This window comes from Manis javanica, chromosome 6 (assembly GCF_040802235.1).
Source record: "Manis javanica isolate MJ-LG chromosome 6, MJ_LKY, whole genome shotgun sequence".
Taxonomy (NCBI): Eukaryota; Metazoa; Chordata; class Mammalia; order Pholidota; family Manidae; genus Manis; species Manis javanica.
This window is the reverse complement of record NC_133161.1, coordinates 144,193,607-144,333,697: the sequence shown is the minus strand read 5'-3', so window position 1 is coordinate 144,333,697 and position 140,091 is coordinate 144,193,607. Positions and strand designations below refer to the sequence as shown.

The 140,091-nt window shown below is 55.5% G+C and overlaps 2 protein-coding genes and 1 long non-coding RNA gene across 3 annotated transcripts; 2 read left to right on the top strand and 1 right to left on the bottom strand.

Annotated features, from left to right (window-relative positions):
- Nucleotides 1-45,735: 45,735 nt before the first annotated feature.
- Nucleotides 45,736-110,136, bottom strand: NECTIN1 (nectin cell adhesion molecule 1). Its single transcript, XM_036992856.2, has 6 exons — nt 109,162-110,136; nt 62,085-62,435; nt 61,245-61,547; nt 60,762-60,879; nt 59,044-59,195; nt 45,736-50,007 (listed from the first exon to the last, which is right to left on the bottom strand). Exons 1-6 carry the CDS (start codon nt 109,238-109,240, stop codon nt 49,460-49,462), a joined length of 1,551 nt encoding a protein of 516 aa, XP_036848751.2. The 5' UTR covers nt 109,241-110,136; the 3' UTR covers nt 45,736-49,459.
- Nucleotides 50,762-53,556, top strand: LOC140850027 (uncharacterized). Its single transcript, XR_012132680.1, has 3 exons — nt 50,762-50,854; nt 52,263-52,429; nt 53,427-53,556. It is a non-coding gene; the product is annotated as an uncharacterized lncRNA (long non-coding RNA).
- LOC140850052 (uncharacterized) lies at nt 100,523-109,130 on the top strand. The gene is made up of 5 exons (XM_073239848.1): nt 100,523-100,601; nt 101,240-101,354; nt 101,491-101,547; nt 106,765-107,203; nt 108,247-109,130. Exons 1-5 carry the CDS (start codon nt 100,523-100,525, stop codon nt 108,778-108,780), a joined length of 1,224 nt encoding a protein of 407 aa, XP_073095949.1. The 3' UTR covers nt 108,781-109,130.
- Nucleotides 110,137-140,091: the final 29,955 nt, after the last annotated feature.

Sequence of the window (140,091 nt, the reverse complement as noted above, 5' to 3'; positions counted from 1 at the left end):
CCAGACTTTGGGGGAGCCCCTTTAACAGAGCCTGGTCCAGAGCAGGTACTCAGTGAATAGAAACCATTCTATTCTCCACCAAGAGGAAAGGTTTATCAGGATGTTTTATTCCCTCCTAGGAGGAAGAAAAAAGTCCCCCAAAGACAAACCTTCCTATAAATCAAGCCCTTTGGGTCTAAGCCTTCTCTCACCTGCCTTCCCCCAAGCTCATCCACAAATCCTGCCAGTTTCCTAAGAGGCTGAATAATTATTTGAAATATTAAACTGATGTGTTCTATTGCCAAGTAGCAGCATCCACTGAGTCAATGTCGTCGAAGCCCCTGGGGAGGGCAGCTACAGCCTAGAACAAAGAAGTCAATTGAGCTGCTGAATGGATTTTTCAACTCGAGGCAGACAGAGATACAATAGTCTATGAGCAAAGTGATTTTGATTGGCAAGATCTAGAGCTTATGGGAGAAACAGGTTAGCTTTAAATACCAAAAAGGCTTAGCTTAAACTTGGGACTGATCATTGAATTTTTAGAAGTTAACCATAGAGCGTCTGGGGATGTAGGAGATCATAAGTGTTGATTGAATTAACCTTTCTCCACGTGCAAAAATCTGTCTATGCAACTATACTTTCATTCTCATGCAATGCTTCTAATATCAGATTAAAGATTTAATGAGTAACCATAGTTAACATTGCGCTTACCCAGTAGCTTACCACGTGCTAGGCTCTGTTAAATGTTTGGTTATCTCATTTAATACGCTCAGCAATCTGATAAAGGGGTATCGTGTGATTGTCCCCAGGTTACAGATGAGCACATGAACATTGCCCAATACTAGCCGGCCCCGTAACAGCACCTCTCTCTCTCCATCGAGCCTCTCTCCGCAGCTGCTGCTGTAGTCCAGGTTCCTGCATGTGCTCTTCTCTGGGGAACATCTATTGACACTTCCGCTTGGGGAGGTCCAACTTCTCTCATCCTGAGGTTCCCAGGGAGAGGAATCACACCCTCTTCATGCCACAGCTAAATCTGTGCACACTTTGAGGTTTGCACTTTATGTGCAAGACTTTACTATTTGGGTATGTCGGTCCCTCTTATTGTTTGCGCCATGAGTAGTGAGTTTTTTCTCTGTATCTCTGGAATCTAGCAAATGCTTGGCACATACTAGAGATCAAGGATGGTGAAATAAATGATTAAATGAAAGTATGAATGAAAGAAGTTAAGCACAGGGCAAGCACTGGGGGTATTGCCCTACCACACAGGAAGACACTCCTTCCTGGGAAGTTGGGGAGCTCAGGAAGCCAGATAGCCAGGGTCTAGAAGGACCAGTTATGCCTTTTCTCTTTCCCCCACTCCCAGTTTTCACTTAGGGACCAGATCCCTGGGTGGGGTGTGTGATAGAGACCACCAGGTGAGTCAGCTGGACCCAAGGCAGTTTGGGCCCTGCTTCCTTCTGGTGTTTCTGGATGTCCTGCAGAGCAGAAAGGAGCCTTTAGGCAGTGAGAGGGCCTGAGATAGCACCTCTGGCAGTAGCTGTCCCCTGCTACCCTTTCCGGTTCCTGGCCTGTGGCCGGCATCAAGGAAATCAGAGAGGCCCTGGTCTGAGAGAGATGAGGGCTGGTGGGACAAGTCGGGGTTAGCAGGTGGAGAGCAACCCAGTAATCAAGGTAAGTAACATTTTAATCTAATACTTAACAAAAATCAAATTGGCAAACCATGGCCTTTGGGCGGGCTACCTGGTTTTGTGCATAAAGTTTTATTGGAACCAGGTTGGCCACAGATGGAGAACCTAAAGGGCTAGGACTGGAGTTACCCGCGGACTTCACTGGCCTGAGGATCTGCCCCAGGGGGTGCTGGCTGTTGATGGGGGGCTCTTTCTGCTCCATGCTGGGCTCTTGACAGGGACACCTGAGTGTCTTCATGGCATGGCCAGAGCCAGCAATGGAGAGGGAGAGACAGACAATCTTATAACCTAGCCTCGGAAGGTACCCACCATCACTTCTACAACATTCTATTAGTAAGTCATTAAGTCTGGTGCACAGTTTGAGGACATTTTTTTTTAAATCACCACAAGAACAAAGTTAAGTTGAATTATTGAGAGAGAAAGTCCTGTTCCCGCACCTCCCAGGGGTGCCTGCGTTAGTTTACACCTGCTCCATCCATTCTAAATGCTTCCTGAATCTGACCATCCTGTCTCCACTGCCCCTGTCTTCGTGTGGGTTACCATCATTTCTCACTAAGGGTCTCCTAACAGCTGCACATCTGTGAGGATGTCTCTGCCTCCTATCTGTTTTCTACCCTGTGGGCAGAGCACACGTTTTCTAAAATGCACGCAAACCATATCACCCTCCAGCTTAAAATCACTTCGTGGCTTGCTTTTTTTTTCCTTTTTAACATATAACACACATACCATAAAATCCACAATTTTAAAGTACACAATTCAGTGGTTTTAATTTTCATAGAATTGTACAACCATCACCACAGTCAAGTTTAGACCACTTTCATCACCCCCAAAAGAAACCTGGTGCCCATTTGCAGTCACTCCCTATATCCCCTCAACACGCCCCGTCCTGGGTAACCACTGATCACTTTCTGTCTCTGTACATTTGCCTATTCTGGACGTTTTATCTAAATGGAATCAGGCAATATGTGGCCTTCTATGTGGCTTCTTTCACTTGGCATAGTATTTCAAAGTTCATCCACATTGTGGCACGTGGCTACTTCATTCCTTTGCACGGCTGAACGATGTGCCACTGTATTTTTAAATCGCACTTGGTTTATTTATTAATTGATGGGCATTTGGGTTGTTTCCATTTTTTGGCTATTATGAATAATGCTGCTATGAATATTAGTGTCCAAGTTATGTATGGACAGCTATTTTCAACTCTCGTGGGGATGTATGTAGGCGTGGAATTGCTGAGTCATACGGGAGCTCTACCTACTATCCTAGTGGGTGTAGCGGCTTTTCGTGCTTTTGATTTGCATTTCTCTGGTGGCTAATGAGGTTGAGCATCTTTTCATATGCTTATTGGTCATTTTTAGTTCTCCTTTGGAGCTGTCTATTCAAATCCTTTGCCCATTTAAAAATTTGTCTGTGTGTGTCTGTGTGTTTTTATTGCTGAGTTGGAAGGATTTTAAAATAATACACACCTATTCTGCATACTGGACCCTTATTGAAAGGCTTCCTTTTGTCCGTCAGATGAGTTTCAGTCCCTTCACCTGGCCTGCAAGGCCCTGTCTGATCAAAGCTAGCTTCCTTCTGGGCTCTATTTCCTGCTGTCCCCTTCCTTGCACTGCTAACCTTTTTTCACTTTCTTGTCTGTGAGATGCTCTCTGTTAGGACTGGCCTTTTGCAGATGCTGATCCCTCTACCAGGACACGAGTCCTCACTCTTGCCTGGTTTATATCTCCTCCTCCTCCACTTGAGGTGGCTCCCTGAGGTCTAAGAAGATGGTGAGAGCAGGCAGGGTCCATGGCTGACTGTGGTCTGTGGGCAGGGCCCAGCCTCTACGGGCAACCTGGATTCTGGTCTTGTTGATGACAGTGAGGTGGTGGAAGCTGGCTGCAACCCCAGCCCAGTGATTCAAGAGGGCAGAAGATACCTCAGGGTCACAGGGATTTTAAAGGTCACTTGGGCCAGCTTCCCGCCCCAAATTTGGAGCCTTTCAGCAGCATCCCCATCTGGCCTGTCCTGTGCCTGAATGCTACCAAGGACGGCAAAATCAGCATGCTGGGGTTACTCAGTATTGTCTCTGGGAAAAAGGGTTAGTGTATTTATCTGTAGTCAGACAGCCCTGAGCTGGAATCCTGGCTCTGCCCTCAGCCAAGGAATCTAGCGCAGTCTCCTTAACTTCCGTAAGCAGTAGTTCGTTTAACCTGCAGGTGGGGACTAAGTAGTAAAACCCACGTCACGGGACTGAATTTTTTGGCATGGAGCAGGCAATCAGCAAGGTTAGCTCCCTTCTTCTTTTATTAGGAAATTGGTTCTTATATTGAACTTGAACCTGTTTCCCTGAGAATTTCAAACACTGGCGTTGGAGCCATGAGGACCTCTCTCTCTTATCCATAAACGTCTGGTTCACATTTGGAGTCAGTCCCCCTAAAAGCTTCTCTTTTGCAGGCTCAACATCTCTACTTCATCCAGCTGCTCAGCCACAGCCACTCCTGCCAATGGGAGCCTCAACCAGACATCCTTGCGAAGCAAGCCCTTACATGGACAATGGCTGGATTATCCATGGTTTTAGGTCATTTCCAGCAGGATGGGAGTCGTGTCTGATCTCCTACACCTTGTAGGGCCCTTTGCACATGGTAAGTACCCAATAAATATATGTTAACTAAGCCTGCCTCCCTTGGCACTCCAGCCCCGAGTCCCTCCAGCCTTCCTCAGCTGCTCCTTGAGACCAGGGAGTGAGACAGGCAGGATATTGTACAATCGCTCATTCATTTATTCTTTCAACACTTACGGACACATAGAGGTGAGCCTAACACTGGGCCAGGGACTCTAATAAGAAATCTCTTAGTTTCTGGTGACTACAGTAGCAAAATAGCAACTACACACTAGGTGGCTTCAAACAACAGAAATGTATTCTTTCATAGTTTTCAAGGCCAGAAATCCAAAATCAAGGCAACTGACAGCCAAGTCATGCTCCCTCTGAGGTTCCAGAGGAGGCTCTGTTCCACGCTGCCTCCTACCTTCTGGTGGCATCCAGCATCCTTGGTGTTCTTGGCTTGTAGAGCCATTATTCCAATCTGTCTCTGTCTTCCCTTGGCCTTCTTTTCTGTGTGTCTCTGTTTCTAAATGTCCTTTTTCTTAAAAGGATACTAGTCATATTGGATTTAGGGGCTATCCACTCCAGTAGGAGCTCATCTTAACTAAGTGCATCTGCAAAGACCCTATTTCCACAAAAGGTCATATTCGCAGGTTCTCGGTGGGCATGAACTTTGAGGGGATGCTATTCAACCCAGGGCAGGAAACAATCCCTGCTCTCAAGGAGCCCACAGTCTGATGGGAGGGGGAGCAGACCTGTTAACAGGAGTGATGCAGTGATGGACAGCAGAGCGTGTTGGGGCAGAGAGCCTGTTGCACTGGGGCAGGGGGGTCGGGGTGGTGGGAGGAGGGGGAAGGTAGACCTCTGAACTGAACCTCCCACGGGGATAGGAGTGGGTAAGGGAGAAGATATGAGATGGGCATTCCAGGCAGAGGAAACAGCATGAGTAAAGGCATGGAGAAATAAATGGCCTGGGGTGTGCAGAGAACTGCTAGGGGTTGGTGATGCTGGAGCATAAAGGGGGTTCAAGAAGTGATGAGAGTCGAGGCTGGGGAGGTGAGCAGGGCTGGGGTGCCTTGGACATCATGGGCCTTATTCTACAGGTGATTGGAAGCTACTGAAAAGTTTTAGGCAGGAAAATGGTAAGGCCAAATATGTCTGGAAAGACTCTGGCATCTGGGTGGGATGGGTTGGAGGAGTATGACTGGAGGCTGTGTCCTCTACTCAAATTCATGTGTTGATATCCTACCCCTGAGTGTGAAGGTATTAGGAGGAGCGGCCTTTGGGCGGTGGTTAGGTCACAAGGGTGGAGCCCTCTCAGAGGCAGTTAGTACCCTTGTCAAAGGACTCCAGAGAACACCTTTGTTCTCTTTCCACCATGTGAAGATACACTAAGAAGTCTGCAACCAGAAGAGGGTCTCACCAGAATCTCACTATGTTGGCACCCTGATCTTGGACTTGCAGCCTCTAAAAGTGTGAGAAATAAATTTCTGTTGTGTAAGTAGTGTTTCATGATGACAGCCTGCATAGATGCAGACGTCTATATTTGAGGTTCTTTTGAGTTTTACTTTGAGCCAGTTGCAACATCTTATGGGGTCCCCCATTAACTGATGAAATAAATAAGATTTGGAACCAGGTTGGTTTTATATCTGTATGTGAGAATCATGATTTGATCCTTAAGACAAAAATTATTCTTTGACCATTCAATCCCTCAGCTAACGTTTGTCAGTGGCTCCCGTCGCCTAGGCACTGTGCTGACAGCTGGGAATACAAAGATCAGCTTAATAGTGTCTGTGTCCTCAAAGATTTGGGCTGTTTAGTGCAGAGGCAGGCAGGGAGGGAAGTCAGTGGTTATTATGCATCGGCATTGCTGAGGCTGAAGTTGGAGGAGATGGCTTTCAGCAAAGGCTTCAGACAGGGTTGGGGTTTTCTCAGTGAGAAAAGCATGTGTTTTGAAATCAGACCTAGATTCAAGTCCTAGGCCCATAACTTCAAAACTTTGTAACTTTAGATAAATTAGTTTTCTTCTCTGTAAAGTAAAAATAGTAGCATTTTAGGCTTAAGGTTTTGAGAGAAATAAATGAGGTACAGAGTACTCAGCTTAGTGCCTGGTGTGTAATAAATGCTCAATAAATGTTAGTCTTCTCACCCCTTCTTGGCTGTGATTTCAGAAGGCCCCCAGTTTCTTTCTCTGCCTACTCGATGTCACCTGAAATTCCTTTAGGGGAGGAAAACCCTTTCACTCTACAGCTAGTGAAGGGCCTGCTGTATAAACAGCCTGGGACAGGAAGTACAGTGACTGCAACACATGTGAACATGTAATTTGCTGATGCCAGGGCTTCTGCTTCGGGAATTTTGAGATAAGAATAACCCTTGCCTCTGATGGCCTTGGAAGGCACGTTCACATCTCTGACCTCACTTAATCCTCCCAGCGCCTTCTGCAGGGGGCAGGGCCCAGAGAGATGAGCACCCTCATTTCACAGAGGAGGGGACCTGGGCTCTGAGCAGTGAAATAGTGAGCAGGGAGCCAGGCCTCAGACCTGGGTCTTTGGGCTCAAACACACACCCCATTCCTCCAAAGTTTAGGGTCAGCTCTGCTTGGAGGAGGCAGAGCCTCTAAGGGGGTAGGTTAGTGTCCTGTAATCTACAAACGGTGTGATTTTTTAACATTGGGCCTCAGTTTCTTCTTTGATAAAATGGAGATAGTGATGCCTATTCATGGAGTTGCTGTAGGAATAAGTGGGATAAAATTAGCAATGTGTCAGGCACAGTACTGGAGCAGAGGGCTGTGAGCTGCCTAAGGCAGGGACAAGTCTGTCTTGTTCACTGTTGTCTCCAGACATCAGTAAAGCACCGGGCACGTGGTGGGTGCTCCAGAGTTGGCGTTAAATGGATGAATAAGTGAGCAGCATGTGTGCAATACGTGGCCATCACTGTGATCATGGTGTAAGGGTGGGATTGCTGGTGGAACCGAGCAAGGCCGGGGACATGGAGGCGAGGCTGGGGGTGCTGGGGTGGCAGGTGTCTTCCAGGAGGCTATGGGGAAGGCAGGCTCCAGGGAGGGCCAGGGTCCTCTGGGCACTGGGGCTCTGGGACACCCTCTGACCTGCAGAAAGCTGGACCCAGGATACTCTGCACCCAGGTGAAAGTTGTAGGCACACAGGGAAGCCCCTGAGGGCAGGGGGCAGACAGTAGCCCAAGTCCAGGCAGACCAGCAGAGGCAGCTCAGGGGGTTGTCCAAGGACCCTATAAAGGGGATCCTTGAGGAGGGCAGGCAGGCAAGGAGAGCTGTGCCATGGCCCCTGTGCTGGGGTAGAGGCCACGGGGAGCCCGAGGGACCCAGGCTGCAAGCCTGTTTCCTGAATGCCACCTCTCCTGTGCCCCCTGGGCCAGGGTGTTCCATCTAGAGCCTCCTCCGCTCCTTCTCTGCCCTCCGGGCACCATGGTATGTGCCCAGGCCCAGATCTCATGGATTTCTGTCCATTCAGATGCTTTGGACGGGGCCCGTCTTCAGCAGAGGCTAGTGGGGCCCTCTGTCCCTGAGCCGCAGAAGCGTCTGGTCTGTCTCCATGTCAGTGTCCATTTCTGTCCTCAGTGCCTGCCACCCACTGCCACTGGCCCCTCCCTGTGGTCATGTGCACTTGTTCAACTCTCTCCTGAAACAAAACGCACAAAACCCTCTTCTCCCCTGCCTGACCTGTCTCTTCAGGAGCACCTTATCTTTTTACCCTCACATCTTGTTGTCTTACGTTCTCAGCTCTCAATCTCTCTTCAAACCAATAGAAACCGGCTTCCAGATGTTATTTCTCGGGGTGGATTTGCCTCTGTCTCCGAAGTTACCAGTGACCCCCGACACCCTGCACCCTGTTCCTAAATCCCACGTGCCTGCTGACCAGAGGCGGAAGCCCGGCCGATTGCTGTCCCGCTTCCCTCCGCGCGGACCTGGCTGGCCCCTGTGGCCTCCTCCGCTGGCCACTCTGTGCCCACGTGGAGCTCTGACCTGGGCCTCTCCCTTTCCTGGGGGCGCTCCTGGGGTTGCACCCAGGCCTTCACCCCCTCGTTCTCCCCGCAGGGGCTCATCCTCCCACTGCTTTAATTACCCCCTCTAGGCCGGTGACTGCCTCTCCAGTATGGGCTTGTCTTGGCATCAGCAAAACCCATATACTGAGCAGCCGATGAACGTCTCTGCCTGGATGCCTCATAGGCACCCCCTTCCCCACCTGCGTGAACTTGGGTGCATTATAAACACCCCCTTCCCGCCTTCCTGCCTTGGTTTACCTAGTGAAAAGCCCCCCAGTTGCTGGGCAGAAATCTGGCCGTGGTTCTTGGTTCCTCTCTCTCCCCCTCCAAGGTCAGTCCTTCTGTTGGACTTGACCTTCCTGTCCATTAGGTTTTCCTTCCTCATTAGCTTCCCAGTCCACCCCCTTGTCCCCTCTCCTGGGGGCCCCCATCCTAGCAGGGAGCCTCCTTCTGTTGCAGCAGCCCCTTAGGGCTTGCCTCTGCTGGGCTCTACCGTGTGCCATCGCCGTTTGTCTGACATGCCCCGGTCCTTCAAGGTCCCCTCAAGCCTCGCCTCTTCGAAGATTAGTGTCAGAGTTAAAAGGGATGGTTCTGGAGCTGACAGATCTGGTTAAAGTACAGACGTTACCACTTACTAGCTCTGTGACTTTGGGCAAAATTTTTAACTGCTCTCAGCCCTCAGTTCTCTCCTGTGTAAATGCTGGTCACTGTGTCACAGATTGTTGTGAATCAAGTGTGTGTCTCTAGCTGCTTTTGCATTCTAGAGAAAGGCGCTAATTGCTGGCAGGCAGACAAGGACCTTTGTTTTGAAAAATGACCCTTTTGAGTGAGACAGATAAAGCTCTCCAGCCAGCCCTCACTCCCAGAGGGAAACGGAGGCAGAGAGGGCCAGATAAAGTGGGCCAGGTGTGGGGGGACTGGAGGGCAGGGGCTGAGAGACAGCGCAGGAGGCGTGACTGGCAGAGGAGGGACTTGCAGGGACAGGAGGCCTGGTTTTTAAATTTTGAGCTGTTTGCTCCACTTGAAAAGCTCCACCTGTTGCGCAGCTCCTCCCAGCTGTCAGAGCAGCTCTCTCGTAACCTCGGTGTGTTGTTAGTGGTGATTGGGGGAAAATGAAGGAAATGGTAGTGCCTCCCAGCTGTCATTATCTCCAAAGAAGCCTTCCTGGCTTCTCCCTGCCCCACCCCAAGCCTGGTGTTGGTCAGGGTGTCCGAGTGGTGTGAACCCCCACTTCTGTAGGTCAACAAGAAGATGCAAGGCACGGACTCCAGAACTGAGTCAGAACAGGGTTGAGAGAGGAGAGGAAATGGGATGCGAGGGAATCACGAAAATTCCAGATAATTCCTGGCGATTCTCAGGAATCCTGGAGAGCATGTGGAGTGGAACCATTTCTGTTTGAATATTAAAGGAAAGGGTGATGCCAGAAGCCTTAAAGGGACTTCAAGAGGGCCTCTGGATTATTGAGGATTAAATTAGGTAATGTACCGAGAACTCTTGACACTGGGCCCAACACATAGGCACTCTTAGAAATTTAGGCCTTCCTGTTTTTTAAAAAAACATTTAAAATATCCTATTTTATAAGCAGCAAGAATACAGAAATCTCATCAGGGGTGAGGTGGACACGCATCTGCAGGGGCAGATGAAGCCACTTAGCCTCCCTGGTGGGGACGCATAGCTTCCAGTGACTCTCTCCAAGCAAGGGACGGTCTTATTATATTTGGAAATGTCCATTTTTGTTGTTATTGTCAGCCACTATCATTTTAATAGCACCATTCTTCTTCTCTGTTCCCAGAGCATTTCCTGTCTGTCTTCACTTCTCTGTCGCTGGTGCCAATCTTAGATTACTGTCTTTCTACTTAGACGTAAGAAACCTGGCTGATCTTCACATGCGGTTTAGGAAAAAATTACTGGTTTCTTTGGTGCCATCACGTATTCTGTTTCCTTCCTTGATTATACTGTGAGCAATTTGAGTCAGAAATCGAATGGATGGTTCTCTCTGGCTCCTGTTTTACGCACCATAGTGGCTCCATAGATGTCTGATGCTCCTGTGGGTGTTAACTCCTTCCCTGACCAGCCCCGGGAGCCCATACCTGGGCAGAAGGAAGCCTGAATGGGCCCAGAAGCACCTGCTCCATCTTTGCTTGTGTCTCCACTCCAGTCCCTTGAGGTAGTCTGAGCTGCCCAGCGCAGCAGTGGCGAAAGGGGGACAAGGACGGGGGTCTTTGGGAGAGAAGGATGAGCAGTATGAAACTGAGAGACACTCCTGGTACATGGAGACTGCATTTTAATTAGTTACAAAGCCTATTTCATTGAGGAAATATATATACATGTAAGCCAGGTGGAATTATTGAATTATAGAATATCGACATCTTCTGGATTAGAAAGGACCTCAAGGTCATCACATCCAACTCTGACCCACTGCCAGAATCTCCTCTTACATCTCCTGCAGGTTTTATTTAGCCTTTACTTGAATGGCTCTAATAATGGATAATTCACTACCATCAGAACAGCAACTTTTGGTAACCTAACCCTATCTCTTCTTTCTGTCATTCCCCTTTCTTCTTCCTAACTCAGAACCCGATTTTAATCAACTAACCACCCGCCTCGATGTGCCAAAAGGAGAATCATCACTGATCTAAGGAGTTGTAGTGGGTCCATTTCCCTTCCTAATGAATGATTTAGGCAAGGGCATGGGCATGTGACACAATTCTAGCTAATGAGGTAGAGGAGAAGCCTGTTGGGGGCATCTGGAAAAGGTTTCCTCTCTTTTAAAAGATAGGAGAAGAGCTGGCTTATTCTATTAGAAACTTGAGACTAGATGTAATGCCTGGAGCTGTGGCAGCTATCCTGGGACCATGAGGGGAGCTAACTTGAAGGCAAGGTGGAAAGACTGAGGTTAACAGAGTAGAAATGTGTCAAGACAAGACACAACAAATAAAAACACAAGCAAGCAAGCAAGCAAGCACAAAATAATGGGGGGCACTGATGTAGTCAATCAACAGCTAAGTTAACCAGCCATAAGACTGCATCTACCAATTTAAGCAAACTCCAAAAGCTATTAAATCATTTTATACATGTAGTCAATGTTTACATGAACTACAACTAAACCAGACATTTCTGATCCTAAATGTATGTGACTGAGTTTTGAACCTAAATAAGGAACATTTACATTCATCCCTGTTAACTTCCATTTTTGGGTTTTGATTTAACCTTCTGTCTTTCATAGACGTTTTGAACTACCAGTTCAACTCCATAGGATATTGCTCATTGCTTTCAACTATCTCTTTCACCCATAAAGTTTGGATGAGCACAATTTCTTTATTTAAAGAAATAAAGAGAGTTGAAACTGGGCTGAAGAGAGAGTTCTATGAAACGATACTAGAAACCTCCGGGGCCCCAATGTGCAGACATTGAGAGCCCACCTAGCTGTACCATGCAGTCCATATTTCTCTATTCTGTCCACATTTGGACAGATGCCTGGCTGAAATCAGGATATAGTGACTATTGTGTAATGATCCACTCTGCCTTATAAAAAAGAGAGCTAAGAATGGTGACCTATGCTGGGTCTGTGAATTCCCAGGTTTTAAGCTCTGTACAAGCCTGCTTGTGTGCAGGGAGGCATGGTCAGTTTGTGGTCCTTCTCCATCGCTCTCATAACTGGGTCCACAGTTCTGTGTAGCAATGAGGACTGAGCTCTGGTGGGCAGGTGGCAGGGCTAGAGGATGGGAAGCTGGCTGGAAATACAGATGTGAGTATGAGCTACTTTTCTTGGCCCTGTCAGGATGCTCCTTAGATCTCCTCTCCTACCTGCCCCCTTCCACTGCCCTGGCCTTCCACTGGGCATTCTCCTCCAGAGCTCCTTGAACCCCTGTTGGGGCTGGCTCTTGAGGGGGCTCTTGGGAAGGTAAGTGTTGGCAGGGTAGATGGAGGCCCCCTGAAGACTCTTCAGCTCCTGGGGGCCTAGATGAGACTGGAAATTCTAGGAGAGGAGATTTATCCCATCTAGGAGATGGGAGTTTTCCTGAGTTGCCCTGGGAGTGACCCGTTCCTGCTCCCCAGCCATCACTGCCCATATGAGACAGGGTGGTCCCCTCTCAGCATCCTTTGGCCGCTGTTGGCCCAGGAGTGAGGAGAAGGCTGACTCTGAAATGACTGTCCCCTGGTCCAGTGCTCTGGGGACTGACTGCCAGGTCCCACCACTCCCTCCCAGTTCTCACGGGGCCTGTGAGCCTGTGGGTGGATGTGAATAGTGAGGGCAGATGGCAGCTGCATGTCCCCAGGGCTCTATCCATCACTGGCACACAAGCTTGCTCTGGAGATGCACCCTGTGCCAGGCCCAAGGGTTTGGCGCTGCTGGGAGGTAGAAGCCCCTCTCTGTGTCTGTCTGGGCTGCCTCTCTCCTAGTTGGGGAGCCAGGTTGGGGAGCCAGGTTGGAAAGGACTGGCCTAGAAGCTTTGTAAGCTCCAGCAGGAAGAGGCTCTCACAATCTGGGGGCCCCCAGATGTCTTGGACTTCTTCGACCCTGATGGGGGGGCCAGGGTACCTGGCCAGAGGGAGGGGTTCCAGGCTCTGAGGGGCCAGCAGAGGCTGTGGGCTGGTCTGGGTTGCTTGACCCAGTGATGTCTGACATGGTGAGGAGTAGGATGAAGGGGGGTAGGAAGGTAGGAAGGAGGTAGTTGAGTTAGGAGGTGCTTTGGGGGTGCTGGAAATCTCGGGGAGCTGCCTCATGGGGTCAGGTATACTGCCCTTTCCCTGTGACCCTCATGGTCAGCTTCCAGCCAGAGAGCAGTGACAGGCCTGGAGATCCTGGGGTGGTGCTGAGCTCCAGAGGCCGAGGGGAGTCAGGGCCAGATTCAGCGTGTATGGTGGTGGGTAGGGGTGCACATATGCACACACTCCAACATGCCCGCTCACTGTCACCCAGACTCCCTGCGTGCCCATGGGGTCATGCTCAGTTGTGCACTTGCAAGCTCATCCCCCACCCCATGTGTGGGACTGGAGAAAGATGGAGTCCAGGTGCAGGGGACTGGGGATGCAGGATGAGGCTTCTGCCTGGGCTGGCCTGGAGCAGCAGCTTGGGTCAGGGTGAGTATGTGAGGCAGTCAGTGTCCTCCACACGGATGGCCACTAGAAGCAGGTATGGAGCCCAGGGGGGCCGGTGAGGGAAGGCCTAAGGCAGTGGTCCTGGGGATGACAGGTGGGCAGCCAGCCCCAGGTACTTCCTAGATGGAAAGGTAGGCCCTGCAGGTCTCATCCTGGAGCTCTAGGGGAAGAGGAGAGGACGGGGGAGGGCAGAGGAGCAGAGGAAGAAAACCAGTGATCAGGAAGCCGATGGTGCCGGACCCCTCCTCTGGCCAGCTCACCCTCTCCCTGTGCTGGGAGGTGGCTGTGCGGGGCAGGGAAGGGACTCAGGCCTGTCCAGACCAGTCTCTCCGCTGCCACAGAGGAGGCTCTATAGGAATGGGGGGAAGGAAGAGAAGAAGGGGTTCTCTGTGGGGAGGGGTGTGCAGGCAATGGAGTCCTGAACTGAACTTGGCTCCCCATGTCCCTGAGCCTGGCTGGGATGGCTCAGGGTCTCCAATCCCTGCACCTGTTTCCCACTGCCCACCTGTTCCTACAGGGCCTCCCCTGGGGGCGCTCCCCTTGGGGGAGGCTGTGCGTGTTTCCCAGGCTTCCCAGCAGGGGGAGCCCCACCCCATCAGCCCGCGTTTACCAGGGTCTGACCAGCCGGGGTCTGACCAGCCAGAGGGCCAAGGGGACCAGTTACCACTCTCCTTCTGAAGTCAGCTGAAGCCAGATGCCGCTGCCTAACGAACGGAGGAGACTGCTTGGCTCGGGAAGGCTTCCCTGCCCTCTCCACCCCTGGCCTGCCTGGCCTCTGTGACTCCTGGCCTCCCATGGGGTTGAACATAAGACAGGCCATGGGGCTTCCAAGACCGTTGCAGGGGTGAGCTGGGGCTCCCAACTCCTCCAGGTCTAGAGAGAAGGAACAACATCTGAGATGATGAGGGGTCCTAGGACCACAGGCCGTCTTCTGGAAGGGATCAGGCCCAGGAGGGAGCCCTGGCTTATGCGGCTCCTGGTGTGCAACCACCACTTGGGGATTTGCAGGGTAAGGGGGCAACTGGCTTCTCAGGGCAGCACTCCACCCTCCACTCCTCCCTCTGGTGCCTGGCCACATCTGGGCAGTGGCCACTCAACGGAGGAGGCTGCCTGGGGTGGTGGATTCAGGGGGTTGGAACTTTTTGCCCGCCGCACCATCCAAAATATTCTACGGGCCCTTTTGAAAGAATCCACTGTTGAGGAGATGGGCAGAGGCAGGCACAGGTGCTGCCTCTGCCTGTCCCGTCTGTTACGGCAGCCTCTGGCCATGTATGTCTGCTTAAAGTTAAAGGAAAAGCGAATACCATTACACGGACACAACACGTCCCTGGTGCCTGCGTAGCACAGGGTGTAGATGCTTCCATCACTGCAGGCAGTCCTCCTGCCCAGCTCTGGTCTGGCCCCTCTGCACCTGGGGGTCGTGCAGTGTGGTGGGGGGCTGAGCCAGGAAGCTGGGAGGAGCAGGCTGCTTTCCTTACAGTGTGTGTGGGAGCAGGTGATCCGGAGGGTGGGGTGCCGCTACCTGGAACCCGGGACCAGGAAGCCAGGGAGGGGCTTTGGAGGAAGGAGAGCCGACATCCAAGGGTGGGAACAGTGCTGGGCACTGGCAGGAGGCAGGCGGGTCCCAGGCTGCGGGGCAGGCACCTTGGCTCTGGGCTCTTGTGGGCCCATTTACAACCTGGGAAGGAAAATCCCCACTAGATGTGCAGGGAAGAGGGCCTGCGAGAGACCCGGGAGAGCTCTGTGGCCCTGTCACTGCGAGTCCCTTCCCCTTTCCCGGCCTCAGTCACTTTGACCAGCAGTTCTGGGAAGATGCGAGGCTGCAGCGGCTGCTGGCTGTGGGAAGCAGTGCGGACTGAAGATCCGCTTCTAGTCTCCGCGTCCTGAGGGGCCTCAGGGAGCCTGGAGTTCCACCTCTTCGGTTCTTTAAAATTGTAATGTATGCAGAGTCTGCCGCCAAAGGAGGATTTTAGGCAGCTAACCCCTTATTTTACAAATGAGAAAACAAGCTTCAGGAGGTTTAGGGACTTACACGAGTCATGTTGTCCCTGAAATTCCCTGATGATAGGAGCCAAGAAAAGTTTCATGAATGCAGCTTGGGCCTCTCAGCCCTACTTCCACCCCATCTAGATGAGGTGTTGAGGGGTGTGGGGCTGGCTGAGGCTGAGTGGGGGGACCTGGCCATTTGCTGGCGGGAGGCTGCTGCCTGGGGACAGAGCCGAGGGTCTGGCTGGGATGCTGGGGGGGCTTCCAAGTGCCACTACATCCTGGAGAGGCCCTGGCCTGGAAGACAGGGTTCAAGTGAAGCCTCTGTGGAGTGGCTCCTTCAGGCCCAGAACTGGGACATTAGGACCCCTGCCCTTTGGGGCAGAAGCAGGGCTTACTCCCCAGACACCTCTCCTCTCTCCATACTCCCATCCCTGGAGGACTGTGTCATGGCAGTAACATTCAGAGCAGCAATTTGTCAAGCACCTATAGTATGACAGGCATAGTACTAGATATTCTACCTTCATTCGTTCCTTTCATCTGCTTGACAATCCTATAAGGTAAACAACAGTCCTATTTAAACATAATGCAGCTATGAGTCAGAGACGTTCCGTGACTTGCCCAAGGTCACACAGCCAGCAAGGAGCCAGGTATCTCAGGTTTCCAGCTAGTTCTTTGAATGCCGAGCACTGCAAGTTTTCCACCAGATACAAGGCCTCTCCAGTGTGGGCCCTGGCCGAGAATGTGCCTCCCGGGGTGCTGCAACGTGGGACTCTAGCCTGTCAGGGAGAGTTATAGTCTAACGGGGTGTGTGGAGGCTCCTGGCAGAGCCTGGTCTTTGATGGGGGAGCCCAGCTTTGATCTCTTTTTGAAGTCCTGGCCTCTGGAACCAGCAGCTTCAGCGGGGAGAGCTCGGGAAGGGGGAGATAAAAGGGCAGGAGAAGCCAGGCTGGGAGAGAGACGGGCGGGTGTGTGCGGGGGCCTGTGAGGAACTGGGAGGGAGAAACAGATGTGTGGATGAGAACCGAGCAAGGCAGCTGGTAAAAGAGAGAGTGAGTGGCTGGTGGGGAAGTGGGTCGGGGAAAGGAAACGTTGTGGGGGACAGAGGGACCGGCCAGGCCCAGGGGCAGGGAAAGGAAAAGGGCTTAGTGTGCCCGGGGTCATGGGAGAGAGTGTCCCGGTGGGGGGCAGGGGTCTGGCCATGGGGCCTCAGCTGCTAGCCTCTTCTGCTCGGGACTCTGGGCTCTAAGTAAGCCTGCGCAGTGGAGCCCACCTGCCCCTCACCCCCATTCCCTCTCCTCCCAGGGAGGCATCTCTCTCTCCGGCAGGTTCTGCCATGAGCTGATTGTTGTTGAATGGCCTGGAGGTTCTAACAAGTGTCTGGCCAAGGCCTCGCTGAAGGCATCCAGTGGCCAGAGGGATGGGGTGAGGGGGAAGTGAGGAGCCTACATTCCCTGGGGTCCATGGCCCAGGCCTGCCACAGCGGGGAGGGTCTGCCCACGTGGCCGCACACCTGTTCCCGTCTGACATTCGAGTTCTTCCTGTGGGACTACAGCAAGCAGGCAAGTGGGGACACGTGGTAAGAGGCCAGCCCCCTTCCTCTCCACGGAGCCCTGAGCTCAGAGCCCGGCCCTGCCCTGCCCCCCCGTGCCTTACTCTGCACCCCGACCCCCACACTGCCCAGGTTCCCCAGAAGCTGCCAAGTCCTTGTGGCTTCTCTCCTGTCCTGGGCCCCCTGGCCCAGCACCTTTCAGACCCCACCAGAGGGCCTCCCTAGGACCTGGGTGGCGCCCCTCTGCTCTGCCTGCAGTGGGAACATTTAGTGGGGCAGGGGGTAGGGGCCAAGTGAAAGCCCATCAGGGGGGTAGCAGAGCCCCTCCCTGCCTGGGTTTTGGCCAGAAGCACCCAGGATTATACCCACTTCAACTCCAGTATTACAGAGATGCCGGGAGGGTTTCCAAATTAGGATTTGTAGGATTAATGGCTCTTTTCTGGCCCTCGCGCCCAGCCTGTCTCCCTCCCTACAAGCTTCACACCCTCCTCCCAGGGGCCCAGACCTCACAAGAAGGCAGTAGCCAAGAATGCTTCCCTTGGTTCTGGGGGCCAGGGGGCCAGGAACCCCCGCCTGGCACCAGCCCCTTCCTCATGCCTGTAGATCCCTTCCTGGGCGAGTAGAGCACAGGCGGGTAGGGACAAGATGGGTTCTGGTGCCAGGCCTCCAGGGTGGCTGTGCAGGAGCCTTGGGGGAGGACCTGCGTCCCTGTGGGGCTTCAGTCCTCCAAACCTCATGGGGATTTGAGGCGAAGTGACATTCTGCCCGTAGAGGTGCTTGGGGGATGAAGTGTGCTGGAGCATGGAGGTGGAGGACAGCTGTGGGATGTGGGGGAGCAGGGTCCTGGCTCTTCTTGGGCCTAAGAACCTCTGATTCTAGTTTCTCAGTTTGAAGGGTCTTCAGCCTCCTCCAACCCCCCAGGGAGGCTCACATGTTTGCTGAAGCCCCTCTGACCTCACCATCTCCCTGAATCAGCATCTGGGGTCTCTACTTTGTGGCCTCCACCTAACTCCAGGACCCAGCCTGGGGGTGGGTGGGTGGGTGGGGGACTGGGGTGGGAAGGGCCAGAGGTTCAGAGGGCTTGAGCTGTCCACTGTGCTGGGAGCCCCTTGGCAGTGACCTGGCCTCGCCCCTCTCTGAACCCCAAGCCCTTAACACTGTGCCTGGCACAGAGTGATGCTTAGTTAGGGTCAGTCGAATCAAACTGTTCAACTGAGCCGAGGGACGTTAGGAGGAAATGTGGGCTGGCAGCCTTGACCCTGGGGTCCCTGTGGTTAGAAAATACAGTGGAGCACCCAGGTGCCTAGGCTGTGATGCGGGAAGTGAGGCCGCTGCTGGGACAGGTGTGTGCCCAGGGGAGCAGGAAGGAGCCCTAGAGATTATTGGGTTCAACCCCTTGTCTCACCAGTGGGGAAACTTAGGCTCTGAAGTGATGTGCTCAAGGTAACATGGTAAATTAGTGGCAGAAGTGAGACCACATTTCAGACCTCTGGGCTCCTGGTCCCATTTCCTTTTCCTGCACCTGTCTGGCCCTGCCTGACCACCCTCCCCCTTTCTACAGCCAAGGGCCACAACTCTGCCTCCCTCCAGCCCCCACGCAGCTGGGGCATTTGCACTGCTGGGAAGAAAGGGGAGCCCACAGAGCGGGAGGTGGAGGGTAGAGCGTACCTGTCTTCCGGAGGCAGGGGTGGGCAGCTAGGGGTCATGTACTAGGGTGGGCTCAGCTAGGTGGTGGCACATTCCACAACCCCTCTAGGCCCCAGCATGGTGGGCCCTGGCCCTGGCACGAGTTCCAGGGCTGAGGCGTCCAGCTCTGCATAGTGAACATCGGTGTTCTTTAGGCCGGAGTTCTAGAATGAGGCAGAAGGGAGAGATGGCAGGAGTGGGCGAGGGTTTAAGGCCAGGGACAAAGTGTGTCAGGGCCAGGCCTCAGGCCCAGATGAGGAGGTGTTGGGGGAGGGTGGTGCATGAAGGAGAAAGGGAGCCATGGAGGATTGTGGGGTAGCGAGGGCGAGAGAGAACCAGACAGGAAGTCAGTCAACAACAACAGAAAAACAGGGGTTTGGCAAAGGTGTTTAGAAATTTGACCACGAAGCATTTACAGGCTCTGCCAAGTTGTGTTCCCATAGACCCCTGGGGGCTCTGGGCACGTGGTGGGCAGGGGCAGGGTGGGACCCCACTGTACTCAGCTCTCAGAGATGGTTTGGGCCAACCCTCCATTTTGCAGAGGGAAGAGACCGAGGCCCGGGGGTGGGAGGTGACCTGCCGGGGGTCACAGGCGAATCGCTGGCAGAGCAGCAGGGGCCCATGCTTCCGACCCGGCTTTGAGTTTTAGCTGAGCCCCTGGCTACGTGAGTGGTCACCGCCACTGCAACTCAGGGCTCCGGCTTCCACCGCAGCTCCTCGGAGGCCTGGGTGACTTCTGACTCTTGATTTGATTTGGAAATGATGAACCCAGCAGTCCTCTGAGGGCCGCGCGGTCGCCAGCTCTCCCGGTAACTCCCGCGGTGGCTGCGCCAAGCCCCTCTCCCTCGCTGACTCTCGGTTTGCCCTTCAGCAAAGGGAGAGGGTGCTAGGTGACCTCCGGGGCCCTGCCAGCCCTAAGCTCTGGAGCTTCCCTCACAGCTCCTCCTGGGCCGAGGCTGACGTTTAGGCAGACAGGTGATCCTGTCTGCAGACAGGGGCGGAGGGAGAGATGTCCTGGGTCAGGAATGCAGGAGGCTGGGGCCCAGGGCGAGGGCTCTCCATGATGGGAGGCAGACCTCTGTGGCCTGGGCTAGTACCCCCTCTTCCCCTTGGCAGGGCTCCCTGTGCGGCAAGGAGGGCCAAGTGTCCTCATTTCAGTATCTTTCAGCAATACCCATCCCATGCCCATCAGTGCCCATGGTCAGGGGCACAGCGCAGGGCTAAGATTAGAGCCATTAGCTCCTGATTGCTCAGAAGTGAAACTCGCACCCTGACACCTTTCCTTCCTCAGCCCCTGAGCTTCCAAGCCTGCCTTGGAGGTGAGGGTGAAGGAAACACCTCCTTTCCAGAAGGAAGGAGCCCGGGGTGGGAGGGGAGCGGGGGAACAGAAGGAAGGGGACGGACCAGGCAAGAGGTTGGGCTCCCATGCCCTGGAGCACGTGTGAGGCCAGCAGAGGGCTGGGCGAGTGGGCACAAGGCAGGAAAAAGGTCCCTGGAGGCAGCCCAGACTTGCATTGTGCCCCTGCGTCCCTGGGGCAGGAGCTGGATGGCGGTAGCTGAGCTCCCGCAGGATGGGAAGGCACTGCCACCCTGGGACGGAGCGGAGGCCACCCCCCAGGGCAGGGCTCTGCACACTGTGTCCTCATTCCACACACCAGCACTGTGGCAAGATGCGTGGACCTCACCACTTTCCTTCGCCATCATCATGAGGATGCCCGGGGCCTGGTGCTTCAGGTGAATGGGAGGCCGGGGGCTGCCAGACGCTATGGGTTCCCACCGGTGACTTGCTGAGAGACCGTCAGTGTTCAGACTACTTCTCTACAGGTTCTTCTTAACCGAGTGCCAATGTGCAAAGCAATCCTGGCCCTGCCTCCCCAGAGGTCTGGGAGATTGGGGGTGATGGCTGGGGACCCTCTCTAACCAGGTGTGTGGAGGTGAGTTCTCCAATTCATTCTACAGGACCCAAATGGGGGTTGGGGGTGCTGCCCTGGGAGCCTGGGGTGCTGCCTTCAGACAGATCCTCAGAGATGGAAAGAGTAGTGACCTGAGACCCCTGCTTGGAGTGGGGGAGGACTTGCTGATAGGGCAGGGAGCCAGCACCTTTAGGCCACACATGTCCCTGGCCCTGAGTACCAGCTTTGCTTGGGCGCTGGCCCCCATCTCATTCCAGCAGGTACACCCCTCCCAGCACAGGTCCAGGGAACTGGTGGAAGTCACACTCTGAGTTGGCCCCTAGCAAGTTCAACCGTCCACTCCATCCAAGGACATCCGTGCCCTGCAGTCCCCACGGTCCCGTTTTGTCTGCAGCTGCAGCAGCCGTGGCAATGGACTGCTCAGCTCCGCTGCAGGGGGCACTGCTGACCACCAGCCCGGCTGCCGCGCGGCTGGATCCATCACGGCACCCACAGAGACCACACTCTGCTTGGCTGCTCCCACCGATGACAGAGCGCAGTGAGGTCTAGCGTAGACGGGCTCCTGCGGGAAGGACTCCCATAAGGAGCCACCGGCCCCGTGGGCCTGGCCGTAGTTTCCACAGAGCTGCGCCATGGTCTGAGGTTCTCCCCATGCTCCTTCTCTTCCCTCCCCTCTCCTTTCTCAGGGCCAGAGCTGAGTTGTGACAGGCCTGTCCCTGCCCCCCCTCTCTGTAGCCCTTTAACCTTCACAGACATTTCCCCCAGTGAAGGGCTTGTACATCAAATCTTGTTTTGCTCTCCTCCTGGGGGCCTTGCAAACTGACACAAGCGATACCAGGAATGGTTTGAGAAAGTAGGTGGTAAAAGGGGAAGAGGATCTGGGTCTGGCTCATTCACTGCCTGGCAGCAAGGAGGACCCTCCCCAGGTGGAAAACGGGGTGTGGAGAGTCCATGGCACACTGCAGTGGGCCAGTGGGGCTGCTTCACCAGGGGGGGCCCGGAGAACATCCTGGAGGGGGTGCGCTCTTTCAGGCTTGGAGATTGAGGCCTTCAAGATGTGCAGGAAACAAGGCCAGAGGGGGCTGATCATTGTTCAGTTACACTGGCACTTAGAGGGGATAATGAGAAAGCGAGGGCCCTGTGTGGCTGACGGCAGCTGAGCTGCTGCCCCTGACCTGCCACAGCATGTGTGCCTGCTGAGACCAGATCCCCCGGCTGCTCCCACCAAGGGCCAAACATGACAGGGAGGTGGACCAGGCCCATTCCCATGGGACGCAGGACCCCTTCAACAGCACTGGTTCCAGAACTCTGTGGCTCCAGACTTGTAGAATGTGTGCTGCCATCTGAGACTCTTCCTGCCCGTCCCTCCTTCCTTCCTCATGTCCTTCCCACGCATCAGACCTGCACATGGTTCCAGCGTCTCCCAGTGATTGCAAGTCTAACCCCATCTGGGCATGTTGTCCTTCCTGAGAGACCTGAACTGATGCAATGGCTTCAGAACTCCATCCCTCCAAAGGTCATTGTGTCCAGTCCTCTGCTTCTAGCCTGGGCTGTCTTGTCCTTAAATACTGGGGAGATGGAAATTCCTCTCCTTAAAATTAAGGTGAGGTCTCCTCCTGCCTCCTCTAGCTTTGGGTCCTCTGGAAGTTCCCCCTGAGATCTAGCCTAGAGCCACCCGGCCCTTCAAATGGTACCTGCCACCTGAGCAGGCTCCCAACCCAGAAACCTCAACAGGAATTGAGGGCTGGGCCGCAGCCCTAGTGCTGTTGGGTATGTGGGCAGCATGGGGCCTGGGCCCGCCCGGGCTGGGGCTGCCGGACCCGGACGAGCCTGTCACTGCGGGCCCCCCAGCCCCTCTGCAGCCTTCCCTCTCCCTCCCAGCCCTGCCTAGGTACTCTGCCGCCTCCTTCTCACTGCTTGTTGGAAAGGAGAACGGATGGCAGCATCAATGACGTGCCTTGTATACAAGCTGCACCGCCAGCAAACCTGAGCCCTGGGGATAAATCCTCTCCTGGCCCCAAACTGCTCTGTAAGCCAAAAGGAATCACACTTGCCTTGGCAATGACACCAGTGCCTCCAGGACGTGAGGTGACCTCCTTACACCTCCCTGAGAGCCGTTCTCATGCACACCCACCTACCCTGATGCCTGATCACGTGGCCCCTGGGCCAGGACACAGCGTTCCCATCAATGGCCACTCCTGCCCACGGCTATGGGCAGAGGTCGGCTCACTCCCCTCCTTGTCCCAAGTGGTCATGTTGCGTCTCCTAATGCATAAGCTCAGTCTGGGCTTCTGTCAGTCCATTATGAGCAGAGGCTGGGAGGTGGGGGACAGGGTCAGAGCCGTGCGCTGGGGCCTGGGGCTTGTGTGAGCCAAGATGGGGTTGGGTGAGGGGGGCCCGAGGTGCTGCGGCTGCCCTTCAGCTGTAGCTGGCAGGCTTGCCTGGCTCCCCCTGTGCCCCCAGGGAGGGCTGTGCATTGCCAGGCTGAGGGGGCAGCAGACAGAAGGAGGGACGAGGAGTCGTTAGTGGGGATTAGGGCCAGCTGCAGCTGTCCCGTTCCGTCACAGCGGTTTGATTCCGAGCCTGGGCCCACTCTTCAGGGACCCCATTAGAGGCTTCTGAGACTTTCCAAATCGCAATCTTCTCATCTCACCTCTGCCGCCAGGCCTCAGGTCCCTCCCTGCCTCACCCCTGCTCATTTCCCCTCTGCTGTCCTCCCCCCTTGTCCTTGTACCCAGGGTGCTGACAGAGTCACTGGCTCTGGACTTGGGTCTGTGCTGAGGGAGGGGCTGATTTGGAGAATCCTGAACAGGGCATGCTTTGTCCTTTGTGGAAATACCAGGGTCTGTGCACCCCCTCCCACCTCACGAGCTCTCAGGCCTGGGAATAGCACTCTTTCTCACCGTGCTGGGCAGGGGTGGGTGACTATGTCTCTCTTCAAGCCTCCTGGGGGCTCCTCTGCTGTCAGGTAGACTCCCCACAGGTCTGGCCACGGTAGTGGCCGCTGTGTGGTTAGGGCCTGGAGTTGGGGGCCTGAGGCCCAGGGCTTTGAGTGATCTTTCCCTAATTACATGCTAAGTGATCTCAGGCAAGCCTCTTAACTCCGCTGAGCCTCAGTTTCCTCATCTACAAGATGGGGCCAAAACAGGAGTTATCACAAAGACTGTTGTGGTGATTAAACAGAATAGTGTTTGGAAAGTCTCTGATGTGCCGGGCAGACACGTGCAGCACTGCCATGAGGACCCCTTCAGTCAGAGCTGGCAGGGCCCTGTGGTGCCACCTGGGATGCAAGAGTGTGTGGGCACCCCAGAGGGGAAGGGGTTGTCCAGCCCCTGCCTAAAGGAGTGGACTCTGCATCCACAGTGAGTTCCAACTCACTTCCAGTCTCTAGGTTGGTTGAGGAATAATAAACGGCTGATGGTCTTCTTACCCCCCTGCACAGAATCAGAAGGTGGGGGCTGGTCTGGTCTTCTGGGTTTGGCACCCTGGGATAGGAATGCTACCTCCCCCAGGGCAGGATTTGGCATCTCAAGATGGGTTCACGTTGGCACTTCCAGCTGGGAGGGAGGATGGCTATGCTGTGGAGACAAAGGCCTGGCTTTCCCGCCCCTGCCAAGGAAGAATGTGTTATCTTTGGGCCCAGGCGGTCTGGCCTGGGTCTCTGGCCTGGCACCGTCTGGGTGCCACCCCAGCCCTCAAGTCTGATGAAAGGTATGGGCTATGGGTAGAGGTGGCAGCTATTCAAGTGGACGCTAGCCCTCTGATCGGCTGGTGAAGGGCCAGGAGGTGGGGCTGAAGCAGCTCTCTGGTGACTGTTGGCAGGACTGAGGACTAGGGTGCAGGGTACAGAGCTGGAGGGTGGTACTTGGGGAGAGAGAGCTGGGCATCGGGTGGGGGCTCTGCCTCCCTTAAGCCCCTTCCTCTTGCTCTGGTGTGTCAGTGTCCAGGGCCCACCCTGCCCAGGGTACCTGCAGTGGTGCGACCGTGAGGGACCTCTCCAGACCTCCCTGCTCTGGCTCCGCTGCGTCCCCTGTCCCACTGGGCTCGTGGCCGGGCTTGGTGGGGCTGGGCTGCGGGCAGTGTCCTCACGGTTCAGTGGCCCTTACCACGGGGCAGTAGAAGGGCGAGGTCCCCAGATCACAGTAGAGGGGCTGCAGGGGCAGCCTCCACAGTTCCTCCTCCGCCTGCTGCCGCTGCTGCTTCCCCAGCTCCAGGTGGAGAATCTGGAAGAAAGTGGGGTAAGCGGCAGCACAGACTCCTCGGTGCGCCCTCCTGTCCTCAGCCCCTGGGACACCTGATTGGGACTCCCCTCCTCTGTTCCCATGCACCCACATCCTGGCATTCACCACCCTGGTGCCATTGGGGTGGCACCAATGCAGCCGATCCTTCAGCTTTGCAGGCTCTACCCATGGCCAGCACTGGGTCAGGCATCTGCTGGGGCTCAATGATTTCTTTTTAATGAATGAATGAATGAACTAAGGTGGAGGAAGAGGTTCCCCCGGGGGCCCTGGGTAGGGAGTGCCCTAGTGTGCCATTTCTCAGGGCTGGGGAGAGGGATGCCTGGGAACTGGCCAAGGCCAGCCATGGGCTGGGGACTGTTGGGCGACCCTTGCAGGTGGAGGTCTCTGTCTTCAGGTTGGGCTCCCTCCCAGGGGCCATTTTTCCTTCCTGCCGCTTCATCCCCGGACTCAGGCCCACTTGATGTCTTCAGGTGCAGGGTGGCTCTGCTGGCTGGGAGGAGGCTTCAGCTTCCGGGAGGTGGGAAGCACAGTCCTGAGAGGACAGAATGAGTCTCACATGGGGGTCTCTGCCCCAGTCACCTGACGGTTAATGGGACACTGAGCCCCACTCACAGGGACGGCCCCCGGGGCTCTGCTCCCAGGTGGAGTGGCCAGAACTTGGGGCGCGGTAATCAGCCTGGTGAACGCGCCTCTCCCATCTTTCCGGGTGTCTCTGCCCGCAGCCCAGCCCAGGCCGGCCTGCCCGCCCCTCCCTCCAGCTTGGGTAGGGGAACCGTGTGCATCTAGCTTGGGAGGCAACAGGAAATCGGAGGCCCACAGGCCCTCACCTGAACCCAAGACCAGCGTGAAGGGAATGAGGCCTCAGGTGCAAAGCTTATGGGGCACCAAAGTCTTAGCACGATAAGTAATACTTTAATGCAGTACTAAAAATATTAAAATGCAAAAATCCATGATGAACAAAAGATCAGCATTTTAAGTAAAGACAGGATCAGTAATAGTGCCATGCGACTCCATATTGGAGCATGAGGCAAAAGGAAAAATCAGTGACACTAATGCTGGCTTTATGTAAAATGTTGATATTTTGTTCATCATGGATCTTTTAAAATACTGAATTGAAACATTATTTGTGGTGGTGACCAAAGGTTTTGGCATCCCGTTAAACTTCGTGCCCGAGACGAGTGCCCCACTGACCTTCCCCTGGTCTGGGTCCTGCCCTCATCCCTTGTCAGGGGCTGGGAGAAGGTACACGTGTGTAAGGTATTTAATCTCCGGGCCTCAAGTTTCCATATCTTCCAGCCATGGACTGGAACCCCACACCTACTTTGCAGAGTTGCTGAGAGGATGCTCGCATCTCTGCAGATGCTTGCAGCGTGGGACACACAGCAGTGCCCCTGAGGGAAGCTCTTCCCGCCCCTCCTGCCTCACAGTGGCAGGACAGAATGAGGTGGGGTAGCCCTGAGTCTTCCAGGTGTTTCAGCAGGAAGCCTGTGGGGGTGCCCAGTGGGAGCAGAGACGGGGAGTTTGGGGGGGAAACAGCTGGGCTTGCCAACACTCACCCGCCACCACTCACCTCCAGCTGGGTCTTCTGCTGCCAGTGATACAGAAAAAAGAGCCCCACTGAGGATCAGGGTCACGGCCACTGCGCCTGCCAGGAAGCCGGCCGCACCTCCTGGGCCCCCCTGGGACAGGGGCTTTTCTGGAACCAAGACACCCAGGTAGGGAATGAGAGAGAGAGAGAGAGAGAGAGAGAGAGAGAGAGAGAGAGAGAGAGAGAGAGAGAGAGAGAACTCATGGAGTCAGAGAAGTGGGGAAGAGGTCACAGGATCAGACCCTAAGGCAGGGCCCTGCCCTAGCCCCCCTCCCCATTTCCTTCCAGCTCTGGGAGGGGCTGTCACAGTTTGCCGGGGGAGGCAGACCTCGTTCTCTGGCACCCAGGGCCCTATAGCTCCAGACTGTTCTGATCTTGGGATCTGGGTGTGGAGGTGAGGGTGGGGGTTGGGGAATGCAGGTCAAGGAGAAGGGTGCTCAGAGATGGGGGTCCCCATCCCCTCATTCCTGGCCCTGCAGGGAAGATTCCTGCTGTGGAGTTTAATTTCCTTCCCCTCCCTACCCAATTAGATGAGCAAATGAACTAATTGGTGCTTTGCCCTCCCAGCTCGGGAGGGAGCAAGGGTGGGGAGGAGACAGCGGGAACCGTGGGGCTGGGTGGAGAACCTCTGCAGGGAAACCAAATCGTCCAGTGTTAAAGCTGAAAACCCCAGAGGGCTGGCGTCTAAGCTCACCTTCGGGCTGGACCCACCTGGCCATTGCCCAGGCCCATTGGCGTCAGTGGGGGAAGGGGCTGGAGTCCCAGCACCCTCTCTCACCTCGCTCTATGGTGGGTGGGGCACATCACCCAATCTCTCTTGGCGTTGGAAAGAAAGAGGCCTGGGAGTTTGTGAAGCTTTGTTTCAACAATTTCTCTGTCTGAGCTGGAGCCACTGGCTGTCCCCAAAAACCAGCACATCATGAGGCTGCCGGCACGGAGCCTGTGGCCAGGGACACGTGCTCCTTTATGGCTGGCCCCGCTGGCCCAGGTGTGGACGGTGCCCGGCCTCTCCCTCTCCTCCCTCTGCTGGGCTCTGTTTCTCACCTAGGAACTTTGTAGCACCCAGGCAGGAAGGGACTGGGGAGAAGATCGTACATCCTCCTTTCCCTCCTTCCTCCCCACACCGTATTACATATAATTAAACACAGAGAGCACCTGAATAGAGAGGCTAAATTGCAGTTTGCAATAAACATCATGGAGCCAATTTTCCTAGAGTGGAATTGACAAGCACCTGCCTCTCTCTACTCCATCCCAGTGCCCCAAAGGAGGGAGTGTCTCTGGCAGAGACCCCAGCACTCGCCTGGCTCCTAGTGAGTCTGCAGCTCCTCTCTGGCCGGGCTCCTGAAGCAGTCAGAAGAGGGACCTTGCAAAGGCTGTGGTCCAGCACCTGTCCATCCACAGGTGGTGGCCCGTGGCCCTATTGGGACAACAGCGTCTGCATGTGTGTATCACAGGGACCCCCAGACCCCAGATTCCTCCTTGGACTCTTGACCATCTGCCAGCCCGGCTCTCCTCCCCCTGTGAAGGCCTCTTTGGCTGGGAGACTATGACCCATTAAACAAACCTTGTCCCCTTTTCTCTAAATCTTAGAGTCTTGGTGCCCACCATAACCTCCTTCTTGGTCTCTCTTCTTTGTCCTCGGGCCTTTCTGCTTTCACTCCCGCAAACTTCCAACTCTGCTGCTTCTCTGGTTTAGCGAGCATTCATTGCCATCCAGGAGTCCAGGCCCTGTTCTGGCTCTAGGCAGCGGAGAGGAACGGCACAGACCTGCCTAGGAACTACACGCTTTCCGGCCCACCTCCCTTCTGCCTCCTGGGCAGCTCGCGGCTGTGGCCACTCCTCCCCGGCTCCATGGCCACCGCCCTGGTCCTCATCACCAGCATCACCTGAGCTGCTACAGCAGCCTCGCTAGCCTCCTTGACCCCAGTGTCCTCCTGTCCAAGCTGTTCTCCCCCCTTGGGCCTGGGTGATCTTTCTAAATGTGTCTGATCAGGCCATGACCGTGTTTAAAATCTTCCAAGCTATCCTCGGGACCCTTGGCATCTGAGGCTTCGAGGCCCTTGAGGACCCTGCTTCTTCTGGAGGAAGGTGCTCTTTGCTCTGCCCGCCGCCTGCAGCCAGCCTGGCCGACTCTCAGTCCCCGGCGGGCAGCCCCTGCTCCCTCTCCTCATTCTCAGGAGGACCAACTGTCTCTACCAGTCTCTCTTTCCTGTTCCCTTGTTGTCAGGCCGACCCAGCCTCTGGGTTCAACCTGTGCCGCTTCTTCTCGGGGAACCTCCCTCCTTCCTCTGTGGAGTGGGTGGTATTACTCCTGTTTTAATGCCACTGTGAGCACATCCCTAGTGAGTTGGTCTCTGCCTCCCTGGTCCCTGGCACAGCACCCGGTGTGCAGGAAGTGCTTGGCAAGTGTTGATGAATCAGTGAATGTTGGCTGACTGTGGAGGGTGGGTCTGGAGGCCCACTTGCCTCTGGATCTCACCGTCCACCAGGGGATGCTGAGTCCGCAGCACCTCGGAGCTGGACCTGGGAATTCTGTGTCTGTGAATGCAGCCCAGACCATTGTCCCCTAGGCTGGCATTTCAAAGGGCTGGGGTGGGGGTGGAGGCAGGAGGGATGTGAACAAAGGTGCCTAAGTCCACAGACTCCCTCTGGCTCATGGGGCTCAGGTGCCAGCTCAGCTGGTGGGCCGGCCCCGTGTGGATGCCTGCCCCACCATCCCCAGCCTAAGCCCCCTGCTTCTAGGTGATCACGGTTAGGGGCTCCCACCCACCACCCCCTCAGGGAATCCGGGGACACTTCAGCAAGAGAGGGAGGCAGCTGTCTTTATAAGGGGCCTTATATCATTAGCAATAATATATGACAAATGAGCATGTGAATGCATTCATGTGGGCATTAGGGAAATCAAGGGCCAAAAAGGGTGGGATGCTGGGGGCAGGGCGGATCACTGGGGTTTTGTTTTCTCCAAATTGTTCTCTGTGCCTTGTCCACCTGAAGGGTCCCGCCCTGGTGGGAGAGATACTAGTGGAGGGCAGATGAGAAATGGGAACAAGGGGAGGGGAGACCAGGAGGAGAAATCACCTGTGGCCTGGGGAATGGCAGGCGCTGTGCTGGGTGCCTCTGCTGATCTGGGGTTTCTTTGATCCTTACATTGAGTCTGCACAATTAGATAATGTCACTCCCAATGAGCAAAATGAGTCTCAGAGAAGTTAAGTGATTTGCCCAAGGTCACCCAGCTAGTCAGTGGCAGAGTAGATGGTGGAACCTGCATGTGTGTGATGTCCCCTGGTCAAGCTGTGGGGTCTTCTCAGCAGGCCTGGTCCCTCACATGGCACGGAGCCGCCATCCCCCGACCCTTACCAGACACTTCACTACATACGCCCTTGCCCCCGCTTGCCTGTTTCTGAGCCTCCCCTTGACAGCTGTGAGGTGGGGGCTTGGAGCTGCCCCCAGCTGGAGCCCTGGTGCTGAGCCCTCAGACAGTCTCTGGTTACACCGGGACGAATCCGTTCCCCAGCCCCAGCTCCACAGGCTTTAGGGCCAGACCAGCCACTGGCAGGCAGCCGGGCCGGCCAGCGCGGGAGTGCAGGGCCTGGGAGGGGTCTCTGGGGCACCTCCTGGGGGGCAGGCCCACGCTGGGCTGGGGTGGCTCCTGCGGGCCTCATTCTACCGAGGCGCTCAGAGAGATAAGGCCAGCTGTCCAGAGTCCCGCAGCCAGGAGTGCCGCAGCCGGACTGGGCCCAGGGCGGCTTCGGAGGTTCCCCTTTTCCCTACGGTGTCAGCAGGGCCTGGTCTCTGTGTGTCCCAGGAGCCTGCGCCTGTCCTGGCTCAGACCCCCGGGAGGGCCTCTGACCAGTTCCTCCCTGCCTGTCTCTGGGGTCACACCAGGGATGCCCCTAAGCCTCAGTGCTGTCACCTTTCCTATCCCTCAGACTGAGACAGAGGAACCCCCAGGTTGGAGGTGAACACAGCCCTGGGCTCCGGTCCTGGGGGCTCTGCAGGCTGGGGGATGGTGAAGGGCTTCCTGGCTCTTCTGGGACCAGACCTGCCCGCTCCCCTGAAACCCCAGCATGGGGGGTATGAGGAGCTCTGTGGTCTGCTTCTCCCCAGCACCCCTGCTCTCAGCCAGGCCTCCATGGTGCTACTCCCCAGTCTCACTCCGTGGCGGGAAGTGAACCCAGACACCCTGCTTCACAGCATGTTCACTTGCCCTACCCACTGCCCCTCCTCCTTCAGGTCAAGGAACAGCATGTCCTGAACCAGGACCCATTCTGACTGCACAGGCTGGTGCCCCGCAGAGGCTGGAGCTGGGGACAGTGAAGGGCAGTGGGACTTCTGGCCCTGCCTTCCACCCTCGGAGACCAGCAGTGCTCTCCCCAGGGCCTTGTGGCCTCAGCATCGCCCCAAGCCCCTGGCCTAGCCCCACACCCCTTCCCCACATCTGGCTGTGCCCTCTGGCTGGCTCCAGCTCGCTGCTCTTCTGTCTCTTTGGTTTCAATTCTTTCTTCCTAGGATGCCAAGCTGTGTGCCTGCTGTGCCATCACACTTGGGGATGGTGGGAATCTCCTCTCCCCTCGCCCAGGAGTGGACATATCCCTCTCCTGCCCAGTTCAACCCATACGGGCAATTTCCTCCTACCCAGTGTAGTGAGGGACCCACCCGGAGGCCTGGAACCGCTGCAGCCAGCCAGGGACGACCTGGCCAGCATGACTTGTGGGTTCAGCCAGGCGTCTGCCTTCTCCTTCCCTTGGGCTCCAGGGCCAGGAGGCCGGGCCCTCTGGCCTCCAGCCTGAGGCAGCCCTGGGCTGGCACCGGGGCTGAAGGTCCTGGGAGTCTCCTGGCTACCTCTTCCCTAGGGTGGGCCCCTGGCCACTCTCTCTGCTCTGGGCTGGGTTGCATTCCAGCTCTGTATCTGCCCTGGTGTGTTAGTATTAATGCAAAGAGGCTTTTCTTGTCTGCCACAGAGGTTGCGCTGGTTCTGAAGTCAGGGGAGGTCCTTTTGCCATGACCATCTTCGGGCCTCCTGGAAGGGCTCTGCAGTCCTGCCCTCTTCTCTCCCTTGCCCCTGACTTCATTTCATTTGTCTAGAGCAGACATAAATCATGGAAAGTGCTTAGCACATAGTCAATATGTAATAAATGATTGCTATTTTTGTTATTAGCTATCCAATAATGTAAATTAATGGTGGTGATGAAGTTGCTGATGACGGTGATGTTGGGACTGATGATAGTGGCAGTGATGGTGGTGCTTCTCTGCTCCCTGGAAGCTTGGCTTCTCTGCCTAAACTAGCACTCTGGGCCAAATTACACCTGTGACCACATTATTGCAATATCAGTGTTATCTTACATGTGCTTTTACTTAAATTATCTCACTTGATGCCCCATCCCTTTGCCTCTGTTGACAGCTAACTGGTAACCTCTGTTGGTGGGTAACTGGAGGCTCAGAGAAGTTTAGAAAAATGCTCAAGGTCGCACAGCTTACTGACAATGCGCTGGGAACCCAGGCGACCCAGTCCTCAGGGCAGTACTTAGAATGGCCTCCATGGGGACCCGGCCTGGGTCCATTTTTATGCCCCCAGTTGCCTGTCTCCCAGTTCTTCTGCAGAGGAAGACAGGCTACCTCTGTTTTGAGTCTGTCCCTTAGCTGTATGATCTTGGGAAAGTCACTCAAAGCCTCTGAGCCTCAGGGTCTGATATGTAAAAATGGGAATAACACAGGGCTGTTGCCAGGTGTGAATGAGGTGGCACAGTCAGGGGCCTGAGCGCAGTGCCTGTGCCTTGTCAGGGCTCAGCATGCCTTGGGCCTGGCAGGGCGGGGACACCACTGTTCTGTGGTGGTACCCTGCTCTGACCCTGCCTGTGGGCCTCTCTCATCCCTGCCCTCAGCTTTCCCTAGTTCCTTGCCAGTCACGATCCACAAACCCCAACATGGCTAGGCCTGTGCTGGCCTTGGGACAGGGGACAGGGCATTCTCATCTGCGTCTGTGTGTGTGCGTGTGTATCTATGACACTCCTTGGCGATGGTTGAGGGCAGTCACTTCCCACTTTGCACATGGCGTCCTGACATCTGGAATGCTGCCCCCAAGATCACCAGCCCTCCTGGCCCCTCCTCTGAGTAGTTCACACCTTGAGTTATCGTTAGGACAAAAAAGGACCGCGAAGAGGCTAACTTCCCCAGAAGCTCACCCCTCGCCCCTCACCCCTCGCCCCTCACCCCTTGCTGCTTGCCACTGGGTTTGTTCTCTGAGGCCCATCTAAGGTCAGGCCCAGCTGGAGGGAGTTACTGGGATTTCATGCACATTCCTGGGGGGAGAGGGACAATCTCTCTGTTGAGGACCCTACTAGCAGGGACACGACCCCCAGCTCTCTCTCTGAGGAAGGGGGATGAGTGAGGGGTAGCACCCAGACAGCTGGGGCGGGCTGGAGGCATGGGGAAGCCGTTTATCTGTCACATACCCTGCGGGCCAGCCGTTTCCTTCCACCCCCTCTGGGCACCCCCTTCTCACGCTGCGCCAGCTCGTAACACTTCCCACCCCATAAAGCAGGGCAGCTGCAGCCCCAGTCTTCGAACATCACTAGAATTATTAATATTCTAACATTAAAGTACAGCATGATGGGGAGGGAAGTGCCCTCGGCCTGGATGATGGTGGCGGGGCTGGCAGTGTGTTTAGGAGCTCTGGATTCTCTCAGAACACTTAGATCCTCCTTTGTCACCGCCCCCTGCTGCCCCTGGGGCCACTGTCCAGCACCCAGCAGGAGACCTGGGCAGAGCCAGCGGCCCCAGACTCTGTACCCACAGAAACCAAACCTCACTGGCTTGGGGCAGTGGCACGGAGCCTCGGCCAGGTCTCTCCAGCTGCCTTCCCATTCCCAGCTGCTGGGCGCTATGCAGTGACTCCCACACTGATGGGGCCTAGGGTGGGAATTCCCAAGGATCTGGGTGGCCCCGAGGGGTCCCCTCTCTCTGCTAGCCTGGTAGGGGCTCTCCCAAGGACAGCCTGCCTTTCCAGGGCCGGGAGTAACGGGGTATGAGAGACAATGGCAGTAAGGCGGTCAAGGGTGAGTGACCCTGCCTCCCTGTGGCTTGGGGGTGTCAGCACTGTGCAGGGTGCAGAGAGGTGAGGTCAAGGCCAGCTGACACAGTCCCTAGGCATCTGGGAGCAGAACCGAGGGCTCCAAGAGCAAGTGGATTTGAGCGCAGGCTCCGCCTGAGATGCGGTCTGGGCGATGTGGTGGGAGGAGGAGAACAGCCCACTGCCGCCTCCCCACCTCAGCTTGCACTCTGGCCGTCCTCGGAGCTCCCCGCTCCCTGTTTTGGGGACCCATCGCTCCCTTCCACATCTTGGTGGTGCCCAAGGAGACCCTCACCTGCCCCACAAACCCCAGGACTTCCCCTGCATGTTTTTTAGGGGGTGGCCTGGGGAGGGGATACACCTCCACTCTTCCAGTCTCTTCTCCTGGTCACGTCTTAATAGGCTCTGGCTTTGGGGGGGTCCTCAAAAGCCCCCCACATCCGCCCCTGCCAGTCTGAACTTCTTGCCGTAACAGTTACTGCCCACGGGAACGAGTCATTCTCCACTTCAGTTCATGTGGGACAAGATGAGCATTTTTTGAACCAAATGTTACTAGGAAAATAAGAACAGGAACTACAAAAGCACAGGAGTGGCTGAGTTCATGGAGAACCTATTTCTTCTCCTAATATAATTTACTGTCCGGCTAGATGCGCCAGAAATCTCTGAAGTTGGGCACTGCCAGAAGGAAGCTTGGGCTGCCCTGTTAGGAAGTGAGCTTCCTGCTATTGGAGGTATTCTAGCAGGGCCTTGCTGGCTCCTTAGTGCGGCCTTGACAGGTCATCATGCTTTGATGATCCTTTACGTCCACACAGAGCTCCAGGGTTACAAAGGGCTTTCACGTGCTGTCCTCTGCCTTCACTTTAAGCCTGGGAATTAGGCCTGGATTAATGTCACTGGGTGAGAAAATGAGGCGTGCTCACAGGAGAGAAGTGTGCCTCCCAAAGTCACCTGGAGGCAGGCACTGCACCCGCTGGGAGTCACATCCTGAGTCCCCTGGCACAGAGCTGTTTCAGCTTGAGGGGAGCCCGTCCCCACCAGCTTGCCTCTCCCAGGCTGGCCCTCATTTGCAGGGCACTTAGGCCCTGGCCAGATTGGAGTCTGCAGTGAATGGGCCCTAGCAGGGAGAGGGGAAGAAGGCATCAGGTCCCACAGGGATGCATCAGCTAGACAGTCCTGGGGCTCCAGGGGCTTCCAGGAGGAGCTAGGTGGGGGACGGGACCCGAAAAGGCTACAATTCCTAAGGCAAAGGCCAGAAGTTGAGGGGCTGGCTGTCTCCCTGGGGTCGATGGGAGTCGGTGGTCTAGCTGTCTGTCCATCGCGGGCAGAGGGTCCTCTGTCACCCCAGGACCACACTCCATGGCGTCTCCTATAGAAAATCCCCCAAACCAGGTATATATTGAGAGAAACCTCAGCACCTTCTGGGAGAAGCTGAAATGAGAGGGGATAGACGTGTGTACGTTGAAAATGCAATTAGAGTGAAATGCAGTGGCTCCTTTCTGGGCTTTGCCAAGGTGGAAGGCAAACCCACCCCCTCAGGAGGAGGTCTGGTTTTAGGATGGGGCGGGTCAGGGGTAAACTCCAACACCCTAAGGGGTGAGGAAGACTTGGGGGGTCTGAAGGACTTCAGCACCCGGCACATCCGGGAGAAGAGCAGGGTGGCTCAGTCCTGGCAACTTCACTGAGCAGCACCGAGCTCAGCAAGATGATTGGGTTCATTGGTGGGCTCCTCGCACGCACACTGAGGGGGAAACGACCACACCAAGGGAAATGGGGGCCCCTGGACTCCGGGCACTTCTGGGGAGAAATGCTGAAAGTGGTCTGGTTTGGACTGGGGGTGAGCCTTTGGGCGGGGTGGGGGGAGCAGTGAGGAGATGCATGCCCTGTGCGCAGGCCTGTGTGTCTCACGTGCCCCTCACTGCTGCCCTGCAACAATCACCAGGCTGGTGAGACGCAATGTGGTGACTGAACCTAGGCCTGCATGACTCCCAAACTGGACCCACGCGCCAGCGTTTGCACATGTCCAGGCTGCCCTTTGAGATTCCGGAGCGCCGCCTCAAATGAGACAGTGTATATTCAGTGTGTTTAGTACGTTATAGGCCATCATAAAGCCGTGAGCCATGGTGGCATTTTGTTTCTTTTTAATGGGAGGTTCAGTACAGTGCAAAGAGCACTTGGCTTGGAGTCCAAAAGCCTGGGTCCAAGTTGTCTGCTTACCACCTGTGTGACTCTGGGCAAACGCTGAGCACCCAGAGCATCAGCTTGATCACCAGCCAGGAGGGCTGGGAGGACCTGCCTGCCGCTGCTCTCCCCAGCCGGCTGTGAGAATCCTGGGCGCAGAGGTTCCCTTCCTGCAGCCCATGGGGCTTGGCCAAGTCTAGTAGACCCTGCAAATATTTACGTAGAGATCCTCTTGGACACTGGGTGTTCTAGAGCTCTTCCAGGGCACCTCTGTTGTACAGTCATCTCCGATACCAGCTTTTCCAGGAACTCTTTCCCCATAAGCACCAGCTGCTCCTGATGACTCTGTCTGATACGAAACGTGGTTCCCGCAAGCTCGGTCGTACCCTGCCTGGGGCACTGCCACTTTGTGGGTGTACTGAAACCTGTATCAGGCCCAAGATCCCCAGCGAGGCAGGCTGCTGTGGCCCCTCTCCCAGCTCTCCTGCTGCCCGTTGCAGGACGCGGCTCAGCCCTTTCAGGCTCTGGTTGCAGGCAGTGGGCAGAATGTTACAGTGGTTGGAGGCATGACCTCTGAGACCTGACTACCTGGGTTTGAAGCCTGGCTCCCCACCAGCTAACTCTGACTTTGGACAGCTCTCTTCATTTCCCTGTGTCTTGGGATAATGGTGATAATAATTTTTACTTCCCAAGGCTAGAGCAGAGATTTAATATTGTAAAATACTTTGAACAGCGCCTGGCACTTAGTGACATTTGTAAGTCTTAGCTATTATTAAAAGGTCTTGGGTCATATTGTAATTTCCAAACATTATATAAACATAAGGAATTCTCTGGGACTCAGTTTCTCCATTTGAGGGCTGGGGCAAGTGATCTTTCAGGTTTTAATGGCCTGTAATACTAAAGTAGGTAGATGAGTGTCTTGCTTGGGATTTGAGTGTGTTGTGTCATCAGGGCAAAATACTGGGGCCAGGGGTGCAGCACCCAAGAGCCCAGGCTTTGGAAGGAAGAACCTGCTTTTCCTGCTCGCTGGGAGGTGATAGCCCAAAACACCCTAGAGAAGGTGGCAGATGTTGGCCAGTGAGCCTTTCCAATGGGGGGGCCTCCATGCTGTCTTCACCCAGAGCCTGCAGGAAGGCCAGTACCAACCAGTGGGGGCCCCACTCTCATGTGGGGCTGGGGTGCCCCCTGAAAGAGCTGCATGCGAGGGACCTACACTTTTCTTTGATTGCAAACCCAGGTCTTCCCAGGTGAGCCTCTGAAGGAAAACCCTGGAGACAGACAGCAGCCATGATCTCTCTTGGGCACCTGGACTCCCCCAGCCCTGGCACTCCTTAAGTGCACCGTCAGAGGAGACACGGGCAGCCCACCGCCACCATGGTCTTTCCTGTGGGCACCCTTCCCTGCTCAGCTCATTAGGGGCTTGTATCTGTGATGTTAGCACGGCAGATGCCTCACTTTCCTGCAGAGGAGGGCCGGGTGGGTGCTTCTACCAGTGAGGGGAGTGAGAATGGCCCGACGGGCTGCTGCCCACCCTCCCGCACACTGCCATAGCTGCGGCAAGGCAGACTCCTCTGGAAGCTGTCCAGGCCACCGTCCCCCCAGGCACCTGCTCTCAGGATCAACTGCAGCGGACAGAGGCGATGGAACGGCGTCGCCACTCATCACCGGCAGGCCTGCCGAGGAGCTCTGGGGAACCCGCTCCCTTACCCCACTCTGTCTCTGGGAACAGCCCAGGAGAGGCTGTCCAGCTCGCAGCTCCCAGGCTCTCTGTTCTGTATGCAGAGAGTCATGGAATCGGGGGCGAAGGGCCTTGCTAGAGGTCACCCAGTGAGAAGTGGAAGCAAGCCCAGCCTCCAACTCCTGGTCCAGGTCTCTTTCCAGCACATTGTTACCTGCCTCCCACCCGCTGCCCAGCTCTGACCACCGGCCTGCCCCTCAGACCCGTTACAGTCATCAGTGGAAACCCCATCTGATGTGGGTGTGGGTCACTGTCCCTTGCCGTTCTTGTGAATCCCAGGAAATCTGAATTGCTTCGGACTCCATCTGGGGAGCAGAGGAAGGGTCCCCAGCAAACCCCACCCAGCATGCTCAAAGTGACCTGCAGGAGCTCATGGCAGCCACAGGCATTCCTCTGTGTTTTGTGTCCGGATTCTCGTTTCCTGGCTCCTGGCCTGCCCTTCCTGCCACATGGCAGCAGGACTGCTCCAGAACCCCCCACCCCCTCCTGTGGACCTACCTGTGGTGTCCCCGTCTCCCCAGTGCCTCCTAGGCCCCCCAAACCTGGCCTAGGGGGAATGGCAGCTGGCTGGGGAGCCGCCGCCTCCTCTTCCTGGGATGCGCGACAACAGGTTTTCAAACATTCCCTTTTTATTTTTTATGTCTAGAACCCTTTCAAAGGGTCTCGGGCCATGTTCCATGCTCAGCAAAGGCAAGAAGCAGGCTGCAGGGTAGGTGGCTCTGGAGGCGTTCCTGGGGTCCAGAGCTTTGGGGGTATGAGTGTGTCTCTCCCTCTGGAGGCCCTCTCTGTTTCTCTCTTTTGTCCCCAGCCTGGTCCTCCGGGGCTTGTGCACCTTCAGGTCGACCTCACTTATAAAGGGTGTGTATTTAGACAGACCTGCTTACATTGGCTAATGCTCCCTTAACTCCCTGAGAGTTTGGCTCAACTGTTCTTGGGATGTTCCGCTATGACATTAGTCTTTGAGAATAACTTTAAATACAAAATTTGATTTTTCAAAAAAAAAAAGTTGCAGGTGATAATCATATGAAAAAGGGCTTGCCATCCTTGGCCATCAGAGAAATGCAAATGATAATCACAATGGGAAATCATTATGCCCTTGGCAGGATGGCTAAAGCTCAAAGGAGAGATGATAACAGGGACGGGCGAGAAAGTGGCGTAAATTAGAATTCTCATGTACAGTTGATCTCTGAACAACAAGGTCTGAAACGTGTGGGTCCACTTACATGTAGGATTTTTTTCAATGAACATATTGGAAAATATTTGGGGGATTTGCAATAATTAAAAAAACATTTTCTTTTCTCTAGCTTACTTCATTGTAAGAATACAGTATATGATACATGTAACATACAAACTATGTGTTTATAGATTGTTTATATTATTGATAAGGGTTCCAAGCAACAGTGGGTTGTTAGTTAAGCTTTTGGGGAGTCAAAAGTTATATGCAGATGTTTGATTTTGCAGGGATTTGGCACTCTGATCACTGTGTTATTCTATGGTCAGCTGTACTCCTGATGGGGGCAAAAATTGGCACAGTCACTTTGGAAAACTGTTTGGCTGTATCTGCTAATCCTAATTTTATTCCCAGACATACACCAAACAGCAATGAGTGTTATGTGCTCCAAAGTTACATACAGGAAAGATTGTAGCAACTCTACATATAATTGTCCGAACTGGAAATAACACACATATCCACTGATGACAAAATACATGAGTACAGTGCAGCATATACACCCAGTGGAGTATAACTGGCGTCATACTGAGAGAAAGAGGCCAGGTACACAAGGAGGTGCTCACTGGGTATGATTCCATTTATGTGATGCTCCCTGGGAGGGGACTGAGTGAGCCTCAGTGTCTCCATGGTGTTTACGTGTGTAGTAGTATCCTTAAAACATGTACGTTTTACTGTTTGTATGGTATTCCTCAAAAAAATTTAAAGCTAAAAATAACAAAGTGCTAAAATTTTACACAGAATTGTGGTAAGTAAAACAGACAGAGGTTGAGCCACCTCAGGTGGCTCCTGAGGCACTTCTGGGCATGAAACCCTGGTGGACACGCCGAAAGCCTTTGCCCTGGAGGGAACATGGCCTCATGTTCCTGCAGCTGGCCCCAGCCCCCCACCGCACAGGGGTGGTCCAGGGCAGGGTTCCCAACCAGGGCTGTGCCCGAGGGGCACATCGCAGCTCCGTGCCTCTGTCCCTTCCACAGCTGGTAGGTTGGGCAGATGGGTGCAAACTGGGGAGGAAGAAACAGAAGGGATGGGGGTCACCACATAGCCAGGAAGGTGCAGAGCTGGGCTCCTACCTGGGATGGCAAGTGTCCTGGGACCTGATGTTTCCATGCCAGGTTCTGTTTCCCCACTGCAGTGGGGTGCTTAGGACAGATACTTACTGGTGAAAATAATAGTAAGAGATAATGCTGTCCTAGCTTAACTCAACTGAGCATTCACTCCGTTCCAGGCATTGTGTTAAAATACTTTACAAAGCTACACTTCTCCTTTAATCCCTACATCAGCCCTCTGAGGAAGGTGCCACTATTACCTGCTTTACAAATGACTTACTCTATGCACAGCTGTCTTCATTCATTCCAGCGGTCTGTTCACACGGACTGGGGAGTAAAGCTCAGGGAAGGCAAACCACTTGCATAAGGTCCACGCAGTTGATAAATGGTAGAAATAAGGGTTGAATCAAGGTTGGATGGACCCTCAAGCCCTGCCTCTTTCCTTTCACCAGGTTTTCAACAAATGTCTGCTCTGAACTAAATTAATGATAGAATCAGCATCTAAAAGGAACACAAGAGGGTAAGATGTTGACTCTGATCATTAAGAAAACAGCAGAGATACATGACAATCACATTTAGGGAAAAATAGCCCAAGTATGGGGTGAGAGAAACCTGCTTAGAGGTAGCACACATGAAAAAGACTCAAAGATATACTCGCCCACCCACCCAAAAATGTAACTGCCAGGCATTGAGCCTCTCTGTGCCCCCCTATGAGGTCGGCTGGGTTGGCTGTGTCTGCGGTGCAGGAGGGCCAGGCCAGGTTCAGGAAGGACATGCAGATAAGCCTCTACACCCCACTCCCCACCTTGTTGGTTGTATCAGTTCCAGTATCTTATCCCTGGATCTCAGAATGCAAGTTTGTTTTTCAGAACTAGCTGGGGTAACTTGGATTTAAAAAAGGACAATTTGTTAGAGCAGTTTTAGGTTCACTAAATTTTATAAAAATTGAGTGGAAGGTACAGATTCCGCTTAACCTGAGCCCATATATGCACAGCCTCCCCTATTACCAAAATCCCATACCAGAGCGGTAAGTTTGTTACAATTAATGAATTTCTACTGATACATTATGACCACCGAAAGTCCACAGGTAGCTGGGACTTTTGATGTGGGTCTGAGAGCTTGCTGTGTGCCAGGTATTGTGATAATTCTTTTTCATTGCTACTGGTCTATGGAGGCAAGACTTGAAACCACGTTTGCCTGACTCCCAAGTCCAGGCTCCTAACAGATGTGTTGCCAAGTGATCAGGTGGTGAGAGCAGGGGGATAAACATATAGAAAAGAGGTCTGGCCTGGAGTAACCATCTCCAAATATATGAAGCATTGTCCCAGGAAGGCCAGACCTTGCGGCTTCTCAGGGACATGCCTGTCCAAGGTGTGAAACTTTCTGGATGGGAATTTTGTCTGAAAAGAGGAGTTCGGCTCTTGGATGGCAGAGGGCTTAACTCAGGGGGTCGTAAGCTTGCCCGGCACCAGAGGCACCTGGGTACCTGAGCCCCCCACCTGCATGGTCTCTTGACTCTCACTTTGATGAATTCAGTTTGGTTCAGCCTTTGCGGAGCACCCACTCTGTGCCCTCCGTGGGTGCTGGTGATGAGTAAGACGCGATCCCAGCCCGGGGGCTTACAGACTGGTGGGGAAGGCAGCTTATGTGGTTCTGTTGCTGACTTTTCTTCCCCATGGAGGCTTGCTTAGGGCTGAGGAATGCAAAACGGAGAGGAGTCGCCCATCACTGAGGTGAGAGGAGGTGTGAGGGGTTCAGGCTGGGGATCCCAGCCTGCTGGTCATTTGGTCAGTCATCCCCAAAAGGTCTGTGCTCCTGCCATGAACACCTTCTTCAGAGCGGGTGCTTAAGGGCCCTCCGGGCCGGTTCTTGGGCAGAGCAAAGGGCTTACAGGGCGCAGGACTGCCACCCTCCCCTCTGCCTCTCTGAGAGCAACCTCCTCATCTGCCTAAGAGGGCTTTCAGGGGACTGTCACTGTCTTTCATAAAGCACATTCACTTCTTCCAAGGTGGTAGCACTATGGAGCAAGAATCTCATTCCGGGAGGGCCTGTGGGACCATCTGCCTGGGGGCTTCTAACTTAGAATCCTACTTTCCCTTCCAGCAGGTGCCCAGAGCCCAGGCACCAGGAATGGTCTACAACCAGGAAGCCTGCCTCGTGATGGTCATGGGTGTGGCTCCACCCTGGCTCTCCACTCGCCTCCGGTGCTGGCCTCCACTGCAGTGACTGTCATCCAGGGTCCTGTGTCCCGGAGGTGATGACGGTGGCGGTGACGAAGATGACTGATGATGACACTAAGCAGTGTCTTTGGCACCCAAGCTCTTGTGTGATTGACTCACCAAGTCACCCATCTACCCACCCCCCAGGTCCGCCCTCCTCTCTTAGGCCTCTCCTCGTCCTCATGACTGACATCTGGATGGCCTCTGCCTCCACCCTGGGAGCTCTGAGAATCTCCTGTGTAACTTGTCGAAACTCTACCCATCTGGGCCTCAGCCCTGGACGTCTGACACTATTGGCCTGGGGTGGGGCCTGGACATTTGATTTTGAAAATCCCCAGGAGATTCTAGCATGTGTTGAAAGTTTAGTCCTCCAGCTCAGTGGAGCTTGTGATGTACATGATGATGTCCTGGGGCCTGTTCTTGAGCCAAGCAAGGCTAGCCTGTGCCCTTCCTAGTGAGGAGCTCAGCTTGGATGAAATGGGGCTAGAGGGGCTTGTCTGAGGCTACGGGCAACGGTGTGAATGCTGGGGGAAGGGGTGGCCGCAAGAGGCAGTGCATGGAGCTTCTCATTTTGGAGTTTGTGGTGGGAGTGGGGAGTGGGAATTGGCCTGGTCCTGCCGTTAAGCCCATAAACCAGGGGAGAAGACAGGTTTGGGGCCGCAGAAGCCAGTACCAAAGTGGAGCCTGCTTTCCAGAAGTGCCCAGCTGCAGGGGCCTGGCAGAGGTGGTTCCTGGAGCAGTGTCCCTCCTCCAGATTTCAGAGGCCTTCCCTCCCCCACCTTTTCCCTCAACCTACCTGCTTCCCATTCTTCAAAAGCATTGCAGAGACCACCTGTGATACTGGGATTTATAAGAAGCATGTATTCGATGTTCATCCCTGTTCCTGGCACAGAGCTCCCAAAGTCCTTGGCATTTCCTAAGGGATAAGGGGGTTAAAGGTGTCTTGATATTCATGAGAAGTCCCTTCTAATCACACCTGAGTTGATGTTAATGCGGTGACGCTTGGAAAACCCCTAAAGATGGGTGGTGCCTGCCAGGGAGCCAGTGGCATGATTCTAAGTTAGAACTTTCAGCTGCACTCTGACCTCTGGGGAGTGGGGAGGGCCTGGAGATTGAGTTCAATTACCAATGGCCAATAATGTAATCAATCCCACCTATGTAATGAAGCCTCCATAAAAGCCCAAAAGAACGGGGTTCAGAGAGCTTCTGGGTTGGTGAGCACGTGCAGGTGAGGGGAGAGGGGCACCCTGGAGAGGGAACGGGAGCTCCAGGCTCCTTCTTGCGCTGTGCCCTGTCCATCTCTTCCATCGGCTGTCCTGAGTTATTCCTTATATAATAAGCAGGTACTCCAGAGAGTCAACTATCCTCAATTCTGTGAGCTGCTCTAGCAAATGAATCGACCCAAGGAGGGGTTTGTGGGAAGCTCTGATTTATAGCCAGCCGGTCAGAAGCACAGTAACAAGTTGTCTTGTGATCGGTGTCTGGGTTGGGGCAGCCCTGTGGGACTGAGCCTGCAGCTGGTGGGACCTGACCCTCTCTCCAGGTAGATGGTGTCACAGGTGAGTTAGCTGCTTGGCGATGTGGGAAAAAACACACACTGGAATTGGGCTGAGAATCACACCACCTTTTGCAAGAATTCTTCTCCGTGAGTCTGGACTCCGGCGGCTCCAGACGTGGCCCCACCAGCCCAGTTTATTACCTGGTCACACTGCCCTGTGAGGAAACTGAAACTGGTGTCGGATCTAGCATTCCCCAGGAGTTAGTCTGGTGCCAACCCTGTCCCTTGGATTACCCCTCTTCCTACTGCCCCTGTCACGGCCCTGCCCCTGAGGGCTTTTGGCATGTGCATTCTGATGGTCTGGATGCTAAGCCTTACTCTGCCGTCTAGGCTTCAGCTCTCCGTGTGCCTCTCCGTATGCTGCGTAAGTGTGCTGGGCTAGGATGGGCTCATTTAGAACAACTAATACAACATGCTAAATTCAACTTGGTCGGGAATACTCTCAACACACCTCGGGTTTGGAGAACTCCTACATATTCTTCAAGGCCCAGAGGAGATGTTACCTTGTCCATCAAGCCTTTCAGACCTTCCTAGAGTTAACCCTTCCCTTCTGTGCTACCACAGTGTCTTACACCCAGCTCTGCCTCAGCCTGCAGACAGTATGACACTGGCTATTTTGGCATTTGGGGCCCCTGGAGGCTCTGAGTTTTTTGACAGCAGGACTCGGGGTAGGACTATTACGGTATCACAGAGGGGCCAAATGAATGAATGAATGAATGCATGCATGAGCAAACAAATGAATCCTTCAATTCATGAAGTTCATTCCCTTAACCATCTGAAACTAGAGTGGGTAAGGTAAAAAGGAGGGAGTGAGGCCTCCACGGTACCCAAAGAAAAGCTCAGGCCACCCAGTTGTCTTAGTCCTGGGCCCAAAGTCGAGGTAGGGCGATGGTGGGCGCACCACAAGGGGACCTTAGCCACTCCAGGCGGGTCCAGCCTCCAGGCCATCCAGCGTCCGGTCCTCTGCTCTGCTGAGGGCAGGGATGAGGTTTGGGTAGGAGGAACCTAACCAGCAGAAAGTTCTTCCTAAGCCTCACTCAGCTAGAAACCTGTGGGCCCCGGGCTCGTGGTATCCTGGGGAAGGGGGCCCGGCCTGGCTTTCCAGCCCAGAGAAGATGGCTGTGCGTGGGACTAATTGGCTTACCCTCCTTCTGCTGCCGGAGAGGCCTGGCTAATTTGCCGGAACGCTCTAGTTAAACGCCAATTAGGACGTTCTGTCCACCGCTCTCTTCCAATATATTAATAATGTAATTAAGCATTTATTGCCTGTGCAAATTAAAAATAACTTAAACGGACAGCCTGGAAAACTGAGGAAGTGACCGCTTAAACAACCAATTTGCATCTCATTCAAGTTTCAACATCTAAACACTAGTCTAGGGTGCTGGTTTGGCCTTCAGGGCGGGGCCCAGCAAGCTGCCAACAGCTGCTGGATTCTCCTTCTCCAGGCCTGATTCTGGCCGCCCTGGCCTCTCCACCCTGCCCACGCCGAGGTGTGAGGCCATGGCCTTGCCCCAGATGAGCAAGAGGACTATCTGCCAAGTGGCCACCTCAGCTCCCAGCATCCCTGCCCCCTTTTCTCTGGGGTATGGTGTGGATTTCAGTGAAAGGAGATGCTACGGGGGTGGCTGGGAGGGGGCATCCATGGAAGACCTTGCTACTCCCACCCCAGGATCGATTTGTCCTGCATTCCAGCCCAGGAGATGGGAAGCAGATGGTGCCAGCCTGGGGAGGGGAGGTATCCCAGAGACTAGGAGACCTTCCCTCCGACCAGCCCCCTGGAGGGATGGGGGGCTGGGTTTACAGAGAGCTTGCAGGGGACGGGGCCCCACGGTATCTTCGAAATAGAAGATGAAAGGATAAAGTTCCCCATCTCTTCTGTCCCCAGTCTGTCTAACACGACAGGTGTGACACTGCTGGTTTTCTTCTCCAAACAGCCACCACAGGGGACTTGGCAGGAAGGATCAGGGCAGCAGGGAGTGGGGTGAGAATGGAACTGGAGAGGGCTTGCGCGGGACAGAGGGCTGCAGCCAGCACCCGTCCTGGTCTTCTCTGTCAGCCTGGCCTCCCCGGCCCCATGAACTTGAAGGCCTCCCAGCCTGGGCCTGCAGGGCCAACCCTGCCCCATGCCGCTGTCCATGGCCTCCCCACGCATGTGGAAGATGTTTCAGTGGCAGCCTGGGAGCTGCAGGTGTGGGGCTCCCACAGGAAGGTGGCTTGTGCAGGGGTCTGTGTGTCTGTCCCCGGCCACAGACCCGGCAGCGGAGGCCCCCTTCCCTTCCCTTTGAGCCCCGTCGCCACGGCTGTGGGAGAAGCATGGTCACTGCAGGGGAGGGGAGGAGCGACTGAGGCAACCAGGTTGTTTTAAACACTTTATTTATAAAAAAGTACATTTTTTTTCCTCAGTACACTTTTCAATGCATCATTGTTTGTTTGTTTTTTGTTTTTTTTTATACAAGTAAAAGGGGGTGAGGCAAACACCCCCTGGGTCAGAACCAGGAGAATCTGCTGGGCCGTCCCCGGGACTAGAGACAAAAATGGTGACAAAGAAACTGAAGCGAAGGGAGCACATCACACAGGTGAGGGGTGGCAGCTTCTCCTGGATTTTGTTTCCATTTATACAAAAAAAGGAAACCATTTTTTTTCGGCCAAGAATCCCGCCCGTTCCTCACAGCAGGAGTCGGAAGCACAGCAGGCCTGGGGGCAGGGCTCCTCTGGCCTTACCACCGGGAGGCCCAGCAGCCCTCACTGCCTGCACCAGGACGCCCGGTGCGCCCACCCGGTGCACCCACCTAGCAGAGGCTTACTGGAGGCAGCCAGGCTTTGGAGGTCTCTGTCTGGCGCCCCAGAGGCCCGCGGCATGCACGCCCCTGCTCCCAGGAGAGCTGCCCACATCCAGCTAACACGATTCCTGGTTCCTCTGCTTGGAGGATGGCAGGAAAATTATTGTACCAGTGACTTGGGCACATGGGAAGGGGTTGGCAGAGGAGGCACGTGCCTGGGAAACGGGGCCCCTGTGAGTCTCTTTTGTGGCCTGAGCTCTGGGACATCAGTTTCTCCTTGAGGGCTTTCAGCAGGACCAGCCCATTCCTCTGCATGTCTGTGCATGTGTGTGTGCACTTGGGTGGGGCCACCTGTGCTTGGGTCTGTCGGAGGCATGTGTGCCCCCCGCGTGCCCATGTACTGGGCCCAAGGTGCCTGGGACGACTGATTTCAGCTGCTGCTTTTCAGGTGCTTCTGATACAAGGGGACTCAGACGGTTCTGCTACACATTAGAACAATACCAAAATCTTAAGGAAGGGGATATACGGGGAGTGGGAGGCAAGGGCAGGGAGGGCAACAAGAGGCAGGATGATAACTGGGGAGGCCTTGGCACCACTGATACCAAGTTTATTTCATTTCCAGTAAAGGCAGAAGCTCAGCTCAGGTTGGGAGCATGGAAGAGAAGCAAAATGTGTGCATCTCTCTGCTGGGCCAGGCCTCCCCTTGGCCAGTTGGCTGTGTGTGTGGGCCCAGCAGCAGTGCCCTCCTTCCCACAAACTTGGGGCACAGAAAACCCCATATCCTAGGCCCAAGTGCCAACCCCTGCCTCATGCCTGCTTTTGGCCCTGGGGGGCAGTTGCTCTCCTTGGGTTGCTGCTGCTGGGCTCCCAGCAAGGCAGGGGCCTCCCACACGACCCATGCATGTGGCATGGACCCCACAATTTGTGCTTTGCTTGAGGGGGGCATGAAGGTATCTTAGGGGGGACTCAGTGCTTTGGCTCGGCCCAGGGGCCTCGTAAGTCCATCACATACTGAGGATGGGGTGGCAGTGCAGTAAGGGAGACACAGGAGGCGTCCTTTCAGTCTTGAGGTTTCAAGGGGACAGTGGATGCCTCTACCAGGCAGGCCCCTAGGACTTCCTCCTGTCTGGGGCAAGGGCACCAAGCAGAGGAGCCAGAGTGGCATGGGGTGGGATGGGGCAGTGCTGTCACATGGAAAAGGTCCTCTGTCCTGGGGGGACACTAATACTGCTGCGAGAAGCAGCCCAGTTCTTCCACACCCGCCCCTCCCCCTCTGCCCCCGGGCCCTGCGGCTAGGAAGACCCCAGAATTTCCCACCCCAGCTCCATCCCATCCAGTACTCCCAGTACCGAGAGGAGAGAACCACCCCGGGGCTGGCATGGCTTCAGACTTCTGCTACGTGGCTACTGGGCGGCCTGGGCTGGGGCTAGGGCAGGGGGTGCTGGGCAAGGGGCGCCTGGCTGATGGGCCCGGGGCTGCCGGGGCAGAGGTGGAGCCGCTGGGCTTCAATAGCAGCACCAAGGAGCGGGGAGGAGGGCAGGGGCTGGGGCTCCCTTGGGAAGCCTGTGGCGGGGAAGGCCAGTGCCCGTGGGGCACACAGTGCTCTGCCTCCCTGCCCCCCAGACACTTGTCATCCCTCGGAGCCCCCTGACAGCCTGGGCTGAGTTAACTGGATCCTACTGGGCAGGCACAACCCTGCTTCTCCCATCCCAGGGCTTTTCCCATCTCGAGTTCCAGGGGGACTGGGGTAGGCAGATGGAGGAACTGAGGCACTTTGAGCTGGGGGACTGAGGGCTGGGGGGGCCTTCCCCCACTTACACATGGGAAGACTGAGTCCTGGGCGACTGACAGGAACCCAGAGCCCTGTTTGGGAGGGAATCTACAACTCAAAGGGGAAGCTTCTCCAAGGTTACCCCCTCCCAGAATAGAGACTGAGGGACAGCTGGGCAGGGGGTGAGAGCGGCAAGCAGGAGCTCCGACTCAGGACCCCTGGCCACCCCGTGCCCTCATACTTTCTGACAAGCCCAGAACATCTGCACCTGCCTTCGAGGGGGAGGTGCTACCTGCCCTCTTCAGTCTCAGACTGTTTGCAGAGCTCCTGCCACGCAGCCTTCCTTCTTCAGCGCTCTCCACCTCAGTACTTGTCGACCTCTAATTCCCGGAGGCATCTCCTTCTGGCATCCTAGCCCTGACTCCCCAAGAGAATCAAGAGTTGCTAGCATGAAATAGATGATGGAGAAATCCAAGAAACTCCTCTGCTGTGAGAAGCACTTAAGAGGCAGCCTGAGGGTGCCGGCCCCTGGGCTGGAGGTTCTGGGGGGGTCCAGCCTCAGCTCTCCTAGAAGTTTCTGAAGGCCACGCCTATCCTCAGCTGGGAGGGGGTGGAGGTGGAGCGGACAGGGGCAGGCTGTGGGCAGTGTCCAGCCTGGGTAAGGTGTGTGACCCCAGGGGGAGCACAGGGTAGACATGAGTGGCGTGAGTGCACGTGGGTATGGGGATGTGTTGGTAGAGGCGTATGGGAAGTGTGGGTTGGAGCCCGCCTGGAGTCCCACTGGGTGGAGGGCAGGCCCGGGTAAAGGGGAGACACACCCGAGCTGGGCCAACTTCACTCTCTGTAGGCCAATGAGGAAAAAAAATGTAAAACCAGCCTCACCAGGAAAACATACTGCCCAAGGCCCCAGGTGGGACCTCAACTCGATTCACTGAACGAACAAGACAGCATGGATGCTTTGGAGAAGCCCCTCCCCGCCCACCTGCTGAGTGTAATGCTGTCTAGACTTGGGGTCCAAGTTCCTGGCTGCCCATGGTGGGGGGGTGTTGGGTTCCCTCTCCCTGGGAAAAGAGGAGCAGCATCTGGGGGCAGGGGTGGTGGGGGCTTCTCTCCTTAGAGCCCCTTCAGCTCTGCACCCCCAATGGAGAGAACACAAATTCCAGTGTTGGGGGGCGGGGGAGGGCTGGCTCCCCAAACCCTGGAGCAGGCCCAGGTACACAAGACAGAACAGAGCTCCCTGCACAGGGGGCAGGTGGAGGGGTCGGGGCTGGGGTGGGGGGAACAGCAACACCAAAGCCACAGTGAACACACCACCACGGGGAGGGCTGGGGACCGGAGGAAATCAAAACAAAGCCAGGTGGCATCTGCCCTGGTCTCCCCGCTGCCCACAAGTGCAGGGCCGGCTTTGGGCAGTTGGGCGAGTCTCTGTTGAGCTCCTGGAGGAGTGGGGGGGGGGTCGGGCATGGGCAGGGGGCGTGCGGGTGGGGCTGGGGAGAAGGGGGTGCAGACAGAGGCTCTGGAGAGGTGGGCTACACGTACCACTCCTTCTTGGAAATGAAAGACCCGTCGTTCTGAGAAACCATGTTCTCGGCCAAGTCTAGCTGCTCAGGGTCGTACTGGTAGCCCAGGGTCCGGTCCCCGTAGCCCTCCTGACGGGCCTCCGCCTCATCCACCGTGAAGTAGGGCCGCTTGGCGTCCTCGTCGTACTTGGGGTGGGGGCCGCCCGCCTTGCGCTCGCCCCCTCCGCCGCCGTCCTCTTCCTCCTCCTCCTCGTAGCTGCTGCCTCCCAGGGGTCCAGCCTTCTTCTCGTCGTCCGAGTCATCCGGGTACTGCAGGTTCTGGGCCATGGGCGGGTGGTGCTGCGGGATGCCCGCCTTGCTGTAGCCGTTGCCATACACGTGCTTCTTGGTGCTGTAGTCGCCCTTGAAGGTGTGACGGCGCCGGCGCAGGGCGACCACGATCCCGCCGACCACGATGAGCACCAGCAGGACGCTCCCCGCCACGCCCCCAATGATGGCTGTGGGCACCGGCCCTGTGCGCCGCCCGTGCTCGGAAGGAGATGGGGTGTAGGGGAACTCTGGGTGAGGGAAGGAGATGGAGGGGGACAGTCAGTGTCTGCTCCTAGGGGGTTGGTGGGAGTGACGGGGAGGCAGGGGAGGGAAAGGCCTGGGGGTGAGGTGTCCCAAGCCCCGGAGCCTCGGTGCTAACTTGCTCCTGGGATGTGGTGCTAGCCCAGGTTGCCTCTGCGAGTGGTGCGCAGAGGCCCAGGCGCCAGCTCAGCCTGACCCAGTGTCCACTAGACGAGTCACCATTGCAGCCCTCCGTGGAGCAGGTGTGCTATGATTTCCACTAACACCCGAGAGGAGGCTTAGGCTAAATAACTGTCCAAGGCCACCAGCCAATGATGCAACGTTGTTTCCCTTGCATATAAAGCTTGTGAAAACATCACCACTGCCCCACTGCCCGACGCCAGCTGGTCACTGTGCCCCAGGACCACGCACTGGCTTCCTAACTCGGAGCCTGGAGCAGACTGGGGGCCCCATGCCTGATTTCATTTGCACCCAGCGTACAGGGAAAAGGACGGGTTCCCAGGTGCTGGCCCCGTGGATGCCCGTGAGTGCCAGAAAGTTAGGCTGTGGTTCTTGGCTGCGGTCTGGCCCTTGAGGGCAAGGTGGGGAGCTGGGGGTGCTGCCAGCCTGGGCTATGAGCAAGACGCTCAGCACGGCTGTGCAGTAAGTGGGCGTGAGAGCATGTGGGCATGTAGCAGAGATGCCGAGTGTACACAAGAGGGCACGTGCCCGGGTACATGCCCTCGTCAGGGCCAGCCCATTCGACTGTCCTGATGTGACTATGTGCATGTGTAAATGTGCACACTGAGGACACAGTGAACGCGAGAAGGCAGGGTGAAAAGACAAACGATGCAGGTGCGTGGGGGAGAGAAGGCTGGGTGGGTGACTTTCTCTGTGAGGCCGACCCAGAGTATTACTGTGTTCTGGACAGCGCTGCCTCTGCTCTCCTCCCAGGGCCGTGCTTGAGGCCCAAGAAGGCCCAAGGCGGGGCTGAGGGAGGTGGTTCCCAGCACCACCACAGGGGGGCACCGGAGACCACAGCTGGCCTGGGTCAGGGGTGCTGGGCGGCAGGTCCAGGGCAAGCCTGGAGGGCTGTCCTCGCCTCTCCTCTTTCGAGGCCAAGGTAAAGGGTCGGTCTGGGCATGTGTTCTGGCCTCTGGGAGTCCGTTTCTGCCAGCTCACGCCCTGATTCAGCATCACTCACTCCGTGGGAATCTTGTTCCTCCTGGGGGCTCATCCCTTCCTCCCAGAGGTGGAGCCGCCTGTGGATGGGAGCGCGCACGCAGACATTCTGGGAAAGCAAAGGAAGGGCTTTCCAGGAGTTCAGGCTGGAAGGGCTAATGAAACACGGGGCCCAGAGAAGGCAGGCGATTTGCTGGTGGTCACGTGGCTGAGCTGGGACCACCCAGAGGCTCCTGTTCTGTTCTGTCCACGTGCAGGAGTTGCCAGAGAGAAGCACAGCTCCTGAAGAGTCCGCCTCCCACTGTCACCACTGTGTCCTCAGTGCAGGTCACTGAGTGGCTGCCCAATAAATATTTATTGAATATTTGTCCTCACTGCCTGCTTCCAGAACAGTTTCCCTGTAACCTTGAGCTTCTCCTGCTTCACCAGATCCCATCTGTTACTGCCTTTGGAAGGGCTGCACATCTGCTTTGCGTGGTGGGTGCTGCCTCCACAAAGGGTGCCCAGGAAGCAGTTGGCAGGCACCCAGGCTCTGCCATCCTTTCCACCTGCCTGCTACCTCTTCACTTCTCAGTCCATAGCTGAGTGCTGCCTCCTCTCTTCACCTGCCTGATCACTCCGCCCCCACCCCCTGTCCAGCTAATGGGCAAACATCTACCAAGCACCTATCTTGCTAGTCGCAGAACACAGGGGACTCATAGCCTAGGTGGGGGACCAAATGACTCTCAGACAAAGCAGCATGCCGATGTCATGGCACTGGCTGGAACGCAGGGAAGAGCCCTGTGGCCTGGAGGTACAGGCGGCTACCTGGAGGGGAGAAGACTTCAGCCAAGCCTTGAAGGATGGCACAAGCCTTGGAGAGGCTGAGAGGATAAGGCAGGCACCCAGCTGGACGGACCTGCCTGTCCTTTCTGACGCATTTCTCTGGTGTCCCAACACAAGAGTTCCTTGACTCGTGGCTTTCCTCTCCAAATGACTGTCTCCACCTGCATGGCTGAGCCTTGTCTCTGCTCCCACCTGCCTGCCTGGCAGCCCTGTCCCTGGACCTTCAGCCCTGACGCTCCTCTGCTTTCTTTCCTAGTGACAGACGTGGTCTCAGCGTCATGAGGTCCCTTTATCCTGCCGGCTCTCCAAACCATCTTGGGAACAAAGCACTCACCCAGCTCTGGGACTTTATCTGCCACAGTCTCTGGGACAGTACTTCCCAACCTGTGGCCCACGGAACCTCAAGCCATTGGCTCAGAGAGGGTCAGCAAAAATACTGGGCTCAGACACTTTGGGGAAATGTTGGTTTAGACAAAGCATTAGAGCCCTTCGTCTTCTCAAACCCACACTGTGAACTATGAGAGGGGTATGTAGGGTGCAGTGTTTCCCAGCCTAACGGAGCATGAACCCCACCCTTCCTGACTCAGGGGCGATTCACAGGGCTAATACTTGGACACACTCTGAAAACTCTTCTTTAGCACATCCTCGTTCGGAATTCTCTCCATCACCTCAAAACTCATCGGTCCCAACCCCGCTCACCATCTTCCCTCCAAACCCTTTCCGAGGAACACTCCCACCACTTGTCTGCTCTTCCAGCTCCCACCTCCTTTATCTTTGGCTCTTTCTTCTTCGCCTCTTGGGGACAGTCTGCCATCAAGTGTTCTTCACTCTTCCTGTTCAGTATCTTATCACTTCATGCCAGGTTTACTGTTGAAAATTCCTGGATCTTCCACCTTCATTGGGTTTTAGTCCTCTTTGTCACTCCGTCCACAGTCGCCATGTTAATGTTCACTGTGTAGACCCCGCCATTCCCTTTCTCAAAGACTAGCAATGATGCCCTATTGCCTGCTGGGCCACGCCAGGCTGGTCTTCGAAGCTTCCCTCATGCAACTTGATCTTGAGATTGGCCAACTCACTGTCCTTGCTGTGCATAATTGATTCTTAACTGCAAACCTTTGCTTAGGCTGTTTACCTTGTCAGGAAAGACCTTCTGCCTCTTTCAGGTCTTCGTCCCTGCTGTGCGCAGTCTTCTCTTTTCCAGCTCACATTTATATTTTCTCTAGGGTTTTTATGCACTAATGGTCTGCACCTCTCATTCTGGTATGAACAGCAGCTAATTGCTTTCCGCTAACCAAGTACTGACGTATTATAGTAAAGCCTGTGATAAAGCACCTCACACTAAATGCAAATTAGGATCTACCATGATTGGCTCTGGTCTTTCTGCCAATTTTCAAATGGCTAACATTCTTCTCTTCTGTAGGCACAAGGAGTGGGACTGAGGAAGTGGCAGCCTCATGACATCTGGGATGGACTTGATTCAGTGTGCTACACGTGTGCACACTAAGTTCCGCTATATGTACTTGCATGCTTTCTGTGACAGCAGACACCCAATGAGAAATAAAGCTTTCGTACATTTTACTTGACTAGATTGAATCTTTTGGACTCCACTAATCACAGTACGGTAGAGATTACTTTATTACCTGTTTCACGAGAGTGGCTATATCCCAAACTGGTCTGTAAATTTGAATTCAATCTAGAGCCTGGCCACTTTTCTCCATCTCCATCACTACCACCCTGATCCAAGCCACTATCACCTCTCCCTGGATTCTTGCAATAGCTGCCTAGCTGGCTTCCCTGATTCCACTGTTTCCTCTATAGACTATTGTCAACACAGTAGCCAGGGATCCTGTTAAATCTGGAGAACTTAAAATACTTCTACATGATCTCTGCCTCTGCCCCTCACCTCTGGCTTCATCTCTTGCTTTCCAAGCCTACACAGGGTCTTAGCAATGGCTGCTCTACATCCCAGAAGGCTCTTCCTCCAGGTGTCCCATAGTCACTCTCTCACCTCTTCCAGGGCTTGGCTCAAACTGCTTGCCCACGTCACCTCCTCACCAAGGCCTTTGCTGATGATCCTGTTTAAAATCACGGCTCACGAACTCCCACCCTCAGCACTTGTGGCCTCTTTATCCTGTTCTTCTTTTTTTCTCCATGTCACCTTCCAAATGACCACATACTTTTTCAAGCATATTTTATCTATTGTTTGTGGTCTGTGTCCTGTGCTAAACCATAAGCTCCACAGGGACAGGGGCTTTGTTTTGCTCACCGATGTATCCCCAAGAACACAGACTGTCTGACACAGGGCTGGAGTTCAAGAATATTTGTCAAATGAATTCTATAAAGACAGGGCTGTGTCTTAGAGGTAAGACTCTGTAGGGCCTTCTGTTCCACTTCCCCCTGCCCCCCAAGTCCCAAGGAGGTTTATTCTTCCTTGGGGATCTTTTGGGGCCTAAGGGAATCCTCATTATTTTGGTGACTTTAGGGCCAGGCTTGCCTAGCTGACCTTCCAGCACTGCAGACCTCAGGGTGAACATGCCAAGTGATGGTGCAGAGAGAGTAGACATGGGGATCTAACTCATTTGCAAGCAAAGGTGGCTGTCTGGTATGGCATCGGGCACCATCCCCCCCATCCCTTCAGCCCTCACATTGAGCTAGCAGCTCCTATCTGTGTGCCAGGAGCAGAGCCTCAAGGGCCACAGCTGGTAGGGGCAGAGAAGAGCTGGGTGGTGGGGTCATTTGTGCTTGCTGGTGGGGACCCAGCTGGCCTCCCTTAAATTCTCTTTCAAAGGGGACAGCTTGGCCCCCATTCCTGAAGGGCTGCAGCTTCCCTGCTGGGACTGCAGGCTGCCCAGGTCCCTGGGGAGGTGAGAGCTCTGCATCCTCTGGGGCCCGGGTTTCCTGGCTGAGGTAAGTGGGCTGACAGGGGGGCTTTGGTTGGATCTGAGGTGAAATGAAGGTTATAGTCTGGATCTAGGATCTGGAGGAGGTTTGGGATCAAAGAGAATGTTTGACCTTGCTTCTAAATCCAGCGCCTGGTGCTTCCTCAGGCAGGCAGGAAATGCCCTGGTATCAGAAGCTTAGGCGGGAGGCTGTGAGAACTACACCTCCCAGCGTGCAATGCGGGCCGCCGCAGGGAGAGTGGGAAGGCCTGCAGCCAGACTCTGGGAAGCCCTTTTTCTCCTCCTGCAGCTGCAGCAGCTGTGCAGCGCATCAGACACCAGGCAGGGCCTCATCAAGCTGGAGGAGAACCGAATCCTCCCAGGGGTGCAGATGCAGCTGCCTTCTCTCTGATTCCCCGATGCTCTGCTGTCTACCAGCCTGGAGATGGGTGCGTTTGCCCACAGCACAGCTGCGGCTGGCGTTTGCACACTCAGCACGCAGATGGGCACTCACCTGCTTGCCAGTGCGTGCTTACACGCTCAGGGGCACACACCCACTCACTGTCAGGCTCACACAGCCCCTTCCTTCCAGATGGACCTTGAAGCTCCACCAACCTGTGGTCTGAAGAACCCCTGATTAATGAGCGGACCCTGTTACCTTCACCCCAAGTGATCATTCCCAACAGATGAGCCAGGGACTTCACTGGCAATGGGAATTAGGACAGACACCCTGCATCCTGGTGGCCTCTCTGCCTGACTCCTGGGAGTGGCCTGGACGCTCTCCTCCTGCCGTCCCCGGTCCCAGGGACAAATGCTATCTCATTTGGCCTCTTTGGCCATTCCTTGGGCACCCCCTCCACCCTCAGTATTACCCCAGGGAAGGGGGGTATTTCCTCGGTTTGTTTTGTGACAGCTGGGCCAACCCCATGAAATTGCCTCAGAAATGGGCTTCTCGGAGGGTCCTGGACCTCAAGGAAATGTGAACACAGATTCTAGGGAGTTTGCACCCCCCACCCCTGCTCTACCATCCCACAGCCACAGCCGAGGCCTGTTGTTCCCCACTAGGGAAACCCTCACTGTATAGCCTCTAACCTGGTCTACCCACACAGCCTCCGAAATGCTCAGTCTAAACCACCCGCCTCGCCCCACTGTGTGTCTGCTGAGAGCCCTTCAGGGGCTCCCCTTTGCCAACAGACAGAAAGCTCTGCTCCTCCATTCCTGCCCCCTCCGCTCCAGCCATTTCCTTCCCACATGCTTCCCTGCCTGGGAACCCCGACCTCCATCACTGCCCTCGCCTCCTCACAGGGATGACTCAAGTGTCACCTCCTCCAGGGTCTGGGACCCCGTGAAGCCTGTGCCAAAGAGTGTCTGTGCAGGCAGCGCAGTGTCGCCCTGCACATGCATGTGTCCTTGGCATGCAACCTGCTGTGTGCCTCCCCCGGCCCTGCCCCAGCTGCTCTGTTCTTCGGTTCCCTCTCCAGATGTGCCCAGGGCAAAGCTATCACCCGGACGGACGGCCAGAATGAAAAATTAAATTTCCACTTATCCATCTCGCTCACGCATTCCCTCTAGACCAGTGGGGCTTGGAGCGCAGGGCATGGTTGTGACCCTCCACTGGGCCCCCAGAGGACGCGACAGGCCCCTGCTGAGGTGGGGTGGAGGCTGGTGGGGTTGGCTCAGAAGCTGCCCATAAGCACAAGAACAAACAGCTTGGAACAGGCTCAGGCTGTGGGCCGAGGCCTCCGGAGGGGGCCGAGACGTTCCTGTAGGACGCCCAGCTAAGCAGCTCCTGTGCCATTGATGATTCAGTGAGCTTCACACTTCCCTGGCTTCTGTCTAACGGGGCTGTCAAAAAAAGTGCCCTCATGCAAGGCCCTTCTCGCCTCCCATGTGGCTATGCGTGTGTCTTTTGTTACCACCCCTGTCCGCTCTGTACTTCCGGGAAGCACAGGAGGACATGCCGTGTGCCTCTTCCAGCTGGAGCCCTGGGCGGCCCCAGCCCAGCTGCCCTCAGGCCACCTGGGCCTCAGCCCAGATCCCACGGAGGGCACCACTGCAGCTATTACCCACCTTCCCCCCACTGGAGGTGGTTTCCACAGCGGTTTCTCATCCTTCCTGTTCTCTCTTTTCTGTGGCCTGGGCTGGGGAAGGGCCTCTTTCCCTTCCCCCTTGCCCCCGGGCCTGGTGTGACTGCCCAGTCAGCAGCCCTGCCCCACGGTCACCCTGCATCCTCTTGACCTTAGGGACAAGGAGGCCCTGACTTTCTCGTCCCAGCTGGGTAGCACCACTCAGCCCTGTAAGTCTAGCAGGGCCTCTGGCCAGTCCGCTCCTGTTGGGAAGCAGAATGAATGGGAGGCTGTGGGTCTTGGGTTTCTTGGGCTCCTCCCCTGATTTCCCAGTCAGCAGTGTCCAGGGAAAGCCTTGGTGCTGAAGGTGGCCCACCATCAGGGGAGGTATCACCCCCTTGTGCCAGGCAGTGGGATACAGATTTGGTGTGAACATAAGCTGAGCTAAGTATGACTATCTCCATATCACAGACTAGGAAGCTGAGACTCAGAGAAGTGAAGGACTTGCTGAAGGGCACTGAGTCAGGAAGACGCAGCAAGTGAACACACTCAGGCCGGGTCTGTCCTGTCACTCATGTGACATGCTCCCCTGCAGGGTGGGCCTGCTCCCTGTGAATGCTCCTTATCCTTGTCTGCCCCGGGGCACCAGGGTCAGAGCTCAGACACCTATGAAGCTTTTACTGAGCTTTGCTCAAACTTTCTGTGTGTGGCTCAGGCCCTCCCATCCTGGCCAACCTATGGGAACCCCCAAACCCTAGCCTTGGGAGGGCTGCCTCAGCTTTCCCAGGCACCACCTCTCACGGTTCTACTATCTTAACTGCTCAGAGAGCCAAGGCCAGGGAGTCGAAGAAAATAGCAAATGAGAAGTGACGTCACGCTCCTTCCTGCCCCTGGTGAGAGGTGACAGAATGGCCTTAAGGACAGGTAGGTGTAGCCCCTGGACAGCTTTGGGCTGCTCTTCTGCAGCTGTGCTCTGAATGTATCCTTCAATGAGGGCCCCCATTTGTAAGACATAGGTTCAGAGCTAAGGACTCCTCAGCATGTCCAGGCCCTGCACCTGGAGCCGGGTAACCATCTCCAACTCCCTCGGGTCACTCCCTGTGCATGACATGTCCCTCTGATGTCACTTCCGGCCCAGCTCAGCATCAGTGTGTCACTACTTCCTGTCCTACGAGGTTCTTTCTGCCCCTTTCTCACCCTGCAACTAGTTCAGGTACCGATGTTAAAGACACTCCCTCTTCTGGTTGTGAAGTTGTGATGGCAATTTACTCCTCTATTGGCTCATTTTGATCCTTTCGTTGATATAGATAATGACAGAGGTCAAGATAATAATCACAGAGCATGGGCCATTTATCGACAGACTGGTCTGCGCTAGGTACCTGGCCCACATTAAGTAAATTCTGACAACAAGCCTTCAAGGCACACTGCATCACCCCCATTTTACAGGGGCTTTGTCCAGGACCCCAGTTGTCTGGCACTGAAGCCCATGCTCCTTTCAGGTCCCATGTGATGTCACCCCTGGAACACCCTAAGTCCCTGGGCTCCCTTTGCCCTGAGAGCTCAGGTGGCTGGAAACATCCTTACATCTGCACTGACAGAGAGAAAGATGCAGGCAAAAATAGCAATTCCGTCAGAGAACACACACATCACCACGGCTTTGGGCCATATCCGGGCTTTCCCTCCAGTATCCCTGCTTGAGGTAAGCTTGCCCTCCAGCCCATGTGGGTTTCCTGAATGCGGGAACGGGGCTTGGAGGGGGGCTCCTGCAGTCACCCCCATGAAGCCATCATCCCACAGCCAGTGGCTCTAACTTCTACTCCCCTCCCTGACAGCACTGCCGTAAATAGCATTCACTTCTCCCTCATGTAGCCCCCTCCTGCTTCCTTCTGACTGGGGGACCTCCCATCTCACACGCGGCCTAACAGAGGAAAGAGAAAAGCAAAATAAGACCAATGGCCAGAGCTCACGGGAGAACCAGGAGGCAGGACAAGGAGATGGACTCCCTGCAGTGAAACGACCTAAAGGTGGGGGACGTGGCAGCAGAGGAGGAAGCAGTGGGTGGCGAGGGGCAGGGAAGGGTGCAGCTTGCTACCTGTGACATTGACCTCCACCTGGCCCGAGCGGGTGCCGATGGAGTTGGTGGCCTCGCAGACGTAGGTCCCAGCCAGGCTGTAGTTGATAGGTCCTCTGAAGAAGAGGGTTCTGTTCTGGGCCTCCACGCCCCTGGGGAGAGAGCCGTTCAGCCTGCCGGGATGAAGGACATAGCAGAGGCTTAGGACTCTCCAGCCAGAGGAAGCTGCCCCGGTCACCCACCTGACTCCAAGACCACAGCCTTTTCGCTGAGTGGACAGGCAGGGTCTGTCTTGGAAGGAGGAAAAGACGAACAACCACAATCTCTCGCATTTGGCAGTTTAACATTTGATCAATGCAGCACTGAAATGTGGACGGGACAGGTAAATACTGGTCCCACTTAATAGATGAGGAACTTGGGGTTCAAAGCCAAGGAAACACAGCTAGTCAGCGACGGAAACACAGCTAGTCAGCGACAGAAGCAGAGCTCTGGACAGATCTTTGGACTCCCCACTTAATAGATGAGGAACTTGGGGTTCAAAGCCAAGGAAACACAGCTAGTCAGCGACAGAAGCAGAGCTCTGGACAGATCTTTGGACTCTGGCACAGTGATCTTTCTATGACTTGTGGTTCCTGGTAGGTGGTCCTTGGCTTCCTGGGTAGCTGGTTAGTAATACAGAGGTCTGAGTCCTAACGCCAGATCTATTAAAGCTGAACCACTGGACCCATGGCCTGGAAATCTGTATTTTAACAAGCTACTCAGGTAATGTATTGTGACCCACATTTGTGACTGTGTTCCACTTCACTGTCTCTCCTGGTGGGCATGTCACAGGCCTTTGCATGTTGGGAGCAGCCTCGAAGTTTCCTGAATATAGAGGACCTTCTTCCTTCCTCCTGATGCCCGGTGCCACAAAGCTATTAATCTGCTGGACCTTGCGGCTTCTTGGTCCAGGGGGCTGAAACTGGCAAGCAGGCCCTGCCCACTCCCACCTTTAGCAGCACTGCTGGTTCTAAGAGGAGGGTTCTAAATCTAAATAGCCAGGGCCTGCCAGGGCCCTGCACACCCTGGGAGAGGGTGGAGACAGTCTGGGCAGCCATCTCTTGGCCACCCAAGTCGACCTTCTTCTCTCCATGGCCTGTCTTTCTGTGTGTTCCATCCCCCTCTTCTCTGGGAAGAACCCTGGCTCAGAGCTGGCTAGGCGAGGAGACTGGACCCTTTGAGGGACAAGCCCCAAAACCATGAGGCCAAGAACGGGATGATGGGATATGGGGCCAGTGCTCTATGAACACAGGCCTTCTGGGCTGACTGTGCCTCCTCCCTTGAGGATCTGGGGGTGCTGGAGAGGAGGAATAGGAACAAAGGGAGATCTGGGGTGCTCCAGAAAGGCAGCTCCCTGGGACACCTTGATAAAAATAAATACTGGGGGCTGGGGTGGGAGTGACTCAGACTGAATCACCAATGAAAAGGGCAAAATTCTTTATTAGGGAGAAGAAGGATGGCGGATTGTGCGGGAAGCCCCCCTGCTAGAATGGTTTGTCCCACTGGCCCTGATGCTGTTAACAAGAGGGTGTATTTTGGGGGTCTCTCACCGCACTTCCCCTTCTCACTGGGAAACCTGAGTCTGGACTCTAATTTCCTGCTTGACTGAGGCTCCTGGAGGTGGGGTGGGTGGGCTTCTGGGCTTCCCTGTGGCCAGCAAGGTACCTTGCAAGGTGACTGGCCAGCCCCACACCACTTACGTGGTCCAGTGGTACTCGGTGGCTGGGGGGTTAGCATCAGCTTTGCACGTGAGCCTCACATCCATCCGCTGCAGGTACCAGTTCCCATCAAACCCCTGGATGGTCACCTCGGGTTCATCTGTGGGGCAAGGGATAATGTTTGAAAAGGGTGAGGCCAGAAGAGCAGGACTTGGGGTGCAGGAGCCTCAGACAGGGAAGGGATGGAAGGGACAGTGACATGGAAACAGCTGCAAGAGGGGGAAGCGTGAAGAGGAGGGTGGAGATTGCAGACCCTACAAGCAGAAGCGGCAGGGGAATGAAGAAGCAGAGAAAGGGGGAGCGAAGGAGGAGCCAGGAAGAGAAGAGGGGAGGACAGAGCACCCCAGGGAGGGAAGGGGAGGAGGAAGGGGCGGGCAGTGCAGGAGCTGAGGAGCAGGGGAAGAGGGGCAGGTGTGGAGAGGTGGTAGGCCCACCCTGAGGCCCTCCACAGGCTGCCCCACTCACACTGCACATTGAGGGTGAGGCTCTCCCGGAAGCGGTCCATGTGGTAGTTGACGACGCAGGCTAGGGACTGCTGGTGGGCTTCCCGGCTGGGCACGAGGCGGTAGCGGCTGATGACGGTCACGGTGCCATTGGGGTTCCGGATCTCCTGGTACTCCGCCTCGCCCTTCAGCCGCGTTTCCCAGGACACCACACTGGGAGGCTTCCCATTGGCTGAGGTGCAGGTGGCCACCAGGACCTTGTCATCCTGCCCCTTCTTGGCCCGCAGCACTGCCTGGGTGCCCTCTATCCAGCTGGTGGGTTTGGCTGCAGGGAACCAGAAAGCGCATGGGACTGGCTCTACTTCCTTGTCAGAGACGCCGGGCCCAGGAGAGTACGTCCCAGCTGCGCCTCCCTCAGGCTGCTCTGGCCAGCCTCCCTCTCAGCTGTGCTTCCCCAGAGCCCCTCCCAGCACTTCTCACAGGAACTTCTGCACGTCTAACCTCCGTTGTTCCTGCTCTACTATTTGTATTACCTTTTGTCAAGCGGAGGCCTTTATGGCGTCTTGGCGTGCCCAAGGCAAGTGGCTCAAGACGTTCTTTCCTCTGCTTCCCGGCCACCCACAAAGTGCCCCACGGTGGGGTTCCAACCTGAACACCAATCCTCAGCTCTGTGCTCAGCTAAGGTCCCGGCCCCAGTCCCCAGACTACTGTGGACAGCCTTGCTGGAAGCACCATGACTGGAGCTTGGGGAGCAGGCCCACCCATGGAGGACGTCTGGGGCCAGTGAGGCCCACAAAGGATGGCCGAGCCCCCAGGCCACAGACCTCACACAAGCAGGGAGCAAGGGGTCAGGCCGGCTTACCCATTACAGTGAGATTGAGCTGGCTCTCTCGGTTGCCAGCAGGGAAGGTGGCGAACTCGCAGATGTAGACGCCCTCATCCTCCAGCTCCAGGCGGGAGAGGCGGATGGTGCCGTCCATGAAGGAGGGCCGCAGGAACTCCACGCGCTCGCGGTAGGGCGCCAGCACAGAGACTCCCATGGCTGGGTTGTAGATGGCCACGTTCTGCTTGGAGCCATTGGTGGCCTTCTGCCATGTGACCTGGGTGATCTTCACGCCGGGCAGTGGGTTGGCAAAGCTGCAGTGCAGCACCACATCCGTGCCGATGAAACCGTACATGGAGTCGTTCACCTGGACCACCTGGGTGTGCACGCCTGGGCGAGGGAGAAGGCCGGGGTGGTCAGTGACAGGCACCACCACCCCCCAAACTTACTGTGCACACGGTTTTCCTTTTCTAGCAGTCATTCTTCTTTTTATTCTGATTATAAAAATAATAATTGCTTGTGATAAAAACCCTCTGAGCAACAGTGAAATATACCAAGAAGAAAACGACAACAGTCCGTGATCCCACTACTCTGCAGTATTACTGATAAGCTTGTAGGAAATAACCTCTTTTGTTCTTTTCTCTATATAATCTATGGAACCTTTTCTTTTTTTTTTTTTTACAAAATCAGCATCATACCGCACATATGGCTCCATAAGCTGCCTTTTCACTTAGTGATATATTATCAATATTTCCATGGCAGCAAATGGATGTCCACACCCTCATTTTTGATGAGGAGGGTTGAATGTGCTGCTTTTTAAGAGACGCCACCAGCTGCTTCACCTTTCTGGGCCCCAGTTCCCTAGTCTGATAAATGGGGCGGATAATCCAGCCCTCTAATGGGGTTGGTAGGAGAACCAGGTGGTATGATGGATGAGAAGGTGTGTCAGGAGGCAGGAAGCACTGCCTACTGGGCCCACAGTGGCTGTCATCACGACCACCTCACCATCTCCTCCCTCACGGCAGAGTCCCTGTGTCCCGGGGTGCCCTGGCGTGGACCCTCACCCAGCCAGGCAGAGAGAAGCAGGCGCTGCACAAGACCTGGCCTCCTCTGGCTCCTAGCTCTCTTTGCAGTCAAGTCTCAGTGCCCTAGCTTGGCATTTCACAGTCTCGGTGCCCTAGCTTGGCATTTCACATCCTCGCCGCCTGGGCCCTGCCTTTTCATCCACATCTCTGCATACACGATGCCTCCCGACCGTGTCAGACTGGGCGGCCCCTTCTCAGAACGTGCCACGTTTCGCGTTCCCTCCCTCCCTCTCTCCCTCCTCTCATTTATTTGACTACCTTTGGCTGAGTTTATTATCAGCACTTGAGTCATATCAATAAGTGATTCAGTCCCAGCCCTCAAAGAGCACAGAGCCTACCAACACAGCACTTCTAGGCTCTTGCTCATGCAGCTACTTGGAAGGCCCTAGAAGGCCCTTCTCCTTTTCCACCTACGGCTCTCCCACTTAGGCCACCTCCTTTGGAAAGCCTCCCTGATCCAAAAGCAGGGTCTGTGCCTTTTCCACTGCCCAGCCGAGCACCTGGCACACAGTAGGTGCTCAGTAAATATTTGTGCCAGACAAACTGCAATGGAATTTGCGAGAGTAGAGATTTGCCGGAAGGGGGGAGGGATCAATGGCATGGAATGAATGAATGGATTCCCTCTAGTCTTCCCAAGGATTATTTTATTCCATGTGGAATGGCTTTGGTTTGAGTTTCCCCTTGACCCTGACCTTGGCTCAGCATCCCCTCCAGTGGGCATCTTCATCTCTCTTGGCCTGAGCTCATTCCCAGGCTGTCATTGGCCCTGCATTTGTTGAAGGACATTTACTTCATGTTCTTGCAACCTTACCTCACTCGGTCACTATGAGAACCATCAATAATATCAATGCCAGGCCCTGCAGGCAGGGGGATGGCCTAAATGGCCCCCCAGGGGAGTTGGGGCTCAAGAGTGGGAACTTGGGACTCATACTTGCCTCTGTAAGGTGGAGACAAGGGCGCAGGGCACACTCCTCTGAGGGCTCCGAAGGCCACAGTCGGTGAGGTGTGCTGCCCCCACCTTCCGCTCAAGGTCTCTCTAGGTCACTGCACTGCCCTGTGCTTGGCACACAGTAGGTTCTCAAGAAATGTTTGCTGAATATATATATCTTTGGCCTCTGCAAGCCAGGCCCTTGCCATGCACTGAAAGCTCCCCCCCGATGCTCCCCCTTCTCGATGCCCATTCACATCCACACAGCCTTTCAAGACCCACCTGGGGTAGCCCCCCATCCCCACCCCAGCTGTCCCCTTGCGGTTTCTTACCCCCGAGCCCTATTTTCTTCCTCTAGAAGGGAACAGGCCGCAGTTCCCAATCTCAATGGTCTCTTCTGGCCCTAACATTCAATTCCCTGAATGGCAGCCCTGCCCAGCTGGGGCCCCACCCCAGATTCAGTCCCATGGTGAGGTCAGTGGGCCAGGCAGCCCATTGCTCCTGCTGACTGGTCACCTGGCAAGCAGCTAAGCCCTAGGTCCTCCCAGCAGGATAAATGGGTGCTCCCTCCCCCACCCCGAAGCCTGCTGGAAGCTGCCCAGCTGCTGAGATAATGTGGGTATAATTGGGGAACTTTCACCGCACAAAGCCAGGAACAGGAAAAGCCGGTTGGGAGGGCTTGGGCCCCAGGCTGGGGGAGTGTATGGGTGTGGGCGCCAGGAACCATCTTGGGACTGGTGCCAGGGCATGATGGGGCTTAGAGTGGGACACAACCCACCAAGCCTGTTGTGACCCCTTCTCTCCTCATCCCCCTGCAGGTGTGGGGACAAGCAGGGCTCAGCACCTGGCACACAGGCTGACATTCATTCGCTGCGTCTTCAGCAGTGACCTCACCCTTCAGAGCTCTGAGTGCAGGAGGGGAGGCTGTTGATAGGGGCCTGGGCAGAGGGTGAGGGTGGGGTGCTGAGTGTGGCTCAGGCACCCCAGAAGCCCCTGCCCAGCGATCAGTGCCTCACCAGGCAGAGGTGGCCCTCCCCATCCCCAGGCCTGTTTTGGGTTGAAGCTGCTCTCACTCAGAATACCATAGTTAGTGGGGAGCAGGGCTCACCACTGCAAAGGAAGAGAAAGGGCTAGATGGACGCAGGCCCCCAGGAACAGGGTCCTCCTCTGTGCAGGAAGAGAGGGACTGGAAGCCTCCTCTGGAAGGCCTGGGAGCAGGGAAGGGGGGGCCTTTGCAGACCACCCAGTCTCTCTGCTCAGCTGGTCCAAGCTTTACCAAGCCCTCCAGCTCTGACCACCCTAAAACTGATCTGTGGGTCTTCCCTGTGTTGCCCAAACTCCTCCCACCCTCTGAAGGGCTATTCTGTCGCCCTCCCTTTCAGGCAGTATGGGGAGGAGGTTTGTGAAGAGCCAGATGGAATGGGTTTGCACGCTCTCTCGGTCACTTACAAGCTGTGCAACCTTGGGCAAAATGAGTTAGCCTTTCTGTGCTTTGTTTGCACTGAGAATAATGGGAATAATACCTACCCCATAAACTGTAAGAATTAAATGAGTACTTGTGAAAGTTAGAAAGAGTCCTTAGCACAAAATCAAAGGCTCCAAAACTGTTAGCTGCCATCATCGCCATTACCGCCATCATCACCAACATCGTAGCAATACCGTCACCACCACCATCACCCATTCATGAAGCAGTAGGCCTCCCTTCCCGGAACTTCAGTTCACAAACATTTATTGAGCACTTATCAGTAGTAGGTATTGTACTGGGTGCTCCTAGGCCCCCTCTTCCAGGAAGCCCTTCCTGACTCGCCACCCTTCCTACCTCTACATCCCATCCCTCTATTCCTATCCCAACTGCGTATAACATGAATTTGTATCCCTTTATTTTCTGTTTCCTGGCATGTGGGCCTTGTATGTTTCTAGTTGTGCATTCCCCCAGCTCCCAGCAGACTGGAAATCCCTGTGGGAGAGCCAAGGAGCAGGCCAGGCCCTGGTTTGAGTAGATCATGTCATGGCTGATGCTGGCAGGGTCCAGGACTTGGAGGGTGAGTACCCTGTGGGCTCTCTCTGGTTCCCCAGTTGGTTAGGTCTGGTCCACAGAAGACACCGCCTCTCCTTCCCCTCAGGTTCTCTCTTACGTGAGAGGTGGAGGCTGTCCCGGATGTGGGATTCATGGTCACTAAAATGGTAGAATATTGGAGCTCAGCGGACTATGCAAACCATCATCCTACAAAGATGGAGACCAGGGTGCAGAGCAGGCATTTACTCAGGGGCACAGAGAAGCAGCCCCCAGCCCGGTGCTCTTCCTACCCTGCCACAGAAACAGACTCAGGTCCTCAGGTTCACTCTCCAGGGCCTCCTTCTGGGTGGCGTCCCTCCCGGGATGTGACCTCTGTTGCTCCTTTTGAGACATGGAGCGAATGCCGGTTACAGTACAGTGGCCACCCTGCACCGGGCTCTGTAGGGAGTGGGTCACGGGCCTGGGGCCAGGGCTGGAGTCCCAGCTGGACAGCAGTGGCTGGGGGTCATGAGTCAGGTCAGAAACAGGGACTTTGGGAGCCCAGGTCCGGGGCACCCGCAGGAGGACACCACGAGCAGAGCACGAAGGAACTGGAAAGGTGTGGAGTGAAGGGTGGAGAGATCCCTGGGAATCGGTGCCCTGAGCAGAGGTCCTCGCATGCCGGGGATGTTGAAGCATAGCCTTTCTTTTCCTAACCTCCAGCACCGCGTAGATTCTCCCCGACTACCCCATGAGCTGCAGGGCATGGGGCCCAGGCCCTCGGGCCTGTGTGCAGGCCTCTCGGTTTCCCTACCAGAGTCGGTGTTGGGCTGTTTAGGCTGCTTTCATGGCTTCCCAGAAGTGCTGAGCCCACGAGGCAGGCATCACGCCGGCCCCCTGAGACGTCACGGACCTGCAAAAGCCCGAGCTCAGCAACAAAACACAAAGGCGCCTCAGTGGTGGCGGACAAACCTGCTCCCCAGGGTCCTGCCTGCCTGCCTTACCCGCTGTGGAGCTAATCCCGGGCTGGGGCCGCGAGTTCCCACGCAGCGGGGTGTGGCTCAGAGCGGCGGGGAGCTCTGCTCTCTATACCCACCTCAAGCGTTTTCCCTTCCCACCCTTCAAAAGCTCAGACCCCTCTCTCCCTGGTTGGGCCTGGGCCCCTCTTCTGTCCTCTATTCCCTTCCTGTGACTCTGCCTGGGTGCCCTCAGGTGGGCAGAAAGGCAAGCCTGACCTGGAGGAAATTGGGAGCACACTGGGACAGGGATGCTGGGCTCCCCAAAAAGGGCCTCTCTGAAACCCAGATCCTTTGGGATCCATCTCCGGGGCTTCCCAGGGACGCACCCCCTTGCCCCACCCCATGCCCCACTGCTCCCGGAACCTGCAGAAAGGAAGAGGACATCCGGTGAGAGTGAGAAACCAGCTAAGTGGTAAGTGGGAATGACTCACCCATGGGGGGTGGAGGAGGGAGGAGGGCCTCCTGCCGAAACCCTGCTGAGTCAGCACAGTGACCTCAAGGTCATAGGTTCCCCCCTCCCAGCACAGCTTCTTCCCCAGATGCCAATCCCAGAACTGGCCAGCTCCTCCCTTCCTGATGCCAAGCTGGTACAGCTGGGGCATAGGGAGGGAGAGGGTGAGATCAAGAGGGCTTCTCCTTTCTAGGATCCCTTCCTCTGGGAAGGTCTTGCCAATTAGCGTCGCTTGGACCCAGTCGTCCTGCCAGCAAGAATGCACATGAGCAGGGCTCTCATGGAAGCCCTTTAAACTTGTCCTGTCTCATATCTATGTCCCAGGCACAGTTCCCTATTATCTGGGAGCTCCCCAAGGGCAGCATCTCCAGGCTCCACATTCCGCTCCCAGGATGGGGTCAGGGGTGACCCAGGACAGAGGGCTCAGTGAGGAAACAAAGAAGTGGCAGCCGAGCCAGTGCCTGTCCCTGCACCCTAGCCTCCCCTCACTGGGGCTGCACCTGGGCTGAGTGCCCCTGCCCCAAGCCCCTGCTAGCCCAGCACCCGTGCTTTCCCTGCCTCCTGCAGGGCGGGGGCACTAGCCTGGGGCAAGTGGGCCCTGAAGGACTCTCTCTGGGGGTAGTGCCTACTGGGACAGTTCCAGGCGTCCAGGGGCCTTGAGGCTCCTCCACATCCACCGTGCGGGCAGAGGCGATAACATTCCATAACCACACAGTCAGCAGCTAATTGCTACTGCACAACCCCAGGCACCTCTGCCCCTCATGTGGGACCACCCAAACGGCCCATGTTTCCCTCTTGCTGGTGCCCCCCCCAGCCGCCTCTACAATCCCCCCCCACCCACGGAGTTGGTTAATGATGGGCTGTGGGGCTGGCGCCGGGCACCTCGGGCAGGTGAGCACAGTGCGTGGGAGAGGAGGGGGTGCGGCAGCCTGAGAAAAGCCCCGAAAAGGAGCCGGAATGGGAGCCCAGGATCTCCCAGGGCTGGCACTGTTCCTGGGGAAGTGTGGAAGCCTGGGGTGGGGTGGGGGTGATGCTCTGGCAAGTCCCCAGGTCGGGGAGCAGGGTGAATCATGGAGCTGGGCTTTGCCTTCCCCCATGGGGACCAGGGCCACCGGAATGCTCTCCCCCGGCCCATGCCATGCCGGCTGCCCACGGCCAAGGCCCTGGGTCCCGAGCAGCCTGAGTCTCCCTTGGCACCCAGGAGCAGGGGGCCTGGGCCTGCCCCTCTCCATCTCTAGGCCTTGGGCTCCACCGCTTGGCTCTCCCCCAGCTGCTCATCCTGCTCCCTTTCCTTGGGGCAGGTGGGGGGCAGGACGGGTCCTCTAGAGCTGGGACGGCAGGCTCTGGCCCCCGGGCTTGGTCACCTTCTGTATGGCCTCAGGTGGGGCGGCCCCTCTCTGGCCTCAGTGCTGTTTTCTGTAAAATGAGTGTTGGACTCGCTGAGCCAGGAGGACTGTGCCCTGGACGTCACCTGCCCAGCTCTACACCTTCCCTGGATCAACCTCGGACACTCCTCTACTGAGTGGCCGCTCCACCTCTGCGGATGGCCCAGCTCCTCCAGGAAGACCTCCCAGGATAAGTGTCACCAGGATGCACATGGAGAGTGGGGCGCAAAGGGCTCTTCCACAGCTGCGCGGTCCCCAGTGCAGCCGAGGCTCGCTCCTAAATGCTTTGGGGTTTGTCCTGTTCTCCCTCCCCACACCCACCCAGGCTCCTCCCACGCCCCCTCTCACCAGCCCAGCCCCTTCCCCTGCTTCTGGCAGTCTCACTTCCTCACTCCTTCAAAACTCCTGGGCTGGGACTGGACCTCACTCAGTTAAGTAAATCCCACCCCCTTTCTCTTGAACCTTGGCACCTACCACCCTCCCTCCCACCCTGTCCCCTTTTTCTCCCCAAGCCTTGCCCCAGGGGCAGGTCACGATCACCTCTCACCTCATCTCCAGTCACCTGTCACTTGTCTCCTGCAGTACGGTGCCAGGTCCACACACTGCTGTCTCCAGGCTCCCCCCTCTACTCCATTCTCCACTGCCTAAAATCAAACCCATTTGAAAAGCTGTCCTGCAGCCCTCGGGATCAAGGCCGGAGTCCCTTTGGACTCATCTTGGGCACCCTGCCTCCAGCCACCTCCTCTCCCTGCTGTCTGCTGCCGAATGGAGCAATACCATCAGTTCCCTGCCATGTTGTCCCCCCTGCCCCTAAAAATGCATACGCTGTTACCCGCCCCAGTCCTCTTCACCCTTCCTTAGCCTTAACTATTTTTTTTTTAGGAGAGCAAGGCAGAGGCTTTTATTTAGAGAGAAAGTGAGAGGACAGAGCTCCTGGCTCAAGCCAGGAGGGGACAAGAGAGCCCCCTTAGCCTTAACTTTTGAGAACTTTCTAGGAAACCCCGACCCACCACACCCCGCCCCCTCAGTGAGGTGTTCCAGCCCGCTGAGGACCCCAGCACCTAAGCACACACCAGTCATAGCACCTCTCCTACTGTGTGGAAAGGTCAGCCTGGTGCCTGGCCTACAGTAAGCATATGGGGGCCCCAAGTGGGTGGAGAAGGCTGTGAGACAGTTGGAATCTCGGGCCCAGGGTTAACCATTTCTCAGGTCTGACTTCAGCCTCCTGGGAACTGCACGTTAGCCAAGGGTCAGGCTCCGAGACAGAACAGAGCACAGTGTTGGCAGGCAGGCAGGGGGACGGCGATACGAGGTGAAGCCTCGTGCTGCCCAGACAGTGGGGCAGGGCCTGAATCTCCTCCTTGACTGAAACCAGGAAGCTACACCCCAAATGGCTTTGGTTTGCCTGTCCTCTTGCCCAGCCCACATCCTTTGCTTTGCTTCCCACTTTCCTCGTCTTGCTTCCTTTCCTCTCTCCTGTGCCCCAGTTTCTAGCACTGAGCCCCACTTCCTTCCTCACTTCCAGACCATATGGTAAAAAATAGTCTTCTCACTAAAGCAAGCTGCAGGCCCGAGGTCCTGCTCCCAGGGCTCACTCAGTGCTGCAAAGCCTGCGTGCTCCCCAGCTCCTGGCCCCTCCCAACATAGCTTGAGCTTCTCCTGGTCTGGCCTTTTGAGGCCTTGATGACCTGGAACCTCCTGGTTCTAAGGCCCGAATTCAGACAGGTGCCATCTCTGCAGCCGACCAGCCCTCTGCCCACCCTCTGCAGCAGATGATTCCGTCTCACAGCAGACACCGCGGCAGCCTGGATTCCCCTCAATGAGGGTGTGCTTTCAATGACACATCTTGGGGAGTGTAGGCAGCAGCCTCTTTGAAAGGCTAGCATGGGGGTGGGAGAGGCTGGGGGTTGCTGAGAAAGCAGAGGGAGAATCCCCCAGGCCTCCCCAGGAGAACCTTTGAGAAGCGCAGGTTGCCATGCATGGTCAGAGCCCTGTGGGTTCTGTGCCGATGCTCATCACCGGTTTGGAAGTAGCGGTCTCCCCATCTGCCTCTACCAGGAGAGGCCTGTTGGGTCACCCCAGTGCCCGGCTCTGCCTGTGCCCTGTCCGGCCTATGCAGCCGCTCACACCAGTGCTGGGGGCTGGGCCTGTGGGGAGGGGAAGGCATCAGGTGGCACATGGTGCCTGCTTCAGGGAAGCTCATTTTTAGAGGAAAAGGTTGGGTGGGAGACGGACAGGGAAGGAGTTCAGAGGAGCCTGAGGGGCTGTGTAAACAATTCATAGGTAAGCACTGCGCTGACTTTGAATTCAGATAGCCCTGGGCTTGTGCCTGCTACCTGCTAGCTGGTGACTGGCACACTGCGTCAGCCTCACTGTGCTTGTTTTCTACTGTATGCAATGGGGCAGTTATGTACGGTAACTTCCTAGGGTTGATTTGAGGATTAAATCAGATAACTCATATAAACTCTTTGCACAGCGCTTGGCACATTGTCAGACTACACGAGCGGTTATCTCACTGCTACTGTTGCAGTCTCAGGGAAGGAAGCCATTTAGGAACCCGGTAAGCTGGTTTCCACCCTGGCTCTACCAAGCCACTGAGTGGTCTTGATCAGGTCTCTGCTATGATAAGGCCACTTTCCCAGAGGTCCCAGCCTCAGCACTGGTGACATTTAGGGCCTAGTAGTGTTGTGCTGCGGGCTGTCCTGGCTACTGTAGGCTTTTCCTCTACCCACTCCATGCCAGTAGTACGCAACCATCTCCAGACATGGCCAGATATTGCTTGGGAGGGGGGGAAACTGCCTACAGCTAAGGCTGCCGGCTGAGAGGAAGGGGTGTGAAGCCCAGGAGGGGATGCTAGAAGGCACGAAGGAAGTGCTGCAGGGCCGGAGCAAGCTGGGTTGTAGGAGGGGAGTAGGCAACAGGGTTGCCAGGTGCTCCAGTGGGGACTTGTCCTGATCTGTCCCAGGGCAGAGGGCCCAGAGGTGGCTCAGAGCAGAGGTGCGGGCCTTCCTGTCTGTAGAGCCTGCTTTTGCCTCCGCAGGACGAGGGGCAGTTAGGGCGTGTGTTTATGGGGAAGGCAAGTGGACAGAACAGGAGGTTCCAGGGAGTTTGGACCCAACTGCTGTTTGATGTTGGAACATGCGTGATGGCGTGGCACTCATGCCTTGGGGCATCCTCAGAGGACAGAAGAGCAGGGGGCAGGGGGCGCCAGGGGAAGAGATACAGGTAGGGCACACACGGGGGGAGTGTCTGCCATGGGAAGCCTTGGACAGGGAGGAAGGGAAGCTGCGAAGACAATGGGGCTGTGCTTCTAAGAGCAGAAACGAGGTCGGGCAGTGTCTTCCTTGGACCAGTAAACTTCTATCATTTCGGGAGGATTTTCACCTCATTTGGTTCCTGCTTGAGTGAAATCCACAACATGTGTTCACTGCATTAGGAGTGTTTGTGCTTAATTAGTGGCAAATTCTTTCATATTAAAGTCATTAAGTTTTGCCATTTGCTTTTCTCACCCTGAGCCTGGCTGTCTTCTGTCTTTCCTTTTAGTGCAGGCGGCCTGGTTGCAGTCTCGCAAGTTGTTCCAGCCCTGAGGCCTCAGGAGGCACGTGTGTGTACACACACACACACACACACACACGCACACCACCACCACCACCACCACCACCACCACCACCCCCCTCTGGCATTCGGACCCTACAGCACTAGCCCTTGTGCCTGTCACACCCTGTGCTGGCATCTGTCGCTTCCAGCACCACTGTCCACGCCCCAGGGTGCCAGGGACCATCCAGGCTTCAGGGTGTGGGCTAAGGCAGGGCTGCTGATGGGACAATGGGGAGGAGGCAAGCCTGCCGCTCAGGAGGCTGTGTCCTCACGTGCCAACAAGGTGGCAGGACTGAGCACTCCACATGCCTGATGGCGCAGTGGTGAGGGTCCCTGCAGGGACACTGGGATGGGGGGTGGACACTGCCTCTCAGCCCCACCCCTGCAGGAAGGCCTTGGTCCCACCAGTCCCTCGTGCTGAATACGGCGCCCTCTGAGAAGACAGGGCCATAGCACAGTGGTGTCCCTGGACTCCGGCACAGGGGAGTGGGGGTGCTGCAGTCAGTGCTCAGGGTCCAGGGTCAACTCTTCCCCCGCACCTGCTTCGGAAGTGGCTGAGGAAGGAGGCACCTGCCGCAGGCCCCAGACCTGCTGTTTTCTTTCTGGGCAGGTGTCACTGGTCCGGACCAAACAAGGGGTCCTGCAGTCAGACTGCAGCCTGAGGTTGAGGTCAGCCCAAATGCTCCCCGCAGGGCTTAGGATGGCCAAAACATTCCTGGCAGGATGGGTCTGCTGCTGACCCCCTTCACCATACAGATGATTCAAGACCCACACCAGGCCTGGGGATTAGCTGCCGGCCTCTCCCCACAGCCTCGGCAGGGGGCACTGAAATAGGGGCTCTGGGGCCTGCACAGGGGGCCCTCTGGGCCTGGACTCATGAGGTGCTGGAAAAAGGGAACAATGATGTGGGGAATGGCCCTCCCATGCACAGCACCCCTCGGCGGAGCCCCGTGTGTCTCAGTTGTCATAACCTGGTCCCAGACTCCCGCAGGTCAGCCTCCCTCTCCACGCCTCTGCTCAGGGATGTCTCCACCCCAAAAGCCTTTCTTGCCACCTATGAGCTGTGCTCCTTGGCCTCAGGCAGGAGGGCAGCAGTCTTTACTGATGCACTTCCGGCAGCAGTAAACCTCTTTAATGGGCAGGGTCCAGATAGTCAAGAGGAGGAGGCAGGAAACAGGATTGGCAGAGGCTTGGGATCAAGGTTTCCCTTTGATTGGTCTTCCTCAGCATGCGTGCCCAGGAACCAACCCTGGAGGGTCTCCAGCACGGGGACAGAAGGGCAGGTCCCTGAGGCCCCAGCAGACCCAGCCCTTGGCCGCTGAGGCAGAGGGAGGAGGCAGAGCCCTGCCCTTGTGCTCCCTTGGCTGGTGAGTGAAGCCGCAGCCCGCAGAGGCCTCCCCATGCCTCAGAGATTCAGGCTACGTCTGCCGGCATCTGAGTGGGGCTTGGGGGGGACACAGGATGCAAGAGAGCTCAGTGGGACTTAGGGAAAGGAGAGGGACAGTGTTTTATGGGTCCTTCTGTCATATTGCAAGCCCACCTCTTTTGCATACTTCGGCATTCAACCTCCTGTGGCTTGGCTACTGCGCCTCAATTCTGATTCTCTCCCCAGTCCAAGATGCCAGTGAAAATGAACATTTCTCCCCCAGATACAAGCAACAGGTTGTGGGTCTCCCAAGGCCCCCCAACCTCTCTGATAATACCAGGCTCAGCTTGATACTCCAAACTCACTGTGCCCACCCCAATGTTAATCCAGGAAAGCACCCTCCCCAACCACCTACGCACACCCCAACGCTAGCCCAGCCTTTTGTCAATGTCAGTGCAGTCCAGACCACAAGACCTGGGTCATGACCCTGACCCTAGTGCTAACCTCTTCCTGTTTTAACCACAGAACACAGCAAGACCCAGTGTGTGGCTTTCATTTTGGCCCTAAGCTCAACTTCACTCCAGGTCTGAACACAGCCTCAGCTGGGCGGCACCCGGGAGGCAGGCATCGCGGCTCACCATTCCCTTTCTGGGTGAGAGTCCTCCCACTTGGGGTGGCCCAAGAAAGTGTGGTCTCCAGAGGGTCCTGATGTCACGGTGCTGGAGAAGCTGGCTCAGCCTATGTGGGTCAGGCTGACCAGGATGGGGGGGCCACTGGGTTGCTCACCTGCTCTCCCTGTGCTCCCTGCCCCCATGGAGGGCCCTGCAAAGCCCTCCTGGGCTAGCCTTTTCCCCGGCACCCGGGAGGCTGAAAGGGGTGGTGGGCGGGCACACACTTTCTGGTTTGTTCCACGGCTAACTTCAGTTGCAGAGGTTACTAGCATGGGACCCACCACCAAGTCCCACAACCTTCCCAAAGCCTGACCTTTCTACCTGTAAAATGGGCCTAAGCACAGACACCTCGTGCAGCTGGGGTGAGGATGGAGTGAGTGCATTGCTATAAAGTGACCTCCGTGGTCCCAGGGCCTTTGGGGACCCCTCCTACTTGGCCTCACTGTGCCCCTAGCCTGAGGCTGTTACCCCCACTTCCTCTCCTGCCTCCTCCTTTCCTTCACAACAGCACTGAAATCATCACCCTCTTCTTGGCAAAATGCTGAGAGGAGCAGGTCCCTGGTGTTGTCCCAGCTTGTCCTCTTCCTGCCCGGCAGGGCTGGGGCAGGGGGGGTGAGGGGACTCCAGAGGCAGGAGGTGAAAAGCCCTGGGCCCCAGCCACTTCTCCCAGGCCTGCCCACTCTCTTCCAGCTTTCCCTGCCACTGGCAGAGTCAGAGATTCAAGTGGGGGGGCCCTCCCAATGCTCCAGGCCCCCTCATCCCCATCACCTCTGTACCCAACATGAATCTATCAAGAGCCTCGCCCAGTCCTGCTTCCAGCTCAGACTTGTTGGGGTTTCAAGAGTCACTGGGTAGGGGCCCAGCATGCCAGGACCTGCTTCCCACCCTGCTTTGCAGGGAGAGCTAGCACGTAGGCAGTGGGGCACAGCGCCCAGCTGCAGGCTGCAGCCCAGCCTCTGGGGCACCCACTTCCCTTCCCTATCCTCCTTCCCATTCCCATGCCCTCCATGAGCTGCCCAGCACACTGCCCAGGGTGGTCCCTGAGAGCCCAGGAGTGGCTGGTGGCAGAGGTGTGTGTGTGTGGGCGGGCAAGGGTGGCCAGCTGTTCTGCCATGTCTGGGAAGGGTGTTGTTGCCTGCCAAGTTCAACTGCTCCAAGATTGGGCCCATCTGCTTAGCAGCAGAAGCCAGGTATCTCACACATTCCCCTCCCTAGAAAAGTACAAAGGATGGTGTCCCCTGCCAACAGATGGCAGGGGCAGTTAACACATGTGCATTACTTATCTGCGCCAGGCCTGTGTCTGAATGTATACATATATTAACTCACTTAATCCTCACAACAACTCTGAGAGCTAGATGCCATTATTATCTCCATCTCAGGGATGAGGAGAGACAGAGGTCAAGTGGCTTGCCCAAGGTCACACAGGCTACCCTCTTCACCACCACACTGGCTGCCCACGGCCTCCTTTTCTCCTCTGCATGGGGAGATGAGTGGCTGGCACATACCTGTCAAGCCCCAGAATCGTGGGTGAGGGTGCACACAGTACACGGGACCCTTGCCTCTTGGCAGCCATGGTGATGAGGGCTGGGAAGGTTCTGTCATGAGGGCGGGTGTCAGCCTCCCTGTGCTTCTCATCCTGGCTCTGGGTGAGGCTGAGGTCCCACCCTACTCCAGCCAGGACCACAGGGCTGGCTGGGCCAGGGGAGCCCCAGCCAGGGAGATGTTTAGTGGACATTCCAAACACAGAAATCCTCCATTTGTCCCTGGCTCCCCTTTCCTCCTCATCCAGAAACTTGATTTCTAATCTAAACTGCCGGTCTCTGGCTGTGGGCCTTCCTCTTTCTGTCCCTGGATTCTCCACCTGTGACATGCTGGTGGTCACGCTGTCCCCCATCGCCCACGGGGCTGGGGGGCCCAGGTATGCTGAAGCTCCAGAAACTGCAAAGGACTAATGATGGTCACCACGGATTAAGTGCCTATGACATGTCAGGCCTTTGCACATATAGTCTCACTTATTCTTCACAACCATCCCAGGGGGGGACATCCCCTTAGCCTCCAGCCCAGTGTGGAGAGTGACGCCAACTCTTTCCTTTCCCAAGGCTCCAGAAATGTAAGCTCTGTTATTCTTTTCCTTCTCATTTTTCACCTTTGCTTCTCCCACCTGGCATGCACTGCCCCCTACCCCGAGCCCTGCCTGGCTCACTCACTATTAGCTGCCCTGTGGCCCAGGAAGTGGGTAGCAGGTGCTAGTGAAAAACTGGCAGAAATTCTTCACAGCACTCCCCGAGCAGGGGGCCTGGAGGCCTGGAGGGGGCACTTTGGGGCCAGCTCAACACCCAAGGTGAGCTGGGAGCTGGGACACATCTCCCAGTCAGCACCACTGGTGGGCTCCGCACCAGAGGCTGCTGGGACAGCACGTCAAATTAGCTTAATGAGCGAGGCCCCAGCCTTAATTGGGGCCCTCTGCTTTGCAGTGCTGCCTGCTGCTTTCATTTTTAATGCTGGGAAAGGGTGGGTTCTCTTTCTCTCTCACTGCTGTGCATTTCACCCTGGCTAATGGTTCCTCACTTAGAGAGGCCCCACCATCTGCTAATTGGGTTTAATTACTGGGGTAGTTAATAACTCTATTGGAAAACTGAAATGTTGTGGGTGAATTTTGTGTATAAATAGATAGGGAAGTCAAAGGGACAGAACTCAGAATGAGACCCTGGGAGAGACTGGTGTGGGAGGAAGGGCCTGGCTGAGGACCCTTCAGATCGTGGTCCTTGAGATGGGGACCATCTGGCCTAAGCTCCCTGGATACAGATGAGGAAATGGAGGGGCCGAGAAAATCAACGCATGCAAGGTTGCCAAGAAGTTGGTGGGAACGGAGGAAGGAGTGGCTGGCAGTGCCAGGCCCTGGAAGAACAGGGGTGGAATGGGTGACTTAAGCCTGTGATGGCTCCATGATGTGCTGATGGACAGGAGAGCACCAGGGAGTGGTCATCAGCCAGGCACCAGCCCACGGAAACGTTCTGGGTGCTTCTACTGTTGTGGTTATATAGGCCCTGCCTCTGGGTCAGTAGATTAGCAAATAGCTCATCAAGCCAGGAGGCAGCCAGGTGTAGATAGAGTGGTGGGCGAGCAGTGGAAGGCCACCGCCTCCACACCACCTCTAGCTGGGGAGCTTCTCTCTGACCCACAAGGAAAGGGCTGGATGAGGGTCTCTTAGGGGTCTCCTGTCTCCTTCCTGCTTGGCTCACACCCACCAGCAGCATCCTGAAGTGACAGAGGAGGAGGGGGAGGTGGGTAAGAAGTTAGCCTTCCCCTTCAAGTTCATGGTGACCTATAGGTTTAGTACAGTGGTGGGGAGGGAGGAGTCTCAGGGGAAGAATATGAGATGAGAAGGCAGTGGAAGAGGACTATGGGGGATATTTGGCCCACTCTAGGGCCTCCGTACCCCCTTGGCCTTTATGACACCCCTGAATCCATGTTTCTGGCTGCCAACTCCTCTCTCCAGCTGCTGTCTCGCCCCCACTGCTCCTAGGGCCCAATACCATCAGTTACCACATCATATTCACTGGACTCTCCTTCCTCTGAATTTCTAGAACACAGCCCTTGATCTCTCCCTCTTTACTGCAGCTCAGGTGAAAATTTAGCACCGTTCCCCCACCCTCCCACCAGCCACATTTCTTATCTGGAAATGGTGAAACTTTAATGAACTTTTACTCTCTGAAAGGTATGGTTAGGCACTGAATCTTATTTCTTCCTCACAAAAACCCTCCAAGAAAGGTCTGACTGTTAATGCCGGGAAACTGGGGCCAGGCTGGTGAAGTGGTTGCCACATCATTCTAAGTGGATTTGAACCTTTCACATAGTGACACACAGTTCTGGGCTCTCCACTGCCCTGGGAAAAATCTAAGGTAAATCTGAGCAACTTACCAGCCTTTGCAATCTGTCCCTGCCTGAATTCCCAGCTTCCTCTCCTGTCCCTCCTGCGTCCCCAGCATCCATGGAAACCTCCTCCCCACAGTCAACATTTGGGTCCCCCCAGAGCCACCAGCTCTGTGCTCAAGTTTGCACAGCTCCAGCTCTACTGGAGCCCAGTGCTGGGCTGTGCCAGGAGACATGCTGTCTCTGACGCCCCAGCACCTGGCACATGGTAGGACCTTGATCCGTGTTTGCTCAGTGAACTTGGAGCCAGGCTAGAGTCAAATCTCAGAGAGCAGACTTGGGAATGTAGGACTCTGTTAACTTCTCCAGTCGCTGAGATCTTTTAATCAAGACTTCTTAGGAAGCTCACGATCAAAAGAGGGCCCGGTTCCCCAGAGACTGCCACGATTATTTGCAAAAAAGGAACGATTCTCTATAAGAGAAAGCCTGCCCTCAGACGTGCGTGATGCATCCAATTCTGGCCCCAGTGGGAGGTGGGAGAACCCCCTTCCTTTGCCGTCTGGTTTGACCTGCATGGCTAATCCATGGCTCTGCCCTTCCAGCTCTGTTCGCCCTTATGACCAGAGATGCTGGAATGGTTTGGAGGGCGCTGCAACCCATTTTGTAGATGATGAAATTGAGACCCGGAAAAGTGAGGTGACTTACTCAAGCCTATACAATAAATTAGCTGAAAAGCCAAGGAAAGAGTCCAAATCTCTTGATCCTTCTTTTACTTTCTTGGTCCCAAAGGAATGCGGAAGAGAGGGCAGAAACAGCCCCAGGCCAAAGGAAGGCTTCTGGGTAGGAGTCTTTGGAGGACAGGGGGCATCCCAGGCCCTGTGCTCAGAGACTGGACTGGCCTAGACCGAGGTGTGAAGGGCAGCACTCCTCTGCCCCTCCCCGCCGACCGGGCTGCAGCAGCCCACGCTGGGCCACTCGTGGGTGCAATCAGGAGGTGCTCTGGGGCTCACCCCTGGCCTGCCCCCTTGGGGTGGGGGTGGAGGAGGGAGAGAAGCCTGAAGAAGCAGGTCAAAGCAAATCCTCCCCACGGGCCCCACCCCCACTGGGAGCAGAGGCACCAGAGCCTGTAGGACCAGAACCCAGGTGCCTGTCCTGACACGTCCCTGGGAACCGCTTGAGTGGGAAGTGAGGGGGTGATTCAGGGCTGGGGGGCGCTGGAGCGAGGGGAGGACAGAGGACCAGGCAAGGGGCCCAGAGGTCTGTCCCACCTCAGAGAACACGGGGCACAGAGCTGGCAGGACCCAGGGGATGGGTGGGTTCCCCGGGTGGGAGTGAAGCTATGTGGGCCCAGCGGGTCTTCAGCCCAAGGCCCCAGCCTCGCTGCTTACAGGCTCAGACAGGTCTGGCTGCTGGGTGCAGACACGGGCAAGGTGGGAGCAGCATTTGCCTCCATTGCTGGGGGAGCCGAGGCCTGACAATGGTGAGATAGCTGCGCCACTTCACCCTGAGAATGAGCCGCCATCGACAGGGGGCCCGGCAGGCACAGGTGGTGGAAGCCGCCCTCATCACCCATCTCCCAGCCCCCTCCCTGCCTCCCATCAGGCCCGGCAACCCTGGGTGCTCCCTCAAGCCCACAGGGATGTGGGGGTGGGGAGGTCAGGCGAGGATTAGGGTGGGAGAGGCTCTGAACCCAAGAAAGACTGGTGGGAACTGGTTGTTGACTCATGGCAGAGAAAGAGGGGGGATGGCCAGGGCTTATGCTTTATTTTGATTCTTTTATGGGATGAGAACTGAAGCAATTAAATATATGCATCTTATTTTACACAACCTGCCCTACTGTGTCTCCTCATCACTGCTCTGGCCCCGGTTCCAGCAGGATGGCTGGCATTTCACAGCAACTTTCCATCTTTACAGTGACCAGACAGACTGAGTGGGTCCCTGAGGTTTTATAGGCCTCAGCTAACCTCCTTTGCAGGCTCTCTTGTCCCTAGAAGTAAGTATTGGTGGACAGTATTTGTGCTTCCTACCTGCCAGAACTCTAGCAGCAGATCTTTATTTCCACCAATATTGACCGAACACTTCCTATGTACCAGGCACCAGGAAGTGTTTCCTATTTAGAATCTCCTATGATTTTCACTTCACCCTTCGGGGCAAGTACCGATATTCCCATTTTACAGAGAAGGAAACTGAGCCCAGTGGTTGAGAAATCTGCCAAGTTGCACAGCTACAAAGGGGTGGGTCTAGTCTGGGTCTCCTCCCAGTCCTGTCTGGGAGCCCAGGAGGGAAAGGGAGCAAAGATTGGGGTTTTGGAGTGGCTGAGCTCTCACTGTGGAGCCAGCTGGTACCCAGACAGGTAGCTGGGGACCGTAACTACCCAGGTCCAGGCTCGGCCCTGGGGACACGCTGCCCCAGGCACCAGCTGGCAAGTGCTCCCAAGTGGACTTGGGCAAGGAAGCGTGTCCTTGAAAAGGCAACAGCTAGGCCTGAGCCTCCGAGCAGCAGCCGAGGGCCATGCTGAGCCAGAGCTGGGCCTGAGCCTCTGAACTGCCCAACTGGAAGTTTGAGAAAAGGGCTGGCATATACCACCCTCTGCTTCTGGCAAGGTTTTACCCTGAACAACCACCCATGTGACTGACTAGATCTCTTCCCCTTCTTTCAAGGTCTTCAGGAGATCCTACGGTTCCCTCCCTGGGAAGCTGCAGAAGTGTTCCGCACCATTCACTGACAGAGAAGTTCTTCCTGGTGTCTGTCCTCAATTCCTCCTGCTGCAGTGGAAGCACACTGTCCTGTGGTGGGTGTGGGCCTGTTGCCAGGTGCCAGGGCTAGGGATCAGGCAAGTCCTTCTCTTAAGGAGAGAACAGGAGGGGTAGGGAGAGGACGTGTGTGGCAGACAGACCTGGGCTGGGATCTTCCATTCACTGGCTGTAAGCCTCAGCTTCCTCATCTATAAAGCGGACTCAATATTCTATCACCAAATGGCTATATGGATTCAATGAAAATAGTGTAGGCACATGGTTAGTGTGACATAGAGTCATTGCTCAAGAGGTGGCAGCTGGTATGTGGGGACTTTGGGGTCATGGACAGAGCCAAAAACTAGACCATCCCTTAGGGCTGGAGCAGGCCCTTTCCAGCACCCCCAAGTGGGCTCCAGGCCCTTCTCAAAGGCCAAGGTAACTCCCACTTTTCTGGATTCTAGAAGTTTTCTTGTGCCCTCCTGCAAAAGAATGGGCAAGCCTTGAAGCTCCACACCAGGTCTCCTACAGCCTAACAGTTTTCCCACAAATCAGCCTCTCACTGTGGCCTGTGGGGCCTGGCGTGGTGCTGGAGCTCTGCGGCAGGTGGACAGGGGACCCACGGGAGCTTCACAGTGTGGTGTGCCCTCCACGGGGGGCCAGGGCATGCTCTGGGGTCTCCACCAGCCGACCTCTGGGCTGGGTGCCGGCGCAGACCTGAATTCCCAGTGTGCGCCCTGAGGATGCAGAGGTTTGACATGGGCTACGGGGCTTCCTCTAATCCTTATTGGTTCTGGGAGTCTAAGAAAGTTCTGAGTGTTCTCATGGGAACTCAGAGACTCTCCCATGTCTGGCCAGCAGACGCCACCTATACCAGGTCCCCTTTCTCCCTGTATCCTTCTCCCCACCACAATGGGCCAGCCACAGCCAGCTCTGTCAGTGCCCAGCCCCTAGTCCTGGAGATCAGAGCCCCCGTCCCTGCCTGCAACACCCCTGCACTGTGGCATGTCACTTGGGCCTGGCTAGAGTCACAGGATGGCTGGGAGGGCCCTATTCCAACACCTCTCCCTGTTCCCTTATCACCCACAAATGCGCGAGGGAGAGTGGTGGGCCTTTTGAAAGACACTGGGTGGACTCACTGGGCAGTGGCTCACCCAACCCGTAAACCCTCAGCCCCACCTCCCACAGCAGGCATTAGCAGGCCACTGGGGAAACTGAGGCTCAGCAGCTCACAACCTCCAGACCCAGTTAGTGGAAGAGCCAGCACAAAAATCCAGGCCTGCCCTTAGCTCACCCTCCTCTCCAAGTCCTCCAAGGCCTCTCCAGGCCTATGAATACAGGGAAGCCCTGAGCCCCCCTGGGTCTCAGCTGCCCACCTTTGCAGTGGGATCAGAGCCACCACCCCTGCATTTGCAGGTTCACTGGAGACATCAGACGAGACAGCTCTGCAAAGGGAACTATGCTGCCGGAGAGGAGGTCTCTAGCTACCTCTTGCATACTTGACGGCATGGAGCAGGACTGAACGGCCCCGTGGAGGGGAGGCCCCTCCTGAGAGCTTGCCGGCAGGCCTTGAGCAGTGGGGTAGGACCTGGCCCTGGATGTGGGCCTCGTGATCTGGTCCCGCTGGGCCTATGCCCCAGGGACATTGCACTCTCTGGCTGTCACCAGCCCCTCAGCCTGTTCTTGGCTCTGAGGGTCCCAGATGTGACAAACTCATTTTGTCACAATGTCATTTACTAAGCACGAACACCTACTTCATGAAAGGGCTGGGACACAGGAGACCCAGGTTCTAACCCAGTGCTGCCACGAGCCAGCGAAGCATGCGATATCTCTTTCCAGGCTTCCTTTCCTCACGGAAAACACAGAAGCTGCTCAGCAGATGCTCCCTTCAGGTTCCCTCCTGCTTGGCCAGCCTAGGAACGTTTGCTCGGTAGCCAGCCCCCAACAGGCTCCAGGTTCAGAAAATAGCAAGCTCTCAGGTCTCAGGAGGTGCTGCTGGGGTGTGGGACGTTCCCCTCCATGTGTTCCCAGGGGCCCGGGAGGGGCTGGTTGGTGGAAATGGAACCTCCAGGATGCAATCATGGCATGGCAGGGGAGAGGACAGACTGGATTTTGCAACTCTCCCAGGAGCTGCAAACAAGGCGTGTCTGATTCTCAAGTGCTTCTCGTCTGCCTGGTGTGGAGAGGTGTTTGTCCCAGCCGGTTATTCTCTGAAATGGCAGGGCTGAGCCTTGTTCTGGGACAGGGGCATGTGTGAGGGGAGGCACCAACCCTACAGAGTGAACCCGGGCTCTTCCCCAAGGCAAGGGGCAGCCTGCAAAAGAGCCTGAGCTTCAGTAGCTTTGAGGGCTGGAACCCTGAACTCACACCCAGGAAGTGAGGCGGCTGTGAGTAAGTGAGACTTCAGCCGTGAGTCAGGTCTCTGCAGAGCCCTGGGTGGGGGTGGGCTGGGACAGGCTGGCTGAGTTCTGATCCTGCCTTTGCAGTGATTTGCTGTGCTGCCTCAGTAAGGTACTAACCACTCTGTGCTCCCTTCTTGCCATCTGGGAAATGGGAATGCTGATGACTGCGTCCTAACACCTCCTGAGATGACCATGAGGGTCACAGCAGAACGACCTTGTGAGTGTGAAGGAACTCGGAGCCCTTCCTAGTGCTTTAGTTAGGTCCCACCTCCCAAGTAGCCCTGAGAGCTGACCGCCCCAGGCAGGCACCTGTTGCTTCACATTCTCCGCAGGCCTGGATGAATTAGGCACTGACTCAGTTTCACTAATGAAGTGGTAGAGTCCCCGAGGCTTGGTGTGAGGGGTTTTCTGGGGCTCCACTCCGAGGACTGTCATCCATGATTGGGACTCAGCACCCCAGGTAAGTGGACAAGATGACTTTGTGGGGTCCTCTGCAACTTGCAGTCCCTAGAATGAGACCTTGAAACCCGAAGTCTGGCCTGTTGCAGACTCTTTCTTCCTGCTGCTCAAGGGGGCATCTGGAGAGGAGATGAATCTGGGGGAGATGTTAATTAGTTCTGACAAATTAATAAAGAAAGCCTAATTTATTCTCCAGATCTAATTTCCTTCCCTGTTCTTTATTTTCCTGCCCAACAAGCTGCTGCTGGGGAAACAGAGGGGAAAGGTGGTGGCCGTGGGTCAGTCCAAAGACAGGCACAGCCCAAATCAACGTGCCTCCTCCTAGCCAGGGCTGGTGCCCACCCCACCGCACCCCTCCACTGCTCCAGTAAGCCAGCCCCAGACATTAAGCTGTCAAACCACTCCCAATTATCTCCCTCTATGCCCGCCGGCTCCAGGGGCGACAGTTGTAGCAAGCTGGCGTTGACTCATTCTGTCACCAGCCTGCCCTGCTCTGGGAAAATGCAATCTAATGAAGTCCAATGGCAGGGCTGGGGCAGACAGGGTCCCAGGAAGAGGGTGGCACCAGTCTGGGGACAGCTAATAGTTTCCTTTTTCTGTGGGACAGCGTCTGTGATCTCTCTCACATAATCTCACCTTCGGTGCTGGGCTGGGACCCAGCAGGAAGGGTCCTCCTACACCTTCCCCAGCCTCCACTCGCCTCTTCTGCAGCTCTGAGCAGCCACAAGGCACTGACCTTCTCCACGAGGGCCTCCACTTCCCTTGGCTGCCTGTTTTAACAGCGTATGGTCATGACAGCTGGGAAATTCTTCCTGCTGTTTAATCTTGATCCCTTCTGCTGAAAGGCAAGTGCTTTTCCCCATGCCTTTTGATACAGAGCCCGAGAGAGGGTCAGCCACCTCCAGGCTCCATCCAGACCAGTCCAGGGCTCGGAAAAGAGGCTGTCCATGTACTGCCAAGCCAGCGCTGGTGCTGGAAGAAAGCGTGTCTTTCCCTTTTGACTTTGGCTGGGCCAGGGGTGGCCCAGGGGCAGTTGCTGGAGACCCATGTTCTCTCTAGTTGTACAGCACTGGAGGCTCTGGCGCCAGGCTCCTGTGCTCATATCCTGGCTCCACCACTGGCTGGCTATGTGACTATACTTCCTGTACCTTTCCCCCCATCTATAAGAATGGAGCAATAACAGTAACTTCCTCAGAGGTCATTGGGAAGATCATGTGACTTTCTATAAGCAAAGCACTGGGAGCAGGACCTGGCGCAGCAAAAGTATTTGGTCAATGTCACCTTGCGGTGCCGCCCACCATGCTTCCCGGCCCCTAAGGTTCCACACCTTTTGCGGACGCAGGGATTCCCTTTTCTTTCTCCTCGTCTCCAGTGCCCCCTCATCCTTGAGGTCTCCTAGACTGGGGTAAGCCCCTTTGCTCTGTGTTCCCATCAGGCCATTCCCTTTGGCCATTGCCATACCTGTCACAGCTTGATCAATGTCTGTCCCCAGTAGACCATAAGCCCAAAGGACACGGGTGGCCCCTGCCTGCTCAAGGGCAATCCCAGCGCCCTGCCAGGGTCCACATGCTGGGGATCAATCATGAAGAGCTGATTGATAAACAGCATGGCTGGGAGGCCAAGGTTCCTCAAAGCTTCTCCTGCCCTGGTAGAAAGGGTCTGGGACCAAGGCAGGCTTAGGAAATGTTCCTGGCAGGGATAGAGGGGCTAGTTCTGACCACAGGCTTCTCCTGGCTGGCTCTATTCTGGGTCCCACATGCTGCATGCCCAGAGGAGTCAGGAAGGGTCCTCCTGCCTGGCACAAAAGGGACAGGAGAAATGTCTTACAGTAAGGGCAGTAGGCATCCCCAGAGCTCAGAGGCCTGCAGGCTCCTGGGAAGTCACAGCACCCCATTCTCTTGTGCCTTTCCTGGTCTCTGAGGGCTTTGGACTTGACCAAGTGGTGGAGGGCGGTCATTGGTCCCACACACATCCCTGTGCATTGAGGATTAGCCAGAACAGACTGTATGGGAATGACGAATCCAGCCCTCTTATATACAGATGGGGGCACTGAGGCCAGAGCGTGCCGGGTGACTCAGCTGGCAAGCGGCTGAGGCTGGACTGCTACCTCTGAGGCTGTCGCTCTTTCCTCAAAAGCACACTTGGCCCATAGTAACAGACCTGCTTCCTGTCTGACTCCCACATTTGATTCCAAACCCTGGATTATTACTGTTAGAGTAATTCCCCCTTTCAGTGCTCCAAGTGAGGTTCCCAAAGGATCACTCATGCCAAGATGCAAAGTAGCTCATTGCCAAGATGCAAAGAAATGTGTCATCAGCCCTTCCGGACTGTCCACTCTCTTGCGTCCATATCTCTTCTCCAAGATCAGTTGCTCCTCCCAACACCGCCCCCCACCCCACTGCCCCACCGACTCAGCTCCATCAGGAAGTCCATTCCAGAAAGCTCCACCAGCTCAAGGCTGGGGACCCTGCCTTAGCACCCAGGGACATGGATCTGGGGGTGAGGGCGTGCCTCTGTGGCTCACCCAAGGCCACACAGCTGGCATTCCCTGGCTGCCTGTGGGGGTCCCGCACGTGCATTGGGGGCAGGGCTCTATCCCTCTTCCCTCTGAATCTTTCTCAGGACTTCCCCAGGGGTTCTTGAGATGGAGCGAGCCCAGAGCTGTGAAAGGAGGGCTTCTGGGGACAGAGGGCTGCCCTGAGCACAGGAGGAGGTCTCGGGCCCTTCCTCTCAGCTTCTATCTCCCCACCTAGAACCAGTTTGCTAAGTACTGTTAGGGCTCAGAGTGGGTCTGACTCCTGTCCTTTGGGTAAAGTCAGGCCCTGGAGGTGCTGAGGACGCCCAGCCTCACCCTCAGAGGCTGTCTCTAGCCAGGTACACTAACACAGATGAGGGATGTGGGAGGGGACCCAGATGAGCTGGGACACAGGACAGAGGGCAGTCAGCAGGAGGCAGGCCATGACCCAAACTGCCCTTGGCTGTGGACAGAGAGCCATTCCCAGGATAAAAAAGCATGCATCCCAGGCCAGGGTGTCAGACCTGACATGGGGAGGGCTTGGCCATTCTTCCATTCACAGCCCAGGGACAGCTTCTGGGAAAACGTGGACAGCTCCAGCTAAGAGCCTGCTGCGCACATACGGAATTCCCTCTGAACTTTCCCTAAATATAAAACAGGAATGACCACCCTAACCTGTGGAGGTTGCTGAGATGAGCTGAGGGTGTTCTATAGATGCCACAAAGCCCTGCAGGAAGAGGGGGCACTGTCAGAGGGGTGTGCTACGCAGGGCCAGTTCCTAGAGAAGGCTGTGGTGAGCAGGGTTTTCAAGGAGACTGTGTGTGTGTGTACACAGAGGACTACTTAATTTCAGATTAAGGGTGGCCAGGAGGGCCTCACTGAGAGAGGGGACATTGGAGCCAAGAACCAAATGCCAACCATGTGTCCGTCTGGGGGAAGAACGTTCTGGAGGGAGTAGAAGGTGCAAAGGTCTGAGGCCAGTAAGTCTGGCAAGCACAGCTGGTGGGAAGCAATGCGGGGGCCCGATTACAGAGGGCCCAGGCTTCTCCCATTGGGACCTGGGGAGGGGCGCGAGGGTCTGACCCAGACTGCTGGCACCTGCTGAGAACACTGCAGGGAGTGGAGGCAGGCGCTTGCTAGGAGGCTGCTGCGGTCACCTGAGACATCTTAGCAGCCTCTGCAAAGGTGAGGAGGGAGCGTCAAGGCCAGGGCTGGGGGTACACCCAGGTCTGGGAGCCTAGCTCCCCCACCTGTGGAGGGAGATAGCTGGCGGCCCCCCACTCTCCTTGTGGACGCTGTTTTTCCCCATCCAGGGCCTGCAAGGGAGGCGGGAGGAAGCCCTGCATAAAACAATGCTTTGAGCCAAGACAAGAGAGATGCTTGTTGCCCTTTATTTATGACTGTTATTGGGAGAAAGAAAGCCGGTGCCTCCACTCGGCAGCGAGCCAGGGCGTGCTCCTCTCTCTCTCCTTCCACCTTTCCCTTCCATCCCCACCTCTTCCCTGGGCACAGGCTTTCCTCTGACACGCAGAGATCAAGTAACTTTTCACTCAAAGGGAAGATACTATCTCCCCTTACAATTCAGCACCAACACCAGCAGCCCGACATCCCCAGATTAAAGGGCAATTAGGCAGCTTTGTTCTTGCAGGGGCGGTTTGCTTGGCACCCTCCTTGGGAACAGGATCCCACCGTGGGGGGCGCTGGTGCCTCCCGGTGGAGAAGGCTGCCGGGCTCTACCAGGAAGTCCCTCGTTGCGCCCCCAGCAGCAGGAAGGCCGGACTGCCTTCTGCTCTAGAACTGCGGGGCGCCGAGGATGACGGCGGGACTCCCCCCAGCCAGGCAGCACTCTACTTCGTCTCTGCATCCCCACCCCCTCAGCGCAAGAGTGGAGGCTGAATTGTGTTTCTCCCCCCAGAAAATAGAGCTCTGATTGCTTTCAAGCCGATTGCAAATAAATAACATGGAAGCGCCCCCATCAGGGTTTCTAATCTCTTGGAAATGACATAAAAGACAGGAGGAGAGAAGGGGCCTTGGCGATTCCTTCAAACCGGGGACCCCTGACCTCCTCCTTCGCTCAGTTATGCCTGCTGACAGTACTGGCGAAAGTAACAGCTCCCAAGGCCACTGAGCACGTGGATACCCATCTCATTTCGTCCTCAGAGTAGGTATTATTATCCTGCTTCATACTCAGTAGGTCAGTGTTTATAGCAGAAAACATTGGGGGTCACAGAGGTGGAGTCCAAGGACACAAAACTAGTATGTGGCAGGAGACCCGGTTCTACCCCTGTCCTTCAGTTCTTCTCCGTGGGGCTGGGTGAGGAAGGAGAGGGTTTTAGAATCCATCATTTGCCTTCCAGTAGTTTCCATCTGGCAAAGACAGTGGGACCGTCGTCACCACTGCTGGCGGGGGTGGTCAGGGTAAGTCCATCCAGCCTTCTGTAACCCTTGAAAGATGGGGAGGTTTGCATCGGACATAAAGCTCCCTGGGAAACTGGGTTCCTGCTTACCGCAGCGGGCGAAGCCTCACGCTGCCCTCTCCCTGGCCCATGCTGGGCTCTGTCCTCCAGGGTATTTTAGCCACTGGCTCTCACTTGTCTTTGGGCCTTTGCAGAAGCTGTTGTCTGCGGGGAGCATCCGCCTCGCCTGAACCCACCAGTCTTTGGCTGCTCCTCCCCCATTCTGCTCCCACCCCTTCCCCAAACCTTCCGCTCCGTCTAGCGACCACCCAGGTGCTCCACACACGCTGTCTAACTGAGGGACCCACCTCTCCCTACCTTCTCACGTCCGAGCAGCTCGCAGACCCAGCCATGCCCACTCAGTTTCTGCTATGCCAGGTTGCCGAAGCCTGCCCTCCTTCCAGGGCCACCTCTCCCAGAGGATACCCACTGGCTCTGGTTCTTCTGTTCCCCTTTGCTTTGGTCTATGAAGCATCCCTGAGTGTATACCATGTGCCAAGCACTGTGCTAGAAAGAACAGGGTGTTTTATTTTCCTCTAGAAGCTCAGTCTGTCTAGCAGGGGACCCAGACATGACCAAATACTGAGTGGTAAGTGCTGTGTTTTGTTTGTTTTTTAAAGTATGAACCCAAAGCAATGGGAGTTTGGGAGTGATTCTGGGGGTGATGGAGGGATCACAGAAGACTGGGATTTTTTTAGCTGGGTCTTGCAGAATAAGTAGGAGTCCCTCAGAGAGAGAGAGAGAGAGAGAGGAAACAGGAAGAGGAAATCATGTCTTTAAAAACACGGACGCGGCTAAAGTGGTGGCTATTTAGTGCAGAGGCGAATGGAAAGAAGGCTGAGCAGCAGTTAAAAAAGGCTGTTAAGGGTCTGCACTTTCCCTTCTAGCGACCGGGAACCACTGACATTCTTTAAGCAGGATGGTGATGTGGAAAGAGGCGGGGTGTGCTAGTGAAAGACGCCAGCCACAAAAGGCCACAAAATGTATGATTCCATTTGTATGAAATTTCCAGCACACGCAAATCCACAGACACAGAAGTAGATGAGTGGCCGCCTGGGGTTGGGGGGAGGGAAAATGGGGAGTGACTGCAAATGCACACAGGGCTTCTTTTTCGGTTGATGAAAATGTTCTATACTGGGGAGCGGTGAGGGTTACACAACTTTGTGAATATACCGAAACCCATTACAACATACATTTTAAAAGGGTGAATTTTGTGGTATGTGAATTATATTAATAACAAAAGAAGCACATGAAGAAGGGATGGCTGGTGGGGAGCTAGATCCCATCCCTGACGGAGGCCAGCTGGCCACTAGGAGACCGCTGCAAGGGTGTAGCACCCCCACAAATGTGGGGGCCTCTCACTTAGCACAGCTGCTCTGTGCGCCAACTCTCTGAGGCCTGAGACTGTCATCTTTCTCCCTTCCTGCCCAGGACTCATTCTCCTGGGATGGGGAGCGCTGGAGAGGTCCTGGGATCCCCCACCTCAGGCTGGCTCCCCCTCCCTACGTGCAGCAGGTGTGGCTGGCACCTTGTGCCTGGGACCAGAGTGACAGACAGGTCACCTGACAAGCCACACCACTTATTCTTGAAGACAGGCGGTTCCCCTGATAATAGAGCAGGCAGGGACGAGGCTTTGCCATAGATGGGGAAATTAGGGCAGAAGATAACACCGTGAAAACAGAACTGTCTGTCTGGAAATAGGAGAGAAAGAGCCTCACTCACATCCAGTGTATCAGGGCCTGTCTGAGCTCCTGGGAATCCAGGGCCCATCCAGCTGTAGCGCTGCCACATTTTCTCAGCTGGGCTCAGGGCTCTTACGTCTGCCACGCATTTGCAGGGCCCACTCTGTTCACTGGGGGCAGGGGGGCAGAGCACTGGGGGACAAAGGGCTCCAACAGTGTCCTCTGTGTGGGGCCCTGAGCGCCCCTAACGTGGCTGCGACGAGGCACTAACTCCCGGGGCAGGGAAGCAAAGGACCCTACCCTCAAAACCCTGTCATCTGGAAGGTTGTGGGGACTGAAGTTCCCTGGACGTGGGCAGGGGAGGGGGCATGCATCGGTCATCCAAAGTGGGTTGAAATTTCTGCTCCCTTTAAGGTATGTGTGCTTATGTGTGAGACCCCTAGCTGGAGGTTTTGAGATGCCCAGATGGGGTGAGGAAGGGGTCTGGAGGTAGAGGTGGCCGAGGCTCAAAAGTACAGGCAAAAACTGCAGGATTTCATGCCACCAGGTGTCCCCTCCACACCCGGGTGTGGGTAGAGACTAGATGCTCTGGTGGCAAGTGCTTATGAATGGCAGGGTGAGGAAGGCGTGTGTAGAGACCCAAAGGAGCCTGGGAGTGGCAGGGCCAGGCTGGGCTGGAAGGGCGATGCTGGGGACTCCTGACTCCCCAGCAGGCAGTAGCTTCATTTTTACTCTGGGCTTGGGGGTGGGAGTGAGGGCAGGGCAGAGAGGAAAAGGCAAGGTGGAGCAGGTTTGAAGGGGAGGACCTTGCTGATTTTTCCCAGCATCCCCCAGGCCACTTCTCTCACCACAAACCTCAGTCTCAAGCCACTTGGTTGTCATGGAAACAGGCCGGAATAGAACAGATGGTCTCCACTAACCAAATTCCAATTAAACAGGGCAGAGATGGATCCGGAAGGGGTGCGATATGACTAGGCCACAGAGGGATCTGCCCCCCTGACCCAACTTGCCTACCCCAGGCTATCCCAGGATGGACAGGAAGTCTCTGGTCACTTCCAGCCGACCAGGCACTGGGGTCCGAAGGAAATTCTGCAAGGGGATCTCAGGTGGGTGGGGAAAGCTACCCAGGAGGGGCAACACCCAGTTACCCCATCTTCACCCCTTCAATTCTTAAAGATAGGGAGCTGGAGGTTGAGGGAATGTCACCTTAGCAAGGGATAGTTTTGGGGGGCATACATTTAAATCTACATGGAAACAGAGACACATGCGTGCATGCATGTACATCTAAGTACATGTGTGCAACTAAGTAGTGCTGTATGTGTAAATATGTGTAAGTGCATGTTTACGTGCACAGAACACATGGGGCATGTGCAGGAAGATCATCAAAGTCATTAACCAAAGATATCCTTAGAACAGTGCAAAGAAAATGCTTTGGAAAACAAAATAAGTAATTCATTTCAATTTATTTAATAAACATGTATTATGACTCTATTAGGTGCCTGAAAGTAAGGGTTATAAACACATACATGCACGTGTGCATGTGCGCACACACACACACACACACACACACACACACACACTAGGTCCCGGGCTCAAGGACAGAGGATAAATTAACTAGCAACATGCTCATTGTGCTATGGTACGAATGCTGACAAATGTCATGACAATACCCGGGAGGAAATGATGAATTTGGGGAGGAGGAGTAGAGAAGGAAGGGCAATGAGGGATGATGGGGACTCTACCAGACAGTGAAGTAGGATCTGCCATGTAGAGGGGGCGCTGAGCAAAGGCCTGGTGGAATGAAAGGTGAGAGTGTGTGCATAGGGGACAAGCCCCGGGTGAGTGGGGCTTGGAGCATAGAGCAGCCAGTGGGGGGAAAGACCCCAGAACAAACCCTGGTGTGGATGGCACGATTTCTGACTCAAACATAAATGGCCATGCAGAAATGTGCCAGTGCACACTTATCTGAGAAACTACACGTCCACGCACAACTTCATACACGCAACCACAGAGTCCCCTGGTCCCCAGAACTCGATGCATAGAAGGTACTTAGTAAAGGGTGACTAAACAGGAAAAGATGCTTTTGTTTGCCGCCAACAACAGGAGGTGGATATGGAAAGTGTCAAGAGACAGACAGGGAAGCTCAGAAGCTTTCTCATCTTGACTTCGGGGGTTAAACAAAGTGCCAAGAAAACAGAGCTGTGCAGAAGGAAACCTCACAGCTTACTGGGGTTGAGAAGCCAGACCGCTCCCGTTGGCTTACTGTACTCTTATGGGGCATCTGCTGTGTATAAGGCACTGAGCTAGAGCCCGCAGAGACTTTAAGGCCAAGTTCTTTCCTGCAATGATCTCGGCATCTGGGGCAGGGATGGGAGAGAAAGTAAGTCCTAAGCAGGACAGCACAGGAGGCAGAGGGAGGCCACTGGGACAAGGCCTCTGGGAAACCGGGTGTTTCACAGGTAAGTGTGCTGGGGCTCTGGTTCAGCCAGCAGCTGGGTACTAAGGCCCAGGGGCAGGTGCGGAGCTGCTGGGAGTAGTTAACTTTGGCTGCAACTTAGAATGTGTCCATGTCAAGCAGTGGGAGGAATCTTTGGAAAAGTAGATTCTGGCTACAGCAAGGGCTCAGATCAGTGGTTCTCAACTGGGGGTAACTTTGCTCCCCATGGGATATTCAGCAATGTCTAAAGACCTTTTTTATTGTCACACGGTGTGGACAGGGGGAGGATGCTATTGGCATCTAGTGGGTGGAGGCCAGGGATGCTTCTGTGTCCTACAATGCACAGGCCGGTCCCCCACAACACAGAATTATCAGCCCCAAATGTCCGTAGTGCTGGCTGCGGTGGAGAAGCCCTGGCCTAGGTCATGGAGTCTGCACTTTTGACAGCAGCACTGGGGAGCCCATGAGGGCTTCAGACAGAGCAGGCATGTGATATGCTCAAACTTCTCTGTGCAGGCTTGGAAGGCATGGGGAGGGGCCCCTGGGGCATCTCCAAGGGGGGCACCAGTGTGAGTGGGGAGGAGACCTGCAGAAACAGAGTCGATAAGAACTGACAACAAAGCAGATGCACAGGATGACAGAGAAGGAGCAGGACCCCCAGCGAATGGCAGAATTAGGGTTTCAGGACCAGACCTGGGGACAGCCTGGCAAGGGCCGCATCCTGGGAAGAGGAGGAAGGGTGGTTTGGAATGCACACCGGGCATGAAGCAGGCATGTGCAGCTGGCACTTGGCAAAGCAGCCTGGGGCACAGGGCAGGTTGAAATCTGCAGAACAGATTGGGGAAGAGGTCTGTTAAGTCCCCAATCCTCCAGACGGCCTTTCCGGCCCCTTCCCAGGTGGCATGCTCCTGCCCTCTCACCCAGAAGACACTGGGCCTCTCCCACGGGTGTCCAAGTCTGGCCCCTCTCCAGCGGCCCTGGTCACTCTCCTCTGCCACTTCCTCCAGCCACTCCTACTCAGACTCCAGGTCTCAGCCTCAAGCTGACTTCCCCAGGGAAGCCTCCACCAAGTCAGGGCTCCAGTGCCTCCTTCACAGCCCCAAGTCTGCTCCAAGCACTCAAATCATTCTCTGGACGCATCTGTGTGCCACCCCAGAGAACAGGGAGGACACCTGCTTTGAGGGCAGCACGTCCTTACTCAGCCCTGACCTGGGCAAAGGATGAAAACAGAAGGAGAGGCTGCCCCTGCCCTCTGCCCACCCCCCGCTTCAACCCTGGCCTCCTTTCGCTTTTACCCCTTTCTTCGCCTCCTCTCCCTCGCTACCCCTGCCCCGGCCACACAGAAAGAACTGAAATTGGGGGGAAAACACCAACAATTTATTAACTAGAGTCACCTGTACCCTCCCCTAGCTGGGATCTAGTATGGGACTGCACACTGAGGGACCTGAGGAGGAGGCACAGAGACCTGGACAGCCTCCAGTGGAACGGTGTCCAGCAGTTCAGAGATGAGAAACACCACCCAAAGGCCCACCTTGAGGACATGTGGCCCCCTCTCCTCCTCAGGTGCCCCCTGAGGTGCAGCAGCCTTTGCAAAAAAGCCTTTAACCTCAATTTGAGTTGCTTAAAGTACTTTTTCTTGATATATAATAATGGCGCATAGTAGGTGTTCACATCTGTTGACTAACTGACTTCATCTAAAGGATTAGGGAAGATTTATCCACAGGGTCACCCCAGGGCCCTACTTGGGCAGCAGAAGGGGCCCAGCCAAGGAGTACCCGGACATGCTCTCTGGGGTGGCAGAGGGCCTGCCCCGCCAGTGGGGGATATCTAAGGGCATCTGAGGAGCCTGTGTGGGGAGGCCAGGAAAGCAGGTCTCTAATCCCTTAGAGATTAAACAGCATGCTGGCTCTGGAGACCAGGAACCAGCTAGGGGAGGGGACAGGAGGGAGGTGGTGGCCCAGGGTCGGGGTGGAGGGCAGGGGGCTTCTTTTCAGAGGCCTGGACAGAGTCTAGAAAGATCTCTAGGGTCTCAGGTGGGAAAGCTGAAATTGGGGGAAAAACACCAACGATTTATTAACTAGAGTCACTAATTATTAACCAGCTAGACTCTTGGACTTGAGGACCCAGTTTCTGGCCGCAGCCCTTCACCAGTGTTGAATCCCAAATGCCTGGAACTCCCAGCCCACTGCCTCCCAGCCCCCAGCACCCCCCAAGCCCCAGACTATCTCCAGCCTGGCGTTGCTCTTTATCTTCCCTGTGCCCTTCCCAGTGGCTGCTGCTCTTGAATATCAATCCCTACTCCCAGGCCTCAGGGTGTCAGGAGAGATGGGAAGACAGTGATTGAAACTGTTATTGGGGCCTGTCTCTCCCTTGGTCCGAGGGGCCAGTGGGTGGCCTTGTCCTCAGGACCCGTCCCCCTTCACTTCCAGCCTCCCCCACCCCCATGCACTGGAGGGTCGGCTTCTACCTCTCCCTGGCCTCCGGGTTTGGTGAGGTGAGGCCGAGGTGCCTGGAGGAAGGCAGGGGAGACACCTAAGTGTGCCACCGTGCCGGGCCCCTGAATCCACCACTAGAGAGGCGTCTGTCCAATGTCAGGGAGGGTGGCAAAGGGGTGCAAGCCTGGGGGACATGGGAGAAGGGACTCCAAACTGAGGTTCCTGGGCTTTGGGGTAGGAGCTATGCAGCTGAGTAGGGTGGAGGCATGTTGGGGGGCAGACCCTGAGTAAGCCCCTGCTGGGATTCAGGAAGGAGGCTTTTGGTTTACCCTTAGGATAAAGGGGAGCCCAGAATCTCCAGGACGGTAAGACTCACTTAACCATTGGCCACAGGAATCCGTGGCTAAGTCAGTCTCAGCAGAGAGGCAGGGTGGGCCACAAGGGCCCATCTGGGGGTTGTTTTAGTGCCTGTACATTACTGGTGACTGGCCTGCGGGCGTGGACTTCCAGCCACAGCCTCTGTGTCAGGGTCTTGGTGTCACAGCATGAAACAGCGGGGTGCCTCCCTCCACCACGTGCCCTAGCTTGCTCTCCCAGGACCGTGACATGCCACAGAGCCGCTGCACCATGTCAGTGGGACACATGAGTGGCGGCCAGCAAGCGGCCCCAGTGCAGTGTCCCTGTGGTGCATAGCCACCCGCCAGGGGACCACACTCAGTCCATCCTGTCCCACCCTTCCCCATGGAGGCATTAGGGGCTGACCCCCACCCCTGCCTACAGGGTGAAGTGACTACAGGCAGAGGGTCCTGCTCCTCGGCCCCCGCTGCCCCTGGCCCTCCCCACGGTCCTCTCCATGCCCTGATCTCTGCAATCTGCTTCCTCTCTCAGTCCCCTCTCTGCCCATCACCAATTGAATTCCTTAATTCCCACTGGAGATAAGCAGATCTTTCACTGCAATTTATTGTTAATCCAAAAGAAAACAGGGTTGGGAAGGGGTGAGCTGGACGTGGGGACGTGTGAAGGCAGCCAGCCCACAGAGCCTGTTCCTGGATCCCTGGACAGCTGTGGTGGCCGGAGAGTCCTAGGCCGGAATCCCTGGGCAGGTCGGCCCTTGGAGGGCACACCTATTCTTGGGGACCTAGACAACTTGTTCTGAGGACAGCACCTCAGTTGGTGAGGTGTGTCAGACTGGGTCAGAGGAGTTCATGGGGGAGAGGACCCTGGGAGCCCCAGACTTCTTTAAAGGCCTGAAGGACATTGAGGGCAAGATCAGATGTGTGCCCCATAATGCTAAGGAGGTAGAACCGGGATTAGTGGGTGGAGCTTCAGGGACACAAACCAGCTCAGGACAAGGAAGCATTTGGGGCAGTCAGAGCTGCAGGGGCTGCAGGGGCTTCCACACAGAGTGGGGGAGCTCCCTGCCACAGGAGGTACATATTTGAGTACCCCTGCCATGCCGGGATTCTCCGCCCGTCCTAGCCATCTCCTCCCACCTTCCCCTGCAGGGGAGGAAGGTACCCTCAAGCTGAGGGACCAGATGGAAGGCTCTTTCCAGGCCTGGAGTGAAGGGAGGGGAACAAGTGGGTTCAGATGTTTAACCCATCTCTAAGGGGAAGGAGAACATAGCCCCTGCCCGGCCACACCTGCCCCTTCATGCAGCAGGGGGGCACTTAGGGAGAGTGATGGGCTTAAGTGGGCATTACCCCCCAAGGCTCCCTTAGTGTCACCTGCTGGAGTGACATCAGAGGACCAATGCCACCCCGTGCTGGACCAGAGCTCCAGGAGGGCAGAGGTGTTATGCTCCCTGCTCCCGGCTCAGTGCCCAGTCCACAGGAGACACCAGCACACACAGTCACAGAAGCACAGGAATGAGCCTGGGCACCCTTCTCCCGCTGCAACACGCCCGGGGCAGTGGGATTCCTGCGAGGGCTGGGGCCCAGCGCCTGCACCTCGAGCTCCTTGCCTGAGGGCATATACCTTTTGCTTCCAGCTAGTCTATAAGAAGAGAGCCCAGGACAGCTTCAAGGGCCACCAGGTACCGTCCCAGGTGATCATCTGGGAGCAGGGGGTGATTTCCCAGGAGCTCAGGGGCCTCAGCGCCTGATGTACCCTGCTCAGGTTGATCACCCTGGAGAGGTCACAGGAGCCCATCTGAGGGACCCCCTGAAATGTGCTGGGCCATGAACCACTGGGAGGGTTCCCCTCCTGCAGAGGCCGAGTCCCTGGGAGAGCAGCAGCTAATAATAGCCGTGTGGTGTGAAGACGTGCTCTGCACCAGGCACAGTCCTGGTCATGCCACATCCATTAACTTGTCCGAACCTCACATGACCACAGCCCCATTTCGCAGCGAAGTTTAAAGAAGACAAGACACATGGGAGCACATGTAAGCAATAAAAGACAGAGACCACTTGCGCCAAAACAACCAGTGGGTTCACTCAATTTGCTGGGAAAAAATAGTCAAACCAGTTGTTTGTGATCCCATAGACAAAACAATTATCTAAGATTGACCTTCTGCATTCTCTAACTGGTGGCTGGGGGGCACTGCAGACCCTGCCTAGGACAGTCATCATCTTTGACTGCCTGCCTCTTTCTTTCCCTCCCTCCCTTTCGTCCCTCGCACCCCCCAGTACCCAGGCTCTTGCCCCCATTCCCCTGGAGCTGGGTGAGAACCCCCCACCTCTGTGGGGAAGAAGATGGCGATCAGAGTCTAACCAGGAGCGGGCACACGCACAGCACGTGACCTCGTGAGCACGCACATACACATATAAACCATAAACCTCTCTCATACACACAGAGGACATAAAAACACTTGTACAGAAACACACAGACCTGCACAAACTATCATTACAGTGCAAGCTGTGTACACAAGAGCCTGGGGGATAAGAGTAATGGACTGATGGGAGATGGGAGAGGATAATCGGAGCATTTCCTGGGAAGGGTTTTCTGAGCAGAGCTGGGGGACTGGTCTCTAGAGAAGCTGCCTGCGGGCACTTCTGCCCCTGCCACCCACCCCCACCTTGGGAAGGGGAGCCAGGTTGTGGCTGCTGCCACCTCCCCATCTCCATCCCCTCTAGCACTGACCTGGAGGCCCATTATCTGCCTCCTGGGAGATGAGTAGGGCTGGGAAAGGTGCTGGGGCCAGGCAGGGGGAGGCACAGGCACAGGGGCGCAGGGGGCTGTCACCTCCATTCCCCAAAGGCCCATCCATCAAACGAGTGGAGATAATCAGAGTGCTCAGCCGGCCTGGGACACTGATTACTCTCTGAGCACCATAAACACAGAGAATAAATCTAGGAAGGGGCTGGATAGGAGTGTGTCTTGGTAGCAGGGCTGGCCACCCTGCCTGGGAAGAGGGAGGGAGCCCATCCATCATTCTGAGAGATGCAGCAATCTAGGCCAATGTGATCAGGACAGTTTGGGGGGCGGGGGAGGTGGGCATCATAATAAAATAATCCAGTGCAGTGTGGCTGCTCTGCTCTGATCTTATTTACACTAGGGAGAAGCCTGCCCCTGCCTCCGCTCCAATTTTCACCCAGGAGCCATTGCAGAACGCCTCTGCCATTGACTCAAAACCCTCAGAGAAGGCCTAGTCCAGAGGGCAAACTGGGGCATCATAGTGGCTTGGCCCAAGAGCATGGCTGGGCACCCTCAGGCCCTGGGGCAGGCAGGCAATCCTCAAGTTTGAATGGGGATCCAGTGGGTCTCAAGCTCCCCATCCTTCTATTGCTTCCAAGCACTTCCTGGGTGCAGGGCAGATTCCAGCCCCAGGAACTGATCACAAAGCTCTGGCCTGTGTCTGGGCCACAGAGGCCACACCGTAATTCAAGCTAACAGAGCATGGATAATCTAGAACAGCAGAGGGTCTAGGAGGAATTTCTCTTTGGCGTCGAAATATATCAGATGACTGTTTTGCAGCTGAATTACCTTCCTAATTAAGTAAGGGAGTTTGTGAGGCCTGGGCCCACGTGGTGACCTGCAGGGTCAGGGTGTGCTGAATGGAGCATCGGCCCTGGTGACCCTTGAGAGGACAATCTGCACACCGGCCATCTGGAGTTTGCTTGCTCCTCAGCCACAGCATTGGCAAAGGGTTTTGATTTTTCTGCTCCCCCAGCCCTCTTTCCTGGGATAGTTCTCTGCCCCCACTGCGAAGTGGCCCAGGCCTCGTCCTGAACCTGCCGGGGGCAGAGGAAGCGGCAGCCCTTTCATCCCAGGAGTTCAAAGCAGCCAGCACAGGCCGAACACCCTAAATCCCCTTCCTACCCACCTCCCCAGGTTGGGGCCCCTCCCTTGCCATCTTTTGGGATCTCTGGGTGAGGGCAAGAGAGAAGGGAACCTTCCAGAAGCTTAGGACAGGCCCTGGCATAAGATCAGTTCGCTGAGCCGTGAACCCACCCAGCATTGGGGGCCAGTTTTAGAAGGATTCTCTGGGAGAAGCTATCACACCTGCCTCTGGTCTCACAGTGAAACATGGTAGGAAGCCCCCAAATGGCATCAGTGTGCCCAAAGGCTCGGGGGATGAAACAGCGGGACATTTCCCACCAGCGTAGCCACATTAACATTCCCAACACACAACAGCGACCGTGGCGGGACACACCAGAACGGTAATGAATATACTCCTAGTATCCGCACAGTTTCCAAAGAACACAGCGGGAATGACCATCACAAGTCCCTAATGATAAGCACTAGTAGCTCCCCAAATGCTCCAGGTTATTCCTGGAGGGGTGCTGGTAGGTATTCTGGAGGCGGGGTTTCATGTTTCTCCAGGCTCAGGAAACTGTCTCCTTCATCGCCCACCCAGAAGGGAGGCAGCTTAGCTAAGTGGTAGGACAGTGGACATTGGGCTCGAATTCCTGGACCTGAATCCTAGCTCTGTCACTTACTAGCTGTGTGACTGCAGGCAAGTTTCCTAACCTCTGCCTGGGAAAAGGAAGAAGAGAAGTATCTGCTGTTGAGTTGCTTTTAAGATGAATAAGTTATTACATGTTAAGATGTTTGTAACAGCGGTGCCCAAGGACTCTCCATACAAGCCCGCTATTACCATCATCAACTGTCCGAACAAGCAGCCATGTACCCACCTAGCATGTACTATAGCCCTCAACGTGGCCAACCCTGTCGAAGCTTGTCTACAAGGGATCCTGGCCCTTTGGAGCTCTTAGTCTTGGGAAAAGGTAAATCCCAGGCCCAGATGATTATACAGTGAGACGTAGAGTGATTAGTATTACAGGGTGTCATGGATGAGGTGCCAGGGACTTGACGATGAGAGAGGTTATCCCCAGCTGGGAGGATCATGAAGGGTTCATAATGCAAATGCCTCCCAACCTCAGTATTTAGATATGGTAAGTAAGGGAGAACTTTGGTGGTGGGTGGGAGAGGGCAGTATGTGCAAAGGCACTGAGGTGGGGAAACATGGAGCATGAATAGAAGGGTGAGGTGGGCTCAGCACGCAGGGGGGTGTGGTGGGAGATGAGCCAGGGAGGGGGCAGCCTTCAGATGCTTCTGGAGTGGTGAGTGCCTCTCTCAGGTGTGCTCTAGGTATATTCCTCCAAGAAGCAATGTGGGCAGATGGGTGCCGGAGAGCCAGGAGCTGGGGGCGGGGAGGGAGCCAGGGGCTGCTGCCACCAAGCCCCTCCCACAGTGGGACCCACATCAAGTGGCAGCGAGGCCGGCTTGGCTGTGAGGCACCTTCTCCACTCTGTCTGTCCTAGCAGCTGACAGCAGTCGCCCACAAGACACCAGGACCGAGGGAGGCACTGCCCGAGGCCCAGAGAATGGAGCCCACGGAGGCAGCCTCTGCAGTCCCACTTGGGGCTCCAACTCCAGGTGAGCTACAGACTAGGGCCTCACAGGGGAGCCCCAGGGGCCTGTCCGGGTCTCCAGCCCCTTTCCTCAGAGCAGGGGCCGACTCGCATCTGCCCAAGCAGACTGGTGCTCCCGTCTCCACTGGCTCCTCCGGCAGGAACAGCAGCGCACGCACCGACGCACGGCCTGTGTGCTCCTCCTCACGGCATACCAGGTGGGCCCGTGTGCGTGAAGAACCAGTTGTGTGGGCCAAGCACCTACTTTCCTCCACAAGACTGAGGCACTGGGGAACAGCAAGCTTTCCTTTGCCCTCATCTTGTTTTTTCCTGGTGGCGTCCACTGAGCCCTGGTGGCGTCCACTGAGCCCTGGTGGTATTCTGGTGACTAGCAGGTGTGGAGGCTTGCAGGGCATGAAAGATACAGCAGAGAAGGGAGGGGACGGCCAGAGAGGGGGCTAGCTGTCAACAGGCACTAGAATCTGCCAAGAAAGCAAGCATCCTGTCTTCGGTGGGAAGGACCCCAGGATGGAACCTGAGGCTCCCTCACAGTGACTGAGGGGACACTTATTCTACCTCAGGAAGGGGTGTGGGGCCAGGAAGCCCCTCCCAAGGCTGCCAGTTGGCAAAAGGGCAACTAGAGGAAAGGGAGATGCTTCCACCAGGAGGTCCCCTGTCTCTCTCCCCACCTTGTGGACAGAAAGATGGGCCAAGATTCAGGCCAGGGCCACTGGGGGACTCCAGACTTCATCTCTGCTGCTAGGACATGCCTCTCAGAGTCCGTCCAGACCTCTGGGTGAGGGGAGGCGTGCTGTCCAGTCCCCAAAGCCCTCCTCTGGGGAACAATAATTCACTGCGCTTCTCGGCCGGTTCCTCCTGGGTAAGGTGGACCATGAACAGCCCTGGAGGGAGCTGTGTCCTCTTTTCAGGCAGGGGCAGGACTGAGAGTGCAAGTGGGTGGGATGGTTTCTAGCTTTGGGGTGCACATGTTCCAGGACTGTGAGTGGGGTGGGGAGGACTCCATTTAAGCCTATAGATCGAACTAGAACCCCCAATGGGACATTCTTGTGCCCACGGCTACTGGCCTGTTTTGGCTGCCCGGGTCACAAATGCAGCTGTGTCCCAACAGAGCCACCAGCCAGCGGAACTAATGTTCTCTAATGAGATCCGGGCCAGAGTGGCCAGGCGGGTTTTATTGTCTATGGCTGGGTAATGAGACTCCTCATAAACTGGGAGTGAAATTGGGGTCTGCGTAGAACAGAGGTGGGTAGGGGGTGGCCCAGGAGAGGGAGTCAACCCTGCGTGCCAAACCTCATCCCCCCTTCCCCCCTCTGCTGCCCCACACAGTCCACAATGCTCTCTGAGCACAGCTTTCTGCCCCTGGGCCAGGCATACACCCTGGCCCTGTGCCTGCCTGAGCCCTGGGGCTCTGTGCTCACACCTCAGGGGCCCTGCCCATGTCTCAGGCCAGACAGGGGGTGATGCTCTAGCTTCCAGACGGACACTGGTCCCCCAGCACCCCCCTGACCCCCCTCCAAGCTGTTCTGCTGTTGGGTGTCTATCAGCTCTGCCTGGGCCACTCTCCAACCTGTGCCCTCCACTTACCCCTCCCTTTGCTGGGGCCCTGCCATGCTCTGGCTTGTTGTGGGGGATGGGGGTGGTGGCCACTGAGGCAAATGACCATCTCACTGAGCACATTCTATCCTGGCTGGGCTTACCCTCTTCCGCATCTGTACCCCCCCAGCCCAGTTCATCTTCCTCATCTTCTGGATTTGGAGTCAGGATACCTGGCATATAATCTGGCTCCACTGGCATGAGACAGTCAGCAAGTTCCTGTGCCTTTCTCAGTCTCCTCACCTGCAAATACCATTCACACAGGGTTTTTTGAGAGGATCAGCTGAAACCATGAGCTGTAAGGAGTGCCACAACATGTCTATTATTTTTGGCAAAAGGATTCAATCTGCAACAGGAGAAAAACTGAAAGAACAACTTTCTGCCAGTGAGAAGGGATGCCCCCAGGAGGGATTCTCTATTTGGCTGGACCATCTCACTGGATGAATGGACAGCTGGGGAGAGGGACTGTTGCCCACCCTGCCCAGAATGTGGAGGGTTGAAGGAAGGCAGGGACTGAGTCCCAGGCCCTCTCTGCCAGCCCCAGGCTGCTGCCGCAGCAAGTGCTCCAGATGGGCAATGGTGCTCAGCTGGGCCATGGCCAGGGAGCTAGGTGGGCGCTGGGGGGAGCCCATGGTGAGATGATGTAAAACAAAGGCCAAGCGGCACCTGCTTCTCACAAAGTACATGACCACCGAGGCTGTGCCCATGCAGGGGCCTGCAGCCACCCAGGCCACCGGAGACCTCCAGGGCTGCTGTAGCCTCTGCCGTCACTTCCTGGTGGGGGCTGGGGACTCACTGCCCGAGCAGCTCCCAGCTGGAGACAACGGAAGTGAGGTCAGTGGTAGATAGGCAGCTGAGTGACTCTTTCTCAAAAGGGTGCAAAGTTGGCATTGCCTAGCTGGTAGACACAGAGGGGACCAGGGCCACTCTGAAGAAAGGCATAGGAAATAGTAGTTACCACTTTACCGCACATTGACCACATGCCTGGCACTATTTATGGATTGCTGTCCATCTCATCTTCACAAACCTGTATCGATGGAAACCCATTTTACAGATGGGAAGACTGAGGCTTATTACTAAGTGACTTAACCAAGGCCACTCAGTTAGCGATTGGCAGAGCTGGGGCTCAAACCCAGTCTAGCTATCTCACTTTGCTGGGCAGTCCAGCTGGGGTAATCTCCAGGTTGCAGCGACAGGACCCAAGCTATCTGCTGCTCCCTCTGGGCTAGGGCCTGAGGCCACTGCTGTCTGCCCTGGAAGACCGTGGAAGGCACAGATTCCATGAGCCCCTGAGAATGCGTACCTAATGTCCCCCTCCTCTACCCCAGGATAAACCCTGGGACTATCCGTCCCTCCGAAGAGCCTATAGCCTGCTGTCAGAGAGACTTTCTCTGTGTCCTTGGGTCTCTCCTGGTACACCGAATTCCTCTCTCCTTCTGGGATGGGTCGGGTTTCAGATATTAAGTTTGATGGGTATTCTCCTGGCTCTTCCCTCTCCCCATCTCCCAGCCCCAAATCAGCATCCTAGAATCCAGAGCTGGAAGGGTTAACTGGACTAAGGGGTGTTATCTCCGACTCAGGGCATTCCCTTTGCAAGGTGATCCCTACTAGGATCTTAAGTTACCTCCTGCCCAGGCCAACACATCTGCTGTAGCTCTGTGGACCTGCTCTCCATGGGGACGGGCAGGCATTGTGTTGGGCAGCACTTGCCAGCTGCACTTGGGTGCAGGATGCTGGGCTCCCAGGCCTGCCCTCTTTCCCACTGTCTGTCCCTCATTCTTGGTTCCTTCTCCAAAAAAGGGGGCTCCCACTTCCTGTTGCATGAACCTGGGATGTCTCCGGGCACATGTATGCTGCCAAACTGGCCACAGATATGGTTCTGCAGGACTATTCATGGAGGACTGAAGCCCACATGCACACCCCTTTTTAAATGCCCAGAGTATGCCACATTTCCCCCTAGATGATCTACTTTCCCAAGTACTCATGCAGGAAGAAAAGATGCCAAATTAGCAGCTGAAAACCTGTCTCCCTCCCAGACATTCAGGGATGCCACAGGGTAAACCAGGCCCGTTAACACCAGGTTCCAGCCTTAATGTTTGCCAGGGAGACCACAGGAGTCTGACAAGACAAGAACATCTCTCCAGGTAAGCATCTCCCTGTGAGGATGCAGAGGCCCAGTCTAAAGTCAAGGGCAGAGCAGAAAAAGAAAGCCGTGTACAGACTTGCCATTCCCAGAGAATCTGGCAGCCCATCTTGGAAGAAGCTGGCTAAGGGCAAAACCTAGGTGTCCTTCCGAAGTGATTCTCAGTGATGAGGATAAACAATAGCATTTATCAAGGTTCCGAGCCATTCAAAAAATCCTAGTTGGAAAGACATAAGAAATCAGTTATATGTCACTATACGTTTGACATATATTTACGACCCCAGGCCCGTGGTGACCCACAGATACCAGTGTGTACATCTCCTCATCCTAATCTCCACTGGCCTGCATATGCATAGTGAATTGTAGATAACCAACACAAGTTCGCAAAGCCTCGCACATGTGTATGCACGTACCCACTCTATGCTGAAGGTGAGACCATAGGTGGATTGTCCAAATGTTACCACCTAAGACCCACAACTGGCTAATGTCCATTCTAGCCTGGCACACTGGCTAAGATTCAAAGTAAAAAAAAATCAGCAAAACAGTGAATATACAGTCACCTTCTCTGTCTCCCCCACCCACCCCCAGGTAGAAGCCATTCAATTTACCGGGTTACCCAGGAAAGATACAATCAGGAAAATTGAAGGTATATTCACACCTCCCTTGGGTGTTTTCTGTTTGTGCCGAACAATGAACATTAGTCAGCTGTTAAACAACGGCAGCATCATAGACTCAGCAACTGGGGCTGACCCTCTGCCCACCACCCAGCCCCCAGCCTGGCCCACTTGCTCAGCAGTCAGCTCTTGGGAGCATTCTGGCCTCTGTGACCATCCTGGCAGCCTATCACTGGGTCCTGGGTCAGGCAGTGGCCAGCGAGGTGGATTCATTGAGCAAAGCTGAGTGTCTGAGAAGGGGAAGTGCTGTCAGTCTCAGCCAGCATCAGGAACAAGGGACCACCTGCACCAGAGCCACAGACATTCAGGCTCAGAGACACCTTCCAGGACACTCAGCCAAGGGTGCTGGGCCCAGGCTCTACAATACCTCCTCCTCCCTTCTGGCCTTGATTCTTAGACTTTGGATCTGATTTGGGGACACTCCACAGCATTGCCTCCAAAATGGGCACCAAGATGCCCACTTACACACGCTGCAAATTCCAGGCCAGCAGAATTGGTTTTGCTGTGACATCCTGCACAGCAAGCCTGAACATACCCCGGTCTGTGAGAAATGGGGAGAGTGCAAAGGAACCCAACAGCCCTGTCATTCCGAGTTTCGAGTTTGGAAGGAAACCACCATGGTAGCAAGCCCTGCACACATGCACAGAGGGGGTGTGCTGCGTCCGACAGGTCTTCCGAGGGTGTGCATGACACCTGGGGTGTGTGTTCTCTTTCCAGACAAAAGGTTTGGGGAAGCCAATTAGGAAGGGTGTGGTGTAGGTGGGACACCAGCTCCCTGCACCTGCTTCTAAGGCAGGTTCTCTGCCTTCTCCTCAGGCTCCTCTGGTTCCTCTTTGGGATGCAGTCCCCACATCCCCACAGACCCTCTCCTGAGTCAAAGGCCAGTAATCATGGACTGCCATCTCAGAAGCCTGTGGGGCTTCACCACTCTGCCTGGTAAAGTCTGTGTTGTTGAAAACATACTTCTGTGATTATGCTTCAATAGCCATGGGAGTCTTTTGAAGTGGGGGCGGCCGGCCACCACACACACCGAGGGCTCCTCCGCTTCCCCCCAGCAGGCTCCTCCCCTCCCCTCTCCAGGCTCTCTGCCACAGCCCAGGAGGACCTGAAGAGGGCATCAGGCTGGCAAGTCCCCAGAGAGAAGCAGCCCCAGGCAATCAGGAGGAAGCTGGAAGGTGGTGCAAAGTGGGGTTCTGGGCCCACCCACGCCCACACCAACCTGCCCCTTGCAGAGGCACCAGGGGCACAGGCGAGGGGGGAGGAGCTTGGCAGGTCGGCACCTTTGCTGCTTCTGCTGCGGCTGGAACAACTGCCATCGACCAAGGAGCCCTCGACCTAGGAGCCCTCATTGAGCGCCCATCTGGGCTGTGCTTCCTCCTTGGCTTCCCACCCCCTGAATCTGAATTTTTGCTGGTGGAGGGGCAGTGTCCACATTTGAGCCAGGTGAGAGTCACTCCCTGTGCCCACTTCTGGAATAGGGAGAAGAGGGCAGGTAGGCCTCCAGCCCACCCAGGAAAGAATTAACCACCAGGCACTCCAAAGCTGGGGGAAGAGAAAAACTAAAGGAGGGGAGAATGGGGGTGAGTTCCATCCCCTCCCCCAAACCTTCCCGCCCTTTATCCGGACCCAGGATTAGGTTAACCCTTAGCTTGCTGGACCAACTAGAGCCCATAGAAAGTCTTTTTTTGCTGGTTTCTGGGCGTGGACACTATGCAGTTGAGGGTTCCCAGAAGCCCCAAACCCCTGTAGTCAAACAAGTCCCAGAGCTTGAGCTGCTGCTATTGCCAGCTGGCTCCCCAGGAGGGCCAGTGTGAGAAGAATACCCCACAGAGCCACCAAGACCCCCTGTTAGGAGGGAGGGACTCAGGCCCCATGAAATGGACTCTGAGGCTCTCCTGTTCTGGAATGTCACCCCTCCCCCCCACACCTAGCCGGGCAGCACCCCATAGGCGGTAGGGTGGGGGCATCTGGTGTATGTTTCCACAAATTGCTTTCATGGCCATTGGTCACTCGCCACTCAGCGAGATTTGCGAGCCCTGGCAGTGAGCTGGCAGCAGAAGGGGAAGAGAAGTGGATGAGGCCAGGTTCCTGTCTTTCAGGAGTGCAGCCCAGCCCGGCAACTCCGCAGCCAGGCTTCCCCCTCCAGGACAAACTACCCAGGGAGTCTGCAGCATCGCGGGCATCTTCGCGGCTGTCGGCGGCGCCCACGATCTTGCCCCACAAGGAGCTTTCTCTCTGTACTCCGACCCCTGATTAAGCCACCCTAAGGCCAGGGCCACGTGCTCCAGCCAAGCCTCAATCTCTCCGCAAAACCTCTTCTAGCAGGTCATCTCAGGTTTCCTCCTCTAGGACTGGAAGGACCCCTACCCCGACCCCGACCGCGCTGGTGTTGCACCCTGGGAACTGGGCTGCTTCCCCAGGGGCACAAAGGGTTAAATCCGGGCGAGGGGACTCGGTCGGATTTGCCTCCTAAACGCATTTTCCAGTTCATTCCCCAGCACAATACGCCGGCCGGTCCCAGACTCCCCTCCACCCCCAACCCGTCAGATGGGCCACCGCGGGCCACCCCAGGGTCGGGCGTCGGTTTAACCCCTCGGCCGCCGGCACGTCGAGGAAGGACACGCGGGGCGCCCTCGGTAAAGTGGGTCACGAAGCCACCCGACTGGCACGAAGACCGCGGCGCCTCCCGTGGGAATGACTCCCCGACTGGGAGCAGAGTTCCGAGGGGAAGCCCAGCCCCACGCAAGGCCGGGAGGTTGCGATCCCGCGCGGCCCCCGGCCTCACCCTCCCGGGAAGGAACGGCAGGGGAGAGCGAAGCTGCCTCTGCCGCAGAAGCGGGCTCTCTGCGCCCGCCGTGGGGCTGTGCGGGGCGGCGGGGGGCCCGGGCGCCCGAAACCGGCAGGCAAAGGGGCTGGTGAAAGACACGAAGACCCCCTGCCATCCTCCGAATCCACAGCCCACAAGCTCTGAGACTGACGCCCTCCCTCCGGGGCTGTTGTCTCAGACCCCGAGACCGTGATTACGGTGATTATTTTGCATTTATGTAACATGCAGTGTTTCCAAACTGCTTCCCGAGCTGAGAGCTGGTTATTAAATAAATAGAACTCTATTACATATTATTTTTTTGTGTGTGAAAAACTGAGCAGAGAAAGTGCTTTCTTGCTACATAGAGTCGTGCATCCGACTGCTTCCCTGCAGGGCAGGCGGTTTGGTTTCTCAGCCTATCTTTCTCCGCCCTGCTACACGCACCCCCTTACCTAAAGCCGTGACCCAACTTTTCTGGCTCCTTTCACTCCCTACAACCCAGACGTGCCCGCCACCCAGCTCCTAGCCCCGGGGAGGCATTGAATTGGGGAGGTTGGGTGGGGGGGGGGGATTGGCAGAGGCGGAACGCGCTTACCTGGGAGGAAGAACGCGGTCAAGCCGAGAGCGAGTCCCCACCAGCGTCCTGCGGCGCCCGCACACCCCATCCGAGCCATCGGGGGCCGGAGGTCCGGCGAGAGGCGCCGTGGGGAGAGCGCTCCTCGCGCCCAGGAAACCAGCCCGGAAGACGAAGGCAGGTCACTGCCGGCCGGCGGGCGCTCCGCGGATCCAGGTCAGCCGCAGCCGTCGGCCGGGGAGGGGTGGGCTGGGCTGGGCTCGGCGCGGCCGCAATCCGGGCCCCGGGCCGCCGCCGGCTCAGAGGCTCGGCAGATGCCCGCCGCAAGTTGCACGAGTCATGCCCCCTTCTCCTCCTCCGCTCTCCGCCCCGCGCCGGTCCCCGCCCTCTTCTTCCACGCAGAGCCGGGCTGGGGAGAGGGACCCACCCCCGGCGCGCCTGGCCGCCCGGCTGCGCAGCGCGGGCTCCCGGCCCCCGGCGCGCTCACGCCCTCCCGCTCGGCTCCAACTTGCAGGCGTCCATGGCCGGCCGTCCTCCGAGGGCGGCGGGACGAGCCCGGGTGGCGGGCGGGCGGCGCGGTGGGCTCGGGGCCCAGGCAGCGGGCGCGCGGTCCGGCGGCCGGCTGCCCGGTTCGCTCGGGCTCTGCGGCTCCGCGGTGGGAGAGCGAGCCGGGGGCGCCGCGCGTCGCCGCCGCTCTCTGTGCTCGGGGCCGGCGGTCCGCGACAATGTGGAGCAGCCCGGGCGCCGAGTCGCGCCCCGCTCGCCCCGCTCGCTCCCTTTCTCTCACTCGCCGAGCTCCAGCCTCTCACCCGCGCTCCCCGTGATGTCAGCCCGAGGGGGAGGGGCCCGCGTTAACCCTCTCGCCGCCCCGGCGCGCCGCCCGCGCCCGCCCCGGCCTCCGCCCGGCCGCGCACACCTTCCGGCCCGAGGCAGAGGCGGGGCCCGAGCGAGGGCCGGGGGTCGGGCAGGCCCACTGGCTGGGGCGATGCCCCTTCGGCCGCCTTGCGGCGCAGCGCAGGGCCCGAGCGCCGGCCGCCCTGCGCTGTCGCCGACAAAGGGAGGCAGTGACCCCTAGCGGCCGGCGTCGGGGGAGAAGCTGCTCGGTGGGGGTGGAGTTAAGATGGGGCGGGCGGCGGGGCTGCGGAGCGGCGGGCGTGCAGTATGGAGAACGCTGGATGGAGCAGTGTCCTAGCGGAGAGGGCTTGCAGCTCTCTACTCCGTTCTTGGCCCCATTTTACAGATGAGGAAACAAAGGTCCCCCAGAAGGGTGAGGCGACTCGCCCAGGGGCACAGGCGCAGAGAGTGGCAAGGCTGGGACCAGAACCCGGCAGCCGGAGGTGCCTCTCCTCGGCGTCGCCTGAACGCTGAACGGAGAGGCAGCTATGCGGGCACCGATGGGAGCTGCCGGAGAAGGTGGGCACTGGCGGGTGAAATGAGGCCACTGAAGTCCCTGATCTTCTGTAATCCCCGCTCCCTTCAATGGTTCCTTTTCCTAAAACGGAAGCTCCCTCTCCTCCCAAAAGGCTTGAAATAGAGCTCTGCAGTCTTTGCCCGAACCTTTGTTTTGGGCAGACTTGCGGGGTTCCCGCGCAAGTAACCCCCATCCAGTTAGTGTCTGCGGCAGGGCAGGGACTCTCCGCCCCATCCCGTTCACCACCCATCACATCCGGGTGTGGATGGCTTCCTGCCCAGGCGGCTGAGCCCTCTGGAGTCCTTGGCAGCACGAAGCCCGCCCTCTGCTCCTTCCCTCTGGACCTCCCACCCCATCTCTTCCCAAGGAGGAGGCAGACAGACAGTTTCCCAGTAGAGACCAAGTTCTCCCCAGAGGCCTGACCAGGGCATGCTCTGGGGTGCCCGTTGCTGTTCCTCGCCCAGCAGGCAGGAGCAGTGGGGTAGTAGCCTGTTTCTGATAAGATGTAAATTCTAGTTCCTGGGAGTCGGAGGAGCAGAAGGTGGTTGAGCCAGGAGGGCACCACCTTCCCACTATTTGGGGTCTGATCCTTGGTTTCCAACTGAAGTAGTCCAATTCATCACTCACATGAACACTCACATGCTCATGTATACATCTTTCACAGCTCACAGATGTAATCAGGCTTTGTTGGTGCCAGGCTTGGGGATACAGAGACCCTGCCATTGCCCTACAGGTGCTCAGTCTATTGGGGGGCAGGGGAGAAGACATAGAAACAGATGTTCTAAGCAATCATTTCATGTGCATGGTGTGTCCCAGAGCAGTGGGACACACTGGATTTGGTGGGCCTCAGAGAAAGTGCCCAATTCATCTGGGGGTGGGGATCAGGGAAGGCTTCTGGGGTGTAAGGGACACAGGGCTGAGCGAATCATCTATAAGACAAAGATATGTGCTGAGGGGAAAGGATTAAGGGGACTGGATTTAAGGTGGGGGTAGGGAGCCAGTATGAGGAAAGGCACTTCTGCCAGCAACAGCTGGGTGAGTAGGGCTCACAAAAGGTTGGTTGTAGCCTGAGCTGTACTCTAAGACTTGGAGGAGAGGCTAGCAGATGCATGAATGCGATCGCCTCCAGGGGGTTTTTACGCTGAGGAATGCCTTATCTCATTTGATCTGTGGTAGCCCAGCCCAGCAGCCAGACACCTCTAAGTACTTCAAAGGCCAGGGTTGAACTGGTTCATTGCCGGGGTCTCAGACTCTGCGTGGCACCTTGTAAGAGCTGAGTGATGGGTTTGAGGAGGCAATTCCAGATGCACCAGTACCCACCTGTCCCCTGCTCATGTTCTCCCATCTCTCCATCCTTAGGTAAGGCTTCTCTGACCTGCTCTAAAAAGAGCTTCCAGAGAGGGTGTGTCTGGGGGCTGGCACGGCTGCCTGGGGATGGGTTGGGTGGAGAAGAGAGAGGCAAGTAAATGATAGTATGGTCATCCCCTCATCATCTTTAAACCAGCCCCTAAAACATGCAAAACACCAACATGGGTGCCAGGTAGGGTGTGTGTGTGTGTGTGTGTGCAGTGGGTTGCTGGGGACAGAAAAGAGAGCCAGAGAAGGGGCAAAGGAAAGTAAGATAGAACTTGTTTATTCAGATTAAACAAGTCTTTTTGAGCACCTACTTTCCAGGTACTGAGGATGCAAAAGTTAGCAACAGCCAAGACCGTACTCACATAGCTATATTATGGGATGGAAGTTATTTGCTGCTAAAAAGAGCAAAAAAAAAAAAAACAACAACAAAAAAACGAGGCATCTAGAGGAGAGGGTGGGTGCTTCTCATTGCAGAGAGCAGGGAAGGTTTCTGGAAGAGGTGACATTTGACTAAAGCCCTGAAGGGTGGGTCAGATTCGGACCAAGGGAGACTGAGGAGAGAATTTCAGTAGAGGGAACAGCTTATACCAGGACAAGCTGGTGTGGGAACAGCAGGAGGTTGGGTTTGTTCTACATTCTGGGGAAGTATAAGAGAAAGGGGTGGGTAGGTGCGGGCAGATTGCGAAGGTCCGGAGGGTTTCCGTCAGGGGCAGGAAGAAGTATGAAACCAAGCGCCAGGAGGCTAGGCTCGGGTCCCTGCTCTAAGCTGGAATTCCAGGAGTCATTCTTGCTCCCTTTTCTTCTTCAGACACCACATTCTGATTCAAAGGCAAATGCTGCTCATTCTGTTTCTATTATTATCTTAAGCTTAGTGATGTTGCTCCATTTCTACTGTTATCACCCTAGTTCATGCACTTATGATTTCTGCCTGCTCCTTGCAATATCCTCTGGCAGTATAGCCAGTACATACAGAGGGGAGGGAGTGAACACAACACTCAGGCACATGGGACTCTGGCCCTAGACTGTCTGCATTCGAATTCAGACCTCAGCAGCTATGTGTCCTTGGGCAAGTGACTTAACCTCTCTGTTGTCAGATGCCTTATCTGTAAAATAAGGGGAAATAATAACAACCTGCCACAAAGAGTTGTTGTGGGGATTAAATGAGTTAAATGCATTGAGCACTTGGTATAATGCTTGGTGTGCAAGAAGAATTAAGTGTTAGTCATAATTTTACTGTAATCTCTTTCGCCATATTCAGATTTGCTCTTTTCTGCCACAGTGCTAGATGGACTTATCAATTTTAAAAATTTTATTTTGAAATAATTTTTGATTTACAGATTTTCTGTATGGCCTTCATCCAGCTTTCCCTGACACTAATGTCTTGCATAAATAACCATGGTGCATCGTCAAAACTAAGAAAATAGCTTTGCTATAATACTGGTAACAGAACACATTCTGTTATGAATTTGTTCATAGTTCTCATTTTTCCACTAATGTCTATTTTATGTTTTCAGGCTCCAATCCACGACACCACATTGCATTTGCACTGAATTGTCCCCTAATGCACATGTCCAGTCCCAATATCTGTGAACACTTCCTTGGCCTGCCAGCCTCTGAGATCTGGGTCAAGTCTGCCGCAAGACTCACGGGGCTGCCTCCTGCTGCCTTCTCTCACCGGGGTCCAGGGCTCTGAGTAGGAGCCACTGGGCTTCCCTGGGCTTCCTCAAAGCTACTATGCTCATCTCCTCAGCCTTCACCCAAGCTGTTTCATCTGTGCCGATGCTCTTCCCCTTCTTTTTGGCCAGTTACTATCCTTTAGGGCTCCGTTTCCACGTGTTACTTCCCTAGGGTGCCCACTTTGCCCTGTAGTCCGGGGAGAGTCTCCTCCTATATGCCCTCTCAGCTCCCTTGGCGTATTTGTAACCACTTCAGTAATTGCTCATATGCTTGATTCATTCCCTACTGGGCTATCCACCCCTCCAGGGGCACACCATGTCGGTCTTATCCTCTGCTTTATCCCTAGCACCTAGAACATGCTGCACACTTGGTAGGCACTTCATGAAAATGTGTTGATTGACTGACTCATATCCTGTACCTCTTTCTAACATTCACTTCTCCTCTTTGGGCCTCAGTTTTCTCATGTACTTAGTGAAGAATTTAATTTGTTCAGTGGTTTCCCAATTGTGTTTTGAAAGCTAGAATTTCCAGGGTTCCTCACTCCCTGCATCATAAGGAGCCATGTTGTTTTCATGCTTTTTAAACTTGGGCTTCTGAGCAAGATTCTTCTTAATGGGTTCCTCTGCCTAAAAATGTTTGACATCTCTGCCCAACATATTTTTGCATTATAGATCATGTATTGCATACAGTTGCATTATTTGATAACTCTATGGTTCTTTTGCTGCAGGCAGTGGTGAGCCGTCGAAGGTTTCTGAACAGAGCAGTGCTTGTGGCAGCTGCTGGAACTGGGCTTTCTGATGCATCTGGCAACAACGTGGGTAGGACGGACAGAGGAGGCCTGGTCGGTGCGGGAGGGGAGTGAGGAGGGAGGGTTGTCATGGAAGCCAAGCAAGGAGAGAACTTACCGGAGGAGGAGGTTGCCAGCAGTGTCTGGTGCTGCAGAAAGCAGGTGGGGATCAGAAGGGATCTTTGGGAACAATGGCAAAAACACCAGTGACCTTTGAGGAGCAGCGTTGGTGATGAAGCAAGGGCAGAGCCCAGATCCAAATGGGAGGAGAAGCAGATGGAAGGTGGAAAGGCAGAGGATGCAGGTGCTCACCCTGCTTTTGAGAAGTTTGGTGGTGGACAGAATGAGCCAAACAGATCTGAAGTTTGGAGAGGGTCAGCAGGACCGAGATCAAGGGGCTTGTTTTCCCCTTTTACCTGGAAAATCAAAAGCTACTGAGCATCTTGCAGGCAGAGGAAAAGATCTAGTGGACAGCAAGGACTGGAGAAGCAAGTGTAAGGAGAGAAAGGGATGTGCTTTCTGGGGCAGGCCCCGGAGGAGGTATGGGTGGTAGGACTAGGGTGGAGGAGAGGTCAGTCTTGGGAGGGAGAGGACTCAGCTTTCTCTGAGCCAGGCAGGAAGGTAAAGAGAACCAGGAAGATGGAGGTTTTGGGGCAGAAAGCAGGGAAGTTAGTAAGAAGGTCATTGCAGTGAAGCAGGAGTTGAAGTTACCTACAGAGAGAGCAGAGAAGGTGGCTTTAGATCTCATAAAGGAGAAAGCCCAAGGAGGTGGAAGGGAGGTGTGATCAGCAATCTTCCAAAACCCTAAGGGAAAAGGAGCAAGCACAGTCTGTGTGCCTTCCCAGACAGGACTCGGGACCCATGGGCCTATGCGTTGGGGATGTAGATTTCAGTGTAATTTAGGGGAGACTGTTCAGGGAGCTGACATGGAAGGAACTCCCCATGCCGTTTCAGACTGAGGCCCCAGGCCCATTTATCAGGGGTCCCGTATGTGGGAGTAGACTAGATCCCTGGTGTGAGAGTAGACTAGATGAATTCCACGTCCCATTCTGGCACTGAGTCTTGATAACTGCAGAAGGACAGCCCACTCAAAGGTCAGGCATCTGGACCCACCTTTCCCACCTATCCCACGGCTGGGGGCAGCGAGCAGACAGAGATCAGCCCTGGGGAAGGTGCCGTCCCCAGGAAGCTCTCCGCAAGCCCTCCCTCTGTTCCTACAGGCTCTTTCAGAGGCAGCTGTTGGGCTTGGACGAGGCCCAAAGTCAATACAATAATGACTTCCCCTCCCAGCCATATTCCAGGCCCCTCTGTGTTATTCAGTAATTGGCTAATAAAGCTCACTTTGATGTGAGGGGAGCCCTATTAAGAAGTCCCCAAGATTCCCCAGCCCCTGAAATCTGTTGATAGAAGATCAACTTAAATACATATTAGAGTGGCTTGCCAAATGGGGGCCACCCTCTCCTGTGTCTCTGATCCCCGTTCCGGGGCCAGCCAAGGCCGGGCGCAAGGGGAGAGGAAAGGAGGAGGAGAAATCCCACAGACGAAGCATGGCCGGAGCTCCTGAGAGGACCCTGGCCCCGGCGTCCCCACCCTAACCTGACAGGCCCGCCTCGCCCCAGGCAGCACTCCTGGCCGGTGGTTGGGCAGCCGCAGCGCCTAATTACTGTTATCATCACCCTGGTGGCTGTGGTGATCATGATGGTGCCTCTGTATCCCACAGTGATTAGAAACATTTAATTATTGTTATCCTTACAGAGATCATGGCAGAGCCTCCCTGTGGCCAAGGCTGCCCTTGCTCTTAGGGATGAGGGATTAGCTGAACACAGCTGCCCCCCTTGACCAATGATCTGCCATGTCAAAGTGGTGCCAAGCTGGCTGACACGCTGACGGCCTCTCCTGAGGCCCCTGTGGCCATGGTGTCCCAGGGATCTCCACGGCTTTGTGGGCTGGAGCTTGAAGCAATGATAGAAAGGCCCCGGTTCCATCTTGAACTGCCCCATTCTCCAGAAAGAAGGGATTCCAGAAGATAAATTAATCTGTACCCTGTATCTGGTCAGAAGGCCCTCAATGTGGTTTTGAGAATCACCACATTCAAAATCCTAAGGAATTGTGGGTGGGAGTCGAGGCCTCAGTCCTGATATGGGAATACTTAAAACTCAATAGTGGTACTGAGAAGAGGGTTTCAGTGAGGATCCACATGGACCGGGGAGCTCAGACCCAGAGGTGGGCAAGGGGCGGGTAGAGCTTCAGCCTGCAGCCCCCCAGTGGGGAAAGGAGAAGGGGCAAAGCCCGAGGAAGAAGACACTCAGCCTCCCCCGCCCTCTTCCTTCAGGTCCGGGAGTGGGGGTGGGCGTGTTGTGGTCAGGATAATCAGCAGGACGGACTAGTCATCTAGAGGAACAAGACCGCTTTGGAGAGCCACATGGGAGTCAAGAAATGGAATTTCTGGTAAGGTAGGAGCAGAATTCCAGGGGCAGAGAAGGCGCACGGTGGCTCCCGTCCTGGCAGCGTGTTGATGAGGCAGCACGTCCTTCTCATGGGCCCCGAAGAACTGTGGGTCTCAACCTCTTCGGCCCTCAGATTGTTTCAGGATCTGACGAGCTATGTTCTTCTGCCCTGCAAACAGCCCACATGCACAAGGACGGTGTTTACATGGCAACCCGCACAAGTCCAGCTGGGCCCTGAGTTAGGAATGCCTGCTGGGGAAGGAGTCCTTTGGGGAAGGAGGCAGCCCGGAGTCCAGATTCCCTGGGAGCTGGGCTAACGAGGGCTGTTGGTGACACAGATGCTCCAGAATGAGGAAACTCTAAACCAGATTGCTATGGTGCGAAGCGAAAGGAAAGACAAGCATGATGTTGACACTGCATTGCAATTCTGTGAAAAATAGGCACCTATAAAGAGAAGAATGTAAAGGCAGCATGGAGAAATGAAAATAATTTGTGGGTAAAGGTTATTTTATTTTAAAATTTAGTTTAATATCATTATAAATTTACTTTAATAACAGATTTAATTTTTTCCCATATTATGTAAAGTGCTTTTTCTCCAGAAATGAGCTTCTGAATTATATTTGATTTAGGTTAGTATTCATGCCCTGCACTGCCTCAGCACCTTCTTCTGGGGAGAGGTTCCAGGAAGGTGCCAGGTGACCTGGATGTGAGAATCAAAGGGTCGACAATGTGTATGCTGGTCATGCAATTTGGGGAAACGTTAGGAAGTATGTGGGGGCCCTTCCCTAATCTAGGGGGTCAGGACGGGTCAGGGAAATGTTCCTGTGGAGGTGAGTAGAGCCCTGGGGGGTGAGGACTGGCTACCCAGGGATGCCCTGTGGACAAATCAGGCAGAGGGGCAGGCCCACGTGTCCAGGTGCACCCAAGGGCTGAGAATGGTTCAGTCCGCCTGGTGTGGTACAAGAGGAGACGGAGATGGGGCTGGAGGGCACGTGCCCGGCCTGCGTGGGCCTCGTACACTGCCTTAGGGAGCCTGGACTAAACCCTGAGGGCAGCAAGGATCTGTGGCAGGGGTTATAGCCCAGCGAGGATGTGTCACGCCTGGTTCCTTGGCAGCTAAGCGGGTGTTCCTGGGCCAGGCACTGGGTTTAGAACTTGTTAGAGCCAGAACCTCTGGAGTACCTGGAGTACCTGGAGGCGCCAGTGCTGCCCGTCCTGAGCCCGGCCCATCTGCTGAGCGTTCTTGCAGCTCCAAGCCTGGTGTAGTCAAACTGTACTTTCCTCTGGCTGGCACCCTGTACCAGGCACAGACTGGCTTCAGAGGGCAGAGTGGTGCCCCCTTCCAAGCGCACTGCTGTCACCACAATGTGATGGCTTGATGGCTGCGTGGCAATGAGCTCAGGGCATGCTGGGGCTCACGAAGCCAGGCAGCTGATAAATAATGAACAATTACACCAATTGGCCCAGGAACAGGGAGGTAGTGTGCATTTGTTTGCATGTACACATATGCATGTGTGCACACACTCAGACTCTGATACTTATACTCACACTTTTGTTGAAGCTCAGGTGAGCACACAGAGAGATTTCCTACTATCTGCATGAGATTAAAAGGCACACATTACATTATATTCATCCAACATGGACACGCATATGTTGCAAATGCTGTATGTACAGTCTCACATAGATGTCTGCCTGCCTATGCTGAGTTGCACCCCTATATCATGTGTTTAGCAAAATGCTGGGCACACAGATTATCAATAATAATGATAATCATATTAAGATATTTGAACATGCACACATGTACCAATACACTCAACACACATACATTGTCCCAGGTGCTCCTTGAAAGACAGGTGCAAACACAAGAACTCCATCCTTGAACAAAACTGGTAGGTATACGTCCACATACACAAATAAGCTCACTCTCACCCACATATAGCTTGCCATAATTTGCTCTCTGGTTGCACCTACACACATTCACAAGAGCAATAATAATAATAGCATAACCAGGTTGGGTGATTGCTTTATATTTTTCAAAGGGCTTGCAGGCCTATAATCTCATTTGATCCTCACGGCAGCCTGGTGAGGTAGGTAGGTAGAGCAGGCATTATTGCCCTAGGTTTATGGTTGAGGAAGCAGCAGCTAGAGAGGTTAAATATGCCAGCTGGGAGGTGGCCTAGAACCCAGATCTGACTTCTCTGTGGTGAACTTCCTGGGGCACCAGTGCCTGTTTGACAACTTCCAGTTCTTGCTATGGAAGGCAACTAGCAGGGCAGGGGTCTGCTGCTAGATTCTGGATTCTTGGTCAAAACGTTTCCCAGACTCAACCCTGGCAGAGAAGTGGGAATTGGAGGCTGATAAAGGAAAACCACCATCATTAGAAATCCCATAAAGTCTCATTTACAACTCCCGTCAGATGAAAGGAGCAATTGACTGCGTTGGAGGGAAAAGCAAATACTGATTTCCTTTAGGACTGACCACTCTCTGAAAGCTGATCCTGGGAGGGCCAGAGGTCCTGGGGTGGGGGATCCTGTCCCATCTGGGCTCTCCCTGACTCTGTGCACTTCCTCTCTCCTCTGTCTGGGCTGGCCTTGGGGTCCCTAAGCTCTGGTTCTGGAAGGGCCTCCTTCTCCCCAAGAGCCCCATCTCCTCCCTCTATTGCTCAATCCTCCACCTTCGGGACAGCTCAGCACCCTGTCTCCTACCTGGCTGGGGCAGAGATGGGGAAGAGGCGCTCAGACTGAGTATACCTGGCCAACCAAGTTTGTGGAGGCCAGGCCCTTAGTCCTCAGGTCCAACAACTTTGAATGGTGATGAGGGCAGCTTGCTTCAGAGGCCGGTGCTCCACAGGGAGGTGGCCCTGTGGCAAAAGGACAGGAAGGGCCATCTTCCCTTCTTGTGCTTTTGCTTCCGGGGCTGCTGCTTCACTCTCATTTCACCATCACTGGCCGCTTTAGTTTCTGCACCTACGAAACGGGGATAGTAAGACTAATCTTGCTGTGCAGCTGCGAGGATCGACTGAGATGCGGTGTGTCAAGCCCCCTGCACCGTGACTGCACACTGCTGGGCTCCACAGTGTTGGTCTCCTGAGGAGGGCCTCCACTGCCAGGCCTGGAGGGGTGGCATAGCAAAAGGCACCTCCCCAGCCTCCTGGGTGTGCCAGCTCGGGCTGGGAGGGAGGGAGGGGCAGGGAGGGGACATCTGTTTGACACTCTTGTCAGCATCCGTTACCTGGTGTGTATTTTCCCAGCAGCTGATTACATTACAGCATGTGTTGATAAACATTTGGAATCCGAGCAGAGTGGAAACCGAACAGAATTTTAAGCGGGTGGTGGTTTGGTCAGGAGATGCTGAGAAAAGCCTGGCTGCAAAGAATGGGCGGTGGTGATGAGGGCCCCAGGCTGGCAGCTTCTTAGTCTGCCCAGCCCCTTTCTCTTTCTGTCTTTCTCCTTCTCTACAGTCCTGCAGGGCACTTAGACATGGCCCCAGAGGCAGCACGTCTAGCAGAAGAGGTGTAGCATTTGGGCTTAAGCCATTATGGGTTCTGTTCCTAACTCTGCCACAGCCTGGCTCCTGGCACCTTGGGCCAGTTCTTAACTTCCATGAGCCTCAGTCTCCTCTTCTGTAAAGTGGTCTTACCATAAACTCCACAGAGTGAAGATTAAATGAGAAGATATTAACCATGCCTGGTGCCAGAAGTAAGCACTCACTAAATGTTGGCTCTTTTCCCAGCTTACCTGGGGGGAAAAAGTCACCCTAGCCTTGACTATGCTTAAGCAACTGTTTCTTTTTTTTTTCTTTTTTTTTTTCTTTTGGTATCATTAATCTACAATTACAGAAAGAACATTATGTTTACTAGATTCCCCCCTTCACCAAGTCCCCCCCACATCCCCTTCACAGTCACTGTCCATCTGCATAGTAAGATGCTGTAAAATCACTACTTGTCTTCTCTGTGTTAGGCAACTGTTTCTTATGTCTACTTTGGACTAAGAGGAAGTGGTTTCATGTTTTTCCCAATGCAAACTTCCCCATTTCTAGCCCTGGTTGGGACTGGATCAGGTGATCCAGGGTGAGTGTGTAATATTCCTGCCTAAACCTTTATATACCTGTGCACTTATGACAGGTGTAGTTAGTAATTTATTTAGTTATCTGGTGTCTTTCTCCCTCACTAGTCCACAAACTCTTTGAGGACAGGGGCTGTGTTACCTGGTCACAGTGAATGCCCAGGGCCTGGCGCCTGATGGAATGCCTGCATGACCCTCACCCACCGGCTTGGTTCGGAGTACAGAGGTCAAGGTAGCTCCCCTGAGTTCTCTGGTGTCTTTTTTCCCACGGTTGTTTCTGAACTCAGAGCACTGGCTGTATACGTCACTTAGCCTTTGGCGTAGATTCCTTTGGATCCACTTTCCCTGTGAGCATTTCTTCTCCCTCTGAGGTTGTGGGCTTCTCAAGAACTGGGGCATTTAGACCTTCAAGATTCAGAAGGGCACGCAGCTGAGTGCTGAAGCCGTAGACATCCAGCGGACGTGAATGGAGGAGATGCTGTTCCTCTCTCCTTCCGCCACCTCTGCGGGTCCTTGACGAGGTACCTGCCGCCCCAGCGCAGCTGGGCGCCTGGGCGGCTCCTGCGCCTGCCCGCGGGTGGGAGGAGCGCGGCTGCCCAGCGCCACCTAGCGGGCGTGGGGCCGGGGAGGCGCGTCCGCATCTTCCCAGGGCTGCGGGGCGGGCGAAAGTCCCACTGCGGAGTAGGGGAGGCTCCGGCCACTGCCCCCTCGGCCTCTTTCTCTACGTCCAGAGAGTGTGGAGACCTTACGGGGCAGCGTACCCCGCCTGGGCTCCGAGGAGCCCTAACCTCGACGGCGGCAAGTCGGGGTTGTGAGCCCGGGCACCCGCGAGGCAGCCTCCCACCCCCTCCCCCACCTTCGTGTTGTCGTTCCCGTCCTTCCTCTGCCACAAAGAGGCCATTGATCGGGAAGAGTAGCTGGCTTGTGGTAGGGTAGCTGGAGGAGCCGCGAGCCCGGACACACTCACACCACACACTACCGCCCCTAGCCTCCTGCGGTGCCCAGCGCCCTGCTGGGTGAGAGGTGGGGTGGGGCGGAGGGGCGGTTCTAGGCAGCAAGGGGCTGGGTGTACTGGTCCTGGGGAGAGCTCTGCTCTGCACCCCCTGCCACCGCCCAACCCCAGGCCTAATTTTTGCATTCACCCTTGGATGAATCCGCAGCAAATGGTTCACGCCAGAGGCTGGCCTACCTCCCCTCCTCCGCAGCGTGGTCTCTTCTCCTAGTAAAGATGTTCGTGGCACTTAGGGGCCCTTTTTAATACCAGCCGAAGCCAATATTGTTAGGAAGAACTGCTGTCGCAGCTGCTGCAAAGACAAATAATACGCAGTAATGCATCCGGGGCTGATAGGAGGGTTTGAATATGCAGCTATGGTTTATCAGCACTCCGTCCTCTCATAAAACGGCTAATAGACGGCACACAGCACCCAGAGGAAGTGTTGGCAGCCTGTGTGAGGTGAGGTGGGAGAGCGAAGAAGGCAGGGACAGGAATAGTTTTGGAGCACGGATTCCTGCAACCTCCCTTCTTATTCCACCCGTAGAGGGTGGGACTGGACTCGAGCTTGGCTGGAGGTGGGACTTCTGACCCTTCTGCAAACTCCTGCCCCCTCCCTTCTGTGACAGGGGCAAGTCCTTGCCTCTCACAGCATCCCAATTCGAGGTGCCCTGACTCTTTAGAGGCTCGCGCTGCCGGGACTGCCCCGGGCTCCGTCTCATCCACCTGCTGGTAGAACCAACACCTTACTACCGTGCCGGTTCCTGGTCCCTCCCACCCTGTCTCAGAGCTGGGTTGCAGTGGAGGGATGGGGGTCATCTGGCAGTCGGTGCCTGTAGAAAGAGAACTGGGAGTGGTAGGAAACAGGCTCCTTGAAATCCTGCCTGGTGCCTCCCTCAGAGCTCCTGCCTGCCACCTGGATGCCCGTGTGTACACACCAACTGGCGGGGTGCCAGGGGAGGGCTAGTGGGGGAGCTGGTTTAAAACACCACTTCCTAGTCTCCAAAACTTGGGTGGGGAGTGTACCCTTGTAAGTGCATCCCCATTTGTGGGCAAGTGTGTGTCCACATGGGTGCCTGGAGATGTGGGCTTATTCACATATTCACAGGCTCTTGCGGTTGGATGGGACGTTGGATGAGGCCTTTCTGCACTGGTGCCCCTCCCATTCTGCCCCATCCATGCCAAATGCTAGTGTGAATTCTGCTTGATTCCTCCTGGTGACTGCTCACTGCTTCCCAAGGCAGTCCATCCCTACACTGGTGGTTGGAATACCAAGCTGGACACTACCAGGCAGCCTAGATAATGCACAACCCCTGCCTCCAGCTGCAGTAAAAGAGGGCCGGAATCTGGTGTCAAGAAACAGCACTCTAATACAGTTAGAGCCAGTGTTTACCAACCACCTGCTGGTGGCAAGGGACTCTGCTAAATGATGCACATATATTGACTCTCATAATCTTCATATGAAGTCATGCTTCTGGTTATCCTATTGAAGAGGAAACTGAGGCACAGAGAATTTAAGGCATTTGCCTAACATCTCACAGCCAAAGTGGCAAAGCCGGGATTCAAAACAAGGTTTGACTCCGCGTGAGCTCAATTACCACAATGTATCCCAGACACCAACCCAGGGAGTGAGTTGGTGAGAGAGAGTGTGTGAGCAGGTGTATGTGTGTGGCTCAGTGGTGTTATAGGCAAGTGGGAATCCTGCACAAGAAACTAAGGCATCAGCAGTCCCCCTTCTTCTTCCTCTTCTGCCCTCACCTCCTGCCCCCCTCCTGGTCCTCCCCTCACCATTGCCACCCCCTACACCTAACTTAAAAGCCACCTTCTGAGCCCTTGTGTTCTGCAGTTCTCCTAAAGCAAGAAACTCCCTCTGGGAGTTTTCCAGACCAAGACAGATGTGCTGGCCTAGACAGACATTAGGGGACGTGCTCACATGGAGTAGCCTGGGATGCATGTGGTTGGTAGGCCGGAAATAAATGGGGAAGATCTGTATTTATGTTGCACACCAGCCAAGGGTTAGGTAGCACATGGTTCAGAGACTTTTATGCTCAGTTTTATGTCTCAACAGAGTTTAGAACGAGGTTATCACTTCTCCTCTAATTAGTGCAAGAAGGCTTCCCCAGGCGCTGCCCTCAGGGGCTCCCCTGCTGTCTTGTCTTTGCCATCTGTCCCCAGGAGTGACACTTGAGTGGAGTAGGGTGAGGGAATAAGCACGAGATTGGGATCAGGAAAGCTGGGTCACTGGCCTTGGGGCTGCTCCCAGCGTGGTGTGTGGTCTTGGATAGATCACCCTGCCCTTCTGGGCCCCCACCATCCTCATGTGTAAAATGAGAGGTTAGGACCTAGTGTTCTGTGAGACCCCCTCAATGGGTGCAGTCTCCGAGGTCTGTCAAGCAGGGCTGCTGTGGGCAGCCAGGCAGGCTGTACCCGGTGCAAGGACACTTGGCCGAGTGGTGGACGGGGCTGAAATCCAGCCTACGCTCTTCTTACCAGGCCATGAATCCCAGGGGGGTGGCCTGCACCCCCTTGAGAAAAAGGCACGGTTTTCTAATCTGCGCAGAGGGAACACAGAGGGTCCCACAAGGTCCCCACGCAGACTGGCTCCCCATGACTGGAATCAGAGGCGGGGTGGTAAGGGGAATGAGATTGTGGGTCGGGGGATGGCGAGATGAATGAGGAGAGGTTCCATGGCCCACAACCCCCCCAGGAGAGCTGGGTGAGCAGGGAGCCATGGGCCAACAGCAGCAGAGAGCTGACCTTCAGATAAAAAGGGAGGTTGTGGTGTCAGGTCTGAGTGGGGAGGGAGGGAGGCAGGTCTGAGCTGACCGTGAGCCGCCCAGATGGCCCTGGGCTGCTGGGAGCAGTGGCCCTCCCTGTCCCCCAAGCCAGGGTCCAGTCACCCCAAAGTAGCTGGTCTCTTTGGGGTGGCTCTTTCTGCTGGGCTCCCCATTAGAGGGAGATGGGAAGGGTAGGATTTTTTGCAGGGCCTCCTGAGAGGCTGTAGACTTTTAGAGGCTGTTCCCTCATCCAACAAATGGTTATGGAGGTCCCCTCTGGGCCAAGCCCTCTCGTGAACAGACAGGTGTGGACCCTGCCCTCAGGGAGTTACAGTCTAACATGCTTCTGTCCATAGGTTGGGGCAATGGCCTGGGCCCCCGATGGGGGAGGTCTGTGGACTCGGTGGACGCTCTGGCTCAGTGTCGTCTGGGGTGAAGGGTCTGACTCTAGAATGGAAACCTCTGACAGGCTTCTAACGTGGGCGCCTTGGCTTTTGAGAAGCGATCTAGGAGGGACAGATTCCTGAGGCCCCCAGTAGCCAGGGAGACTGTGCGGGTCACTAAGGAGGAAGTGGGGGGTGAAAGGCTTCTGCAAGTGAGGAAGGGTTGCAGTGCAGGCTGGCTTTCTGTGGGGATCAAAGCCTCACGTTCAGTTGTTTGGGGGAGTGCGTGAGAATGAGGGGCCTTGTTCTGTGAGGGGGACTTGCTGATGCCAGACTGGGCCTCGGGAGCCCATTTTGTTGCCCTCCCTGTCCCCGCCTCAGCACACAGCCGCTCAGGAGGCGAGGTGGCCCTCCCCTTACTGTGGATCTTCCCAGGAAATCCAAATGTGAATCTGGCATTCGGTGCCCTTTCGCAAGAGAAGGTGCCCCTCTTGTGTGACTCAAAGCCATTCCTGCTGCAGGTCCTGCTCTGTCCCTCTGTCCCACACTGCAGAGCAGGTACTAGTTTTGGATGCCAAACCATTCGAATGGCCCAGAGTTAGTTTCCTGGCCACTCTGTCTCCTCAGCAGCCCCAGTTGTGTAGGGATGGAAGAGAGTGCCAATAAGCCCCGGAGCCATCATCTCTGCAGGGACAGCTAGAGGTGTGCCCTCCTGCCTGGGCCAGGCCCACCCCACCCTCTGGGGTGCCGCCCCCCACTCCTGTTCTTTAAAAGAGAGACTGCAGAGGGTTTCCCTCTGTCTTTTGCCCACCGGGTGGCTGTGCCAAATGGCATTCTGTTGTGAGGATGTTCTCTATTCCTTGGCTACCCTACATTCAGTTTCTAAGACTCACTGAAGTGAGATATGGGCTCTGAGCAACTTACACTAGAGAGGCAGCTGCCCTGGGGTGGAGGCAGCTGCTCTGGGGTAGAGGCAGCTGCCCTGGGGTGGAGGCAGCAGTGTGTCCTCCACCCTGCATTACAACAACGTGATGACGACAACGGGGACGACAATGAGAAGCTAACATTTCCTGAGCTCTGACTATGTGCAGGACACTGTTCTAAGGCTTCTATACTGACCTGTGCCAGTGTTCCATTGTCTCTGTAACAAACGACCACGTGCTTAGTAGTTGAAAGCAAAACAAATTTATCCTATAGGTTTGTAGGTTAGAAGTCTGACACGGTCTTGCTGGGCTGAAAATCAAGGTGTAGGAAGACCTGCCCCCTTTCTGATGATCTAGGGGTGATTCCATTTCCTTACCCTTTACAGCTTCCAGAGGTCTGCATTCCTTGGCTGGCAGCCCCTTCCTCCATCTTCAGAGCCAGCAAGGGTGCAAGTCTCTGATGCTTCTCCTGTGGTCACATCTCTCTCTCCAGCCCAGCCAGGTAAGGTGCTCCACTTATAGGGACGCATGTGATTAGGTTGGGTCCACCTAGATAATCCAGAATAATCTCTCCATTTCAGGGGCTGCACTATCTGCAAAGCCCCTTTGCCATGTAATGGACCATATCCCCAGGCCCCAGGAATTAGGACATGGGCATCGTTGGGGTCCATTATTCTGATACTACAACATACTTGAACTTCTTCGTATACTGGACCAGTGAGGTAGGTAGTGTTATTACCCCTGTTTAAAAATAAGGAAACGGAGACACAGAGAAGCTAATGAACTTGCCCAAGACTACCTTGCCAGTAGTACTGTATTTTGGATTCACATGAAGGCTGCCTGACTCCAGAGTGGCACCTAAGTCATGTGACAAAAGCAGAACCAAAGAGCAGGCGGTAGACATCCTAGTTTCACACGATAAAGGCCAGGCACCCCCTAGATCAGCCAGGCAGTGGGGCCCCTTGTGTTTCTTGAGCACCTACCATGTGCCAGACCTGGGAGAGGCTTTCAGGAGGATGTGACAGGCCTCCAGTCTGAGCCCTGGTACAAAGCTTGTTCTCTTTCCACATCCTACTGCTGTCTGAAGGCTGGGGCCTTCTTCTGCAAAGGTTAACTGGGAGAAGGGGCTCGTGCTCTGGTGGGCTTAGGGCCCGGGGCTCTGGGTTCACCCGGGTGGGGGCCTGGGTTGCCCTGCAGCCCCCAGGACCCTGCTGGAACAGCCCAGAGCCTGTGGGGGCTGGCTCACCAGTCCGACTGTTGCTGCCTACCCATTACAATGGGGAACAGGCCCTCAGCAAGCCTGGGACCTGCAAATCGTGGAAATTCAGACCAATTAGAAGGGGAACCAACAGCCCCTTGGCAGGGCTGCCCGCCACAGAGGCGACTCAGGAACTTTATGGATGTTTCTTCCCATTTTGTGGTCCAGCTGGGAGGCAGAAACATGCCAGCTCAGCACAAGGCCTCGTCTAGATGCTTCTGAGCAACTGGGAGGGGGCCCCACCTCAGAGCCCCCGCAGTCCCCTCCAGCCCCACAGGCCCTGTTTCCCGGGCTCCGGGGACCACTAGAGTCAGCGTCTGGTCCTCAGGACCTTCTCAGCCGGGCCCTGCAGGCCCCTTTCTCTTCATGCTCGGCTCTGTTCATGACTCAAGACCTCTGGAGGATCGAGCTGCGGAGGTGGTGGAGGGAGCACAACAAGGGCAGGTCGCTTTGCCTGCAGTGGGCTGCGAGGCCTGCCCCGGCACCTGCGTCCTCTCCCTCCGGGCTTCCCCATCACCCTGGCCAGCTGGAAGGGCTTCCCACTTCCCTGCCAGGGGCAGCTCCAGGGCAAGCTGGAGTGTCAAGCCCTGGAGGAAGACAGAACCTGACTGGGCGGCAGCCATGCCCTGGCCAGCAGGTGAGCCAGAGGGGGCAGGGAGGGCCAAGTCCCCGGGAGCCTAGGCTCCTGGATGCCTGGAAACAGATGGGCAGGAGAGGCAGCGTGGGAGGGCATAGGCTCTGCTCAGGTTCCAGGCAGCTCCACGGGCAGCCGTGAGCCCCTCCCTTCGTCCCCTGGGTCTCCGGCCTCCGGCTGCTACGGCTGTTGCCAGCCCCACCGCCCTGTGGCTGTCATCGTGATTCGTAGGACTGGCCTTGGGCTCGTGGCCTGCCTTCTCTGTGCCTGGGTTTCCTCACCTGTAAAATGAGAATAACAGTCCTATCTACCTCACAGCGTTGCCATGGAGATTGTGATATAAATAAATATGTAAATGTATACAGTGATAGCTGCCCCAAAGAAAGTGTTATATAACTATTAGCTATTATATTAATTATTACTCATGTTACTAGAAAGACCATATTATGTTGTTTTAAGACTGCAGGGTCTGGAGTCAAGCAGACCTAGTTTGGAGTCCTAGCTGTTCTATTAATAAGCTGTGTGACCTTGGGAAAGTGGCTTAACCTTTCAGAGCCTCAGTTTCTTTATCTACAAAATAGGTGTAATACTACTACTAGCACTACTACTAATACCAACTTGATGCAGTTGTGGTGATTGATGAAATAACTGAAAACATTGGCCAACTGAGCTATAAGGTACCTAGTACAACCCTGCTTCACCCTCCTGGCTGGAGGCCAGATGTGGGGCCATCTAGGCGAGCAGGCAGGGAGGATGCCTGACCAACAGCCGGGCCCTTCAGAGTGGCCAAACTGTGCCAGGAAATTGCACAGGAAGAGTGTGTGCTCTGGATTGGACAATGTGAGGACTCGGAGCAGAACCCCTGGTCCAGAGGTGGGGTGCCGGTGCTGGCTGGCTGGGCGGTGAGGAGGCAGCTCTGCCTGGGCCTCTCACACCGACAGCAAGTAGGTATGTGGCCAGGACCGTGGAGGGTGCCCACGGGCTTTGTCCTTGGTGGGCCTGCTGATGGTGAGGGTGCGCCCAGGGTGGCCAGACTCACCAGGGACGAAGGAGATGCACATCAGTCCCAAAGGAGCCTTTTCTGGCCTCTGCACCTGGGCAGCCCCTGTGACAGAGCTCTCTGTTCTTTATCTTTAGAGCCCTTGTCACAATTTGTAAATATGTAGTGTTTTTTTTCACGATTATTGAATGTCTGTCTCCTCCACTAAGATGTAGATTCCCTGAGAGTAGAGGCCATGTCTGGATGGCTCACCAGAGGATCCTAGGGCATGGAACAGCATCTAGCTAATAGTTAGTGCTCAACAACTTCTTGATAAACTAACTTTTTGAACAAATAATAGCAGCAGCTGGTACTTATTTAGCTTTTATCATATGTCAGCCATTCTAAGCACTTGACATTTATTAACTTAGTTAAACCTCACAATATTCCAATGAAGTAGTTATTAATATTATCCCTATTTTACAGATGAGGTACAGAGAGATTAAGTAACCTGTCCAGGGTCACACAGCTATCAGCTGGTGGAGCTGGGATTTCAGCCAGGCAGTTTGGCTCCAGAGCGTGTGTTTTTAGCTGCAATACTCTACTGCCTCCCTAAAGGAATGAATGAATGAATGAATGAATGAACCACAGCAGTGAGTGCATATATACTGCATGTGGACAAGCGAGTACTCATGGAGGGAGTAAATGGCGTGACTCCTGCAGATTAGGCTGCATGGTACTGAGGAGCAGGACACGGCTGGCCCCTGCTTATCTGGAGAGAGACAGGGAACCCATGCAGAGCCCCGTGGGGGGTATCTCCTTCCCGTGGCCTACCCCTGCCCGATCGGGTGCTGAGGTAGGGAGTGACAGTGCACTCAGGTGCCCTTACATGCCCTGGTTCCTGGCTTCCTGTCTCTGGGATTAAGGAAGTGCAAGCACTGGGCGTGGGAGCACACAGCCCTGAATTCCCTGCCCCGGTCTCTGTCTCTTCCCAGGCCTCCTGTCCCTCAAACACCTGCTGACAGGTGGGTGGGGTGGGTGGGCAGCTTTGTTACTACAGGAGGGATGAGGAAGGTGAGTCTGGAAATGTTCCTGCTCATCAGTCCCCAGCAATGCCCCTCCTTCCCATATCCCTGCAGCCTTTTCAGTGTTTCTCTACCCATCTGCTTGATTCCTGGCATGTCTGGCTCTCTCTTCTGGCCGGATCTCCCCGTGCTGCCCCATTTCCTGCCCGTGCCCTAGCCTCCTCTCCCCTGATGAACAAACACCAGGAACGTGACCTCTGCTGTCCTTGGCAGCCAGCTTTAGCTCGTCCTCCAGGACTCCTGTCCTCCTGTGGATGGGCATGTTTCAGCACTGTCCTTCAGGCCTTAGCACTGTTGATCCTGTTGGCTGTGATTTCATGTGATAAGGATGCAAAGCCAGGATAAAGAGCCAGATTTATAGGCTACCCTGCTCTGGTCTGTGCTACAGAAATGTCATGAGGTGAAGAGCCTGCAGTGACACGAGAGCCTTTCAAAGAGAGAGTACAGCATGTGGTTGGGAGAAATCTTTTGATCACTCACTATGGGTGGGGGCTGAATCCCCAGATGTCTGAAAGGCACCACAGATGGGCATTAGTCTGCCTTCTCAGTGGCAACAGGAGGAGTGTATGGGGGGATCTGGTTCTCTGCAGAGCTCTGGCTTTGCTAAGTGGGAATGCAAGTCTGGGGCCGGAGCTGAATTGCTCAGGACTCCGGAAGGAGGCATGGCTCTGTCCTGCAGTCCTCCTTCTCTGCCCTCTGGCCAGCCCATGCCTCAGGGCTCAGTCTCACCTCCGAGCCAATGGGGACCCTGAGAACATCACTGGGATTATCCTCTGGCTTTGGCTGGAGGCAGAAAGCTTAAAGGATGGGAGTGAAGCCAGAGATCAGTCCCGTTATTGATATAAGTCATGTTTCTATAAGCCCTATGTCTTCACTTACAACATGGGCGTGAGTAGCACTTGGACCACCACTAAAGCCACTCGTAAGACCTTTATAATTTCAGGAAGATGGTGCAGTTTGGAAAGTCCCTGGGGCTTGAAACAAAAACCTATAGTCTCTTTAGACTGGTGAGGGAAGTACCTTCTTTGGGGTTGGCACAACACCAGGGGCTTCACGTATGTTATCTTATTTAATCCTCACAAGAATGCAGTTATTTTTTTTCTTTTTTTAGCAGAGGAAACTAGGACTTAGGAAGTCCTAAGTAACTTGTCTCAGGTCCCACAGTATAGGAGGGAGAGACAAAATCTGATGCTGGGCTGTGCGGCTCCAGGCCTGGGCTTGGTGCCCTACGTGGGGACAGAAGTGTGGAGGTGGGGCAGGTATTCTGTGGTTGCTACCCTGAGCTCAGAGAAACTTGTCCCAGGCTGGAGACTATCCTATTCAGGGACATTAACCCCTGGGGAGGAAGGAGGGAACTCCCCAGCAGAGGGGTGGGGTGGTGAGCTTGGGCATTGAGGGCAGGAGAGGGCCTGCCCAGCAGCTGAGGGAGGCTGTCAGCAGGGGGCCCAGGAAGGAGGATGCTGGGGGGCCGCCTGGCCCCGAGGAGCACGAGAGCACATGTGTGAGGGGTGCGCAGTCCTGCGGGCTGTTGCCTGCGGGAACGTGCCCGGCCCACCTGCCCTCCTCGCACTCTCTCCAGGTCCCTGGGCCGGCCCCACACCTCACACATGCACAGCCGTGCTCTGTCACACACCCTGGCATAGACACAAACAGGCCTGCAGCCTGGCTCCCAGCTTGCCTCTCTGTTCCCAGCCCCACCCACCTCCAGTGTGCGTGTGTGTCTTCCTCCTCAGCCTGCGTGGAGCTCTGCTGTTGGCTTCCCTTGGGTTTGCACAGACATGCGCAGTCTGATAATCTCTGTTGTGGGTCTGCCTTACACACGCACACATGTGTGCGTGCACGCACACACACACACACACACACACACACACACACTCTCCTCCATCTTTTTCCTTGCTTCTCAGCTGATTGTTGGCTGGTCTTTCTCTCCAATCTCTGTGCAATTCTGGGTCCCAGAGAACCCCATTAATCTTTAGGGTCTGGGCTATTTCTTCTCTTGTTTTTCTCCTTGCTGCCCTTTTCACAGGCTCTCCCAGCCTGGCTGCAGGGCTGAGAGGACCCCTCCTGGAAATGGCACCTCCAGAGCAGCTGGTGGGGTGTGGCCCTGTGGGTGGGGGCAGGCAGGGCTGGGGAGGGGATGATGTGCCTTGGATTTTCTTCTGTGAACATTTTTGTCCACTTGACGTGAGGTTTCATTGATTTCAGCTGATGTCTTTCTGGTACGTAGGCGAGGCTTTGACGACCATGCAGAGCAGGGGAGGCTGGGGGCAGAGCGCTGACCCTGGAGTCGGGAAACCTCCTTCTAGTTTCACAGGCACTGGGTTTCCTGATCAGATATATGAGGGGTTTGGAACTGATGATCGTTTAGTTCTACCGTGTTGAGATTCTAGGAGACTACTATTCCCTTTAGAGTCTGTCTACACCCTGATCATTGCCAATTAAAGTCTCTCTCTCTGTAACTCATTTGTATGTACAGGCATCGTACATGTGAACATGCAGACATACACGTGCCCCGCCCCTTGCCCATCCAAACACAGCTTAGCTACTGCATATTTTCCAGTAACTTCCCCAGCTCAGCTGGGCCCCAGGTTCCTTTTCAGGGCACACAGACACACACACACGATCCACACCACTTTGAGGTGCAGCTCTGGGTTGAAACATGCCTCCCAATGACGGTGGCCCTGGAGCTCACCAGCCTCTCCACCTATTTCCATGCCCCCTCCCCTAGGAGTAAAGATCTGAAACCTCAGCTTTGTTCTTGCTGCATCCCCCTCCCCTTGATTGGAAAGAGGAAAAGGGAGGGAGGACGTTATCAGCCCAAGAGGGGGTATGGAATGAATGTCAGAGCTGCAAGAGACGCCCAGATCACTACCTTAGTGGACAGGTTTCCAAACATTTCACGTAGAGCGTGGAACCTCAGTTCTGATAGCTCTTCCCTGGGCAGGCAAACAAACCGAACTGATAAAAGCACACCTGCTGGGTTAAGGTGGCTGGGGGTTGGGGGCCAGCGCACTCAGCGTCACCCTGCCCCTGTTACCACTCCCACACGCTCCTTGAGTGAGTGAGCTTCCTGTAACCCCCTGGAGCTTTGACAAATACGGCTGCAAATCCATCCCTCTAGCCTGTGGTTCTCCAGCGTTGTCCCTGGACCAGAAGCGGCACCAGCGCCTGGAGACTTATTAGAAATGCGGGTTCTCAGGACATCCTCCAGGTCCTGCTGAATCAGAAATCTGGGCGTGGGCCAGGGATGTACACTTAAGCCCCCAGGTGATTCTGATGCACTCTCCGGTTTGAGAAGCATTTGGCCAGGACAACCCCTTGCTTCACAGATGAGGACCTAAGGCCCAGAGAGAAGGTGGGTCTTACCCAAGATCTCAGCAAGTGGCCTTGTGGTGGGGCTGTGACTCTAGGTCACATGGCCTGTCTGTAAGGTCCAGGCGGTGAAGCCCTGAGATGCTCCTGCCTTGTTGCCCCAACTTGCCTTGAGGTGGCATAAACACTGGGGGACAGGCTGGGCTGGAGTCCTTTCCTCTGGGGAGGTTGCACTAGGTGGTGGGTGGTGAGGGTGGCCCCGGGCCTGCACACATGAGAGGGTGTGTGTGTGTAAGGGCCCCATGGAGGGCAAAGACTCAGGGCGTAGCTAGTCATCACCTGCAGGGTACCCCCTCGGGAGTGTTCTTGGACTGGGCAGATTCCAGCAGATGGTACTTTGGGAAGGAGCTTGTGTTTGCCCATGGGCCAGTACGAGGGATGGGGAGGGCAAACTTGGTCTGGCTGGGCCCCTGCTGGGAGCATGGCTGGCAGGCAAGGGGGTGGCCTGGCATGGTGGGTAGAGGAGTAGAAGGACTCCGCTCGCCAGCCCTGCTGCCAGTTTCCCAGAAGCCTGGGGACTTCTCCAATGAATTAAGGAGCGTTTAACATCTCTGGCTAATTAGCTACTGCTGCTACCGAGGAAGGAGGAGAGGGGAGTTGGGAGCTAGGGAGCTTTGAAAAGCAATGCTCCTCCTTGACAAAGCCGGCCTGGGGAGGTTTCAAAGATAACTTCTGAGCAGCCTGCACGTTTCATGTCCATTAGATCCTTGCTTCCCAGGCTCTAAACGCAAACAGTGGGATTTGAGGGTTTTCTTCCCTTTTTGGAGACATTTTGTTCTGAGCGGAGAGCTTTCAGCTGGAGCGGAGGCAGAGCCAGCGGAGCTCCTTGCTCCTCCAAGTCTGCAGCCTAAGCAGAACCTGGCTCCATCTTTTCTGCACTCTGGAAGCTTCCTAGGGGTCCCCTGCAGCTCTGCACCGGCCGCCCCCACCAAGGCTAGTTCAGCAGGTGCTCATGGCTATCTGGTGGTGGTGGGCACTCAGGGGTACAATCCAGGGACTGCTGGACTGGAAGATCAGTGAAGACAAGACCCAGAGTTCTGGTTTGTCATTATCTCCTTGGCACCCAGGTGCTCCAAAGATGTTCACTGAAGGAATGAATGAGTGAAAGAATGAATGTGCTGGTCATGTGCCTGTTGCTTTCAGATCCATTTCCTGCCTTTGTGTGCCTTGTGGCCCAGGGAACTACATTTCCCAGGCTCCCTTGTACGGGCTTCTGGGTAGCTTGAGACAATGGGAGTGGAGTGCGGGAGGAAGGGAAAGGCCAGGATGTTTCTCCCTCTGCTTCCAGCCGGGTCTCTGGAACATCTGTGTCTAAACAGCCCCTCCCTGCATGGCACAGCCCCCTCTGGCAGGCCTTCAGTGGTCTTGCTTCTGCCTGGTGGCCTGGCTCCTGGGATCCTGGAACCCTGCCTTCTGCCTCCAGCTCTGAGAAGGTGGCAGTGGTTGCTAATCTCTGGGTTGTTTTAGCTCTTCTGTCACCTGTAGAACCAAATCCCTGATTTAAATTCCTCTGCTTGAAAGGCCCAGAGTGGTTTCTGTTTTCTCAATGGGCTCTGGGAAACGAATGAATGAATGTGCTGCTTATTCCCTTCAGAAGAAGACTGGGTAGCGGGTTTGATCTGCCTGGGACCTGAAGTCCTACAGATGTGACAGCTTGTTCTGTGCAGAACACCGCATCCCACTGCTAGGGTGCATACCTCTGGCATGGAAGTGCTGCTTTAGTCTGGGGGACGGCTCCCTGCCATCCCAGTAATGCTCTTTCTCCCTGAACTTGGCTCTGCTGTGTGACGCAAAAGCAGCAGATGTGGCATAAAGGAACAGCAAGGTGCAAAGAGGAAGACGCCACCTGCTGCCTGCCAGCCCCTGTGCGGCCTTTATAGTCTTTGTCTCCGTGAAGGCTCACAGTGAGTCTGTTGGGTGATGGTGCTATCCTCATTCTACGGAGGAGGAGACTGAGGCTTTAACAGCTGAAGTGACCCCTTTCCTCTTTCACGGCTGAATGGTCTCTTAGTTCTGGCCCTTCTGTTTCACTTTGATGCCTTATTCTGCCTACCTGCCCATCCTCACCGTTTCCGCCCACTTTAAACCCTCAGAGTCCTTCACCAGTCTCCTACCTGGTTCGCTTGCCCCCAGGCTCACTTTCTTCCAACATGTACTCCGCACCCATGACCAGGGCCATTTTCTATGACATCAAGTGGACCACATACCCCACTGCCTACTGCCTGGCCATAACTCCTTACGGCTGAAGGAATAACATCCAAGCTCCTGGCATGGCAGCACGGCCTTCTGAGATCTGCTCCAGCCCCGCTCCCCGCTGCATCTCTGTCCCCCTCCCTGCCCCCGCCCCCACCCCCACCCCCAGTTCAGTCTCATGAAGCTGCCTGGCGTTCCCCTATCAGAGCTGGTGGGTCACATCTCTGTGCCTTTTCCAGGGCTGTGTGCTCAGCTCTGAGGGCTCCCCAGTGCCCCATCCCCATCTCCTTGGGAAGCTCACACTCTTTCTTCAAGAGCTGGTTTCAGCCCCGCCTCTGGGACACCTTGCCCAGCTTCCTGATCCAGGCGGGCCCTCCTGCTCCCAGGCACCTTTGTCTCTTTGCCCCTTTTTGCACTCGGCACACTGTAGGGTGACCATCTGTCCGCATCTCTATTTCCCTTCCTAGACTGCGAGTTCCTTGAGGGTAGGAACTATGCTTCATTCATTTACTTATTTAAAAATGCTTATCAAGCACCAGCTTTATTCCAGGCACTGTGCCAGATGCTGGGATACTTGCTTCATGTCAGTCACACCAATAATACTGACAAGCAAGGATCCCAGCCATGTACATACCATTATAGGTCATGAAGCAAAAGTCAAGAGTATGATAACCTAGGTGTCTGATACTACAAGGCATTCAATAAATGCTACTTTTATTCCCCTGCCCCAGCCCTGGGCACCAGGATGTGCATTTATTACTGTGTTCATAGTGTGGCTCCCAAATGGTTACCCAATGGTCTGCAAGCCCCCTGTGCAGAGAGACTGTCTCTTCAACTCATGTGTCCAGGGTCTGGCACATAGTTAGGTTCGTGTTAAGTGCAGGTTGAGTTAAAAATCGAATTGCATCCCAGTGAGTGAGCCAAGATGGCCTTACTATCTATCTGGAGGATCCCAGGCCACAGGGCTGTGGATATGGCTGCCTTTCCTCTCTGGACTTGTAAAACAGAAAAAAGGGCATCCTTTCAACACTGTTATTTAGCAGCTGTGTGACCCTGTGCAAGTTATGCAACATCTCTCAGCTTCAATGTCCTCACCAGTAAAATGGAGATAATAATAGTACCTATGCTGGAAGTTTACTATGAGGAGGTTTAAGGTAATACTCAGAAAGTGTCAGGGCCATGCCTGGCATAGAGCAGGTGCTTTGTAAATCTGCACTGTGATTATTATCTCTCCGATTTCTACCACAGGTTCCCAGAGAGTGACTTACTGTCATCTGTATGCATCTGCCCCCCTCGGATCTCACACCCAGCCCAGCCCCCTCTGGCCTGGCACGCGACTGGAGTCCCATCTTTCCTCTCGCTAAGAAGCTGTGGGTAACTGGGGCTTAATTAAGCACGCTTGACTGGGGTGTGATTAGCGGCTGCTGTGAGTCAGCAGAGGGCCAGGCCAGGGCGGGAGAGGACTTGTGAGATGGAGAGAGAATGGAGCAGTAGGCTTCTGGTGCCCTGGGCTGTGTTTCCAGGCTCAGTCAGCCCGCTCTGTGCCACAGTTGAGGGGGATAGGGGAGCAATTCTCTGGCCTCCTCAGTGCCTCTGGCCCCTCTCACCAGCCATCCTGCCCTGTACCTAGAGCCGTAGCCCTGTGGTTGTTCTATTCTCTCCTCTCTCCCTCCCTCCCTTCCTTCCATCCTTCCTTCCTTCCTTCCTTCCCTCCTTCCTTCCACAGATATTTCTTGCTTACTGCTGCCAGCATTGTTCTAGGTGCTGGGGTTGGTGTAGTGAGCAAAATGGACACAGGTCCTTGCCCCCAATGCAATGTAAAGACTGGGGGACATGGAGAACATGGAGAAGTAAAAAGAGATTAAAATACCCTTTGATGTCTGCCACCATGGGGCAGCACACAGGAGACCTGGAAGAGCTGGTTTCTCTCTGCTCGGGGTGTCCTGTCCTGCATAAACCCCCATCATGTGTTGAGGTGACATTTCCTTACCAGCCTATTTGCCAACCTACTGTAGGCAACCCAAGGGCATGGACTGTGTGACATCCTGCCCTGAACCTCTAGCTATTGGCACTGTGCTTGGAATACAGCAGGTGCTCAAAGAGTTGGTTGGTTGAGTGAACTCCGCTCAGGAAGCAACTGGCTATATGATCCCCTAGAACAGGGGTTGGCAAACTACAGCCCGCGGGCCCAGTCCTGCCTGCAGCCAGCCTACTTTGTATAACCCTCCAGCTAAGAATAACTTCTACATTTTTAAAGGGGTGGGTTGTAAAAAATAAATTTATCAAAGAATAAAATGCTGCAGAGACATAAAGCCTAAAATATTTACTTGGGTGTTTTACAGAAAATGTTTGCTGACCCCTGGCCTCGAAGCCCCTGTCTGCGGCTCACTTTCCTCATCTATGAAATGTGGAGCCTGAGTTACATACCAGAGAGGTTCCTTCCTGGAGAGAAGTGGTGTGGTTCTGTAGTCCGTTGTTCTTCTCTGTGTCCCAAGAGTCCGTGTTGTGCTCATTGCGTGTGTCACAGCAGCTGCCACAATGCCTGCATGTTGCAGGCGCTCAGATGGTGTCGCCGGCTCGTGTTGCAGTGGGATGGGAGGGAGCTCAGAGCCTGGCTTTGCTGCGCAGAGCTGTGTGAGCTAAGGTGAGTACGTTCTCTGTAGTCCCCTCACCGGGAAAATGGGGATAATAATTTAGCATGTACTTCCTAGGTGTGCAGTGAGAGTTGAAGGAGATAGTTAAATGTGGAGGGGCTGTGTAAATTGTATAGTGCAGTCAAATGCTAGTAACTATTTATCGTTATTACTGGGCATATTATGGGTACTCAGTTTTGCTACTTAGTTTCGCTTGATACACTGTAACTCAGAGGGCAGTTTCCCTAAGAAGGATGGTCTGGTTCTTAAAGGTAGGGTAGGTTGTAAAGCTGCCCATCAGAACCCTCTGGATGAGAGGGCTTGGTGATGGGGGTATCTGTGGTTCTGGGGCACCCCCTGCCTATCGCTGCTGCTCCTTCAGGTGGTGGGCAGAGGGGAACTGTGGGAAGGAACAATTTATTAAGACTTGGGGAAGGTAAACCCCCAGAGTCTTGGTCCCCATCACTTCCCGGGGCAGAGGATGAGCCGGACCCACACAGCAGCCTCGGCACTGTCCCCACCGCCACCTGTGTTTGCCAGGACAGAGAGTCTGGCTCTCCTGCCCAGCCCAGGGCCCCGACTCAGGCTGCCACGGGACCCAGCTTCATGGCTCCGTAATCGTGACTGAATGTTGTTTAGCATTTCTTTTCCAATGAGCTCTCCTGTGCGTATCCACTTAGTTTTCCACAGGAACCCTGTGGGTAGGGATGCCCCACCCCCAACATTTATAGATGAAGATTCTGAAGTTCATGGAGGTTAAGGGACCTGCACAAAGTGAGCGTCCCAGCTGTGGGGAGACCTGGGGTCCGTATTTCCAGGGTGCTATCACACCAGCTTGCCTTTCTTCGCCTGCCTCAGCCGCGTAACTCCAGGGCCCTCCCCCACACGATGCTGTCCTTCCCTGTGTCCCAGCCGCCTCACGGGCCCACGTGGACTCTAGGGCGGGCCTGCCCCTGCAGTGGAAACCGGCAGTGGCAGCAGTGGGCCTTGGGGCCCTCCCTTGCCTGGCCCTGACCCCCGGGTCCCCAGGGATAGAGTGGCTCGGGGAGGCACGCACCAGGGATGTCAGGGAGGAGATGTCAGAGTCAGTTACCATGACGTGGATACTTGTGCTGCCGTGGGGGCCTGCTGGTCACACTGTATCAGGCAGCCCTCAGGACCCGCTCCCCCTAGCCAAGAGGTCAGCTGCCTGCCCTGCTCTCTTTTCCTCCTGTTGGGTGCCATATGTGGTGGCATTCCTGACCCCTGGGGGTACAGTTAGGATGACCAGCATTCAAGAGGCACCACTTCCCAGGCACCGAGGCTTCAACTGCAGGAAGGAAGCCTGGATCCCTTAATAGTTCCATCTGGCCCCCAGGGACCCAGGCTCCTATTGCATTGTTCGGTGGGGAAAGTCTGGGCTTCAAGGGCCCATCAGTCCCTCTCTGTAGGCTCAGCTCAGAGGCGATGCCCAGCAGGATCAATGTGGCAATGGGGAGCAAGCTCAGACCTTGCCTGCTGGAAAGAGCAGGCCTGGTTCTGCCCTTGGGGTTGCCTGGCACCACCCTGCCCAGCAGCACAGTTCCCCTCCTGCTTTGCTTAACCTTAGCTTTGTCCCCGCCACCCTCCCCGCTTCCTCAGTCCACAGCAGGAGGGCGGGGTGGGCAGTGAAGGGGTATCAGAGAGGCCACACATCCACATCCTGGGGAAGAAGGTGTTTTGGACAGAATGTGGCCCAAGTAGGGTACCCAGGATGCGGAGTGAGGGGTGGAGGGGTAGAGAGTGTGAGCCGGGCACAAGCTGAGCCACAGAACGTAGAGCTGCTGCATGCCTCCCCTCCTCCCAAGGCCTTCCTGACCACCCCTCAGGGTCTGGCCCAGCCCTCCTTTCCAGGCCTTATCCCTGACCTCATCACTGCCTTCCCAGACTCCAGCCTTCCCAGTGCCCTGCCCGCCTGCGGCCTCAGCGCTCCTGCCTGCCCCTATCGCATCCCCCAGGCTGC

Excerpts from the sequence above, each read along its gene's own strand:
- NECTIN1 (XM_036992856.2), bottom strand. The coding sequence starts at position 109,240 with ATGGCTCGGATGGGGTGTGCGGGCGCCGCAGGACGCTGGTGGGGACTC. Across the intron at positions 62,436-109,161 it reads GACCGCGTTCTTCCTCCCAG|GCGTGCACACCCAGGTGGTC; the intron begins GTAAGCGCGTTC and ends TCCCTCGCCCAG. Across the intron at positions 59,196-60,761 it reads ACCGAGTACCACTGGACCAC|GCTGAACGGCTCTCTCCCCA; the intron begins GTAAGTGGTGTG and ends TCATCCCGGCAG.
- LOC140850052 (XM_073239848.1), top strand. The coding sequence starts at position 100,523 with ATGTTTGTAACAGCGGTGCCCAAGGACTCTCCATACAAGCCCGCTATT. Across the intron at positions 100,602-101,239 it reads CTGTCCGAACAAGCAGCCAT|CAGCTGACAGCAGTCGCCCA; the intron begins GTACCCACCTAG and ends TGTCTGTCCTAG. Across the intron at positions 101,548-106,764 it reads TCCTCCTCACGGCATACCAG|TGGGGGCGGCCGGCCACCAC; the intron begins GTGGGCCCGTGT and ends AGTCTTTTGAAG.